This window comes from Chenopodium album, chromosome 3 (genome assembly GCF_948465745.1).
Source record: "Chenopodium album chromosome 3, dcCheAlbu1.1, whole genome shotgun sequence".
Lineage (NCBI taxonomy): Eukaryota > Viridiplantae > Streptophyta > Magnoliopsida > Caryophyllales > Amaranthaceae > Chenopodium > Chenopodium album.
The window spans coordinates 70601336-70702982 of record NC_137836.1 but is presented as its reverse complement, the minus strand read 5'-3'; the positions used below and the strand labels follow the sequence as shown (position 1 = coordinate 70702982).

Here is a 101647-nt window from a genome sequence, read left to right as displayed (position 1 = left end):
CTGACAAATACTTTTCACTCTATAAATCAGATTTGAGGTTACACAAAATTGATTTGCAAACTTTCAAAACCAAATCCAAAATTTAACTAGAAATACTACAAGGAACTTGTACACATAATGTCATGCATATAATCAAGACTTCAAAGACGAGACACTTACCTCAAAGATGTTCATCTTTGAATCACATCTGCTTCACCAGCAGACTTTGGTCTTCACGTGGTATTGGGAACGTTCTAGGGTTGAGTTCCATTCGCTGCATTCCTTGTAGATATCCATCCTAGCCTGGAACTTGCGGAAATTAAAAACAAAACGTAAAGGAACTTAAAGCACACAACAAGTTTTACGAGGAAACCATCCAGTGCCTAACTGGAAGTAAATCCTCGGCCCTATTGGGACTTATAAACAAATTCCACTATAATAGGCAACTCTCCTAGTACAACCTATTACACAGACCTTTGCTTTGCAAGTTCCACCACGGACACTTGACTATATGATAGGACACCTCCTACCAGACCTAAGACACCTCTCAGGACCCTTTTTCTCCCTTTACCCAGGACACTTCCTAGGTGACCCAAGACACCTCTCAGGTTCCTTTCACTCACTGTGCAACCCAAGACACACTCAGGGTGACTAACTACCACTCGAATTTTACGAGATTTCAAACTCATACACAAGCGTGAATTTAAGAGAATTTACAATCTCACCCCCAAAATACAAAACACTCAAAACCCTTTTTCCCATTACAAGATCTCATCGAATATCCCTAAATACATATCTATGAATAAAGAGATAAAACTAATATGTTGAACACTCAAGATCTGTCTGGAACTCACTAGACGTACTGTAACCAAAAACCTGATAGGAACTTTGACCAGGAGGACTGACTTAGCTTCGTGGTGAAGGACAAAACCATTAAGCACGACCACTACACTTCGTCAGCCTCATCTTTGAATGAATGCATATGAGCATATTTATAGTACACTCGAATTATTCATTTCATCTTGAAAAAGATAGATTTTCTGAAAAGATAAGTTTGAAAGATATTTTCTAAAAATCAGTTTTCCGAAAATATATCTTTTTGTTAAGAATAAAAATTGTCAATAATAATAAGATAAACTTAGCATAAAATCAAATTTTATTCAAAACTTATCTTTTTGTTTAAAATACTTTTTAAACAATCTTATCTTTTTCCAAAAGGGATTTATTAGAAGATAAATATCTTTATTCAGTAAAACCAAATCCCTAAAAGATATGCACGTATAAGGTAAATATATATATCATTAAAACCGACTTTTAACGACGTGCATACTTAAGTTCCTATTAGGTTCCTAAACTCTGACAGTCTCCGAGTTCCTGACAAGTCAGTTACTCTAATTTCATTGACTGTTTAGAGTTCACCTTGGTTTTATATAGACTTCTTGTTCCAGACCGAATTTTATGTCCAACATACTTACATGAATCCTAGAGCAATATACTTCTATTTCTCTGTCTTCATGTTGCTTCTCTGAAACTCTTGTTCTGGAATCCTGTAGTCTTGATATATTCTGGATCTTAGGGTTTGCCCCATCATTACACCGGAACCAAGTTGTTACAACCCGTTTCGAAGTTCCTGTTAAGAAACTTCTGGAAGTTCCATTTCCGGAACTCTTCTTCTAACTTTACTTGTATCCTCATGGATCCTCTAAAGTTCCTCTGTTTCAGTTCCTACTTCAGCCCTCAATGCTTACTGAACCTGCAAACATCACAACACTAGAAAATCCTTATTAAATGGAAGTTTTCTCAATCATAACTATCATCATCAAAACCTCATAAGGGTCAACAAGTTGCCCCTTTTTAATGATGACAAACTGAGCAAACTTCTGAGGATAACAAAGTAAAACAGAAGGTTAGTTTTTTTTCATTTATAAAAACAATAAAGAAAACTAAACTAAATTAAAAGACTCCTACACATACATAACCTATATATGTATAGGATACTTACCTTATGAAGCTAACATATGTAAACACATGTTTACATAGTTACCTTCATGGTTCCTTAGCCATCATCATGCTTATCAACCATAACACTTATCGTTGTTCTTGTTCCTCTATTGCTTATCCTATATTGCTCAAGTTCCTTACATATATACATGTCATTACTCAGGTTCCTTGTATCCTGTTCCAAGCATAACTTGCTCTTTCTATGCACAACTTAACATACACGTTAGATAGAAAATCATCATTAGTTTATAATCATCAAAACCTAATTGCTCAACAACCACCACCACCGCATGATCAAGAATTTTGTGTGTATTGTATCAACTTTTGCACAATTGTAATCAAGAATTCAAGTTGTGCAGCTTAATCTTAGGTAAACCAAGCTTAATTGATAGTTTAATATGTGAAATCAATTTTTTTTTTCATCTAAATAAATCAAGTTGGGCAAACTATACATAGTTTGAAATTTATTTCAAGGAATCTTTTTTGAATTTAAGAAACAAAACAACAATTAAATTGTTTTATATTACATTGGAAATCAAGAATAAACTGATTTCGAATCAATTTGTTGTAAAAATCAAATTTCTATTCGTGTTCTATAATCACAGCTTATGGTCTTAAAAATTTAAGTATGTTCTAAAAAATGTTACATATGTTCTAAAATATGCTGCATATGTTCTAAAAAATATTGCATATGTTCAAATTTGTTTTTTTGAGTTCAAGGTCTTAAAATTTGAGTATCATGCTCTAAATAAAAGTATATTTTGAAAATCTAAATTCATTTGTCTAAGAAATATTACATATGTTAAGAATAATCATTGAGTCTAGGTTCTAAAGTTGCATATTGTTTTAAAAGTTATGCTACGTTAAGTATGATGTTCTAAAAGCAGGCCCGACTGGAGGGTAGGCCGTGGGTGCGATCACCTACGACCCAAGCTAAAAGGGGGCCCAAAATTAAAAAAATAAAACAATTTGTTAATACTTTAGCTTATATGGGCTTTGTTAGAAAAGTCTATGCGTGTAATTTGCCCAGCAAAACCATACAAAACTAAGCTAAAGATAGTTATTAATTACTCTACTTATTTAGCAATTGACATTAATTACTTAGCTGTCAAATCAATCAATTAGGTGGAGTTTTCAATGTTTTCTCACCTTTTCATCTCCTTATTCTTCAATTTCCATGAATAATAGCTCCCAAAATACAATATTTTCCAATAATTACACCGCTTCACATATCCTTCAATTACCGAAATTCATCCCCTTTAATTTTGGCTAATTAATATTATGGCAACCGTTATGATATTGAACAAGATAATTAGCAGCAAAAATAGTTTATCTATCACCAAATATTCTACTCTGATCTTCTTATTATCGGTTGCTTCCAATGAATTTCATGGCATCAGTGACTTGTTAGGATTTATTAGGAGCAAAATTATTTTTGATATTTCGCAAAGTTTTTATTGTGGATTAAGACTTCTTTAAATAAAAACGTTATTTTTGTTTGTCTTTTATTTACATTTATTGCAAATAAAAAATTTTTTGGTCATGTAAGGGACCCTTTTCTTACATCATGCCTAGGCCCATGCATTATTAGGAACGGGGCTGTCTAAAAGATGTTGCATATGTTCTAAAAAGTTCTTCTAATGTTCTAAATTTTGAAGTATTCTCACATAAGTATAGTGTTCTCACATATATAGGTGTTCTCACCAGATCCCTCCCCTGTATATATATACATCTATAAAATATGAAAGCAATTATAATTCATATATTTTCTCTTTCTTCATATTTGTTTCTTCTCTTTTTATACCACCTTGTATGCTTTTCACAATCAACACTACCTCAATTCCTCTTTCATAGTTTTACCCATCATATTCCACTATTAATCCTAACTAGATTGTATCCGTGCTAATGTACGATGTATAAGATGGGGAAGTTATTAGAAAAAAAAATGAACTGGAAGTTATTTAATTGGAGGTTATAACAACAACACATTAATAAATAAATAAATAAATAAATAAAAACTCAAATGCATGAGATTTGAGAATTTGGCTTTTGAAAGGTTGTGGTTAAATCACTCTACAATTATATAAAAGATTTACTTAATTGTTGAGGAGCAATTTATGAATTATGTCTAAATTAAAGGAGAGATTAGTGACCAAAACCAAAAGAATAGTGATTTTCAATTGTTTATTTTATTTTATTTATTACTATTACTAAAAAAAAATTCTCAATGGTACTCCTAAGCTTTTTATTTTTCTCAATGATAAAATCAATAAATCAAATTCTCTTTGGAAATCACCTATTTGTGTTACTAATTAAATGGTGACATTAATGAGATTTGTTGGACTTAATGATTTTGATGATGACACAACCTTACTTGCTTACATACTAATAAGAGTTTGATTGTTTAAGTGTGTGGTCAGATGCAATGACTAGGAGAATTAAGTGTCATGCAAAGCTACCATGAGGAACTGGAAAGCCAGAAACAGAGCTATCCATAAAGAAGAGCTCCTTTATTGAAACTGGTGCTTTAGAAATGAAGACTTGAGAAGAGAAAGTTCCCCTCAGGGAACAGAAGCTTCAGAGAAGAAGCCTCACCAGAGAAGAGAAGTTCCTTCCAAGGAACAGAAGCCTCGGAGTAGAAACTTCATCAGAGAAACATGAAGACTAAATATATTTTTATATTTTAGGATTTATGTAAGTATAAGAAATTAGTTACACTCGAAAAAGCTGTGTGGAAATGGTCTAAAAAGATAAAATTGTGCATGCTAGTTTTTAGGAAAACTGTTAAGTTTTAAACGAATATCTTTTTCTTAACTAAAAAGATTTTATTTTATTTCTAATTTTCAAAAATATCTTTTGCAAATAAAATCTTCCATGATCTCTAAAAACTTGCGGCCTACCCCCCATGATTTTCTTCAAGTCATGGTCTTGCACATTGAGGAATTCATGTTTCCTTAATTTTAGGAACATGATCTTCTTAGCGGGTTGGAGTAGTGGCGTAATGGATTTGCTGCACAAAGAAGTTTTTCCTAAACGAATTTTGGTCTATAAATAGCTGTTGATTTCAGATGGAAAAACTCACCCTTGCTCACGTAAGTTTTCTAGTTTTTAATTTGAGTCAAGTGTCAATTCCACATAAGTAATATAAAGTGTTCTTGATGTTCTTATACTAGAGTTTATTTTTCTTTCGAGTTGTAATTTGGGGAATGGGGAAGTGTATGAGAAAGAGAAGTGAGAAAGAGAATAGAAAGAGAAGAGAAAGAGAAGAGAGAAGTGAGAAGAGAGAAAGAGAAGAGAAGAGTGACAAGTTGGGTGACTTGTTCCTCGAGGTTTCAAGTTCGTTGAGGAACTTGAAGTTTAAGTCTTTAGTTTGTAATAGGACCATTTGCCCTATTCTAGTGAAGATTTTTCCCAAAATCCCAAGTGGTCATGGTTTTTCTCCTTGTTAGGGCCAAGGAGTTTTCTACGTAAAAATCTCTCTTGCATCTTTTAGTTCCCCTTTAGTTAATCTTTCTGTTCCTTTAGCTTACTTAGTTTTAATTCCGCAAAAAGTTTGGCTAAACTCTCATACTACAATTCAACCCCCCCTTCTTGTAGTATTCTTTGAAACAACAAGATTAACCTACAATAACAAGTCTGATCATAGTTAACTAAAGGCGAAGTGACTATTATATCCTTGAAAATTAGATTTTTCTTTTATTTTTTAACAATTTAATTATAAAAAAAACCCACCAACCACTCTTTCCCCAGCACGGCCAGCCAACCGTAGGCCACCACACGCCTAGCCAGGCCCATACCACCCCGTTGCCGGTCGCGCCCATACCTCCGGCTCTGGCACCCACGAACCACCAGCCCCCTCCCTATCCCCACGAAACCCTAAACTCTCTAAAAACAACCCCTCCCTTCGAAAAATCATCTCAACCCACGAAAAACCACAACAAGAACCCCAGCGATGGCGGAGGAGGGCGGGTTAGGGTTTTTCAAAGGTAGGTTGATGGTTATTGGGGGTTTCGTGGGGGGAGAGAGAAGGGTTTATGGGAAGGGGTGGGTGGTTCAACACGCGGAAAGGAGATGCGACAGGGGTTCACTGCTGGGTTGTTCGGGGTTAGGTGGTTTAGGGGTCACGGCGACAATAGGAGCTTGGTGGGCGCAGCCAGCGCCTGCCGGGAGCAGGGGAATCAGCTGGCGGGCAGGGGTTACGGGGGAAGAAGTGGGTGGTGGGTTTTTATTAAAAAAGGGTATTATATACATTTTCTTTTTCCCTCCCATTTAAAACATTAACCATGGTTAATATTTTTTCAAATTCCTTAATGTTACCACTGAATTACTTTTACAAATAGGTGATTATCAAAGAAATTTTGATTTTTTGTTGTTTACTATTGAAAAGAATAAAAAGTTGAAGAGTACCATTGAGGATTTCCTTTTTTTTTTTTTTTGTTTGCAACAAGGGGTACTTTATGTGAAATGTAAAATATTCGTTTGTTACAAATAAAAAGAAACAGATGTATTATATAAATATCATAAAAGGCAAGGATATAAATGTCAAAGTTGATGCAAAGATTAAATTATCATTAACACGGTAAGATTGTACTTTTACGACTCTAATACAAGCAAACACTTCTTAAGAAATCTTAACTATGAATTATTAAAGGGGCACCAACATCAATTATTAACAAAAATAGTTGTTGGGTAGAAGAATTGAACCCAATTATGAGTTTTGTATTTTATTTAACAATATGATTATTTTGAAGACCTTAATACATTATCAAGGACAGGTGTCTAATGCACTTCAAAAAATGATTGGGTGTAAACTGCTTTAATCAACTTTCAAAATCTGGACAAATTTTATCCTACTTTTTCAAAAGCAAGGTTATCCCATTTGTCAGAGTTATCCTCTAAAAAAGAACGGTGCAAGTTAAATTGCGAATCACGATACTGCATCAAGCTTTATCTCAAAAAAAGAACGGGACTTATTCAAAGGGCGGTCCACGTTTCAATATCAAAAAGCCACACCTTTTTAATTCCTCAATCTAAATAAGCCTCCTTTTTTTTTGGTACTCGTACTATTCTCTTGTGCTAAGCTTTTTGAAGTATCTCTTTGTATAGAAGAATATTCAAAATCTTTGTAAGTTTTTCAAATTTTTATATAAATATATCGCCTAAACTAGCTTCACCTATGATCCTCAAATGATAAGTGTTTGTCATCCTCTACCTCCATTGCTAAAGAATTTCCAAACTCCACCGTTAATAAGAGAGAATAACGAGTTAACTTCCTCGAAACGCCCGTTTTATCGTCCCCCAACTCCAAAAGTATTTAAATGACAATTTTACCCCGACGACATTTGTGAAAAGATTTAAAAACCCTCTTGAGAACTTGTACTTCAATTTTCTCCTCCAATTTGTTTGCTAGTTTAGTCATTACGAGCAGTTCATTACTCCAAATAAAAAGCGGGAAAAGAGAAGGAAGGTGAGAGAGCAAGGAGAGAGAAAGAGTTGCGCAGAGGCAAGAAAATGGCGCCATTGTTACAGAGCTCTCAACCTTGGGTTGAAAAATAGTAAGCAAATTTTCTCCACTTTATTCTCTTTTACTTCCATTTTTTCCAATTTTATACAAAATCTGAATTTTTTTAATTTCTGTAAATTAATTTCAGTCGGCCGAAGCAAGTGAAGGATGTTGCACACCAAGATGAAGTGATTCGAGTTCTTACCAACACCCTCGAAACCACCAATGTAATTTAATTTCAATTTTTAATTTTTATTGTTGAATTTTGTTTTCACTATTTATATAAAAACCCTATAATTAATTTACCCATTTTTTTTTTATTATTTTTTGGATTTTTTTGGGTTATTGTAGTGTCCTCACATGCTATTCTATGGTCCACCTGGTACCGGAAAAACCACCACTGCTCTTGCCATTGCTCATCAGCTTTTTGGGTATGGAGTATTTTGCTAAATTTCACAAAAGATTGTTGGAATTCTTGGAAAATTGATTATTTTATTATATGATTGGATGAATGAAGTTATTTTAGGTTTAAGTATTTAAGATGTACATTAAATTTGATTTTTTTTGCTCCCATTTTAATGATTTTTTATCTTTTTGAGTGATTTATTTTAAGTATTATTAGTTGCATGTACTAAACGATTATTGGAAAAAAGAGTTTGTTTAGGCAGATTAGTGTTCAAGTGTTCAGCTACCAAAAAAGTGTTGGCTCACTTGGTAAGGAGCTTACCTTCGATCTTAGGAGTTTGGAGTTCGAATCCTACCACGTCAGGGTGCTTGGGGTAGGGATTTTCTTACCCTCCCCTATACTCCCAAGTGCTTGACCTGCATATACTGGACCTAAAAAACCGTGAGAGTTTAGGTCGGGTTAGGGACCTTATGGTCCCTACTATAAGAATAAAATAAATAATATTAACTTGATTGAGGTCGTGTTCTCTTTTTTTGGAATGTGGATTGGCTTGTCGCCAATAACATTTTAGGCATGGAAGTTAAATGGTTAAGACAACTTGATAGTTTAGTAGCATTATTTTGCAATGTTGTATTTTGTATAAAACTATAGGGTGATAATCCCCAATCTAAAAGAACAACTCTGGCCATGATACTTGAATAGAATACAGGAACTTGTTGTTCAATGCTTTCGTTCTATTGATCATCACAAGATAATATAGTGATTAGTTTGAAATGAGAGGCACATCCTTGTGATTATAATTCTAATATCCAATTGGAGTATTCAGTGTCGATTGCTTGAATAGTTGGACTAATGTTGCTTTGCATTTTACAGGCCCGAACTTTACAAGTCCAGGGTGCTTGAGTTGAATGCTAGTGATGATCGTGGCATCAATGTTGTTCGTACCAAAATAAAAAATTTTGCTGCGGTTGCTGTAGGTTCTGCACAACGAGCAGGGTAAAGAATTGGACCATGAGCTTAAATGGATTTCTTGATTTTGTTGCATTCTCTCTCTCTCTCTCTCTCTCTCTCTCTCTCTCTCTCATGCAGTCATGTATGTACTTTTATGTTTTAAGACATGCCTGATTTTCTAATTGAAACATTGTAGGGGTTATCCTTGCCCACCTTATAAAATTATCATTCTAGACGAGGCAGATTCCATGACAGAAGATGCTCAGGTGTGATTTCATATTCAGTTTATTTTATAAACCTATTGCATGATGTTTCTCACTATCATTGTTCTGTGCAGAATGCATTGCGTCGAACAATGGAAACTTACTCCAAAGTTACAAGATTCTTTTTCATCTGTAATTATATTAGCAGGTGGGTCAAGTGCTCAAGTCTATTCGTGTCATATTATAATTATATGTTCTGGTATTCTCTGTAAAATCTCGCTGCATTTTTTACTCGTTTACTTTTCATAGATTGCTCTCTTTGTACTATAAGTTATATTTGTTGTAGAGGTTCAAGTAGTGTGTAATGTCAGGCTCAGTTTGGGCAGATCCAAGGTGTGCTTTTCATAAATTAGTCTCTTTGTACTATTAGTTTTATCTGTTTACTGCACGAGACCTCTCTGGTATGTGGGTAGTCAATAATGGTTCACTTCAATTTCATATTGCTTCATGACTGACCCATAACTTTCATATTAGTTTACTTCATCTATGTTCTGTAATAGAGGCTTCTTCATGTTATAATCATATATATATATATATATATATATATATATATATATATATATATAAAATCTTTTGCCCCCCCCCTTTTTCCCAACCGAAGCAGGTAATTTGGGTAACACCGTAAGAAACAGCTGAATAGGTTATGTTTTTGTTTTTCCTATGTGTTAAGACCGCTAAATGCTAAATAATAATGAACCCTAACTATAGGTTATATTGTCTTTTGTTGCTCATTCATATAATCAACTTCAATATTTTTCTTATTTATTTATTTAGAGATTCTTGGTTGTCAATCTTATTATATCCTCTGCTCCATTTTTAGTTGACAATTTTAATTCTATCACATTTGGCAATGTAAAACTTCAACCATTAATATCTTTAATTGTCAACAAGTAAACATTATAACATGTTAATATTCTTAAAAGTATACAACAATACAAATCTAACAATATCCCTCATGAATAGTCTAAGTACTATATGTAAATAGTGTTAAAAGTGATGTCAAGATTGTCAACTACTAGTAAAAAATAACAGAGTAAGTATATGTTTATATAGTTTATTCATCATCTTCCTAATTTCGTGGACCAATCCTATTGGAGAATAAGTTAGAGCATATTCACGTGTCTGATGAAAAGAAATATTTCACTGTTCCTAATCTTCTTATCACCATACCTCGAATGAATTTAAGTCTATCTGGTCTTTTGTAGCTTCAATTTCCATAGAAGAAGTAGCTCTTCCATTGGATGGGACTGGAGGAAGAAGCCTATTATGGTTCTGACATTAGTTATAGAGCTACGCCTTTGTGAGGAAAAGTTATTCAGCTGTAGTCTAGAAACTAGAGCCTGTAGGGAAGGTCCTATATGCACTAGTGCATGATGCTTATGAAGATAGTTAGAAGGGAGCAACTGTTTTCCACTGGTCCACTCTTGGGATTATAAATGTTACTTATTGAGCTGATGTTGGGAGAGGATACATGTGAATGATTCTGCATTATTTGAACTTAATAACAAGATCCTACTATGGTGATTGCAGGATCATAGAGCCTCTGGCTTCAAGGTGTGCCAAGTTTAGATTTAAACCACTTCCGGAAGGCATAATGAAAAGTCGAATTTTGCATATATGTGGAGAAGAAGGCATCAATCTGGATTCTCAGGTATCTACCAGTATCCTGTAATTTGTACTTTTGTAGTTTGACTTCTTTATCTGTTAACTCAACATTGATTATAGGATCTGTTATTTATGTAGGCACTTACTACGTTGAGTTCCATTTCACAAGGTGATCTTCGTCGGGCCATTACATACTTGCAGGTAATTGAAAATGCTTACCTTTTTCCTACAATTACATAAATGAACTTTTCAATACACGTGCATGCTATAAATGCATCAATCTATATGAGGGCTTGTGATGTCTCATATCCTCCCTTTTAAGTGAGCATGTGTCTACACATGTGTGTGCGGGCATGTGTTATATTTGTGTTTTAAAATCTAAAGCTTACACTTAATTAGATACATGCTTATTACTTGTTAGCATGTCATTGTACAGTTGAATAAAGCTTAGTCCACATTAATGTATAAAAGAAACCAAAAACAGAAATACAAGAGATAAGACACTTCCTAGATTATTTAGATGATACTCCAATCTGTTCATTGAAATTTTCAACTGTAAAAATTTGATTTAAAAATAATATTTATTGTCAGTGTAAAACAGTGTGAAATTATTTTGTCTTGAAGAATACTTCCATAAAGGTATTGCTTATTTTGTTTTTGCCCATGATTAGCAATTAGAACCAAACCTAGCTTGGTCTAGTGAGAACACTGCACCTTCCAACTTTGAGGTTGGGGGTTCAATCTCCACTAGAGGCACCTTGAGGTTGGGGATCTCTTACTCATCCTCACTCTCAAAGTGTCTAACCTGCAAATATTGTACTAAAAAAGGTCCTTTTCCTTACCTTAAAAAAATGAATGGGACAATAACAGATGTTGCCTTTTTTTTCCATGACAGTGTTTTAAATTTTAATACAAGGAAAATTTATGAGGGAGAAACCTAATTATTACACAAGTAAAGGACAAAACAGTGTCTAAAGAATTTGGTGTGATCTTGAATCTATGGTTCATCAATATAGAAACATATTACATATACTATGAATCTCTGACAGTCTGACTTATTAAAGGGCAAGGCAAAACTACTTGTTCATCCCCTAAACAACATTATGTTGGTGGATATGGATTTATACTGTGCTGGTGCTGCAACTAAGAATTTTTTTCCATCTCCAGGATAAAATTATGGTCAGAAAAGAATCATTAGTACATATCCAAGACTTGCTCAAGATAAGATTGCAAATATCCAGCTTGATAGTATATCATTTGCAAATAAACCCAAAGTCACACATGGGGATAGTACTAGAGTAATGCTCATAATGTTTACCTTTTTGACATCTTATTGCTTTGATGCTTTATGCACCTTCTAGTTTCCTATTATTGCAGATGGGGATTTAGTTATAAAGAAGAGCTCCAATAATCTGAGATCTATCAAATTGACTTGTAGGTTTTATCTAGTGTTCTTGGAAGGGACTTGTTTAGCTAGTTTAGATGTCTTCCTTGGAACAATAATCTCAAATATTAAATTTTAAAATCCTCTATTATATTGTTACATACTTCCTCCATTCTTTTTTGGTTGACACTTTTTGTTACTTTTGACACTATTTTACCAACTCTATATTGACCAGGTGTTGTGATTTATAGTCATTGTATAACAGTCATAAGCGATCTTGTTAGAACCATCTCAATGTATACTTTCATTGTATCAATTTTGTTATAACTTTTTACTTATTGATAATTAGAGATATCAAAAAGAATTGTGTCAGCTAAAAAAGAATGGAGGGAGTATATCTTTTTCAACTTGTGGTGTGAATCATGTTCTTAATACTAGCATCAACAGTCTATGAAGTGGATAAACAATATTTTGATGTTGCATTGCTACCCTTGTGTCTAATGACGCTTGAGCAATGACGTTTCTAGCTGCCTAGCTGGAGTTATTAGGGTGTCATCTATAAGTTGGACCATAAATCTTTTGATAACGTTCCATTTTTAATTTATGGAAATGGGTCAGTGATGCTTGCTGTTAGCTTTCTTTCAGATCATCTGAATTGTTGGCCCAGGAGATGAATTAGGATTATAGAAGTAGTAGTATCTATTCTCTCCTTTATTTCCATTTAAGCTCTTAATCTATTGGATTTTCTAATAAGATAGCACTTTTTTTTTAAAAAAAAAAAAAAAACTTCTTATTTTGCATTTTAGATTTTTTTTAAAAAGAAAAATTTCCTTTCATCCCTCCTTAAACCACCACATGGTCCAAATGATACTGTATAATAACACCAATGTCTACCAACTTTCCTACCCAAAATTCTAAAAAGGATCCACTTGCTAGAGTTAGTGAGAAGATAAAAGAATAAAAGCACAGAGGTAGTACTATGGATGTGTTGAAAGTCTTATGATTCTCTAATATGATTGTGGGATTTGTCTGGATTTCTATTTGGGAGTCTCTAGTCACTTATGGAAGTCTCTCCATTTTACTCATTTTTGACATTTTCTTAATATTTAAGGTTCCTAATATAGTTGAAGCCTTCATGTGACCTTGTTTAAAGAGTCTGACTTTGAACACCACTACACTAGTACAGTTTGCCTGATGTTAATTTGTGCATTAAAAGTTGCAAGATGTGGAATTGTGTTTTCTTGCATTATGAGGTGGCTACACATACGTGGAATATGTTTTTTGGGTAATTTTTGGTGATTTGAAAGGATGGTGTTTAGGTGATCCCCTTCCACAAATTTTATTTAATGGGATCTTTAAGCAATTTGGTTAGTAAATAACTGTGTTTGGTTTACACAGAATTATAGAAGGCTGTTGCATCCATTATTTATGATCTAAACTAGTTATCAATTATATACTTTTTACCCATTCTTTGATATTTGAGAAATTTCATGGGATGCCCTAATGAAATGCCCTCTCAGTGCATGCTTTTTTGCTTTTAATTTCATTGTTTAAAGAGTCTTTAACAGCTATATAGTTGACATTCTTCGTTGTGTTCGGTAAGTTGCTGGCTCTTTGTTTATATGATGGTATACTAATTACCTTTTGTAGCTTCCAGCTGCTATATGTCCTGGTTCTCCACCTCCACACTACCCTTGAAAGGACACCTTTATGGCATTTGGTTTGTCTCTCTGGGAATAAATGAATTGGTCATTTGTAGCACTTGCAATCATATTTTTTTGCTCAAGTATTTGATGTAGAGAAACAGGCCTAGAAAGCAAAAAAATGGTTTGCTAAAAAGTGAAAACCCTCAAAATTGTGTAGTAGAATTTTTCTGCAGGTCTTGTTGAAAGAAATAAGCATTAGTGCAATAAATCTTAAATTCTGTTAGAATGATGTTGGAGTCAAGTGCAGATTTCAGTAACTTTATATTGGAATGACTAATCTTTCTTTTAATTGACTGAATTTCTATGTGACAGGGAGCTGCTCGCCTATATGGATCATCCATATCCTCCAAGGACTTAATTAGTGTGTCCGGGGTAAGCTGTATGGAATATATTTTTTCCCCTTTGATGAATTTATTATTGAAACTTAATCATTCCATGCTACTGCTTCTGTTAAATTAATGAATAGATTAGTTTTGTACAGCCAGCTGTAGTCTGCAAATGACTGTTTGAGTAGTTCAATTACTCATTATTCCCTCTATCTTGAAACAAATGCCAACATTTCAATGATATATTTTCTTGAATTAGTAGCATTATGGCAGCTCTTCATCAGTCAAACTGTATTCCAACTTTTCATCATGCCTAATACTAATTTTGCATAGAGTATGAAATCTACTCCCCTTGTTTCAATATAAATGTCCCATTTTGACTTTTTTGCACTATTCACATAATCCACTTTGACTAATGTTAGTGAATATCAACTTTTTATAATTTATACTTATTGATGATTAAAAAATAATAATACCTCCGTTTTTTTTTTTAGTTGACACGTTTTGACTTTAGCACTATTCACACTCCCATTTGACCGTGTTTTGTGCTTTATATGTAATGAAAAATACAATCATGTGAGATCTTGTTAGATTTGTCACAATATGTATTTTCAAAATATCAACTTTTTATATTTTTTGCTTATCAGTAATTAAAGATATTAATGATTGAATTTGTGCATATGCAAACGTAACTAAAGAAACGTGTCAACTAAAAAGAAACGGAGGAAGTATTGGTTAATGCTTTGCATGGCATATATGCCCAATCAAAGTGGGGCGTTTATTTTGAAACAGAGTGAGAAAATAATAGGTTGTCAATTGCCATTTATTTTAGTAAGAAGGATCATCTTCTCTCTTCTGCATCAAAATATAATTCTTTTAATTGGAATCATATTTTCTACTCAACACTCTACAGGACATTCAGCATGCTTACATTGTCCAAACAACATATTTTTAACTGTTCATGCCTAAATAGTTTTCTTTTGTGTTGAAAGGTCATACCAGAGGAAGTTGTGCAGGATTTGTTGGCTGCTTGCAAGAGTGGTAACTTTGATTTGGCTGACAAAGCAGTGAATAATGTCATTTCAGAAGGCTATCCAGTTTCCCAGATGATCTCTCAGGTTGCATATCGTTCAACTTCATTCGCAACTTCTTTGTCTGTTAAGTGTTTTCCATGACACGCGACTTCAAATTGTGTGATTTTTCCAGTTATTTGATATCATCGTGGAAGCTGATGATTTGTCAGATGAGCACAAGGCAAGGATTTTCAAAAAATTAGGTGAAACAGACAAGGTTAGTTTGCATATAGATTTCTGTTGCTGGAATGACTCCGTTTCATGTCATATATGTTCATGCCTTTGTGTGGGACTCTCATTTGGTGTGCCTTCCCAACTTCTGCTTCTGAATCTGAAATCTATATGCATTTCCCTGTATCTGAAGTCTGAATGTAGTAGGGATTCCTTTTTCTGCTCCTTTCTTGCCGCTGATTTTTAACCTTTCATACGCAGTAGGGACACGTCTTAGAAATTTTAACTTGGGGGTAAATAGAAATTGGAGGCAATATTGTCCAAAATAAATTTTTTTTTAAAAAAAAAAAAAAAAACTCATTTGCAGATTCTATTATACATGAAAATATATCTGTAATTAATAAATAATAATTAGATGAAAAGAATAATGTATGACAAGCAGTACTAGTAGTGACTGATAATTGTTTATTTGATGAAACATTCTGTCATTAGTTGTAAACTTTTAATGCTTATTAACTCAGTTAATTGTCCAGATCTAGCTATATTTCTGTCTGAACTAACATTAGAGAACTTAACTGAAAACTAAATTAACCAGAAAATCAACATTAGAGGAGGGGGGATGATATGTTGTAGTCCAGGCTTTTTGGTTGACTCGTAATGTATGAGCATTTATATCAATTTGTGGGTAAAGATTTCTGAATGTCAAATGATAATTTATTTTTAATTTCACCTTATCTTGAGCATTTACCTTGTGGTTTATGTTAATATGACATATAACGGTAAACCTTAATGTGGTATGTTTTGTAGTGTCTTGTTGATGGAGCAGACGAGTATTTGCAGTTGCTAGATGTTGCTGGTAACATCATGCGCGCCTTCTGTAACATGGCTCAAGATTTCTCCAATTAGACCTGTTGGCTTCATAGTATACAGTGAAGTTTCTGATGTATGAAATGAAAGTCAGATGGAATTTTTTGAGACATCATGATAGAAAGATTCTCGCCTCGTATCTTCCTGTTAAATTTTTTGGGCAACAATCTAAATTTGACTACAAAGGACTTGTGAAAAATTGATATCTAATCTAAATAATCATCCTTTATATAAGATAAGAGGTTGGTTCGAATATCCTTGTCCTTGTGTCTACCAAGAAAAGCTTAGTCTAGTGGGATAATTTGCATCTCACAATTTAGAGATTGTGGGATCAAACTCCACTAGAGGCATTTTAGGCCTTGGGGTGGGAATTCCCTTACCTTTCCTATTTCCTCCCCACTTTCAAAGTGCCTAGTCCATTAACCCGGGTCGGAAGGACCTATGAGAGGTTCTGCCTCACTTATCATTTCCAAATTCCAACCCCCCCCCCCCCCCCCCCCCCCCCCCCAAGGAAAAAAAAAATCTAAATTTGAAAAAAAGAAAAAACTATTTTTTAGTACATGGTGATAATAAGTGATTTTTAAGATGTTTGAAATAGAAAGCTTATATGTCAAACTCTCTTATATTTAATATTTCACGATGATTATGTGGAATTTATAGACTTATAGACTCTTATATATATGAACATTGTTTACTTGATAGATCACATCACGTAGTTATGTCTAATCGAGGATTATGTTTAGGGTGACAACATAATCGAGCACGAGGGGGTGGGTGGCACCTTTTGACAATTTTTGGTGGTAATATTAATTCATTCATGTTACTTTTTTTGATACGTACTAGCTTAGGCCTCGTACCATGCACGGTAAGTCAATTTTTTTTTTTTTTTAAAAAGTAATTAAATTTAACAAATAAAATTTGATAAAACATATAGTTATAATCTATATTAAAAGGCACAACAAAAGATTAATATATAATTTCATGAATATTATCAATGGTACACCTGAGGTATGGCCCTTTATCAATGGTACACCAACTTACCTTTTGTTTATCAGTGGTACACCTAAGTTTTACTAGACTTATCTACAGTAAGCCTGACGTTAATTAAACGTTAATTACAGGTTTAATCTAGATTTTTTAACTAAAAAAATTACTTTTCCTCCTTTTTTTCCCTCTTTACTTTCCCTCCTTTATTTAATCTACCCTACCCACCCCCTCTATTTATATAAGTGCTTTCCCTCCCTCCTTATTTTTCCTGTTCTATCTTTCTCTCGAATTTATCTCTGTTTTTTTTTTTTTTTTTTTTTTTTTTTTTTTTTTTTTGTTATCAATGTCTTCTTCTAGCAACAGAAATGGGAGGGGTTTGTGGTTCAAAACGGTTAATTGCAACTGTGACCCATCAAGATATGCGGAAATCAGATTCTCAAGCTCTTTATCAAACCTAGGAAGACCCTACTACAAGTGCAGATTATGTGAATTCTTTATGTGGGTGAAGGAGGATCAAATGGTTAGTGACACAGCAAGTAGAGTGGCTAGTACATCTGAATCTACAAGTGTGCAACTGTTAAGGAGAGAATTTACCGAGTTTATGCTAAGAACAGATGAATTTGCTGACTTTGTTCATTTGGTCGTCAAAATAGCAGTTGTTATGTACTTGGTGTTATTAGTATTATCTCTAAAATAATGTAATGCTAATGTACTTTGGTTAATGAATATTAATAAAAGCTAAGTCATTTATGACTTTTTATTTCAGTATTGTTGTACTTATTTTCAAACTACTAAGCATGTCAAAAGCTTATACTACCATATTCATAACTAAATAAATCTAAATGCATAACTTAACACACAAATGACAAAAGTAAACTGAAGGTGCCATTCATTGCATATGTCAAAAGCTTACAGCACCATTTGCATTGTCAAAAACATAGTTCAAAAGGCTAAAATTAAAAGTGATTGTTAAAAACCTATTACAGACAAAAAACAACCCAAAGTATTAAGCCATCAAGCAAAAAACATCAAAGTACTAAGTTTTGTACTTTTTTTAACCAGAACCATCACTGACTAAGCTTTGCATTTAAGGTTGGGGTTGTGACTGACTGAGAGGGGGTTGACTCTGCAATTGTGAAGCATCCAGCAGTGTTGCTATCTGTTATGCAACCTCTTTGTTGGTGGGACCTCCCTTACATGTCCTAGAATTATGACCAAAGGAGCCACAGTTGCCACACTTGACCGTCCTTGATCTTTTCCCAGGTTGCTCCTCCCCTTCTTCCCTTCTTCTATTCCTGCTGGGCCTACCAATCCCTCTTTTCATCTTTGGAGGGTTAATGTGAGGGAATGCATCCATGCTTGGCCACTGACTCATATCAGGCACTGGATTTATACAATGGTTGTACAGTTGCTTGTATGTTTTCACAGAATACCAAGAGCTGATGTAATTGTATGGATCAACCTTTGCATGGACCATTGCCCTGATGGCATGTCTGCAAGGTATCCCAGATAGCTGCCAAGCACCACAAGAGCATATCTTGCTGTTCAAGCTCAATGGGAACTGAGATTTACCCTCATGTATCTCATACTCTCCTGGACTAGATGGGTATGCCTTGCAAGATGTGGTTGCCTTGTTGATGTCCTTCACCTTCTTAGCTATCTTAGGACAGACATCATCATCATTCCAAGTCTTGGATTTCTCATGCCTAGTTGCCATCCTGACCATACACACCCTTCTAATTCCTATGACAAAAAACATGAATAAGTTAGCAAATGTGTGTAATTTCAAAGCTAAATCAGTCAATGGTATTGAGCTATACCTTCTAGCAGATTTAACACAGGTCTGCACCTGTCAACCCCAAGAGTGGAGTTAAAACTCTCCACAAAGTTTGATGTGTTTGAGTCATTACAAACATTTGGGTCAAACTTATGCTTAGACCATCTTGACTGATCCCCAATGTCTGCAAACCATTTCATAACATCATCACCTCCCTCCTTTTGCAGCTTCTCCATGGCTTTTCTGAAGCTGAATTTGCTTGTTGCATTACAGGCCCTCCAGAACAGGATATACATCATTGGACCTGGCACTACTACAAAAAAGGGATTAGAGAACTGTTAAAAGTGGCTTTATAGAATGTCTTACAACCGTTCTTCTGCTAAGCGATGTATAAAGTATATAGAACGGGTTAAATAGGCGATTTGTATGCCGAGCAATAGAGAACGGTTATTGGGATAACAACTCTCTTTTCCTTTCATAAATTCAATAAGTAAAGAAGGAAAAAACAACAGTTATCTAACTTAACTGTTCTGTTTTCCTTCCCCTAATAGAGCTGTTAGGTAAGATAAAAGTTCTCTATTCTTCATTTAAAATATATATATATATATATATATATATATATATATATATATATATATATATATATATATATATATATATATATATATATATATGTTGAAATTTGATACGTGTAATTATATAATTGACAATAATATTTTCTAAATTTGAAAAATTATATTCGGTGGGATAAAATTCTACGTACAAGTCAATACAATAAGATTGAATTTGTTATATATTGAAATAATCTTTTCCAAAGATGTACAATTATAATAAGCAAACTAATATTTGCAAGAGATTTAGCATTCTTAACATAAGAAGAACAAAGTAAAAGTCTGCCAATAAAGTTGTTACTCATTTCTTCCATACTCGTAAATTGTATTACTTGTGTCTTTCATACTCCTTCTTTCATGCTCGAAAACCTACGAAATAAAGAAAAGAAATTATACAAGTAAAATTCATACGAAATATATGATTAAAATTTATTCCAACTAAAACGATTTATCAATTGTGATTTTGCGATAGCTATACACTATATGAAAGACTACATAATGAATTCGCTAAAATCCAAGAAATTAGAATAAAGTAACAATTGTGAATTTGTGATATCTATACATACAAATGATACAATCATAAAAGTCGCAATAATCTATAAACTTTATAAAAATACAATTCGAAAAATACTGTGCTTATCTACAGTATTTAGTCTTAGGAACAGTGAAAAGTGGCGTTTTTACCTTGCTGCCCCTAATTCCAATGGTTTGCCATTTATACCCTTGCTTGCACGTGTCAATCTACCATCCCCTTTTTTGCCAGCTAGCTAGGCTACCTTTGTAGTTGACCATTACAGAAATTGCAGATGGTAAAATCTCACATTGAGTGGGTTTTCTTCAATCAAAATTAAAAAAAAAAAAAAATAAAATAAAAAAGAATAAAAAATAAATTACAAATCTCACATTGAGTGGTACGGTGAGTAGAGAGTATGGATACTATTGAATTTCACAAATTGAAATTGCAGGTGTTCAAGAGTTTTCCTTTGTTCAATTTGCGAATTGGTGGGATGTTCACGATGGAAGGTACGGCTTTTCGGTGCTGTTCATTTGGCGATGGTTGTCTTATGGGTGTCAATGGGTCGTTGCTGTTGCTTTTGGTGAGCTCTTTTTTTAGTACATTCTTTTTGGTTGATGTTAAAGTGGATTAGAATGGTTAAATTCTAGATGGTTACTTAAGTTAGCTATTGTTTTGCACAATTCCTGTTAATAGTGGTGTTAAATTACATTTTACCCTTAATTAATGTAGTGATGGTGAGTTTTTGCTTTATACATGTTTTAGTAGCTGTTATTGTGGATTAGAGTGGTTCATTTGTGCGTGCTTACTTCATTTAGCTATTTTTTTTTTCAGATTACTTGTTAACAGTGCCTTAGTTACATTTATGTGTTCTTTCAAAAAAAAAAAAAGTTACATTTATTTGTTGATTAAGTTTTGTGTTGAAGTTTCATGTCGGTGTTTTGGGGGTTATTTTTTAAAGTTCTGGCCCCTATTTTGTACATATAGGGTAGCTGCTTCTTCTTTGACTACATATTCTTAGCTTTTGACAATAGGCTTGGATTTTTTTTTGTGGTTGGGGTGTATGCTGAGCTGTTAAAGTAGTACTTCTGTTTCTAATGTCGGTGAGTAAAGGGTTGCTAATGGGATGAATGCTTGCCTATATATATATGTCAATGCATTTGCAAATTTTGTTCTGGGTGAGGGTTGTATTGTGAGGGTCTGTGAAATTTTGTGATTGAGGTGGTTTGGGGTGATGACAGGTTGGTTTTACATTGGGATTTGCTTTGCTTGTTTAATTGTACAACCTTTTGAACTACTTGAACAAATCCAAACTCTTGAACATTTGAACTGAATTATACCTTACCATAAATCTACATTGGTAAATCCTGCTTGTTCTTATTACAAATCTAATCTACATTGGACAATTGTTCTGGAATTATAGGTTCGTTGACATGAAAATGCACCTACTTTGCTAAGCAGTTTAACTAATTTGCATTTCCCTCTATACATGTAATTGTTTCCTTGTTATTTGTTATTGAATTTATATTTATATTTATATGGTACATATAGTGCTTAAGGCATATCTGTCCTAGCTTACTAATCAGTCTGTTTAACTCAGTTCTCCTCTGGATTTATAACTAGGGTGTGCTCTTGTTCTCATTATGATTTATTTTTTAGACGGATTTGCTGCATTGTCGTTTTTGGTGTGTTGGTGGCAATTGTCTTTGCTATAATTGTGTTGTTCGTTTTATTTTCAAGATCCCACTCTTAAAGTGCTCGACACGTTTGGTTTTCCTTTTGTCCTACAGGTTTCATTACAACATTCGTAGTTGTGTTTTTGTTGCAGCTGAAGCAGTGTCTGAGTTGTTTGCCCTGCTTTAAAGGTAGCCACCTATATTTTCGGCAAATTCAATTAGACACTTGTTTGTTTCATGTTAGATAATAGATTCCTGCCATTGTTTTATGTGATTGTAGACAATGCTGGAAGCATTGAGTGTTTATTCCTTGTTTTGTTACAATTTAGGTTTAAGGTGGAAGGTATTAGTAGGTGTTATTAGATTTTTTATGTGAGACGACATGTTTGTATCATTCGTTTTCGCTATGTGAGGAACTGATATTCTGAATTCGTGAGTGTTTTAAAGGTCCATTTCTAAGTTTTCCCTTTCTTAAGTATCCATAGTCCTAAACATGCCTACTCCAATTACAGGTTATGTCAACCCGACCAAACAAAGTTTTCATCCCTTTTGAGCCGCTTTTGGAAAAGATCACAGCATGGCTACGTTTTCCACCACCTATTTATGCAGTTGTAGATGTTGCTAGGAATAATGTTGCTGTTCGTATTAGCCGACCAAATAGCCAAGGGCATTTCTTATTTTATGGTGGTGATGCCTCTTCAGTTCATGACTCTCGTGAAAAAGCAGCCCATAAGGCCGTTAAGAGATTAGTTACTCGGTTTGGGGTGCAGGTATCTGATTTTACCTATGATCGTGTGAAGATGTACCAGCTTTGTGTGAGGCTTTTTAAGCACAAATGTGTAGAAATCCTACAAGAGAATAAGGGAGTTCAGGGGCCGGATGCTGGACGACACTCAGGAAGCAGTTTACTAGCAGATGATGTGCATGTTTCAATTGACTATGCACAGTTCTTGGAGGTTATCATGAAGAGAACTGGTGTTTCTGCAACTGCTATAGTAACTACTTGGGTAGAAGGGCAGGGCTACATTTCTTGGGTGATGGTCACTTGTCCTCGTAGTAATTTTGGCATGGAGTGCATTTTTAGTGAAACTTGTTCCGAGGTAAGCATTGCTCAGCAAAGAGTTGCAAAGAAGGCTGCTTTCCATATAGCCTGTAGATACAACATTGAAATTATTGATGTTAACTATGGAACTGCAGCCAAATGGAGTAGAGAATGTTGCATAATAGGAGAGAAATATTTAATTTTAAAAGAACATGTTGAAAAACTAAAGGCGTCTCCTAACCAGCCTGAACCTCTAAACTCTGTCCTTCTTGAGGGGTATGTGACTCCAAATGATGACGAAGCACATATTCCTGTCATGAGTGATCCGCCTAAGTGTCCAGTGAAGCGGAAAAAGATGTTGCAGTTGGCTCATGAGAAGGAAATGGGGGAAGGAACTTCAGGACAGCTTGTTGTTGATTTACCTGAATTAGAAACTGTCTTTAAGAGTGCTAAGTTTGATTAAATGATGTTCAGTATCTAAACAAGTTGTAGTTCAGTTTGTATTTTGTTTTATGCTGATGTAGGTCTAGCACACAGCTACTTAAAATTTATAGAGCTAGGTCATGTAGACAAGGCTGTTGTGCAATGCCAATTGTATGGCTACTTATTTTGTTGTAATGAAATCTTTATTAACAATAATATATCGAGCATTTAATTTTGTGTTATATGTTGTTTCTATTAGCAATTAAACTATAGTTGTTTTTAAATCTGCTTTTCAGTTGCAACTGTATAAATTTTGGATACGGAACCTGGTCTTTTAATGCTTGTTATTTGTTCTTTATTCTTGCAGAGTGTGCATGGATTTTTTATTGTGTCAACTATTACATCACTGTCATACTTACGCGTTTTAACCACTGCCTCCAATAATGGGTATTCATAGATGTTTATTTGAACACCAGTACATTGTTTATTACATATCGTTTCCTGGCCTTCCTGCTATAGCAGAGTTCTCCTTGTTATTGAGTGTTTCCTGCTTGTATGATAGACATTCAATATGGCCTTCCCCGATTATCTCAAAAGAGTTGTAAGAGACTAAACCAAGCTGCCCAACGATCATCACAATCGGCATTTATTAGGTATGTCAATCCCTAATTTAATTAGCTCCAAAATTTAGACTAGCATGATTTTGATTTACTTTCTGAAACTTAATTATGAAATGCTAAGGGTAATTGACTTTCTCTTATAGCTCATCAACAAAAGGCAATCAAAATCAAGTCGTGCAGACTTCTCACACTAGAGTATAAAAAAGGAGCCGATCTATTAATAACTTACCAAAGGAACAGGGAGCTAGGTATACTGTTTTACTTTTGCCCATTTATTCATTTTGATGGTAAACATTCTACTTATACATCCAACCATTTCTGCTAAGTTAATTGACTTACTCCTACAGCTCATCAACAAAGGGCAATGAAAATCAAACTGAACAGACTCCTCTCACTAGAGTATCAAAAAGGAGCCAATCTATTAATAGCTTACGAAAGGAACAAAGAGCTAGGTATAGTGTTTTACTTTTGGCCTATATTCATTTCATGGTAAACATTCTACTCATATGTCCAACCATTATTGCAGTGGTCAATTGCCATGTTTGTCTCAAAAACATTTTGATGCAGTGAATCGACTTACTCAAAGGTATTACCAATTGCATTTTAATTTCAGTTTCCACTACTCTTTGCTGCTGTGTGAGTGTTTATTAACATACATGCATTGTATGCAATAGTCAATGTCGAGTTGAAACCACAATCCAATCACGGGTTCCTAAAAGGAGTCGATGCATTGAAGGAGCCACTGAATTCTTTATGAATAGGTATACAAAGTTTACTATTAAAAAAACATTTCCAAAAACAAATGCCTTGCTCATACTTCTGTATACTTATATAGTGTTTCAGGCAACCATAGATCCAAGGCTCCCAAAATTAAGAAAAAACCCTCGGAGTGTGAAAGTAACGCTTCCTTTTTCAAGACTCTTTTTATTTTTAAATTACAGATTCCTTACAAATATACATAGTTATTTATTTCATAAATTTTCTACTTATTTTACAGCCCTGCTTGATGCTGTTATAGGAAAGCAGTTACCAATAGAGCCTTTCCGGCTACCTGTTCCTTCTTATTGTGAAAAGTGTGGTGCAAAGAAATTTGCATATGAGTCTTTGCATTTCTGTTGTGGTAATGGAGATATAGAGATTGCAGTAAATGAATATCCTCCTGAACTTGCACGTCTGTTCACATCGCAGGAAGAAGATGCTATGCATTTCCGAACATATGCCAGGTTATACAATAACTTATTTGCATTTAGTTCTATAGGTGGGAATTTTGATGCAAACACATACAAAGGCATCTATGTCTTCAAGTTACATGGTCAGATGTATCATTATGTTCCCGACCTTTTACCTAAGGATAGCAGACCAAAGTACTTACAGTTGTATTTCTACGACGGACAACAAGAATCTAAAAATAGGTTAGGTTGCTTTCCAGAGTTAAGACAAGATGTGATAGACATTCTGATGCGTATATCTGAGCAAAATCCATATGCTACTTTCTTCCGGTCATTGAAAGAAAGACAAATCAGTGTGGACACAAAGATCCTTCTTCATAAGAACACAGTCCTTGATCAGCGTGTTTACAATGCTCCGGTTGTAGATGATGTTGCTGTAATTTGGCCAGACAGTAGTTCATCTAGCGAAAGCTTGAGTCCTCACATTATGGTCTCTGGAAAATCAGCTACATCTCATCGCATATACCATAACTACGGTTGCTATGATCCACTTCAGTATCCTTTATTATTCCCTTGTGGTGATTATGGATGGACTCAAGGTTTTAAAAAAAAATCAAAATGTGATGCCAGACAAGCAATCCCACAACCAGATCCTATTCGATCATGCGTTGTACACACCGCTGAAGAATTGTTGGATGAAGAAGGGAAACGTATGAATGTCACTTCCCTTACATTATAATGTGTAGTACTACTTTCTTTATCTTGCAGTTCGGATATTCTTAACCTGATTATTGTTTGACTTTGTAGGTGAATGTAAGAGAAACACACGATCAGACGGATTCATTTCACCAAGGGAGTATTACGCTTATAAGTTACAAATGCGGCCGAACAATATGTTGTTGAGAGCTGGTCGATGTTTTCAACAATACATTGTTGATATGTATGTAAAGATTGAAAACACAAGGCTCGACTTTTTTCGCAATAACCAGCAAAGCATTAGAGCTGATCTGTATCAAGGTATTTTGGATTCATTGGATTGCGGAGAATCTATTGCTTACAACGTGGGCCGTAAAGTAATCTTACCTCCAACTTTCATTGGAGGCCCCCGAGATATGAAGAAACGTTACCTTAATGCTATGGCCTTAGTTCAGAGATTTGGCAAACCAGATTTATTTGTCACCATCACTTGCAATGCTAATTGGCCTGAAATAAAAGCAGAGCTTGGTGTTGGTGAATTGGCACAAGATCGACCGGATTTAGTAGCAAGAATCTTCAGAGCAAAGTTACTTGCACTGAAAAAAGAAATCATGGAGAAAAAGGTGTTTGGGGAGGTTGCTGCAATGGTCTACGTTGTCGAATTTCAAAAAAGAGGTTTACCTCATGCTTACTTCTTAGTAATTCTCAAACCAGAATTCAAAATGAAATGCCCAGCTGACTATGATAAGTTCGTGTGTGCTGAAATACCTCCTGCCAATAATATGAGCCTTCGAAAAATCATACTTTCACATATGATGCATGGTCCTTGTGGTGATTTAAACCCAGAATGCTCATGCATGCGGCCAGATGGCTTGAAATTCTCTTGCAAGAGTAAATTTCCACGACAATATGCACCAGAAACAACAACCAACAAAGATGGCTACCCTATATATAGAAGGCGGGAGACTGGGGAGACAGTGAAAATACGAGGTGCAGAGCTTGATAACAGATGGGTTATTCCTTATAACCCTTACCTTTCTTTGTTATTTGACTGTCATATAAATGTTGAAGTTTGTTCCACTATCAAAGCAGTTAAATATCTATATAAATACGTATACAAAGGTCATGATAAAATTGCATATAGTGTAGTAGCCAGTGACAAGAATACTATGGATGAGATTAAACAATATCAATCAGGAAGATGGGTGTCTCCTTGTGAAGCTGCATGGAGAATCTTTAGCTTTGACTTATTTGAAATGTATCCTCCTGTTCTTCCTCTACAAGTACATTTTCCTAACATGCAGACTGTGCATCTACATCCACATGAAAGGCTTCAGGTTGTTGTTTCTAATTCTAAGCGTTCGCGTACTCAATTGACCGAGTTCTTCGCAATGAATGCAGCAATTGAAGGAGGAATAGGTTACCTTTATGGTGAATTATGTGAACATTTTAGGTGGGATCAGAGAAGTAAAGAATGGAAAGAAAGAGTTTATGATCGGGTTTCTATAGGCCGGTTAGCATTTGTGTTCCCTGCTGAAGGTGAAAGGTTCTTCCTAAGGCTGTTGTTATTGAATATCAGAAGTCCTACATCATTTGAAGACCTTCAAACTGTCAATGGCCAAATATATTCAACGTTTCATGATGCTGCTTTGAAGCTAGGGCTGATAGAAGATGATGACATACCAAATTTAACATTGTCTGAAGCATCTGCTGTGCAAATGCCTGCTGCTTTGCGCCGCTTGTTTGCAACCGTATTACTGTTCTGTCAGACACCTGATCCTGAATCTCTATGGTATAAGTTCTATCCTTTTTTGTCTGAAGATTTCCAGCATAAGTTTCCAAACAACTCAGGAAAAGTCCACATGCTTACTGTCAGAGCAATAGAACAACATCTAGAAGCAATGGGGAAATCATTATCAACCTTTGGCTTAGACCATTTAAACAACCAATTTGATGATGAGTTCAGGCGGACCAAAGACATTATTGATGCTCTTGATGCACCTATTCCAGAAGAGTGTCTTTCTTGTAGATCCAAATTAAATGCTGCTCAAAACGTTGCATTCACAAGTATAATGCAACATGTTATTGAACGTAAATCAGGAGCATTCTTCATTGATGGCCCTGGAGGCACCGGCAAAACATTTCTGTACAATGCTTTATATGCAGAAATCCGTCTCATGAACAAGATTGTGCTTCCTACAGCAACATCAGGTATCGCTGCAGCAAATATCCCATCAGGTCGCACAACTCATTCAAGATTTAAAATCCCGATTGACAGTGAAGCTTCTTTAGCATGTGATGTCCCTAAGCAGGGTAGCTTGGCAGCACTTCTTAGGGAAGCCACATTAATAATATGGGATGAAGCTTCGATGGCAAAGAAACAAAACATTGAATCCTTAGATCTGTTGTTGCAAGACTTATGTGGCAATGAAAGCATGTTTGGAGGTAAAATTGTGGTCTTCGGAGGTGATTTCAGACAGGTTCTACCGGTTCTTCCTCACCGAACAATGACAGAAGCAGTACAAACAAGTATTGTTACATCATATCTGTGGCCGAAATTCATCAAATTTAAGTTGACAGAGAACATTAGAGCCAGAGAAGATACACCGTATTCTGCATATCTGCTTGCCTTAGGCAATGGTGAATTACAAGACACTGAATCTGCTTATGTGCAGTTGCCAAGTACAGTTGCACACTCATTTGAAACTGGAACAGATTTAATCTGTAATCTGACTGCATCAACGTTTCCTGAAATGATTCAAGGTAACCTTTCCCCTGACATCTTCACAAAGAGGGCAATTTTAACACCGATGAATGACGATGTGGATTCTATCAACTCATTCATGATTGAAAAATTTGATGGGGATCCTGTTACATACAAAAGCTTTGATATCATGCTAAATGATACATGCAATATATATCCTACAGAATTCATAAATAGCTTATGTCCAGGAGGCATGAGTCCTCATGAGCTCGTTCTTAAAAAAAAATTGTCCAGTAATATTATTAAGGAATTTACTTCCTTCTTCGGGTTTATGCAATGGAACCCGTCTTATTTGCAAAAAATTCTTCCCAAATGTCATTCAATGTGTCATAGCTACTGGACATTACAAAGGAGATGAGGTTTTCATACACAGGATTAATCTTAGGCCTTCAAGCTCAGTTAATTACCCATTCCAATTTGAAAGGAAGCAGTTCCCAATTAAATTGAGTTTTGCAATGACCATTAACAAATCTCAAGGGCAAACTCTAAATCAAGTATCTATTTATCTTCCTCGACCATGTTTTTCTCATGGACAATTATATGTCGCACTGTCTCGAGCCAAGAAAGCAAAATATGTTTACGTTCTCTCTGCAAAACCACCAGATCAGCATCCACCTACTGCTGTCAAGAATGTTGTCTCCTACGAAGTTTTACAGTTAGCAGGTATCATTTCAGAGTCTATACAAGATCAGGTCTAAGGAATCCCGCAGCTGACAGTAAGGTTTTAACTGAACACCCGTTTAAATTTTTTTTTAGAACTGTTACTTTGATTTTGTTTGACATTTCTGTATTGATCACAACAAATGTTCTGAATTCCTTATGTAGGCTGCCTTTTCGACAATATTAAGCAAGATCATGGATATTTTCTCCAGTAGTGCCATATATGAGATTAAGGCATTAATACCAGGAATGAGATTAAGGTATGAATCCTGTTAAATATATATAGTAATAAGTGAATTATAACAATGTAAATGTACTTAGAAGTGTGACTAAGGTCATACACCTATTAGTAACACACTGACATTTTGTTTAAATCAGTTGGTACTTTTTTTTTTTTTGACGAAACAGTTGGTACTTAGATAGTACCAGCACTTTACAAATAATATAATGAAAAAATCTCATACCCATCCTAAGTCAGTTTATTGGGTTTAATCTTGGGCCTTTACCAATTGGACTGCATAAATAAAGTGTCCATTTTGTAATGTATAAAATAAAAGAGAATTCACTTCTATGTAACCAACAAACTCATTCACTACAACAAATATAGTGTTTCCTTTTTGCTTAAGCAAAGTATTCAATGGTCAAAAAAACTTTTACTTGAACAGTTAAATTATGTACTATTGACTTGCTTGACAAGTGGTCTACCTTTTTTCATGGTTATATAATAATTTCTCTACCACAAAATATGGGTTTAAGTCCTCTATTCTTACTGACTAAGTAAAATTAAATTGAACACACAAACTAAATATGTATAATTTATTATAAAAATTGTACTGCAATTCTACCTGCCATACTTACCACTTTGACTGCACTGTTAAGTGTAGATTTTCTTACCATGTATGCATTTTTTTTAATATATTTTAAGAAACAACCAAAAATTGTGGCCTATATTACACTTGTTTCTGCTTATAAATACCCTGGCATTTCTTCATTCTGCACCAACGTTCAAGCTCAGCAATCTACTTCTTCTGAAAGGTATATCCCTTCTCTACAACTAGCATTTACTCCTTCAAATTGGAATTTTATTCTTTCTGCTGCACTGCACTTCTTGTATTTATTTCTCTTTAGCAATTATAGACTAGAGAATTTTTTTACTAGCCATTTATTATGTATGCATGCTACACTGAATTTTATTCAAGATTTTATGAATACTTTGTTTGTTAGCTTTTCAATCTACATACTTTTCTCTACTATGTCCCATCTCAAATAACAAAACTTCACTTTAAGTTAGAATCTGCTTTTTATTACATTCCCTTATATAAATGCATTTCTAGACATGACTACAAGTAGAACACCTTCACACATTATAGAATATTCCCATTTCAAAAAGATTTTATCTTACTACTTTAATTTACCATTTAAGAAAAGCATAAAAGGGAAAAAATACAATGGAAAAAACCACTGCATGTATACATGTAAATCTGAAAAGTATTAAAGCAGATAAAAAATTGTTCAACATCAGATTAGCCTTGACAAATTTATTCATGTACCACTGCTATGTGTTGTTAATCTCTTGCAAACCATCAAACTTTTCTACTGATTTATCTTAGCCTTGACTTCTTTATTTAATTTTCAACTCACATTGTTGCAGCAAACACATGCAGAAAATGAAACTCGAACCTGTTACTCTAGATGAACTTACGACTCAAAGTAAAGACTACAAAGTAAAAGTCAAAGTGGCTGAAAAAGGGCGTGCTCAGCCTTCGCCCAAGAAACCTGGTGTAACCTTTCAGTCTATCATCCTCGAAGATGAGAAGGTTTGTGTGTTTCATACCCATTCCATATTACTTTACATACATTTGTTTTTCTTTCTTTTTTTTTTTTGAATGGATACTTTACATACATCTACTTAAACACTTAACTCTCCATTACGGTCACGTAATCACCAACTGTATAAAAATAAAAAAATAAAAAAAAAAAATCCTATATACAGTGCATTTGCTGCTGTTTGTTTATACAATATGCTTTAAATTATATCATACTCCCACTAACATGATTACTAAAAAAATTACAATACACTAATGATTTGATAAAAAAAAAAGTGCACAGCTTTGTTTCACATGTAGTTTTTTTTTTATAAAACTTTAAAATATTGATTATAGAATTCGCTATGGAAATATCACAATTGATAATACAACTAAGTTAAATAAATAAGTCATGTAAATTAAAATAAGAGCTAATGAGCAACAACTAAGTTCCAACCAAAATTCTATACAACTCTAATTTCAAAGTAAAAAGATCACTTGCTAGGTAGATGATCATACGCTATATTAATTTATATAAAATTTGGAAATATTTTATCTATTTACAAACCTCTAAATGTTAATATCTAATGTATGGTATGCATACACTTACTTATGCTTAATCTTACCACTTTGATATATCAGAAAAACAAGATGCGTTGTGTCCTATTTGGAGACCAGATTCAAGCTTACGAGCATGTCTTTGCTAAAGATGCCAACTACGAAATTTCCAAAGCACCCATAACTATTGTTGAAGATCAATACAAGTTCAACTTAGAAGAACGTCCATATCAAATGACCATTGGGCAGCAAACTGTTGTACAACGATTAGACCCACAAATTGGTCCTGTTCTGCCTAAATATCAGTCCTTGGCTACTATTCCAAGAGCGATTGAACCAGACAACAGATATGGTATATATCTAAACTACGTACACCAGTAAATGCTTTGCGCTACAACAAATTTTACATGGTCTTTGCTTACTCATCAGTGTTTAATTTTAAATAAACCACCTTGTCTCTGTGTTAGATGTGGTTGCTGTTGTGCTCTTTGTGGAAGACCAACCTCGCCTGGTTCCTAACATTCGTGGACGAGAAAGCCCAGTCCGTGAAATCATGATCACCGATACTAGGTGCAGTATTACACATACCCTCTAAATATATCTTGTTCATGCACTAATGCCCTTTATATTAACTAAACGCCTTTTTTTTTTCTTCTGTGACTTAGCCAAGAACGACCCATTACAATTTCAGCATGGAATGATCTCGCGGGGAAACCATGTGAGACTCTAACTAATTGGGCTGAAAAATTCCACATCGTAGGGTTCACCGCGCTGAAAAGTCGGCTAACAAAAGGTAAACCTTTTACTTTCACAATTCATACAAAACGATAAATATTTATACATCGCCTAACTCACCAAATGTCTGCTTTTCCCCAGTATTCTCTCTGAATACTACCATGTCCACTCGATTTATTCGTGACCCACAAGGAGAAAAAGCTGATGCACTTCGTGAATGGTAAATAGCCTCGTTTATTACTACCTAATCAAACACTTTACAGAGTATTACACTGAACTTCATGATTCTGCTATTATAGGGCCAGGATGAATCCACAGCTGCTACTTGAGCGACAAGAGAGAGTTCTTAGCATTCATTATCCAAGCACTGAGAAAAAGATTGTTACGATTGTAGAGCTACGGTCTAGAAAGGTATACATTCATTTACTTTACCTAAACTAAAGCCTATAACAATCAACACATTAATTATCTATACACATTCCAACAAACTCAGGCTAAATCATTAATCTTATTGTATAATACAGCCAGCAACCACTATGCAAGAAGAATTTGCTTGGATACAAGTCACAATACCAGAACCTGATTTAGATAGGGTTCATGCATATATTGGATGCTCTGGTTGTGGAAAACGCACTGCGATTCCTGTGGGCACTCCATTCCCTTGCAACTTTTGCAAGAAACCAAATACGAGTTCTGCGCACAGGTATTCTTTGAGCTCACATTAAAACATAGAAAGCTTACCTTCTATCTACTAACACTCTTAATTTTTTGGCACTCCAGAGTAGCATTTAAGTTTGACTGTGTTGATACTACTGGTGTCATGTCATTCACTGCCTTTAATGATGACACGGAAAAGCTGTTTCGAATGCCAGCAATTGAAATCTGCAGCATCAAATACACTGTAAGCATCAAATACCCTTACTCAACTGTCTTTTGTTACTATATGTTCTTAGAATAAGTGACTTGCTTAAACTTTTATGGTTGGATGGTTGTGATTTTACTTTACAATTAGAGTTCCAAATCCTAATTTTATTTATGTCATTTACAAATTATTTTACATTAGAGTGTGTGAGTAGTGTGACCTGTGAGGAAGAAGTCAGAGAAAACCTGATTATATATTAGGGGGTTAGACAAACCCTTTGGGATTACAGTGAACGTATGTTCTTGTTATTTATATACTTAAAAACTTTAAAGGTTCAAGTGGCTTGTTTGGTATAGGATCTTATATTAGGGGAATGCACTTGTTAGTTTGAGTGTATTTCAAAATATTGTGGAATGAGCTATGTGATTATAGTTGAGTTATGCATTTGCACTAAAAAATGAGAGAGATTTTAAACTAATGTGGAATGAGCTAGATGTATCTAAGGTTCTGTTTAGTTTATCTATTTTTTTCACATTTTGAAATTGTGTTATATGAACTTATATTATTTTATTTCAACTTGTATTGTATTTTCTAGGCAGTAACCAATCACTAATTCCAGTTTGCAGACTATATGAACCTAACTTGGGCTAAACCTCTCCATGATCCGACCCGCACAGTTATTATTTCCAATAAACCTCATGATATCAATAAAAACAAAAATAATGCAACATATGCATTTAAAGTCCAATAGCTTGAAAAATGAATATCGACTTATATTCAATGTTTGGAAGTGATGAATTTATTGTTATAAACAATTTGCTTTTGTTATACTGCACATATTACAGGAAAATGCAGCAGCTTTTCAACCAATACAACAGCTTATTTCCACAAAGCCATTCCTAATCAAAGTTGTGCCAACAGAAGAACTGGAGAGAAATGATGTTCTACTCTGGACTCTGAAAGAAATCGAAATTCCAGAAGAGCAGTGACCATCTGAGCAGATAGCACCATCATCTGCAAGTCTCTCACACCAACAGATTCCCACACCAATTGAAACAGCAAGGCACACTGAACCTTTGAACTTGGAATCTGCAAATGCTACTGCAAAAGAAAAGCAAATAGAGCAAGAGTTATTGATGGAACTACAAGCTCGTGGGAAAGAACCTATGACCTGGGAAGACCCACCAGCATTGGATGATGAGTTCCTTGCCCAGATTGTTCAGTTTGAGGAGTATAAGGTTCCTGGTGCAACACATGAAAAAACAGGAGTTGATCCAAGGGAACGCAAACTTGGTGCTCTAGTAATTCCAGAAATTACTAGTTCAAAGAGAGCACTTCCTACATGGACTCAACTTTCTCGCACTCGAAGCAGTACTAAAAACAAAGAACCAATGATTCCTGATGCACCAACTACCACACCTGATGAAAATCCAGCCCATAAGAAAGTTCGCACTGCCTTGTTCCAGGACTCAGATGACCAGGAAGACTTTGACAAGCAAGCTTCCCCTACCAGCACTTTGGACCAAGTTTGAAAGGTTCAGTTCAGCTTCCCACAATCCAACTTAATAGATAGAATATGCTTCCACAAACCTAAATCTTTTGGGGGTTTCAAAGGAACACTAAATCTGTCTTTTGTTCCCTAGAAACACCAATTACGTACATAGTGCTCTAATTAAATAGCTATGGCTAAAGACTTCAACGACTTTTCATAGGTGGTTGTATTTTGGGTGCAAAGTCTTAGCATAGCCTTAGGAAAATAGAATGTACAAAGTAATGGTGGCAAATATTGCCTTAGAAATAAGTTAAGTTCTTAGCATAGCCTTAGAAGGCTGTTATGTACAAAGTATGATGCTTATCTATAAAATCAGTTATCTTAGTATGTATAACTTTTGTCTCTTTTCTTTTTATATTGGACTTGAACTACACCTTCAATTGACAATACCATTTAAATGAAGTACTTATCACAAAACAAAAAGAAAACTTATAATGCTATCAATGACTTGATAAACAATTTTTTTTTTTTTTAAATGAAGAAAATAAGGAACAAACCAACTAAACTTTAAAAGGCCAATTACAACTCTAATAGTACCATAACACTTGTACATATTATTATTTTTAAAATTTTTTTTGAATAAAAGCAAACTTAGAACTTATTCACTCCCAATACAAATCATGTTTGCTACTTGACAATATATCCAATTTAAATAGACCTAAATCAATTGACTTATTTACAACATTCGAAGTTACCACACAAAATTAACGGTAATATAATAACATATCGCAAACGTTGGGGGGGCGCGCTCCAACAACTAGTATAAAGAAACATCAAGTGATTGGATTGATACCACAATCCATAGTTGTTGAGCAAAACATCCAATGTATAAACAAAACATTAAATTTTTTTAAAAAAAAATGCAAAAAATGAACTTACAAAGTCACGCTTAATTTGTTGCAGCTCCATTAATTTATCAATCTCCAACTAATCCAACCTCGTTTTCGCTTGCGCCCTTCATTATACCATACAACTATTTCCAACAACATCAAACAATACTAATCAGTAATCACACTAAAAAATAAGTAGATCTAAATTTTCTATTAACAAAAAAACAGATCTAAAATTTCCACAAAGTAAAATCGAATTAATATAATTGGTATGTAAAAGTACCAACCTCTTAATATACGAAGAATTGTTCATTTCTCGAAGAGCTTTATCATCAGTTTGATTCATTAAAGCTCAAATCAAAGTAGAGAGAGTGTTAATGATTCTAATGAAAGAGGTTGGCGATTGATTTTGACGAATTGAATGAGAAAAATAATTTCCGCAAAGTATAAGAGGGTAAGTGATAAGGAGCTGAGGCGGTTAAAAGTGAGCATACAAGTAGCCGAAGTAGGCCAGTACGGATAGGTTTTTGGGTGGGTTTATTTTTAATTTTTTTTTTTCTGGGTTAGAAGGAGTAATTGTAGATTAATGGAGTAAGATGGCGGAATATGCTCAACAGTTGGGAAAGAACACGGTTTTCCAACTTCTTATTTTTTTAATTGAATATTAATTTTAATGGGTAAAAACAATATAGAACGGTTAGGTAAGCTAGTTGTTCTATAATCTTTTACTCATAAAACGGTTAAGAGAGAAATGCGTTCTATATAGTGATAGAGAACGGTTATCCAAATTAACCGTTTTATATCTTGCGTTTCTTATACTAGATTTTGGTGTAGTGTGGGAAGAGCTTCTTGAAATTTCTGCTTAGATGTCTGCAACAATATCTTCTCTTTTCTTCAGGCCACTGTTCTTTCAAAGCTATGTAAACACCCTACAAGAACAAGTTAAAATCTATAAGTCAACATATCTGGCTCTTTTCATTTCATATCAATAACTGATTTCAAAAATACAAGTGCATACCTTTTGTCTATCAGATATTATAGTCCAATCTTTCCTTGGTGAGTCTTTGACAAGGTTGTGCAGATGCCAAAAGAAGTATGTCCAGTTGTCCTTATCTTCAGTACTGACTACAGCATAAGCCACTGGGAAAATCTCATTGTTTGGGTCAATAGCAATAACAGACAACAGTATACCACCATAGTTGCCTTTCAAATGTGCCCCATCAACACCAATTAGTGGCCTTCAACTGCTTAATAGACCCTTCCATTGCCCAGCAAAAGAAATGAAGATGCTGCTAAATAGATTCACCCTTGGAATGCTGTCACTCAAATTCCAAGCCACAAATGCAGCTGACTCTGGATTAGTACTCTTGATCATTTCTGCATATGTTGGAAGATGAGTGTAAGACTCATCATGATCCCCAAACATGACATCTTTCACAAACCTCTTCACTCTGTAAAGAGAAGCTTGCTTCATATATATGCCATACCTCTGGAACAACAACTCATTCAAGGCTTTCCCAGGGATATCTGGATTAGCCCTGATATCCTCCATCACTTTGTTTGCAGCCCACTTGACAGTGCACATTGGGTTGTATGTCTCCAAACCCCTATATGTGTGCACATCAGGCCATATCTTCTTTATAGCCCATGTCCTGCCATCAACCAGCTTGCTTGCATGTAATCTCCACCCACAACACTCAGCATAGCATGTGACTGTATACCTCCTATTGTCTGCAAACACAACATTCATTGCAAACCCCTCTTGAACAGCATAGTCCTTCAGTGTATCTCTCAAATGACCCTTGTCAATGAACAACATCCAAGGTTTCAAATGAATCTTCCCAAAATCTTTTTCTTCATACATTTCTCCATTTTTGTACAACTTGTTTATGTAGCTGTCATCATCATCAGAATCAATAAACCCATGCCAATTTTCAGGCTCCCAATTGTCCTCAACATGTGGAACATCACTTATATCTTCCATTTCATCAGGTTGAATGTCACCAGAATTGATGAATTCATTGTCAGAATCATCATTTTCAGACCCTCCATTCTCAGAAACATCCTCACTTGCACCATTCCCATAACCTTCCTCACTTGCACCATCAGAACCATCACTGTCATCATCAAAGTTGACCTTTCTCCTAACAGCACTGACACTGCAACTCTCTAGTATCTTGCCCTTTTTTGTAGGTTTTTCCCAAATACCCTTTCTCAAAGCTGTGGTTTTTGGCATCTTCATATCAAACAAGGTTGTTTGGGGTAAAGAAATAGTTGGGTTAGATTGAGGGACTGTGAATCTAGGACTCCTTCTTAAAGGCAAGGACTTGAATATGGTGTGTGGGGATTCTGGAGAAGGTGGGATTTTTTTGACCAAGTGCATTAGTAATAGCTAACCCTGAATTCTCACCCTTGCCCTTACCCCTCCCTTTACCCTTCTTTCCCTTACTTCTTGCAGAAGTCTCACCCTTTCCCATACCCTTACCCTTTCCCTTAGAAGCTGCAATTTTTGCCTCTGCCTTCTCAAATGCCTTCCTTCCCTTAGTGTATTCCTTACTAGACATATCAGCACCAATATCCTCAAGTTCAATTTGCAAATCAGCAGCAGTTACACTTGGATCATAGTTAAACTCTGGAGGAAATATCTCATCTACCAAGGGGTTAGTAGGAATATCATCTACCAAGGGGTCAGTAGGAGCATCATTGGTATCCTGATATTTCTTAACCAATCTCCTCTTAGGTTTGAGTTTTGTCAATGGTTCTTTTGAAGGTTGCTCAAATTGTGGTACATTCAAAGGCTGGTCAAGGTTTGGTTCATTCAAAGGTTGGTTAATATTTGGATCAACCACAGAATCTTCAGTGCTAGGTGTAATTATGTGCTGAACCACTTGTGGAGGTAAGTTTTTTTCATTCACAGGTGGAGGTGGAGGTGGAGGTGGAGGTGAAGGTGATTCTGGTTCATCCAAATGAGGTGCTTGATTAGGTAGTTCAGGACCTACTTTTCTTCTCCTAAACTCAGACACTAGGTCATTCATGTAACTAGATTTCAATGGGTTTGTTCCAACTATAATCTCAAACACATTAGCCCTAGGAAATGTCCTAAACATCCTTTGTATACCCCCATCATCATCTATAGGCCAATGCTCCCCCCTATATGCATATGCAAAGATAGGGTTCACTATCACTACACCTTTCTTTTGTAGCCTATCTTCAAACTCAATCATTAAGTCCATCATATTGCATAAATTAGGATCCGCTTCAATATCAATAATATGAACCTTATACTTAAATCTAAACAAAATCTTGTCATCCATTCTGCAAAATTAGGTCAAAACACCACATTTCAATCCCAATTTCAATTTAACATGCCATGCAACAATACTTAACAAATGATCAGACCTAGGGTTACCTATCACACACAAACATACATATACAAACTCATACACACCCAATTTGAATTATTTGTTCAACATATACAACAATTAACCAACAAATGATAATCACAAGCATATTGTGCATAATTTAAACCAAAATTCGCATAGAATTATACATGGAAACCATAATTCAACCATTTACACCACAAACACATATACTCACAATTCGAATTATTTGTGCAACATATACAATAATTAAGCAACAAATGATAATCACAGGCATAATGTGCATAATTTAAACCAAAATTCGAACACAATTGTACATGGAAACCATATTTCAACCCTTTACACCACAAACTCATAAAACTCATCCAATTGTAAGCGAAATTCAAAAATTTTAAGGCTTAGATGTGCACTTACCTTACCGATCAACAATGCAGAGCAGGATTTCCAGGAATTTTGCTTCCAAATTCGCGTCAAGCAATCAACTCAGAGCAGCAGAACAAGGGAAAGAAGAGAGTCAGAACGAAGAAGATGAATGATCTTCTGAACGTTTTAGGGTACTATTAATTTGGTAGATGAAGTTTGGAGGGAGCAATTTAATGTTTTGTGGGGTAGGGGGCATATTAGTCATTTCAATTTCATCAGTTTAACCTAGATTAAACCTATAATTAATGTTTAATTAACGTCAGGCTTACTGTAGATGAGTCTAGTAAACCTTAGGTGTACCACTAATAAACAAAAGGTAAGTTGGTGTACCACTGATAAAGGGCCATACCTCAGGTGTACCATTGATAATTTCCCTTAAAAAAATTACAAGGTGGTCAGTGTTATAAAGGTTACGCCGCACGCAAAACATGCTTAAAGATTTAAGTCATGTTTATTTTAAAGTAATTTCATTAATATCAATTAAATGAATCATTTTGCTTCAAAAAAAAAATAAATTAAATGAATCATTTTTATTATGAAGTATATTACTGTACTTTTTTTTTTTTTTTTTAACAAAATCTAATAATAATCAAGTTAAAGTAATTTCATTAATATCAATAATATGAATCAATTAAAAGAGTTGGACTAAGATTTTAGTTAAATATGTATGGAGGAATTAAAAAATCAGATAAAAAGGAAAATAATTATTACAAAGATAATATAAAAGGTTTGAATAAATATTATTATAATTGTATTATACAAATATTTTTAAAATTTTTTTTGCTAAAAAGGAAGAGGAATTTTGGAGGGAAAAAACAACACCAGGATATGACACGAGTCACCTCCGGTGTTTGTTTTAGTATTAAGTTATTGGTTGATTATTAATGATTATAACATTAAGAATTTTTTTGTGAAATTATAGGAGGACATTGGACAAACATGCCTTCCTAGACGTGTTAAAAAATGACCCGATCAACTCAAAAAAATTCGATTAAGATTTTAACTTGTAAGGACATATTAGTAATCCCCTTTTTTTTTTTTTTTTTCTTTTTTTTCCTTTCTTTTTTTTTTTTTTTTTTTTTTTTTTACATCAATTCGATTGACATATTTGCTGAGATTTTACTTTGACCATTAATAATTTAATACTCATATAAAAAAAAGTAAAAGAGATACATTTAAAATAGTTTAAATAAACCAAAAAATTATGACTCAACCTCAAAATAGAATTGACCTAGGTTGCACAAGTACAAGTACTGACACGGATACGGGTATGAAACAAATACGGGAAAACGTCTATCTCAAAATAAGGGACACGAATATGAAATGTTACGGAGTAAAATTCATTTTATATATTTTTAAAAAGAATTTGACCATATATTTGTCATTCCAGAATCGGAAGGAAAACTCTAGCCACTTGAGCTATCCCTCAATATCATATTTAACATTTTTGAAATTTAAATATTGAAAGATTCTACATTATAATTAAAATCTATCAATATATTGTAAGAAATTGAAACAATTTTAAATAGCACACTAATAAAAGACCTCCTACATTGAAATATGAATTAGACAACGTTGAACAGATATTATATCATAATTTTGATTAAAATAAAAAATTTTAAAATTACAAAGTGTACGTAATTCTTATTTATATTCATGTATAATAGCGATTTATTTTTAAAATATACAAATTTAAAATAAACTTTATATAAATCGTGCATCGCAGATTCGCAAATGCACGGGTTCTAACCTAGTTATTTAATAATTACCTTATTTATCTTAGTTTACTTAAATTTTTATCGAGAAAGCGACACGTGGGCAATGATGATGTCAACAACTTTTGCTTTAGTAATAGTTAATAGGATACGATCCAAGACGTATTGTTGTGTGTCTCACAAGTGTCGGTGTCTAACACGATGTCCGACACAGACACGGCAGTTGGATGAAGTCCATGCATCCTAGAAATTGACCCGACCTCGCCGAATGCGTATCCACATCTCTAGACTATTGTAAGTTCTAACCCGAACATGTATAAGGTTCGTTAACAAAACCAGTCCCAAATTAAAAAAATAAAACCACTGATAAAGAAGGAAAGAGAGCGTACTCCCTCTTTTCCTAAATTGAGAAATGAAGGATCAAACTTTTTCAGAATTTGAAATCAGTTACTTGCTAGGTATATAATCGTTTTCTTATACCTTAATTCTTCCGAAGTTAATTTTAATTTTGTTTAAATTTCGTATTTTGTTAGCTTTTATTATTTGCATTGCTTTTAAATTTGATTAATTCTTCGTAGTATGTTGTTGCTTTCTTTTAAGCTTGGTGAATCTATAAATTATAATGATAATGAGGAATTTTGGGGGCAATAACAAAGAACTGTATAAAAAAAAATAAAATTAATTGTTTTTGGTTGATTAATATTATCATTTCTTTGCAAATTTATGTAAATGAGTGCGAAAATTGTTGTTTGTATTCCATTTTTAGCAATTGAATACAAACAACAATTTCATACATGTGTGTGACCTTTCCTGGTATTATTGTTAACACACTATTTCAGACGAACTAGTTTTCGGTTGAATTATCTTATACTGAATTACGAGCAATTAGAACACGACCCCTCGAACAAACAGCTCTTTACCTTCAATGTTCAATTGAAGATAGCTTCTCTCTGCACTAATCCATATATGATTGTGAAATAATTGTGAGTTTATAGCATGGGTTTCGTAGGAAATGCTAGATAGGAATGTTGGTGTTGTTCAAGCATAATGTTTTGTTTTTGTAGTTGCAAGAATGTGAGACTTGTTAGCCATGGGATCACTTCACAACTAATTGAGTAATGATTGCTTAATGAGATAATCGATCAAGTAAAGTCTAAGGTTGAAAATATTAACCAATTTTTCATATAAAATATTCAGGTTAAAGGGAAATTAAATTTGCGTATCTTTGTGAAGGATATATGTTGTAAGGAATTGAAGCATGATTTTGGAAAGAGGGAAACAAGAGGATTAAAAAATAGCTTCAGTGCTTCTTTAGGAGCTATTTCAAGTTTGTTAATGAACGATTTATTTGCATAGTTTTTCAGATGTTATAGCTTTTTTTTTTTGTTTCATCATCCCTGGTGTCAGTTGTTATTGCTTAAATAATTAAATTTGATCAAAGAAACCAAATTTCTTTGTGGAACTTAGTTTAAATTTTCAAAATGCTTCTTATCATTTTTTTTTTTGGGGGGGGGGGGGGGGGGGGGAGGAGGGAGGGAGGTCTCAACACCTATGCATCATGTGCATTGTTGAAATACAGTAGTTACTTCAATTATCTATCCCCTCCCAGATGATTGTTTGGAACTTTGGATGGCCCAACAATCACAACATTAACAGTACCAAGCCTGATCTTTTCTTAATTATCATGACTTATGTAAAATAACTTAAATTTGCACAAGTTATTGATTCCGAGTTTCCAATGCTTCATGCATAATGTGCTGGTAGTGATGGGGCAGCTCATTTAGGACAAAAAGTTAAAGTGCATTTGTTTTGGCAGGTGATCTTTTGTCTGAGTATGAAGCACCGTGTCATCGTCCTATGAAAAAAATAGGAAGGCTGTTTTCCTACAGAAAATGTTCATTTTGAAATTTTGATTTGGAGTATGATAATTTCTTCTTCTGCCATAATGTTTTATCTAATTGTGTGCAATTTTTCCAGATTGGAAGGTCCAATATCTGACAATAATAAACAACATGATCAGAATGGATTGGAGCGATGCGCCTTGACATTGAAGTGCCAGTGAAGATAAGCTGGCCTTTTCACCGAGAAATTAGAAGCTAGTGAAAAGCAAAAGTCCCAAACATATAAAGATTTATCATATGAACTCAGATACTAACTTATCTTAGGCCCTGTCCAATTCAGATTATTTTTGTTGAACTATAATTATTTTTTCTAATTGTAATTATTTTTTCTGAACTTAAATTAATTATACCGAACTAAAACTTATTTTTACTCATTCTCTATTATATTTGTTCTTTAAAGTTACTGAGTTTAGTAATTAAAAACTATTTTTATTAAATTGAAATTATTTTTATTGAATTGTAATTATTTTATTAAGGTGAAGAGAATTGGGTCTTAAAAGTAACTTTAGGTATGTGCTAGCTTATTCAAAACATTGGATGTAACCAACTAGAAATCCTTTGAATGGAAAAGGAAATATGAAGATGCCTTATCAAAGCAGAAAACTGAAGGATATGACGTTTCTGCAGGCAGCTGCTTTTGAGTCTAGGGGCAGCACTGCTGAAGCAAGTCTGGCTGTTCTTCAAGAACAAGCTCGGTCTACATAAGAAGCAGAGTTATGGTGATGGAAGTATGATATTGCTGCTAGGGAGGCAAAATCATCCCCTGGAAAGGCAGCTTCTATGCAAGAACATTTTATTGAGGGAAAGTATGCTAAGAGTTGATTATGCCTAAGACTTTAACTGAAAAGGTTTGAAATACTCTGTTTTTTAAGTTTATATTTTCTAATATTTCTTTTGTCTGAGTTCTGGTTTTTGAATGCACTAAGAGAGAGGTGCATATATGATGTCTTTACTCATGGATATGAATCTCTTGTGCATAAGGTTTCAAAGGGGAATCATTTTATCTATTTATCTGTTAGTTATAAAATCTATAGGATCATGGGTGTTAGGACAAGGTTCTAAAGATGGATTAGATTGAGCGATAGTTGACAGCTTTAAGCTAGAGTGGAAGGTAGAATGAAACAAAGGTAGAATGAGACAATGTTAGAGGTAAATTTGGGACAAACAAAAACAACTCAAATTGAACTTTTTCAGTCTAATAAATATTGTTGGGTACGAGGGGTATCACAGTAAAAAGGATTTGCCAAAAACGGAATAAAGTGAAAGTGTACATTATGCAACAGGCGAAAACAGAAATTGTTGATAACGTACTCCTTAAATTTTTATTCTTTCTCTATGGGAGCATTGTGAGTTTGTGACATATAGGGATTTAGTACAACACATACTAATACATTTCAAATAGTTGCTATTAAACTTTTCAAATTAAAAAATCATGTACTTTGGTTGTACTTTTGAACTGATAAATAAATTATACTTCCTCCGTTCTATTAATATTGCAACAGTGGACTTGTTACACTATTCATCACTCTTGTTTGACCATATGATATGATTTATACATTAAGCAAAATATAGTAATGTGGAATCTTGTTGGATTTGTCTCATAAAATACTTTCACAATATAACTTTTTATAATTTTTACTCTTACACAATTATTAGTATTTAGTATATAAAATGTGCTTTGGGATGCGTAATTTCATCCTTGTTGCATTATTAATAGAACGGAGGAAGTATTATAATTTTATCAATTCAATCTTGTCAGATTTTTATTTATGTGTAATTTTAGATTATTGATATTGTATAGTTGATATTAATGTTTAATTAAAAAAATTTAATAGTAAAAAACGTGCCTTAAGGATCATGAATATCCAAATGTATAAGCTATATTGGGATGGATGAAGTAGATTTCCATGCTAATTTACAAATTCTAATTTCCAATCATCCTTAATCTCTTGGGATAGAACCTAGAATTTTCTTAGTAGTGAGCCCCAGAACCTAATAACAAAGCCCTTTTCATGGAAAATGAAAAGAAAAGGGGAATGTTTTTAAGATGATCCTTTTCCATAAAATTGGCAAAAAGGTTGCTGATCATTCTATGTAAACGTTATTTCCATTTGGTACATTTGAAGTGCAATAAAATGTATGATTATATTATGCCCCCTTCCCCCATCAAATTTCTTCAAAATTATTTTGTGTGTATATTTGTACAAGGTCCATAGAAATTATTCTTATAAACTTTTGTGATTGGAATTTTAGTTGATTTTGTTCCAATATATAGTTATATGTTTCTATAATTATTGAAATTTTTTACCTAATAGGTATGAATCTATTATGGAAATATATATGTGGGTTCACACCAAAAGCCTTGGGGTATAATTATATTTAATTTAAAGGCGCTTTGAGCAGCTTCACCTAATATCCTATTAAATGAAAAAGTAAAAACGTAATTAATTGAAACCATAATCAATTATTGTACACTTGCATTTCCCTCTCTATTATTTATATTGTATAAGCTTAGGATATTGAAGTTATTTGGTAAGAAGTCTAGCCTTGCTTGTGCATCACCATCAAGTTTTCTTGTTTGTAAGTATGACTCCTTTTGCCTTTTGCTATTATTTTCTATTATCATTCTTGTATAACATATGAATGTTTCAATTTTTATAATCGTTGATAATAATCCATGATTAATGCTCTAAAGAATCGATAATTATCATCTACATGTTACTTTTCGTGCCCAAAAATATTTTGGAAATAGCTTCACCAGTTTAAACTAGATTGGATAAAGGTTGCATACATCTAGATCTCTCTAAATCATGCCATGGTTGGAGAGATTGATATTGATTTATTATTGTTATTATTAAAAGTATGTGCTTATAATCAATTACCGCCTTTACCGGCCTTTTATTGTGTGAGAGATTGATTTACACATCATGCAACATCTTTTCTAAGCCTTGTAGATTCTTGCTTGATTCAAAAAATGATCCTATAAAATTGGGTTTGAACACAAATTAAGGATATAAAATCTATATATGACCAAACTCTAAAAATCGAATATAAGCAAGACCAATTTTACTCGTTGGGTTCCGTGGTAGAATTTGTAGAATAAGAACTTCTCAGACTCCCACGAAACAATCTTGTCCCTTTGTCCCCAAATAAAAGTGTAATTTGCCTTTTCAGATGGTTTTAGGAAGGTGAATCTAAAATAAACATATATATAATGGTGAAATGAGACTTTTATGTATGGACAAATTTTGGGTAAATGGAGCTTATATTTGGGGAAAAAGGCGAGTTACAAAACTAAATAAGTGCAATAAAAATGATTGTACTACGTATTGTATTTTCATGTCCTCTTGTTTAATTAGGATGAGTTAGGATGTTAATTTTTGGGTTGTTGCTCCATTCTTTTATACTTGCATTTTGATAATTATTGTATTTGGTAATTGTAAACTCATTGTTCAAATATTTTGCTCTAATTATTAGTATCATTAATACATTCATTTTATATATACTTCCTTTGTTTTTAACAGTTCGACTTGCTTAGTCACTTTGAGCCGTTTTACAAACTTAGACTCACTTCTAGTTTATCCCTTTATTGGAAAACCCCTTCTACTATCTTAGCCCATCTGTCTTATCTGTCTCATACTATTTACACCCTTTTGCACTCTTTTGCTTTATCAATTTTTTTGCTTACACCCTAATCGTTTTACCCATCTCTCTTACTTTATTCACAGTTTTCTTATAGCTACTAATTTTTTCCATACATTCCTAGAGAACTTTTGGGAATGGAAAGAGTATCTTTGTTTTAAAAACTAATCTAAAAATGAACATTTAACTTTGCCATATATAAAGATGAAAACACCCTTAATTCTACTACTAGCTGACCCCTAACTAAAATTTTTTGGTTGTGGTGAAGGGTTGTTAACCCACAACATAAGAAGTCTCAACTTGGAAGTTGGAAATGACCCGAATCCGATATAACCATACCCCACCAAGCGTTTTGCTAGTTTTAACAGTATCCTATGCAAGATTAATGTATGTGGATATGGATGACAACCTTTTTCCCTGTTTTTTTAACTATAATTTTTTATTTGGATTAATCTTTATTACTTGTTAAAGGTTGAATTTATTGCTTCATGCTTAAATGATTTGATTTTCTTAAAGAGGAATATAAGTTGTTTAGATATATGTATAAAGTCAATACAATTCGATCACTGCACTAGTTGTTAGCATTTTGGAAATAGAATTTATGAAGAATGAGCTCTCTTTATATTTGCTAGGTTTTGTGAAGGGAAAATGGTGATAGGAAACTCTAATGTCGAGGGGAAAACATTATATGCATGTGTCATATATTGTTCAAGCTATGGAAACTATCATACTTCATTTTTTTTTTTGTTTTTTTTTTTTTTTATGTAACCAATTACTGAAACTCTTGTTAACCAGAAGCGAGTGAATGTAGAAAAAGATTAATAAAGCAAGAGAGATGGAGTAAAAGGTTGGTGGGCATAAAAAAAAAAGGTAAATTAACTAAAAGAGTGAAAAGGTGTAAATATTGTGGGATAAGGGGGATGAGATGTTAAGTTGTGTGCCAAAAATAGAATCAGGTAGAAGTGGTACATCAAATGAAAATATCTCAAAAAGGAATGTGGGTACATCAATAAAATAACAGAGTGTATTAGAATATGAAGAGCAAATTGCATACATGTGTTTTGGTCAAGAAGATTTTTCTGATTAGTTATAGTGCTGTCAACTGAACATATTGGTTTAGTTCTGGTTTTTTGATTTGATGTCCATACTGTGGCTCTAATTATTTTTAATCTGACGCAATCATTACAAGTTTATGTGTGTAAGGATGAACAATTCATTTTGTCTTTTTAGGTTGTACTGAACTTGTAATAACTTGTGAGGGTGTTTGAGTTGGATTGTGAGATCACACTTCATAATGGCAGATAGTTTTCAACTAGTTTTATTGAAGGCAAAGTAAATTGGAGCCGAAAAATATGTCTTCTATACCAGAAACCTGATTTATGGGATAGATTTGGAAATTAATACTAGTAATCTAAGGGCCTATTCTGTTTAGCTTAATTTCAGTTTAGCTTAGCTCCAATCAGTTTAGCTTAGCTCCAATCAGTTCAGTTCCTATTTTCCTTTTCCCATAAACAATTTATTTCAGTTCAGTTCAGCCCCAATCAGTTCAGTTGTTTTCAGTAAATCGGAACAAGCCCTAAGGGCCTGTTCTCATTGACTGGACTGAACTGAACTGATTAGAGCTGAACTGAACTGAACTTATTAGAGCTGAACTGAACTGAACTTATTAGAGCTGAACTGAAATGAATATTTTATAAGAGAAAGAAATTAGGAGCTGAACTTAACTGAACTGAAGTGAACTTATTAGAGCTGAACTGAAATGAACTGAACTTATTAGAGCTGAACTGAACTGAAAATAATCGTATATATAGATCAACATTTCGTGTATACATGAGGGTTCTTTTTTTTGGATCTATTTGCTATATGAACAAAGGAAGAGGTTTATTTATTTGAATGTTTTTTCTTTGGGAATTCTTATGCTATTGTTTATGGTAATATATTTTAACTGGCATTTTCAAGTTTTACTCATGCTCACACTTCTAGATAGATGTAGATGATACTTATGTGACCCAGACTTTTCATTCACGTCAAGAACTCGTGTCAAATCCTTGAGACTCAGATATGAGTTGGAGTAGGACACTTTGACACTTCATTTTGGGCTGTTGATGTTTGCATAGGGCGTTCTATGTAAATTACATACAAACTCATCACTATTTTTTTGATTTATAATCTTGTGTATCAAGCATATAACATTTTTTAAAGAAAGATTAAGGTGTTAGGAATCAAAATTGACATTAAGGTCCAACATTACTCGGGTATGGATTTTATAAAATGGCTAGTCACAGAAAGGCAGCTATCAAGCCAAGAGCTGTGGTCAATCTGGCCATACCCATTATCAATACAATTTATACGAATATATTTCAGCTTTGTTTACATACTTAGTCATCCATTGCAAAGAACAAGTGATTTGGTTTCACATATATCATTTATATATGTAATTCTATTCCTTAGTCCTTTCTTTCTGGTAATTTTTTTTTTCTTCTGGATGATGTGAGTCTTGTGACACTTACGAATCCCCACTCCCACAAATTTTCAGGTTCAGTGGCCCTTTTGTAGCAATGAAGTTCAGTAATTGCATTGATGAATGGTCAACTGACGACTTTATGGTGCAACTTCAGCATTTTTGTGATGCATCAACCGCATTTATGCACTTTGTTATTCCATTGGAACTTATCTATTTCATCCGAATGTATAAAGTTTTTCCTTGCAAATTGGCAATCTTTTATTTTGGAACTTTCTCCATTCTCTGTGGGGTAAGTTGTTTGACTGACTTGTGGAGATACTCTCGGTACTATAAGTACTCAGAAACTTTTGCTTTGGTGATAAAGATTGTGCAAGTTTGTGCTGCTGTGGCATCATGGTTGACAGTTGTGGTTATGTATTTTGTGACACCAAAATTTTTAAGAATAAGAGAAAATGTACATCTTCTCGAGAACAGGGTTGATGATCTCAGTAGAAAAAAAAGCCTTCTGCTTCGTAAAGTAGCAACAAGAAGATCCATTGTAAACCTAATAGATGTTATTCGAAGCACCGTGTATGGGTACGACATTGTTGAGTCAACTCTTGTTGGGCTGGGAAAGATTTTAGACTTGGAGGAATGTTCATTTTGGTTTCCATCGCACACTAATAAAAGCCTGCAGCTTTCTCACTCTTTGAACCACGTATATTCTGTTGGTTCTGTTGTGTCTATGAACCTTCCTTTTGTTTCCAAAATCATTAATGCTGTTGGGGCCGTGAGGATACCGTACACCTGTCCCTTGGTGAGGGCAAATAAATGCACCAAGAGAGCCATGAAGTTTGAGGCTGTGGCCATAAGAGTACCTCTTTCATTCTCTGAATCTGATGACTCACTTAATGCTTGTGTGATGAGCTATGCAGTGATGGTTCTGGTTCTCCCTCCAGATAATATCAGGAAGTTCCGTAAGTATGAACTGGAACTTCTGGGAGCTGTTGTAAAACAGGTTGGTGATTATCTATGCTTCTCTTTTGTTTTGTGCTCGTTATCTTTTACTGTGAGTAGTAAGTAAAATTTTGCAGTAGACAGCCTAGTTTCATAAGCAGTTTGTTGGTTCCAATTCTTTCAAATATCCATTCACTGATTCTTATTATAAACCTATGGTACTGCAAGTCTTCACATATGTGAGATTGTATTTGGTCATGCTTTCATAAGTTCTACTCTAAGTGGTTATCTATCTTATATTTGGGATCTACACAGAAGCGTGGTATTTTTGCAAGTTTTTCAGTGGTAATTGTTCTTTTACTTTGTAGAACTAGTTTTCCCTCTTCTGCAAACCCTTGTTAGGCTGAGGCATGATACACCTAATACTTAGTTCTATTAAAATGATTTTTTAAATAATGTGTTTATTATATGGTCAATATCGTTTCTTTCAACTCGTTATGTCTTTATTATTTCCGTGCTTTGTTTCATGCACTGTCAGCATTTCAATTGCCTACCCTGTGAGAAGACTGGTGAATGGGAAGTATATTGGTAATTAGACTTCTAAAAGACTCATTAGATACTATACGTGTGTCAGTTTATGTAATGACATTTTACCAGTAATAATTTTTAAGTCTAACCACTTGTTTGGTATGGTGATTCATTGTCAAACAAAATCATTGAACCGTATTCATTACCTACTGTTACCAGTCTTACCACCCATTTGTTACTCTTTTCAAACCCTATTGTAACAAAATGGTTACATTTCGTAATCCTCAATTTGATACAAAGGGACTTAGCTATATGAAACAACTAGTATGGTAACAGCTAACAATCTTAACATTACCCTTTCCCCTCTTGTATGTTTCATTCCTTACCATGTTTTCATTTCCCGAATTTATACCAAACATGTGCTTAAACACAGTCCAGAGTCTCTCTTGCTAGCTCACTAACACAATATACAGCCAACAATATTTGACTCTTTAAGTAGTAATAGCTACCCACCCTGTCAGGCTACCACGTTCTATGTTTTCTATCTCCATCAAACAGTTCACGTTCCAGGCATCATGGCTTGTATGCTTACTGAATTTTGATCATTCTTGTGGATCCAGAAAGCTGAAATTTGATCATAGGATTCCAATTTCTTGTGCTGTCTCAGGTATCAGTTGCACTTGGTCATGCTTCAACTATCGAAGATTCATTTATGGCAAGGCATCATCTTAAGGAGCAACTTTCTTGTAAGGAGGTGGGTTTATGGGGCATCATGAAAGCTCTCCACAATCCTGATGATTATAAGATTGAAAATTTCAATCCAATGGAAATACCTGTGTGTGATGTGTCATCTTTTCTTCAAGATAATACATCTGTCATCTTTTCTGTGGAAACACTGTTACAAAATGAGAAAGATGGTATGCTTGTTTTGAATATTAGGGCTTTCCACCTTTCGGATGTCATAAAGCAGGTGTTCTATTAAAGCTGTGCATTTTGGATTTCAAGTTTACTGAATATCTACACCAGTGAAATGTAATGCAATTTTTTTTGTCTCAGGTTTTTAACGTGATAAAGGTTGCAGCAGAAGTGAAAAAATTATCACTCTCTCTTGTTTTAGCCCCTGATTTGCCTGTCAAAGCTTTGGGGGACATAGAAAGGCTAATGCAAGTTATTCTGATTGTAATGGGTAATGCTGTGAAATTCACTAAGGAGGGTCATATATTAGTAAAAGCATCTGTGGTAAAACCCAACCCTCGTAGAGCCTGGCGGCCTTCTAAATTCCTTTTGGTATCAAGTGACACTCATTTTTACTTGAAAGTGCAGGTATTTATTTTTACTAGTCATGGATATGTGACATGGCATGTGTTGAGTTTACGTCTTGTTTGTCTAGTCTTTTTCTTTTTAGAAGCAGCTTTTATTTTAGGAAGGTACATTATTTGCAAATCTTGAACTCAGTCTAGAAACTTGAAAGGTCTTTTACATATCTAACTTATTAAGTGAAAGCTGCAGGACTTGAATATTCTATGCTAATATTGTATTTACACAAAGTTAGAAACATTCTTAGTCCTGTGCTAACATACCTAAGCTGCAGGTTGAAGATTCTGGTTGTGGGATCGACCCAAATGATATACCAAGCCTGTTCAATCATCCAAACACTTCTAGTCGACATTCTAGTGTCTTACATGGGCTTCCCATTTGCAAATGGTACCATCTTTAAACTTTAATTTCTCTGCCACGACTTTTTTGGGTTTAATTAAAGCACCTTGATGAGAGTTGCTGGGAGATTACATATTTACATGTCGTCATACTCATTGTTGTCATATGCTTCGTCTGATTTAAAATAATTGCAACATTTTGACTTTTGTATTCATATACAAACTTATACCAGTATACCGCTTATTTTAAAAGTTATCAATTAAAATCTTGAATTAGTATGAACTCATTATAACTTATTGCTAATAGATTATGAACAATATTAGTCATTAAAGTTGTGTGTTGGCAAACATGTTAGTCAAAGTGTTGCAATTTCTAAAATTGGAGGAACAACCTCTTAAACTCTTAAATCTTTTCTAAGATAAACTATTGTTATGGTTATGGATTCAGGTTAGTCGATGCCATGGGTGGTGAGATATGGGTTGAGAGTGATGGTTTAGGCAAAGGTTGCACGGCTACTATCATCATGGCGCTTGGAGTGTTTGATTCAGATTGATCATGCATGATCTTGGTCAAGAAGGCTGACAAAATGCTTAGAAACAGTCATATTGGTCACGAAGGTTTAAGAACGTGATTAAGTGCTTACAAATACTACAAATAAATGGCTGGATGACCATTTTACAGCTTTAATTCAGTGTTCAGATTTTTATCAAACCACATTATTTGTGGAATATTATTATAAATAAATGATTGAAACTCATCAATCCTTGGATTTTGTTTTTCTTGATTTATTTTTTTATTTTAATAACCACAATGTTTTTAAAGGTTTGAATGTGAGAAACTACTATCAAGGCATCAATAAATGATCAAAATTTGGAAAGATGGAACAAACAACAGATGATGATTTTTGAAGACGCCTTGCCTAATTAAAAATGAGTTTAATCCACCTAAATTTAGCATTGCAACTTTTTTCATATTTTTCTAAATTATTATAAAAAAAAAAAAAAATCATCTGCCACCTTGATTCTTTTGCCATTATATTTAAGTACATTCCATTTACCCTACATTTTTCCCACTTACCTCTACAACTCACCCTTGGAAATCATTCTAACCCCCAATCTCCTCTTTAACCAACTAACTACAGCCATCACTTTGATCGTATATGATTGTTTCATTTCACCACATGGCCATACCAACACCACCGTCCACCGCCTTTTTCAATCCACCATAGGCACGGCCTACATCCCATTTGACCCCTTGAAATCACCCTCCCAACACTTATCCCAACAATTTTTTCTATAAGCCCATCCACCCAAGGAAAGGAGTGTTATTGTCCTTGATGGTGTTTGGTGCAAGTGAAAAAACGCCCTTCTTCCTAAATTTTCCCTCAGTCTCCTTCCTCACTTACCACACGTCCTCTACTACAACTATCGTCTCTGTCTCTGCAAACCACCACTGTTACCATCTATCATACATCCAGCAAGATGCTACATCATCGACATCAAAATCCACCACCACCAACACTCGTCCTCACAACCAAAACCATTGCGATAAGGTTTACATGGTCAAATTCATCCATAACGGCTCCACAGTTACCACTTGGAGATCGGGTAATCACGGGTTTTTGATGCGACATCTTACCGCCTACAATGATGGTAATTGGGTTGAGATAATGAAGCTAATCATTACGAGATCTATTAAGGTTATGATGACTGGAGTGGTGACTAACAACTAGAAGTGTTGGCTTGTACAACTGGTAGCAGCCACGGTTGTCAAGGTTTACGGCAAGGATGAACACCATGGCGGTAGTCAATATTGGTTCAAAGGTTTAGAGACCAGAGTAGGGTAAACACCATGGCAGTAGTCTATGACTTTTTAGTTACATTTGTCTTTCTGAATTACCACCACCAAACATCCCCTATTACTTCACTTTTAATAATTTCAGAAATTATTGTAATATGCCTTCTAAGTAAAAAAACAGATGTAAATATTATAGAAGACCTACTCTCAAGTTAAAATTCTACAACTACACAGCAAGCCATAATCATAGATCTGCAGTTTACTTTCATCACAGGATTTAGCTTTGACAAAAGTATTGCTCGTATAGTCGCACTATATTTTGCATAGGGTATAGTTACAGCCATATGGATTTCCCAGAGATTTACCAGTTACTACGTATATAGCAATAGAAACGACGCTCCAAATCATATACCCTGAACAGCTGATAACATGAAACCAATTTAAGATGTGAAAAGAAAGTAATACATTTCAAACTGAGTATCAGGATTATCAAGCAACTCTATCTCAGTCATAACATAACAAGATCCACAAAACATATTAGCTGCAAAAAAAGATACTATGCTAACAAAATAACAAGGTCCACAGACCACCCTAAGTTTCCTCATCAGGTCTTGAAACTATCACTTCACTTCTTTGCTTTCTTGGCCCTGTAAAACATTAGGTCTCGAGTTAGATAATCTAACATAAATTGGAAACAAATTGTTAGTACAATTACAGAAACTCTTGAAACATATTGCAACAATCAACTTACTGTGTTGGCTTAGGAGCAGCTGCTGGAGCGGCAGCAGCTTCAGGTTGTTTGGGTGCTTCAGCATTTGGTCCCTGAAAAAACGAACACCATAAATTATAAACAAAGTAGCAAGAAAGCTCAAATAAGTTGCATAAAATTCTCTTCAGATATAACAGTGTATTTTGCATATGAATTTACCAGAGCCAAACGCTCCTCTCTTCGGGCCAACTTCCTCTCCCTGCTAGCCTTGTTCTTGGCACGCTTAGCCTCAAATTGGTCAGACAAGGTCTTGTCTCTTGCCTTCTCAGCCTTGGTCTTGTGGATGCTTTCCATCAATACACGCTTGTTTTTGAACACATTACCCTTCACCTTCATGTACATGTCATGGTACATATGCTTGTCAATTTTCTTTGACTCTCGGTACTTACGGAGCAACCTCCTGAGAACTCTCAACCTCCTCATCCACAAAATCTTGGTTGGAAGCCTTGCCTCCCTGGTACCCTTACGCTTACCTAAAATGAACCAAAATCACGCTTAACATCACATAGTTACATATTATCATCAGCCTTTATACTTAATTTAGCTCAGCTATCAACTAAATGGTCTCATTTTATCAAATGCCAACAGGGCTGACACACTTGACCGATAAGATCACAAGATATGCCGAATGCTTTCCAAGTGATCACTGTTTCACTTATTGTGAGGAAACTTCAAGACTAATTATATAAACCAACAAACTTTAACAGCAGAAAATTTGACAATAACACGATCCGGATTGATGATATGCATACCGTGTCCTGAGTGACGACCCTTCCTCTTTGCCTCCATCATACGACGAGCACGAGACCTTGAATGAATCTTGGTAGGCTTCCTGATAATGAAACCATCCTTAACCAACTTTCTGATGTTTTGACCTGAACAAATCAATCAAACATAAATACCTATTCAGCCACATCTAACAACAAACAAAACCATATTAAAAAATCAAACAGCAAAAAATCTTTAATTGCATAATAAAAGCCATATCAATGCCAATTAATTTCGCAAAATAATTACTAAATCACAATCAACAGGTAGCATAGAGCAGTATAAATTGCATCATAAGACCTATATAACTTCACTTGATAAAAATAGATACCTCCCTCAAACTAAAAACCAATTTACACAGAAAATTCGTCATTTGCAAAGCTCATATGTTCAAATTTCAAGTTCTAGATTAGAAACTGTAACAATTAAGCACTAACAAAATCGATCAATAAATTTAATAAAGTAATTATAATCTCATCATAAAACTTCCTACAATTCGATCGAAGATACATCAAAAGATCACCATTTTCCAGAAAAAATCACATAAAAAGCGCTAAATATAACCATTGCAACAATTTCTAGGGTTCTATTTCAGATAATTATCAGAAAAATCACAAAAACATCAAAATCTAACAACCGATTGAATAAAAAAACACAATTACAAAACAGATTGAAAAGAAAAAACGAAAAACAATCGAAATCAAAGGATAAAGAGAGAGAAGGAACGTACGAGAGTTAGCCATGGAAATTTCATTGCCTTCATTAGGATCAAGCCAAACCTTGCCACGACCACACTTGAGGATATCAGCGGCGAGCCGCTTTTGAAGCTTCAAAGACACCATTGTTGTTGCTGCGAGTTTCTCTCTCCTCTCACTCTCTCTGTGGTGGGAGCTGCTAGAAGATGGGAAATGGAGGAAGTGGAGGCTTAAATATCACCAGTTTTTAGAGCTAGGGTTTGGGGATTAGGGGTTTACCCATTTTCTCTATTTATTGGGTTTTTGGGTTGGGCTTTTTTTATGGCTTTGTTTAGATATTGATTGGATTGATTCGTTCAGTTTTTTTTTTTCATTAGAGGTCCTGTGGTTTCTAAAATATTGGGTCCAATTCTTGTAATATCTACCTCATGTAATTTGGGTCAACTTTTATCTCTATTTTACGAGTCAATTCTTTGGGTTCTTAACAAATGCTCTCTCTAGTCCTCTACCCTTTTTAAAAAGTATCAATTTAACCGGTATAAAGTTTTAGGTGGGTGAGTTAAATAGAAAAGTAGAAATAAGAACCGCGAGTCTATTCTGATTTATAGAAATGAGCTAAATAAATTGATTGGAGCTAAATTGAAATGAAGAGAACATGCCCCACGGAATGAGACGGATACAATTATAAAAAATAAATTAAAACAAGATGTTCAAAAAAGAAGTGATGAAGGACTTAGACACCATGACAACATTCCCCTATACTAGTTGCCTAGTGCAGCTTCCCCCCTCCTAACAGTTAAATATACCGGACAATTTTAAAAAAACACAACTAATGCAATTAGCTAGTCAAGAGATATACGGAGTATAATGAACCAGTTAGTAAAATCTACTCTATGGCAACCAGTTTATAAAAACCTGTTATTCGATAATTACCAAACAACTACTACAATTAGATAGTCAAAACATCTAATGCAACTAGTTTGTAAAATCGGCTAATGCAACCAACAACTCTTAGTAACAAGTTGTCTACTAATTACAAAATAGGGGCTTTGAGATATGATCATATGTGGCCAATGAGGGTAGGATAATGACGGGAGACTGGTAAGTGAAGTAAGTGTAAAATAAATACTTCCTCCGTTTCTATTTAGTTGACGCGTTTGATTTAGACACATATATTAAGGAGAGGAGGGAGAGAGTGAAAGAGAATGAAAAAACAAGTGGGGTAACTTGTAAATGCAAGGCAAAAAAATTACCCCAAAAGAAAACGTGTCAATTAAAAAAAAAAAAACTCTCTAAAAAGGAATATGTGTCAACTAAAAAGAAACGGAAGTAGTATATTTTTTAACCCGATATGAGTTCGGAATATGATTAGGATCATAGTAAATTAAATTAAATATACTCCAACCCTCTCCTACCTTACTTTTTCATTAATATGTAAGTCATCACAACCATGTCAAAGATCAAAATTTACAAGAATAATGAAAAGGAAGCAGGTCAACTTTGTCTAATAATCGAACTTGGGCTTGGTTAATTAATGCTAATTGTTAAGTATCAATACAAGTCAAATTGATTTTAGGCAAATTCAGTATCAAGTCTAGTTAATTTTTAAGTATTGCTTTGCATCATTTTAAAGTTTATAATGAGTCATAAATTTCAAGTCAAAGCTAATCAGATTTCAGGTCAATTAATTTTATCAAATTAACTTTCAAATAGTTCTCTGCATTTTCTCTCAAAACCAACAATTAGTGGATCAGAGTACTCGGTTAGTCCATCATAATTAAACTAATAATATCAATAATATATTCCATATGTAATACTTATACAAACTTAATACATAATTATTTTTTGAAAAACTACAAACATTATACTATATTCATACCATAATCAAAGGTATGGTTACACTACGTTTGCCATCAGTCCAAGTGACTGAACTAGAAGTTTGTTCATTTACCATGATTCCTTGATCTTTCACCGCCGAAATTGTAACAGAAAAACTTTGCTTATCCCAAATCTTCTTGAAACTTAATTCAGGAGGATTAACAGTCACATTATATCCTGCAGGACTCGAAACTTTCGCGGTATACGTTGATGCAGTAGCGTTCACACTTGTTAAAGTCCTGTTAAACACTTTACCTTCAACATCAGATGGCACAACCAAGGCAGGGTAGTTCAAGTCCCACTCCTTAACCATCGATTTTTCGTCGCAGATAATTGATTTTTTTACAATGATCTTCATTTCAGTCGCATTGTACCCTGAAGCACATAGATTTTGAATAAAATCATCCTCACTGATGTCATACACTAACCCGGGATCATTCGCCTTTTCGGGGTTCACATGTCCTGCACCAGTAGCCCAATAAGAAGACGCCTGATCTTGATTTTGAGTCATCTTGCTCATCTCATGGTAACCAATGTACGCTGTGGTCATCAAGGCGGACTTGATCATAGCCGGGTTCCAATCAGGGTGAGCACTCTTGAGCAAGGCGGCTAAACCCGAGACATGAGGGCAAGACATAGACGTGCCTGACGCGATATTATACTGAGTAACCCTTTGGTCCTCTTCCAACCTAGAAGGCGGTACGTCTTCAGGCCAGGCAGCCAGTATATCAACCCCTGGCGCGATCACGTCAGGCTTTAGTACATACTTAGACACATTATTTGGTCCTCGAGACGAAAACGAGGCAACCACCGGAGCCGGTTGTTCGCCTATTTGTGTCCCTCGACACACAATGGTCCCTTCTTTCACTTTCTTCTTACTAATATCATCCAAAAGTTTTGTAGTTGCTCCAATAGGTATGGTTAATCCGGGTATTGTATACGGGTCGCTTTTTTGTGTATCGTTTTCGCCTAATGTAGGATCATTTAGAGCTACAATAACACCCACTCCACCAGCTTTACCCACAACCACCCCTTTCTCAACTTTGTTGATTAGCCCTGGCGAGCATATTACGATTTTACCCTTTACGTCAACACTGTCTAATGACCCCGGCATACATTGTTCCATAGAATAATCAGATGTAAAATGTACCAAAGGGTATGTTTTATTCTTTGGTAGTGGATCCCCCGTGTAGAGAGAGCTACCTGAAAGAACATCACCATTGTCAAGGATGACATCAGCAGGGAATGTTCTATCAATGGTGCTAGCCCCGACGGAGATATACCACGGGGCGGAAGCCGAAATTTGTCCAGGTAAAGGTCCACTATTTCCAGCTGCAACTGAGACAAACACACCCTTTTGAAATGCACCAAATGCGCCTATTGCAATAGGGTCTGTGGTGTAATCACGTGACGCGACGGGGCCTAAGGAGAGGGAGATGACATCCACGCCGTCCAACACGGCTTTATCCATGGCAGCTAGTACGTCCGACCCAGTGCACCCGAACGTCCAACACGTCTTGTAGATAGATAGCCTTGCCATGGGAGCTATCCCCGTGGCTTCGCCTTTTGCGTACCCAAGGAAGGAGACATTTTTGGAACTCGTACGGCCTGCGATTGTGGAGGCCGTATGAGTCCCATGCCCGAAATCGTCTCGAGCTGATAAAGGATCGCCTTTACGTGCTGCACTATTGAAATATCGTACGCCTACAAGTTTTTTGTTACATAGGGAAGATGGGAAGTCCACCCCTCCATCACATACACCCTTGAAGCGATCTGGTACCTTGTCCATCCCTTTGTCGTCAAAGCTCGGGTGCTCGGGCTTGATACCCGTGTCAATGACTCCAACCACGACGTTAGACCCCAAGTTGGAGTCCTTTAGCAACCCTAGCGGGGTATGGTACGAGTCAAGGCCAAGGAAGTGAGGTGATCTTGTGATTTGAGGTTGGTAGACTATGTCTGGAATGATAGAAATGACTTCAACTTGAGCTCTTAATGAGTCGGCATGCTCGGCCCTAAGCCGGGCCGAGAAGCCATGGAAGACGGTGTTGTAAACATGAAGCAAGGAATCACTGGGATTAGAATTGATTCTACTAAGAATGGACTTGTACCAATCCTCAACATTGGAAAATGTATTGGGTTTTAGGTTGTTTTGGATACTAATAATGTAAATTTGTTTATCTTGGTTACTACTATGAAGATTATGGTTTTGTACTGCCGTGGTGTAACGTAAGGAAAGAAAGAGTGTAATAAGAAAGATGATCGAAAAAATGTGAGACATTGTAAAATTTTGGGTTTGAGAGTATAAGATCATATGTGATGCTTTTCTACATTTATATACTACTAAGAAGAGTTTAAGAAAATTAATCAACGTCAATAGAATTAATTTAAACATAATTAAAATTAGAGTGTGAAATGACTCCACCACATTTCCGCATGAGAATATGGGAGGGTTTTACTAGCGAGTTACATAAAAGGAAATCCTTGTTTGATTAAAAAAAGGCAATTATTGTTCCATTGATATAATGCCTTAACTGAAATTTCATAATGAGGATTGATTCATTAAGACATTTGAAGGTAGATGAATAATGCGATTATTTTATACACTATGATCATATTTGAATAGAATTAATGGGTTAATGCGCAAAATGTATTATCAATTGGTTTTACTGGTTATCGTGTCATGGGATAGTAGTTTGTGAGTGCAAATAATGGCTCAATTTACTTAAATTGTGGAATTGAGACAAATAATTGCACAATGATCAGATGGCATCATTACATAAATGTTGAATGGAGTTTGTTGTAGTTGTTAATTTTGTGGAATGACAAACAGCACTCTTACCATGTTTGTTGCACGAAGAACAAGTATCTTAAGATTCTTTACCACCTTCTTCTTCACGTTTCTCCACTAGTGACTAGTCCACTTCCCCTGCTATGCTTTCTCTATTGCAATTGGTTACTTGAGGTGGTAACTACAAAGTATTTTTTATTTTATTTTTTAAAACAATAAAATACGGGAGAGGGCCTCCCCACCTTATCATATGAATAGGGGTCTGTGAGGAGTACGTCGAACCCCCATCAAGAACCATCTCTCCATCTCCTCACTCCTCAACTACGAAGTATATAGAAGTAGCTGCAAAGCTACATCAACAATCAATGTGAAAAAAAAAAAAACTTTATACGAGTAATTACAATGGATTATTTAAAAGACTCGTAAAAAAAATTACTAGTTTTGTTGGTGTGGATGATGTATTAGTGAAGGAACCTACATTATCACACATGTTAAGTAGGTTTGTAAACAAGTTTTCATCATATTAGATCGACCGGGAAAAAAAAGTTTGATAGAATCAAAATAAATTAAAGGTGAATAATCTTTCACAATGAGAAGTTAGGGCAATCCGGCAATGTCATACTTTCGAACAAATTAATATAATATGTTAGACTTGTATATATAATTGATTCATATATGTAGGTTCACCTGCATTTGACTGATCCTAATAAATATTATTGTCAAAACTATAGTTGGATATGGGCCAAAGGCCCAAAGCAGCATAAGGGTCAGTCATACATGCCATGAAAATGGTCTAATTGGGGCACAAGCTAGCTAGCTTAGCAAGGCATGAGGAGCACTTCAGTGAGCCACATCATGAACCTTACATGTACATAATCTTTAGGGGCCGTTTGGTTCGCAAAGGGGAAAGAGAATGATTAAAAGAAAGGGAAAGAGTGGGAATGGAAAGCAATTCCCTCATTTATTATAGGTTGTTTGTTTACTTCAAAAGAATGGAATGAAATTTGAAAATAATTGCACAGACAACAAGGGCAACAACCAACTCCGATCCCACCTCCTACCCCCTGCGATGCAGAGCTCGCCCACGGCCCCACCCCCCTTCATCGGCCCCCAACCTCTCTTCCGGCGACGCTACTCCCCTTTCCCTGCAACACCGCCACCCTTCCCTCATCTACCGCCAGTCCGCCACACCAACTCCATGGGTAAAGGTGGATTTCATCCCTCTCTCTTTTTATAGGTAATATTTTGGTAGATCTAGAAGGTTGTATGTTTTTAGAGTGTTATGTGTTGTTTTTTGGGTAATTGGAGGTTGTTTATGGGGTGGTTATGGTTTCTTATTGAGATGGTTAGGGTTTTTTTGGTGGTTTTGTGGTGGGTGTGATGATTTTCGTGGGTAATTGGTAGTGAATGTGGTGGCTGAGGGTTTTTCGAGTAGAGTTGGGTAGTTTGGGGGAAGATTGTATTTTTTCCGGTGGATTTGGGTAGTTTCGGTGGTGGCTGGGTGGTGGCGTCAACACGCCGATAGTTTTTTGGCGTCTGAGCGATGATTTTGTAGGCATGGGGCGGTAGTTTCGGTGGTTGGGCGGTGGTGTTGGTGGTCGGTTGGTGTTTTCAAGGGTGGTCAAGGTAGTTAGAAAGTTGGTCAAGGTAGTTGGCTGAAGAGGATTTTGGGGGTTTGAGTGATACTCGGGGGGGGGGGGGGAGGGGGTGGGGAATGAGAGTAGAGGAAACTGGGGTAATGAGAGGGGTAAAGGGAATGATTGATTTTGTCTATCAAACATCAACAAAGGGATTCATGGTAGTTGATTCCCTTTCCCTTTGTTGAATACCCCCAACCAAACGGCTTAGTAATTTTGACACAAGCATAATAAGTTGACTCTGCTTGATTTAATATTGTGTCGAACCGTGTCATACATGTGAGCTCCCTTAAAAAATATATGTATATAAAGCGAGCCTACATGCATGCGTGCACGGTTTGACATGTGTGGACTGTACTACGTATAAACTCCCTTTATTATAAAATATCGACACGAACCTAACACATCACAACATTTTTTTGATTTGTTTTAGGTACAATTTGCTTGAACCTAACACAAAAATCTTATAACATGGTCCATAGGCTTGCACAAGCAAAACCCTACGGCCTCATCCAACTTTCAACCAAAACTTCTCCGAATACACAAATAACATATAGTCCATGCATGCTACTATGCTAGTGCTACACTTTGATTACTCGGAAATAATAATTTCATTAATCTATTCATCTTTGTTCTAGAACAAGGAGTCAAGGATTGAAGGTCAAAATGTAAACGATTGACTGTTTCTTAATTAAATTTGCCAATCAAAATGATTGACTTGTTAGTTGTTACTTTGTTAGTAATATTGAACAAATTAAAGTTGAAAACAAGACAGTTAGAGGCTTATAGCACAAGCTAGAACTGTGAGTCTGTGAGCGCCCACAAAGACGTAATTCCAAAACTATGAGCGCACCTGGGAAGGAGCACTTGCAACTTGCTTCGCCAATATGCAACCATGCATCGCATTCTACGTGTTCAACATAGGGATGTCAGTGGGGCGGGTCAAGTAGGAGACCCGCCCCATCCCCGCCCCAGTGGGGCGGGGATGGGTCTCGGTTTGGCGGGTGGTGGGGCGGGGATGGGGATAAAAACCATACCCGCCATGGGTGATGGGGCGGGGGTGGATTTTAAGTTGTACCCGCCCCATCCCCGCCCCGCCCCACCCGCCCCACTTCATACCCGCCCCATCCCCACCTCATACCCACAACTATATATCTTTTAAAGCAAAATTACATACTTTTATACTATTATAAATAATTACTTGAAATACTAGTACAATATTAATCTACTTTGTATGACACTTATATTATAACACAAAAATGTGTGTAGAATGTTTTATTTTATAATTCGTATTAATTATGTAAGATTTTTTATTTGAGATACGGAGATTAGGTGGATCTTGGGTGGGGATTAGGCGGGTCTTTGGTGGGGATAAGGTGGGGATGGATATCCAAGTGGGGGGTGGGGCGGGGATGGTTTTGGAGTTGTACCCGGTGGGGCGGGGATGGGGATGAAAATTGGACCCGCCGTGGGGATGGGGATGGGGATGGGGATGAAAATATTAGGTGGGGATGGGGATGGGAAGGCCAACATCCGCCCCGCCCCGCCCCATTGACATCCCTACTTCAACATTCAACGACCACGCACGTTCATTGAACTACTTTAACATTTTACTAGAAATATTGCATTTGAAAAAGGAAAATGATTAAGCTACAATTGAAGTCAAACACTTCGTATAATAACTTTATACTGAAACATAGCCCTTGATATATACTTTTTCGATCCCTTTTTATTTGCACCATATGATTTGACTTATAAAGCTCTTAACTTATTGCGTAAATTTCTTAAGAATGAAGATTTTTCCCCCCTCAAACATCATTCATTATTAATTTGACCGCAATTCAATCGATTCAATCAACATTAGAATGTTAGACCCATCCAAATATAGCTTAAAAAACGATTAGTCAAATTAAATCAATAGACAATAATAATTGATTAAAGGTATACGAAGTGTATTACACATTACAAAGTATATAATATTACACAAAATCTATCTATTCTTGTATTTATAAATAATACTCCCTCCGTTCCTAAATGTTTTTTTACGTTTTCATTTAGGGTGTTCCTTTTTGTTCTTTACATTTAGTATCTTTCCTATTTTAGTCATAAATTTTGGACAAAATTACCCTTGTTTTATAATTTTTTTACTCAAAAGTCCTAACTTTATCATGTGCTATTGTACTTTTTGTACTATTTTAATAGTTTTTCAACACTTATTATTACTTTCTCTCTCCCCTCTCCTCTAACTTCTTCACCCCACATGCTCAACATTGTATTTTTCAATAAAATTGTACTTTCAATCATCGAAATATTCCAATATACCTCAACTTTACACAATTTCTTAATAACCGCGCATAATTCCAAACGTAAAAAACATTAGGGAACGGAAGGAGTAGGGGTTAGTGTTACAAACTAAATAATTGAAGTAACTCAAAAATATTTAATCAAAAAATCAATGACAAATTTGTCAAGAAAAAAAAAAAATGACGAAAGGAAAAAATCATTATTGCATCAACCCTAGAATAAAACTACGTTGATGAAAAATACGTCACTACCTCATGACTGATCAGACAGATGAAGCATCTTCATGAATCATGAATTCAATATGAAATAAATCATGTTGTTGATTACCATTTCTAAATTAGGTTATTGCCGTATAATTTTTAATTCAACCAATCATATTATTAAATTCAACCTGTTGTGAAAGATAAATGTCAAGTGGTAAGATAAAAATATAGAAAACACTTCGATTACAGAAATTTTAAACCTTGAAAGTTGAAACAATACATCATAGTAGTCTAGTAGACTAAAACTACCAACAAAAAAGGAAAATTACAATTTTCTTTTCAATTAAATTTCACAATTAAAAGTTAAATCACTTATTAAAACCAGATAATTACAATTACAAGGCAATAATTATCATCCTTAACACAAAATTAAATAAATAATCAAATGTTCAAGTAGAAGCAGCAGAGATAACAGTAGCATCATCATCAAAATTCCAAAGCTCCAAAGTAGCATTTCCCTCTTGACAACCACCCAACGACGGCTGAACAGTCGCAGATTGACCATCCAAATATGGAATTTCATAAAATTTCATGTAATTTTCATAAGCCATCAACTCTTCAGACAACTTTTGCACTTCATTCTCCTCCTCCTCTCCCACAGCAATCTCCGCTTTCGGCACCGGCACAACTTCATCCGAACCAAGCGTTGTCGTATTTGATACCAAATTTGGAGCATTGTAAGCAGATTCTAAACCATACCCAGTTGATCTCTCTATACTTGATTCCAACCCATCTGACGAAAACTGCTGGTTTCCGTTCAAGTAATCGAACGACATGTAATCGATTGTTTGGCTTTCAGAAACACAGTTGTTAAACTGTTGTTGTTGCTGAGTTTGAAAAGAGCGAGGATTGTAGTTGTAATCATCGTAGTTGTTTAGTGGAATGTTGTTAGTAAGATGTTGTTCATCTTCATTAGGGAAATTAACCTTAGCTTTTTTACCACGGATTTTTCGAGCTTCTCTATCGTAAGCACGAGCAGCTTCTTCAGGAGTGTTGAAAGTACCAAGCCAAACACGAACGCCTTTCCTCGGGTCACGAATTTCCGCTGCCCATTTACCCCATGGTCGTTGTCGAATTCCCCTGTATTGGGTCTTCCTCTGTTTTTTCGGCCGCTTTTCTTGTTGCACATTGCCACCTGTTCAACAAAATTAATTACACCGATCAACACGTGATTTAAATACACTAATAACACCAATCAACACGTTATTTTTTTTTTATGATGTTAAAAAAGGAGAGAAGGATGAGTACCTGAAGAGGAGGAAAGTGGCCTTTTAGGAGGACGATAGGAAACTTGTTTGGTGAAGTTGTCTGATGAAGTTGATATGAAATCAGTAGGCCAGAAATCTGAACCAGAATTAAATCTGCCCTTATTTCGTGGGATTAAATCAGCTAATATTGCACCTCCACACATTTTCAACAAAAATAAAAGGGATTAATGTAAAAGATTAATGTTTTTTTGACTTTTGAGAGCTAAGAAATACGAGTAATTTGTTTTTGTATGAGGTAATAATTTTGTTTTTTTTTTTTTTGGATAAAAATGTTATGAAATGAAATGTAAATATGAGAGGAAGAAAGAGGATAAGAATGGTATTTATAATGGCGGTGAAAAGATAAAATAATAAGTGAGTTGGAGACAGCTGAAGAAAGGAGGTTTCGAAGTATGATACTTCACCCTTTTTCCATTTCTTTAGTACGACTGTACGAGTACTATGATGTATGACTAACAACTTTCAATTGGTCTTTTGCGGCGGCCAAGTTTATCTTTTGGTATCACCGTATTACTTCGAAACGTTTCATGGTACGGAGTTTATTAGATATGTGCTTTGGAATCAAAGCAATCTGACATCTATAAATGAATCTATATTAACAAATACCTAAAATTGAATCAAATTAGGATTTTCTTGAAAAGATGTTGCATTGTGGTATATCTCTCACATACTATCGTTAGAATATACAACCTTTACGGTCTAACGTTTTGTTGTAGCCGTAAGGATGATTCACATCTGATTCGCCTGAGCGCATTTGAAAATTTGACAATTGTTGCAATTCTAAACAAATCTTTACTAAAAAACTAATAATAGGGCAAAAGATGACTACTTTTTTTATGAACCCTAACACACAAACAAATCCTAAACATAAACAAACAACTAAGGGTTCATTTGGCATTGCTGTGGTTTTCTGTTTTTTGTTTTCTAAAAGTATATAATATGTGTCCCATAATGAATCAAAAATTATATAAAGTTATTAAAATTATGATAATTTTGAAAATTGACAACAGAAAAGTGAAAACACCTTTTTCTTGTTTCCTGTTTTTGGTTTTTTAAAAAAAAAGGAAACGGAAAACCAAAACTGATGTCAAACAAGCCCTAAACTAACAAAAACCAACGACTCCACCATAGGGAGACGGACGAATATTTACACTACTTGTGTAGATTTATTGAAACTAAATTGCAAAACTAAATAAAATTAAGGGGAAAGAAATTAGACTATTTCCGGCCTAAAGTCTTAAACGACCAAGATTTTGGAGAAACCATAGAAGAGATGGGGAGATAAGAGGACAGGAGAGGCGAGAGATAACTTTGGAATCAAATTAATTACATGATCTTTGTTGATCGATTTTGTAGTTCAAATTCACTCATTTTTTGATCTTATGTTTATTTAAAAGTTCATGTTTATTTGTTTTAACTTTTTATGAATTTTGAATTTGGACTTAAATTATATTCATTAGATGCATAATGTGCATTGTGCACCCGAATACACAAACCAATAATTAAATTGCATAGTAGATAGTTTTGTTATGACTATATAGTTTAATAATTGAAATAAAAGTGGACACTAAACAAATGGAAAATATGAATTCAAGCCCAATAATGGCATACTTGGTAATGATGGAAAAGTGGCCGACCTACTCAATGGCGGACCCAGCCTTGGTCCTGCTGGGTCATGTAACCTAGCAAAAAAAAAAAAAAAAAAAAAAAAAAAAAAATCTTTTTTTTTAAAAGAAAATGGCACGAAAATAAGGTATAAAGATTATTTTTGGTTATAACTTAACAATACAAACTTGTAGCATAGTGATCGGAGGGATTGTGGCAAAGCCTAATAAGCAGGGGCATAGCCACTAAGCCACACAGGTCTTGAGTTCGAGCATTTAATTCATTGTAGCAGCATTAGCTTTTTTTTTTTTTTTTTTTTTTGAAAGGATTATGAACTTATGACTATTTGATTATCATGTGATTAATTTGATTATCCTTCAATGCTGTTATGTTTTGTGTTGTTAAGACATTACATTAAGTGGTTTTTCTAAGCTAATTTGTGTTGTAAATATTATGTTTGTATAATTAAATTGGTTTTTTTTTTTTTTGTAAAAAAAATATTAACTTGGGTATTGAATAGGCAAGTTGCAAAAAGATTAAATTAATCTATTTTTGACAATATTGGATTTTGTAATTAAATTGAAATTGTGACTTAATTTTCATAAAAAAACATATGATATAATAAATTTCTTTAGTCCCAATATGCATCCTTCTCCTCCACAAAATCATCCTCTATCACAAAATTCATCCACTTCCGGTATGCGATCGATGGGTGATAATCGATAGGTGACAGTGACCCAACACCTTTAAAATCTTGAATCCGCCACTGAACCTACTAGCTTGCAGCCATGGGCGCATGGCTATATACGTAGGCGACTACGAGTAGAAGAATTTATTTGTAGAGAAAGCTCATGAATAACAGCACCTTGTAGAAAGGAGAATTCTAGAACGATGAAGGCCTATCTAGTAAAATATCCGGATTGGAACTTGGAACGAAGTAGTTGTAGTGTTAACTTATTAGCTTGTACACTTGTAAACCATAGAATAGGTAAAGTGGTTTGTTTGATTTCCATTATATAAAGTTTAGAAAGATTAGGGATAGTTCATTCAGCCTATAAATAAGCATATTTAGCATTGGTTCATTGGTAAATTAAGCACTTTTCCTACTTCCAAAACTCTTCATTTCATTCAGTATGATAGTTAATTGAAAATCATAGTAACAACTAACAAGTGATAGTAAGAAAGGATAGTATAATAATTTGATGTTGGAGGCATGTGCATTTGATGAATATCAAACATAAAACCAAAACAAAATAACATAAACTCCAACAATAATAATAATATAAAATAATAAAAAAAATCTCCAATAATGAACAAAATTTTATCAAAATTGTTGTAGAAAAATAGTGAAGTTTTTTTTTTTTAGGAACGAGCACAGAGTAATTAGAGTACATAGGGAGAAACCTCCATAGGACAATGATTGATCCAATCTTGTTCAACTCCAAACGGTACTACTTTTGCCAGATGTTGAGCGACATTATTCCCACCTCTCTTAACATGATACCACCACTTACAGCTACTAGAATTACAACTCATCGATAAAACAAGACACTATCAAAATCAGAGAAGAAAACCATTGTTTTTGAGAGGCGATTAATTAAGACTTGGCAATCCGACTCCAAGATAACATCGTCCTTATAGCCATAATGTATCGCCAACCTGATTGCCACAAGAGCTTTGCCTTCAGCAATTTCCAGAGGTCACGTAGCTCTGATTCTCCTTGTTGCAGCGAAAAAAACATTTCCTCTATGATTTCGAGCTACCGTCCCCAAACCCACCCAACCTTTAAACCCTATACTTGCATCAATATTAATTTTAATGCAGTCTTCTAGTGGAGTAGTCCACTTGGACGAGCTGTGTTTCTCCTTCTATGCAGGGGTTGCGTAGATACATTTGCTATATTTGCCAAACTCCTCCACTAATCTCTCCAGTCTGGTGAGAAGCATAGCGTTTGGTGTGTATTTGTTGTCAAAACACTACAAGAAAATAACCTTTTCGTAGCGATTATTTTAACCTTTAGTATCGATTGTAATTGCAACAAAAAGCTTTCCAAACGAATGGTCATTCGATACAATATCCCCCGTTGCCTTAGCCTTTAGTAGTGGTTTTCAATATCGCTGGGGTTGGCCTCAATAATCGATACGGAAAACTTACATATGATCTTTACAAGATTCAAACACGCAACCTCAAACTCTTATATTAAATGTTTCACCAAAAAACAATGACATATTTTATGTATTATTTGTCAAACAATATTTATATATCTAGTGTAGAAAAGGCTTTTTGTATTAATTTTTGGGATTTACTGGCGATTGTAAATGATACGATTTCTCATAATTTTATAAATGTGCAAAAATAGTGTGGATATGTATTATTATGTTTTCCGTACCGGTTTTAAATGGAACCATGGCGATTATAAAATGATACGATTTCCTTAATTATTTCACAAACATACTTGTATATTGTAGCGAATGTACAACCGCTAAGAAAAGACAATTTTCTTGCAGTGAAAACCCAGGAGTTTCGATCAGCCCAAATGATCCAAACTAAGTAATGAAGTTAAGGGAGTTTATATATAATTCATATAAAGTTTTGACAAAAGAATAAAAAAAATCTTAATATATATAAATGGTATTATTTGGATAAATGGTTACATAAGTTATTAGTAGTAAAAATTAATCAGTGACATTAAAAATTATGAGTAAATTTGATTAGTAGAAAGTGGTAGTTATAAAAAATCCTCTCTTTCACAAGATTAGAAATTCTCAAGAATCTTAGGGTAGGAGCTTGGATGCATATAAATATGTGCGTCATCCTATGTTATTGTGGATCTAGGATTTATACACACGTAACTGACATTATATTCAACATGGCCCTTAATTTTAATATAGTAACCTTATTTTTAACATATTAACCTTTTTTAAAACTTGTGTGACCTTTAATGTTATTATGAACTTAAACGACATTATATTAAATAGTGACCTAATTTTAACATAGTGGTCTTTATTATTCATATTGACCATTATATTAAAATTTTCATTAAAAAAATTAATCTCTTATAACTTTAATGTCATACTAACCTTTATTTTAATATAGAACCCTTTTATTTTATTAATAAAACAATTATATTGTATCTAATGTTGATGATCCACAACAAATTAGTGTGAACCAGGTCTATTTAAGAATTTGTAATTCTCACCTCAAGAAATCAATTACACATTGAAAATCTCTTTACTTAGCCGATTTCGTAGCACGCTTAGGACCTGTTCTTATTGACTGAAATGAGCTGAAGTGAACTGAATTGATTAGAGCTGAACTGAACTGAACTTATTAGAGCTGAACTGAACTGAACTTATTAGAGCTGAACTGAACTGAATTGAACTAAACTTATTAGAGCTGAACTGAACTGAGCTGAATTGAAATGAATATTTTATAAGAGAAGGAAATTAAGAGCTGAACTAAACTGATTTGAACTGAACTGAACTTATTAGAGCTGAACTGAACTGAACAGATTAGAGCTAAACTGAACTGAAAATAATCGTATCAGAACAGGCTCTTAGCCTATGATAGGCGGTCGCACACCTAACAAAAATAATAAAAGCCTAACTATCCTGCTAATATGTATTAGGGTAAGTCAGGGTCGATCCCACAGAGAAGGTAGTATCAATATTGGACTACTATGATTTAAAACTAGTCGAGTCAATCAAAATAGGGTTGAAAATATTATACTACTAAAGCAAGAAAATCAAATATAAAAACATCTAGAATTAAGTATCACCACTAGCATAATCAATAGAAGACAATTTCTTAGCCCAATCAATTAATTATACGTTCACAAGGAAAGGTACGCCCTATAAAATACCAAAGATCTCTCCCGAGTTGTCAATGGCTTCCCTAATTAACAATCAAACCTACTTCCGTGGAATCATGTAAATTAAAGACATTAAGTTCGGCACCCTAACTTCCTAATAATCCGTTCTACCTACTTCCGTGGAGAATTTCATACCCTTAATTGATCTATTCAAATCCGTCAAAACCCAACTCCCGTTGCGATCTAGACAATGGAATAATAACAATACCAATTATCCCTAATCTAGTATTGGCATAAGCACAATCAATTAAGCATGAACAATATAAATAATTAATTGAGAATTTAAAAGAATAAATCAAGTATTAATCATACTAGGGATCAACTTAAATCTAGAAAATAAGACTAGAAATACATAATAAAAGAAAAGTGAATTAAGCAAAGAAGAAAATTATTAAAGAACAACTAACTAGTTGCTGCTCCTAGTTTTGCATCATGCGGCCACACCTCTTATTATCCCTAATAACAAGCTATATATAAGCAATGAGCCAAAGATAATATTAGAGTAGTTGAATACAATTAAAACTCCCGAGAAATCAAGCCCATACGAGCCCAATTTCGTGTACAAAGTACCAATCACGAGCAGGCCACAACCTGGTTGTGGCGCACCTCTACTGGCCACAGGCGGGCTGTGGAATGGGCTGTCACACCACTCTTCTTCTTCTTTTTATAATGTGCTTCCGCGCGCGGGTAGGCTGTGGAGAAAGGCATATGTCACATCTCGGTTGTGGAGTAGGTTGTCCTTGTGTAATTTCCTTTTCTTTGTCATATTAAAACATCTCCAATACATAGCTCAACTCGCACAATAGCTTATTCCTACAAAACAAAGAAAAAGATCCCGAGGAGAGCAATAATCGAAAATATATATAAATTAATGCTTAAATAATTAAATGTAGAAAGAACTCACGACAAATATCATATAAATACAACATATAAAAGGTGTATTTTATTGTGTTATCAGCCTAGCAAATAGTTTTTTTAGATAAGGACAACAATTGTGTAAGGACTATCATTTTTAGAAAAAAAAAAATCACTTAGATGGTTATTTTGATAAAATTAAATTAGATTGATCTAAACTTAATTATTAATTATATCGTACTTTTCTATTTAATTTTGAAAGATAAAACCATTTTTAATTATTTTTAGTCAATGCGTCATTCTAGTTTTAATTCTACAAGCTAAGAGACGCACACAATGCGTGCGTGTGAAATATAAGTAATATACAAGCTCGATTTTTATTCCATAATATATTCTCCTTAATTCTAATTTAAAAATATTAGTGGGTTTTAAAATTGTTAATAAAATATAATAAAAAAAATATGATGATGATGTTATGTATGCTAAATATTTGACTTTCTTAAAAAAGAATTAAAAAGAAAACATAGTAGTTATTTATTTTTATTATTTTTTTTTACCAAGATGATGTTTTTTTAAGGATGGTAGTTCTTCTTTTTTTGCCGAAAGGAATATTTTGGGAAAGTGAAATTTATCATCCAAAACCCCCTTTCACTTTATATATAGAATAGAATTATTAATCTTTTTTAAAAAAATTTATCTTTAAATTGATGTATTGCCAATTTTATGTAATATTTTTCTTTATTTATATTTTGTGCGGACTGATCATATTTACACCTTATTAACTTCACTTTACAAAATTAATATTTAATTTGAGTTCGGTATAATTAATTTAAATTCAAAAATAAGTTTAGTTAAGTAAAAATAATTCCAGTTAAGTAATAATCAATAACTTAGCTTTTAGAAAGAAATTAACATAAAATCGACAAAAATAATTTTAGTTTAGCAAAAATAATTTCAATTCAGTAAAACTAATTTAAGTTCAAAAAATATAAATTCAGTTCAATAAAAATAATTTCAACACAGTAAAAATAATTTCAGTTTAGCAAAAATAAGGTAAAATGAATTGGACCTTAGTCATACAATAAAGAAATATATTTTATACTAATTTTGTTTCAAAATGATTTAATGCAAGAATTGATGTGATTTTGGTAAAAATAAATAAATAAATAAAAAAAAGAAGGAAAAATTAGAAATAATAATCCCAACTTCCGTCAATTTTGGTAGAATAATCTCAACTTTGGATTATACTGGAATAATCCGAACTTTGGGGGGTCTTGTTTTTTTCTTCAATCCCAAATACCAGTTACCGGTTGAATGGGTTAATTTTTTTTTGTTTGTTAAAATGACACGTGTTGCAAAGTAATTGGTTAAAAAATATTAAAAAAAAAAACAGGCAAAACCTCAACCACCCTTAGAACTCCGGCAACCCGCCACCTCCCTAACTCAACCACCTCGCTAGCTGGCCCGTCGTCCCTCCCCCACCACTAGACTCGCCGCTTTGGCGCTTCTCCTAAGCCACAGTCCCCCCCAAACCCACCCCCCCCACATAACCACCTATAAAACCCATCCATCCCCCATTTCGAAAACTTCCAACCACCACTCCACTTACCCCAAAACCCTAGCGGATAGGGTTTTTGACGGTGAGGAAGTGGTTGTCGGGGGTTTCGAGAGAGGAGGAGGGGTTTTGAGTGTGTTTCGAATGGTTGGAGGGGTTTAAAGGGAGTTCCAGTTATGGAGGGCGGAAATCCAAATTGGGAAAGGAGGGGATTAGGGGTGGAGGTGGGTCGCAACGACGACACATGAGGTTCGAGGGGAAAGCGGTACACTGTTGGGGCAAAGGAAGGGAGGGGTAGGCGCGGGCGGCGATGGCAGGTGGTGGTGGTTACAGTGGTCATCTAGAGGATAAGGGCTTTCTGGTTTTTTTTTTCAAAAAAAATTTTTTTTTTTAATTTTTTTTGGACCAATTTCAACTTGACACGTAGCACATAACCTGTAATAGTAGGTCATTGAATTTTGTTAACCGGTTTGAGATTGAAGAAAAAAAGACCCCCAAAGTTCGGATTATTCCAGTATAATTTAAAGTTGTGATTATTCTACCAAAATTGATGAAAGTTGGGATCATTATTTCTAATTTTTCCTAAAAATAAAAGAGGGTTATACATTCGGTGATTCAAAGGAGATAGTATAGACAAAAAAAGAAGCTGTCAAATTTGGCTCTTTAATGGAAATATTTAGCAAATTGTAATAATTTTATACCCATACTTCTCAAGTTTACCAAATAAAAAAAATTTAAAAAATAAAAACCAAAAAAAAATATACTTCTCAAAATTACGTTTTATATTGATTTTATTTAATTACATTTTATTATGATTTCAAATAGTAAACCTGTAAGATAACCCTTAGCCGAGGGTGAATCCTCTAACGTTTAAATTAGGGCCTGTTCATATTTACTGAACTGAGCTGAATTGAACTGAACTGAACTGAATTGATTGGAGCTGAACTGAACTGAACTGATTGGAGCTGAACTGAACTGAACTAAGCTGAAATGAATATTTTATGAGAGAGGGAAATTAAGAGTTGAACTGAACTGAACTGATTGGAGCTGAACTGAACTGAACCGAACTGAAAATAAGTAAATATGAACAGGCCCTTAGACGTCAAACAATGTATAATTTTAATATATTTAGAGAGATACTAGATTTGATCTTCTTAGACGATAAGAGTGACCTCCTTTTACCATATCCGAATATATTTATATGCGTTGTGTATATATATATTAATAATAAAATATGAATGGACAATAATGAGTCCTATTAGTGTATTTGGCTTATTTGGGCCTTGTGAGCCCTTTAGTATGTATATATATAGTAATAATAAAATATGAATGGACAATAATGAGTCCTTAGACTAGTACGAGTAGGATTACCTTAGGATATAACCATTTAATACTCAAACATTAAATATAGTGGTTAGTCAAAGGTTAATAACAATGCACAACTACGGAGTACATGAACATAATTAAATGCTATTAATTTAATTTGACTTTTTTTTTTTTTGAAACAAATCAATTCATTAATAAAAAGTCATCCGACATCTACAAATGAAATCTAAATTAACAAATACATAAAATTGAATCAAATTAGGTTTTCCTTCATCAGAGCTACGATCGTTGAAAAGATCTTGCACTGTGGTACATCTCTCGCACACATCGCTGGAATATACAGCCTTTTCGGAGAGACGGTCTAACGATTGTTGTAGCCATAAGGATGATTCTCATCTGATTCGCCTGAACACATTTGAAAATTTGACAACCGTTGCGATTCCGAACAAATCTTTACCAAAGAACTGACAATAGGGCAAAAGATGATTACTTTTTTTATGAACCCTAACACACAAACAAACCCTAAACAAAAACAAACAACTAAACTAACGAAAACTAACTACTCCACCATAGGGAGACGGACGAATATCTACACTACTTGTGTAGATTTATTGAAATTCAAATTGCAAAACTAAATAAAATTAAAGGAAAAGGGTCGGAAATAGTCTAATTTCCGAAGAAACTAGACTATTTCCGGCCTAAACGGCCAAGATTTTGGAGAAACCCTAGAAGAGATGAGGAGATGAGAGGAGATGAGAGGAGATAATTTAATTTGACTAAAGTAAGCAAAACAAATATAACAAATATTTAATTGATCATTTTGTCAAAATATACACCAATTCAATTTTATTAGTGCGGTGCAAATCTTAAAGTCTCATCGGCAGCAAACGTGCGATCGACTTAGCGCACGAAGCTAAAGAAACATTGAAATAGATAAGCTTAAATGATGTTATAAATATAAAGGAGGCATAATATAAGAAGTGGAACTTAAAAATAAAACAAAATTAAAAAAAAATAAAAAAAAAATGGCTTATTGTTCTCATTTCTTCTTATTAGCAACCATTGTTGTTTTTGCCTTACTAAGCATTGCTTCAGCAGAATACAGGTCCGGCCGTAGCCTGAAGCCGTACCGATCCGATGATCGTTCATCCTACAAGGCTGGGCGTAGCTTAGAGACTTACGAACCGGAAGAAAATGCTCCAAGTTACAAGTCTGGTCATAGCCTACATTCATACAAACCCCTTGAAAAAAGTGATGATGCTATAAATATTCAAGGAATGATCTATTGTAGAGAATCCAAGGATTTGATTCCCATGCAAGGTAATATATAGTCTCATGCATAGCAATTGATAGCATAATCTTTTGTATTGCCATTAATATCACAAATTTTTCTACGAATTCACAACTATAGCAAGAAATAACTATAGGGTGATGAGAAAGAAAAAAAATACTCCGTCTATTTCATAATAATCACAACACTTTGATCGGCACATATGTCAATACTTAACTTTGACCATTAATATATATGGAAATTCATTACAGGGGCAACAGCAAGGGTTACATGCATGTTAAAGGACAAATATGGAGATGAAAAGGCACCTTTCTCAGTAAAGACACCAGTCACAGATAAAAAGGGTTACTTCCTTATCAATTTAGCCAATTACACACCTCCAGGCTACAGCCTCGGCAGCTGCAGGGTGTTCCTTAATGAACCCGCCGATTACTGTGACTGCAATTTCCCAACTGATACTAACGATGGCCTTTTTGGTGCTCATCCTTCCAAACCTAGACGCCTTTCGGACAATGCTATCCTCTACTCTGTTGCACCTTTTGTCTTCAAATTATCCTCAAAGTAATAGTAATTGGGTTGAGAGGAATTGAAGCTCTTTCCTCTTTGGTCTTTTAATTTAACCTTATTTAATTTATGTTTTACCAAATAGGGTTGTTCAAAAGTAGCCCTTTTAATTTCTCTTTGGTCTTTGACCTTTAAATTTTCTTTTATGTTTAATTGATCATCAATCGCCATAATTGGGATGATTGTTAAATTAGTTAATATAAGTGTAGTTTGAATGTTATTGGGTGATATTTGGGAGAAAAAGAGATAAATCTTTCTTTTGAAGCATCAAAACTGTCAAATAATTCTGATTATTGAGAATTATTGAGTTATGTTGTATCAAAATCAGATATATTGTTACGTAGAGAGAAGTCGTTAATTAGTTTTCTTAAGTTTGAAGGTTATTTAATATCAACTTTGAGTATTTGATGAGTGAGAAGAACGGAAGAAATAAACTAGATTTGAATATAATTTTAGTTCTATAAAAAAAGTTTAGGACTACAAAAATAATAGGGAAATTCTTAGTGGTAATCTTTAATAAGGTTTATGAAATTGACTTTGGTACTCACTAGTTAATTACCATTTCTAATTCAACGGTGACATTAATGATAGTTACTCCCTCCATTTTTAAATACTTGCTCCATTTCTCTATGACACACATGCTGATTTTAATCTTTGATTACTAAAATCTTTAATTATCAACTAGATTAAACCCCGTGCAATGCACGACTGTTAAATAATTCTAATGACAATAAATTTTACCAAAAATAATGGATATAAATATTATAAATAGACTTAGTAGTAAAAAATATGAAATATTGTGAAAGAAATTAATTAAACATGTAATAGTTATGATGGGCAATTTGATATTTAAGGACATTAATTTTAGATTTTATTTATACAAACTAAAAGTCATAATTTAATTACAATTACAATAAGTTTTTTTTTTTTTAGTAAGTGGTTTTGGAGGGAAAACTTTTTATAATATTTTGCCAAGTGTTCTCTAAGTTTCGCCTTTAGTATAATGTAATTGATAAGTATAAATTCTAACAATTGAAAATTAATAATCTATTCATTGAGATGATTCCAACAAGTACCCACAAGATTATATTTAAACTTATGTATAAATCACAAACATTAGTCAAAGTAGTATAAATCACAAACATTAGTCAAAGTAATATAAATCACAAACTTATGTTAACCAGAATTCAACCTCTTTCTGTGCATAAGACTGACTACTCTTGGATGTCCTGGTTAGTTTTCAGCATGGTCGAGTTCTTTGAAGGTCCTTATCTTTGATACACATCATTGTTTTTGGGTGTCCTATACTCCTATCTAATAGCCAATTCATCTAAACCTTGTTTGTGCTTAAAACGAGCAACTACCATAGTATGACTCCCTAGTATTGAAAACGCGCGTGAAGTGCCTTTAAGGAATTGAAGACAAATGATTAATATCTCTATCTACTAACAAAATTTTTGTAAAGTTTGATATTGTAAAGATAAACATTGAAATGGTTATAACAAAACCCCACATAACTATGTTTTATCATAACTAATTAATCAAAAAGTTAGTTTAAGTAGAGTTTGTAAATAGTGTTAGAATTCAAAACGTGTTAACTATAAAAGAATGGAGGAAGTATTAAAGGGATGCTAACACAACATAGCTCGTGCCCACCTTTACACATTGCTCACAATTCTCTATAAATACTCAACAGTAGCATCATATTATTATTAGATCTATGTGCACGTGACGTATGCTTGTTCTAAATTATACTACGGGCCTATTTAGATTTATTGAGCTGAACTGAACTGAAGTGATTGGAGCTGAATTGAATTGAATATTTTAGGAGAGAAGGAAATTAGGAACTGAATTGATTGGAACCGAACTGAAATTAAGCTGAAGAGAACAGACCCTACATTCATTTTTCAAGAGTATGTAACAATTAACAATATTTTAGATGGACATTACAACCTTTTTGTATATATATAATAGAGAGGTTTTATGGTAAACACTTGGACTCTTCTTACATTTAATTTACTTAAGTCACATTGAGTTGAGTGTATGCCTGTATGAGTTGGTGAAAAGTTCTTAGGAACAAAGATTAGGTTGCTTGATCTGTATATGGCTTGAGGGCCTGTTCCGATTGACTGAACTCAGCTGAACTGAACTGAACTGAACTGAACTGAGCTGAACTAAGCTGAACTGAACTGAACTGAACTGAACAAAACTTATTAATTAGTGATTTTTAACTACGGATTAGTGATCTTTGATTATTTATTGATTATTTATTGATTATTTATTACTATACATATGTGTATATACAAATGTACATATTAAAATATTTACGAAAAATATACTATATAATTATAATTATAAAATGTATGGAAAATATATTAAAAACTTGAAACCTCTAAACATTTTAAACACATATACTATTTATTATTATTATTATTATTTATTGATGATTATTATTATTATTTATTGATTATTATTATTAGTATTATTATTTCAATTATTATTGTTATTATTATTATTATTATTATTATTATTATTGTTATTATTATTATTATTATTATTATTATTATTATTATTATTATTATTATTATTGTTGTTGTTGTTATTATTATTATTGTTGTTGTTGTTGTTGTTGGTTGTTGTTGTTGTTGTTGTTGTTGTTGTTGTTGTTGTTGTTGTTGTTGTTGTTGTTGTTGTTGTTGTTGTTGTTGTTGTTGTTGTTATCATTAGACATAAATTAAGAGCTGAGCTGAACTGAACTGAACTGAGCTGGACTGAACTGAACTTAACTGAATTTCAACGGAACATAACAGGCCCTGAATCAGTTTATCGCTTCAAGCAACGATCCATCATTGAGGGTCTCATTGCCTAATTTGTGCCCTATCGGTGTTCCAAGAAACGATGTGCCTCAATTTGGGAGTTCGAGACCTCAACTTATGATGTCTATAATGTTGGGCTACAATTATCAGTTTAGAGGCCCAATCCATTTGTTTGAGGGAGTAATAAATAACTACAAATTTTACCCTACACCCTAGTAGGGTGTTCCACCTACACCCCCCTCAAAACTATATCGTTTTGTAGCTAGTGTGGGTAGTACTCACGAATAACTTTGATTCTTTTTTTTTAAATCCATTTTTAATTCCTTCCTTTCTTATCATTCAAGCTAAGCTATGTATATACTTTCTCCGTTAACTATTATTTGCAACAAAGGGGGTGTTTGCGGAGGCAAAATTTGTTTGTGAGAGTAAAATGGAGAGAGAAAAAGTTGGGTGCATGTGATGAGGAGAGAGATAGAGAGAAATGATTACCTAAAAAGGAAAAAAAAACATTTGTTGCACATAATAGTTAGCATCCATTTATATATATGTTGCAAATAACCGTTAACGGAGGTAGTATATGATTTTAAACAATATATTTTCTCTCTCCTCAATTGATTGTAGTACCTTCATTCTCTCTGCTCAATTCATCTTCTTCATTTGATTTTTATACTAATTTTCCAGTTTATTTTTTACGATTTTGATAATTGATGTTGATCATCAATGTCTAATTCTTCCTCTGCCGATTTCGATCGTGATTGCGAAAGTGTATTTTCATCTGGAGTTCGATTGATTGATTCGTTTGTTCAACAATGTATGATCATAATTTTGTACTTTTTGATTATCAATACTGTGTTATGTGGATGCTCTGTTTATTTCTACATAATTTTGTACTCGATTTTGTTGCTTTAATTTATTTGTTATATGTTTTCATTGCTTCAATTTTGATATTTTGATTATGATGATGATGAACATTTTTGCATTGTTAATACTCTGTTGTGATGACGATGAACATTTTATGTTCATTTTCAATGTCATATTGATCATTTGTTTTTACAATTTTTTTCATGATAATATTATGTGTTAAAATTTTTCAAATTGAACATGTGCAGTTTCGTTATTGAACATTTTATGTATTAACTATTGATCATTTTTGAAACCATTTATGTTCACTTATAATTGTATATTAATAATGTGTGCAATAGAAAGAAAAAAAAAAGGGTGATATTGTTGATGAAGAAGCAGCTAAGTCTGAATTAACAATTTAAATCTGAAGAAGAAGCTTTTGAAATGTATAACGAATATGCTTTTAGGAATTGTTTTGGAATTCGAATTGGGAAGAGTAAGAGGAGAAAAGACGATTCATTTTTTATTAAAAGATTTGTTTGTTGTAGTGAGAGTTATAAAGATGATAGGTGTATGAATAATAGTGTTATGATAAGTGTAGGCTTATAGTGAAAGCACTCTTCAATCCAGCATATCTGATGATTTAGATATTTCATCTCATGCTAAGGTTTTTTTTTTCTAATATGTTTATATAAGTATTTGTAATTGAACATTTATTGATTTAATATTGATCATCAATTAACTTTTTTTTGTAGGCGAAGTATTTAAATGTTGTTGAAGGTGTTTCTGTTGTTCAAGCTCGTTCTAACGTTTCTACAAATAAAGGTGTTGTTGGTGTTAAAACTAATGCTCAAGTTAATCCAAAAGTATTAGTGCGTCTACAAAATCTCAAACTAGATATTTTGTTCCACCCGTAGTGTAATACCCGCGTATATTTTACGATTTGATAAAATATAAAATTAGAGCTTTTATATATACAAATATAATATTTTGATAGAATTTTAATAATATATTTTATTAAGTATTTTTTTTAATCTCTTTTATGAGAGGATATATATACCCCCTCACCCTAATAATATTCCCTAAGAGGTGTTCAACCGTAAGTTTGGATTTAACCATAAATCTTTTGACCAAACTTTGTTTAACTTTATTTTTTCTATGGTGATGTCATGCGTAATTATCCTACATGTATAATCATATTTATGGTTTGCTCCATCGTTAATCGCAACTATCGTTAGCATAGTTCGTTGTTTCATGGATCTTTGATCGTGTTCAATATTTAAGTATCGATCGATCATAAGGTAATCACACTAAATTTTAGAGATGTTTGTATTATATTTCGTATTAATATTATGTGTGATATGATTTATTAATGGTACCCCTTGTATATATGATTAATTATTATGATATTGTATGACTTGATTTGATTTAAATATCATATTACTTTTGTTGTATATAATTGATTGTACAATTATTTCTAAGGTTTTAATGTTGTTGTTATAGGGAGTATTGTGTTATCGAGGTTTTAGAGTTGTTAATGCAGAGTATTATTGTTGGGTTGTGAGTTGATTATATTTGGGTATTAGTTTTATTGCCCTATAAGAGTTGAGATATTAATTTTATGAATTGAGTTGATCTTGTTATGTAATTTGGGAACTGTGCCATTGTTGAGATATTATCTATTTGTTTATGAATAATTATTTGATCAAGAATGAGATCAAAAGGTTGAGAATTATTATTTTGTTCTTGGTTTGAGGCTCGGCGTTATATAACTTAGTCCTTGGCTTGTTGTTAAGAGGGTAATAATCATGAGTTAAGAATGAGGTACAATCTTTATTATTTATTTTTCTATGGTCTTCTACAGTGGGAATTGTCCCGTATATGGTCTGGTTCAAGATGTTTTTTAGTTATTGGGAGTATTCAAGTTTTTATACTTGTCGCTTTTATTCGAATTACCCATGTCCAAGGCTAGGTATAAAACAAAGAACATGACACACTTATGGGTTATATGAGTTAATTGAGTAAAAATTCGTATTATTATTCGAGGTTGAGTTGATAAAGGTTATTTTTCAGAGTGCAATGTGTAATGTAGTTTTGAACTACATTGTTTAATTGAGCTAGTATTGTCTATTATTCAATTATACTCTATATTCTGATTAGTGGTGATTACTCAGCTTTTTGCTGACGTGTGTATTGTTTTGTTGTGCTATTTGTGTTTGCGGCAATGTCTTTTTCTTATATATGGAGGCCCTGCGACGATCTATTTTGGAATTTGTCCTTAATGGTGAGCAGTCAATTTTGTTTAAACAGGTTGATCAAGTGGTTGTAGCTAAAGGAGCTCAAGTGTTTCGATTAGTTTGCTATAACAAGTTTGTAAAGTTGTACAAATAGCTCACTTAGATTTATTGGATTGTAATTATTGGGATTTTGTAAGCCTTAACACTTGACATATTGTTGAGTGTGGCGGTAATACCTCCAATTTAGGTGTATGCTTCCGCAATTTTATTCAAAGGTCGTTTATTTTCCTTTAATTCCTATTTATTATTAACTAGTAAATCGGGGGTGTTACACGTAGTTCTTGGCATTGTTCAAACTTTAATCCAGAAATGTTTAAACCCCATTCCAGAAATGTTCAGTCAACAAATGTTTAAGTTATTCCTCCTACGGTTCCAATAAATGATCAAGGTGCTCTTGTTCAAAGTTCTTCAAGTGTTAAAGACATAAGAATTTGTTTCTATATAGTACCTTTTTTAGTATATTGTTTTTGTAAAATTCAACATATGTAAATGATTATTTATCATTTTGAAAATGAACAAAAGTAAAGAACCAACAACCAATTTATAAAACCTAAAAAATATATTATTTTTTTCCATACAAATAAAGATTAAAATGAAATATCAATTACAAGGATTTTTTTTAACAAATAAAATCTAGAAGTCTATTTTCCTCCACAAAAAAAAAAACATCTATAAAACTATATATAAGATACGATCATATACACATTCATAAATGAACATATAACATGTACTATTCCTTTGCAAACTTCCTTGCTTATCTTCTATTTAACCTATATTTAGTGTTTTTCTTCAAATAGCATCAGTTCCGCATCCTTGCTTCATAATTTGGTCCACCTGTTGAACAAAATGAATTAACAAATGTTAATTATTATATACACTACTTTATAAATGAACAATATATCTTACATTATTGAACATTTATCACTTTTACACTATTTGATTTCAAATCACAAATCTAACTCTCATTAAGTTTAGTAGTGAAGGTTTCTATATGCTTCATAATGTATACTCCGCAGTTTGTATAATCAGCGTTGTTAAGCCATTTTATCTTCTCCAAAACAACTACACATTCTTCAATTCCATGTGCAAATTTATATCAAATGTGTAACTTTAGACATCACTACAATATAGCTAGATTGGTTGTAAGATATTAGTTTAAATGCATACAAATGAACATTATCAATATTATACATGAGCATAATGTATAAAAGAAATGAACATTCGTTATTTAGGCATATAAATAGATATGTGACAGGGTAAAGTCGTATCCCCTAATAAAAAATAATTACCTAATTCACTAACTAAAGTAGATAGGGAAGTAGGGTCGATCTCCACAGGGAAACAAGCCTTTTTACTCCTAATTAAATATTATAATCTAAATTATTTAAGTAACCAATATTAAAAGTTGAATATGAAACTAAACTAAAAAGAGTAAGAAAAGGGAGAAAATAATATATAAAAGGATCTAGGGCATAGGTTCAACAATAAATAATACTCCGGGGTAAAATAGGGTAATCAATCATTGACTTTGCATAAATAACATGATTAACTGGCTCTCGCAATTTATTAACCAACATAGATCTAACAGGCTCTTGCAATTTACTAGATCTAAGTTTTTATTGAAGATAGCCTTTAATATCAAATTAACATCTGCTCGATTCATCAATTTAATATTGCTATACTTTTACAAGCCGCAATTGTAAAACATTAAAACAATCCAATAAGAAATCATCATGCAATACCAACAATCAATAATAGTCAATCATCAATGCATCAATTAACCAGATTGTAAAGGGCTCTCGCTACTTATTACAATCACACAATTAAATTACCGGTATTAAATCTCATCTCTCGAATCTTGATTTAACCATTTATAAATTAACTTGCCTATTGAAACTAGACCTAAACATTAATTCTCATCTCTCGATTCTTGAATCAATATTGTCAAACTCATGCATAAAAGACAGGCCTAATCTAGTCACAGAGCATTAAATCAATCAATAGGAAATTAATCTAGCATTGATAATCAACAACAATAATTTACCCCTTCATATTATTTATTAGATCCCCATAAACCCTAGAAATTAAACTACTCACACATAATTAAATATAGACTAAGCAAAGCAATAAAATAAATCATGATCAAAGGAATAAAATAAATAACTAAGATTAAGGGAAGAGAAATCGTCACCAAAATAAATCTAGAATTAATCTAAGAAATAAGAACAAAGGTTTAGAGAGAGAAAACTAAGTAGAGAGAGAAAGTCTAGGAGAAAGGATTAAGAGAAGAAGAAGTGGTAGAAGAAGAGAGAAGAAGATCTTCCCCCAAAAGAAGAGACGACCTAAAAACGTATTACGGAGGAGTATTTATACTCCGTACAAAAATCCTAAACTAAAACAAATTAAAACGACGCTAATCGTCCCCTAAAAATACACGCGCCCGATCGGGCGAGGCACCGCCCGATCGGGCGCGCCTTTTTTATCTCTAATAGCAATCTCGCGCCCGGCCGGGCGCGTCACCGGGCGCTCCTCCCGCCCGGCCGGGCGCGCCTCCGGGCGCCAGCCTTTTTGGCCGGGCAGATCATTTGGGCCAATATTTGGACTTCGATTGGGCTCCAATTCTTCGGGCCAATCTGGGTTTCCTCTTTGGGTCTTGAATACTCGGTCCAAATACCCCGATATCACCTATACCGAGCCCTTAATCACCGGTTTGATGGCTCCAACCGACCCTGGGCTATAAAATCTGGTCGTGCTTCTCCAGTGCTTGTGATTGCTCCTAAATATCTCGGGAAAATACTCCAAAAGCATAAATCCCTGCAAAAGTCAACCAAATCTACGAAAACACTAGAAAACACCAATTAGTAATAAAAGTGGCTCTAAAGAGCCAAAAACACTACTAATTATGACCAAGGGACGGGGGTAAAATACTATATAAAACGGACACATCAATATGTAAACTGAAATGAACCAATATTAACATATATTTTAAAATGAACATTACTTTATATATAAATGAACATTATGAATTTCATAAATGATCAAAAGATTTGATAGAATGAATAAGTCAGTTTCTCAACTCAAATGAATGATTATTTATGCATTTCATAAATGTGCATAACGTATCATAAAAATGAACATTTTTTATTTAGGCATATAAAGTCAAATATAAACTCAAATAAATTCAAATATACAAATGAACATTTATAATTCTATATATGTTCATATATTAACTCGGAATCGTAGAAATGTTAACATCTATACCATAAGACTTTTAATATCTTTTAAAAGTTCTAGATCTACAACTTGAGACTTTTGTTCGCTATTTTTTATAAAATTTTTCTACTCTTGTTTAAATAGGTTTTTGAAATAATACTTACGTTTCTTCAGAATCTGCCTTGTTGTGTTCAACGAAAAAAGATTCTTCTCTGAATCATCATTCTCTTTATCTCTCTACTTCGAAACATATTTTTTCGGTTCTACAAAAACAACACAAAACATAGTAGATTTTAATGATTTTTGCATAAAATAGTTCTAATCAAGTTAGATTATGTTTCTGAACATGTAATTTCAAAATGAAATACGTAGTAGAAAAAATAGGGTTCGTACAAAAAATTGTAGTAAAATTACTTACTCTTTTTGTGAATGTTGTTGCGATTGTTGAATTTCTTCGCAAATGTAGACATTTGAAGCAATTTAGCAGTATTTTGAAGCAATTTCGTAGTATTTTGAAGCAATTTTGGTTCATATTTTCTGGTTTTGATGAGAGATAAAGTCTAGAGAAATGAAGAAGAAGGTTTTAGAGAGAATGGTGGGTAGTTACCACAGGTTAGTGGGTTATGGGATGTAGGTAACATGATAAACGCATCGTTTAGAGGGGGGGGGGTGTAGGTATCCCTCCTCATATGAACATTAATCCATTTCTTAATCTAACCTATATAATTTGTATTCCTGAACATTAATATAAATTATTTCACTTAGGGTCTGTTCTCTTCAACTTAATTTCAGTTCAGTTTAGTTCAGCTTCAATCAGTTCGGTTCAGTTCACTTCAGCTCAGTTCAATTTAGTTCAGATGCAATTAGTTTAGTTCAACTCAGTTCAGTAATTCAGAATAGATCCTACATATACACATAACTATCACATTTATTATCTTGTGAAATTTCTATAATAGTGTTCCAATATTCTACAAGTCAAATGAATTTGATTTATTCCGAATTGGTTGGCTGGTTAGTATCAAAATCACTACCTTTTTTAACTTTGCTTGCAATTTGGCATAAAAAACTAGTGCTGAGCTGTACTATAACATGCAATTAACCGAGTTATCCCCACTGCCACTTCCTAAAGCAACTACTTTAGTTAAATAATCAATACTATAAATCATACAATTAGCATATATTATATATTATATTATATTATTGGACCAAAGTTTTTCTTAAAGTTGTAACCTTGAAAATCAATAATTTGTTATGTTGTAAAATGTCTCAATCTCAGATCTTAACAACTATTGTTGTTCTTGCATTTCTGGGTTTTGCTTCTGCAAAAAACAGAGTAAATGTTAACCGACAAAACTATGTATCCAAAAATACCACCCAAGAAAATATTGTTCCTTCAACGGTACAAGGCACCATCTTTTGTGTTAGTTATGATGGAAATGATTGGACTCCCATGAAAGGTAAGATTTAGATTTCATTAATTTCTTTATATTTAGCAGTAGTATTAATTCTTAATTGGTAGTAATGATAATTTTTTAGATTTATTGGTATTTGATGCTATTTACCCAATAGATCGTCGATTAATTAATACTTTTTTACTCCTTTTTCGCTACTAAGATTTGTCATAATATTCAAAATCATGGAATTTTTAATTATTTTATAAAATTAAATGTTTTTGAGAAACAATTTCAAATACAATATCTCTGCAACTTAAATCATTTTAATATTCAATATATCATAATATCAGTGATGAAATTGAATTATTTTCCCAAAAAAACGAACAAAAGTCAAACTAGATGGTAAAAGAACAGAGAAGTAATCCATTTGTTTCAATTCACTATCCACGAAAATTCTTGTTTTAGATGATGATTATTATTTTTCTTCAAAAAAAATGATGATTATTATTTATATATGTGGATTTTTGTTTGATTTATTGTTTCATATAGATTAACCTTTTATAGTTCCTTTAAAAATACGGCATCTAATTATATTAATTGTCAATGATAAATCTTTTTTTTTTTTTTTTTTGGTTGTTCTATTAAGTAATTGAAGTACATATTTTCATGTACACAACTACATATTATGTTGCCCTTAATGCTTAATCTAAGTTAAGATTTGGATTAGTGTTTTTTTTTTTTTTTTTTTTTTTTTTTTTTTTGAGAAATGGATTAGTAAAATTAATGAAGCATAAAATTGTTGAAAATTGGCAGGGGCATATGCAAGGGTATCATGCCTAAGGTACTTAGTAGAGTCAACAATGACAAATGAAAATGGTTACTACACAATCAGTTTGCCTGCTAAACGTTACAGCGATTGTAAGGTGTTCCTTGATAGACCTGGCGACGGTAACAACTGCAGTGTACCGACAAACACCAATCAAGGCCTCGCCGGTGCCCCTCTTGTAAACCCGGTCCGCCAACCGGACAATGTTAACCTCTACTCCTACGGACCTTTTGTTTTCAATCCGGTTTTACCTATATTGGAATCGGATATATGAATATGAATTGTATTTATGCTTACAAAAGGGTTTGTGCAATTGTAGTTGGATTTGAGAAAAGGAATTGATCGTGATATTGAGTATGATCTTTTTGTTAGGATTTTGGTTTGATGATTTGTGAATGTAATTACTGTTAAATGCGTTAAGAATGAAGAAATGAACCACATTTCTCTTTAGATTTCAAGCATTTTTTTGGTTTAGTCTTGGGTTTAGATAAGTAACTTTGATATTCCATAAATTTTAAAAAATGAGACTTATAAATAGTGTTTGTCTGTTTGATAATTATATCCTCTAAAATATTTGTATATTTGCCTCTATTAACCTTACTTGTTTTTTTTAAGGAAATTTTGCATTAAACTACCATTTATAATAATTTTTTTTACAACAAACCACCTTATAAATTTTTACAAAAACTTTTGCATGCCCCCGGTTTACAATAATTTTATTATACATCGAACATTTTGCGAAAAGTGACCCTTTTTTTTTGTACAAAAGTGACCCTTTTTTTCACAAAAGTGCTTCATATTTTCACAAAAGTGACCCTTTTTTTACATAAAAATAACCCTTTTTTCACAAAAGTGATTTTGTTTTTCACAAAAGTGACCCTTTTTTTCACAAAAGTTACCCCTTTTTTTTTCATAAAAGTGACCTTTTTTCACAAAAGTAATTAAACTACATATGCAAAACAGAGTATCAATCAAAATTAACGAAACAAACACAAAAATTAACAATAGTCATGAAAAAAAATCTATACAATCACTCAAACAAATCAAAAGTCACCGCCGGAACCACCGTTAGCGACACCGATCGCGTTGAAACCATTGTTGATTCTACCATTTCCGACCATCTCACCAAGCAAAGCGACGAAAAATTTACAAAAAAAAAAGTACAAATACTAACCTAGAGCAGAAACATCAACATTATCGATTATCACTAGAAACTAGAGGAGGGAGAAAAACAAAAGAAGATGAGAAGATGAGAAGTAGAGGAGAGAGAAAAAACAAAAGAAGATGAGAACTAGAGGAGAGAGAAAAAACAGAGAAAAAGAAGATTGAAGAAGAAAGAGAATCTGTAGAATAAAGAGGAGAGAGAAAATAAGATTTCATTTTTTACTTGCCAAAATTGGGCCACCAAACTCACGCTTCTTTTCGATTTTCACTAAAATAGTGAACACCCGATTTAATAAAAAGTTTGTGAAATTTTTTTGTGCAATGACACACTTTAATCTTTTTTTTTTTGGCAAGGCAACACCTTTGGCCGAAAAAGAGGGTTTAATCCTGTAATCCAGTGTTGACCTGACCTCGTGCCTCGCACGTGACATCTTTAAACCACTCACCCTCTCTTTTCCCTCCAATTACTCTCTCTTTCTATATGTTTCTCTCTCCTCTTTACCCTCTCTACTCTCTTCCCTTTCCTCCTTGCTCGAAATCGAAGCCATTGTTGGCCATATTTAATTTCCCAGTGAATTCTCCAAGGAACTTCAATTGAGCTAGGTAATTGGCACATAATTGATGTTATTTGCTTAAAATTGCGAAACATAGGGTTTTGTTCGAAAAATTAAAATTTTGTATTAATGCAATAACAAATGAAAGGAGAGCGAAACTCAGAGCTTACTTTCACCTTTGGTCAGCAATTAACCGCGAATTGAAGCATCCAATTCGTTCCTGCCATGGCAAAGAAGGAGTTAATGAGGAGAGGATGTTTTTGTGTTTAATGTGGGAAGGGGGAAACAACAGTGACAAAGGAGAGAGAGAGAGAGTAATTGGAGGGAAATAAATATGAGGTTTGCGGGTATGGCCTAAATCCGTATTTAACATGAAAATTTAGGGTGATAGAGAGAATTGAATGGCTTTGTATTCCTTGATTATATCCAAAGTTTTTCAAGAATTTTTGGGAGGATTTAAAATACGAGGTTGGTGAATGTATTATTCAGTATTGTACGAATTACAAAATTCTTTTGACCATCAATAATTCTTTCATCCCCCCTCATACCTAATTAAGATGGATGTGCCTAGCAAAATTTTTGAATTCATGCTTATAGGGTTGTGTAATACCTTCTATAAATTTATCACCAAGCTCATCTCTAATAAATTCAAACCCTTCTTAAGCAAGCTCATTAATAACCCTCTTCAATTCAATCGAGTTTTATTAAGGGTAGAGGGATCGAGGATAATGTCATTATTGTCAATGTGTTTAGTGTACGGCTAGTTATACATGTGACCGTTTCTGAAGAACAAAGTAACTCTTATCATACTGATCGAATAATCCTTATATATAATACTGATTCAAATAATAACTCTTGTAACATTGACCGAGTAAACCCCTATAACACCGACGAAGTAACCAGTGTAACACTGCTGATCGGGTAACTCTTATAATACTAACGAAGTAACTTCGTAAATGGATGGCCACACAGTATAGTCGTCCACATATAAAAGTCGGTTTTTTGTTTTAATTATGGAATGGAGAGAATTATGAAAGTTTTAAACCTTCTAGTAGCATAAGACAAGGAGATAGATCCAATGTTTTCTTTATATATATATATATATATAATTGAGATCATGTGAGAACCAAGGTGAATAATAGGAACTAGGAACCAATCTCAGCCTTTAATCGTGCTCCATCTGACGGCTCACATCTCACCCGCTTTCATTAATGGCATTTTCGTAATTTTGCGGATTTTCAAACTTTTTTCCAGTTTTTTAACTTTAAAGGTAATTTCATTTACTTTATGACTGATTTCATTTACTTTTACTAACTTTTCACTTACTTTTTAGAAATAAAACTGGAAATAAGTTTGTAACATTCAAATATTACGAAAATGTCATTAATGACACGAGAAGCATGTGAGCCGTCAGATTAACATGATCTAACACTACTACAAAAAAGGCAAAAGAGACCCGTTGTAAATGGCATAAGAGACCTCTTTAGAGGAGGTCTCTAGCTCATAAAGAGACCTGTTAAGTAAGGTAACAGGTCTCTTTGCATGTAATTACACCATATATTTAAGAAGGGGAAGAGACCTGTTATTTAAGACAACAGGTCTCTTTGATATCAATAAAGAGACCTGTTATCTAAGATAACAGGTCTCTTAAATATATTTATTTTTTTAAAAAAAAAATCGCTGATATATATTTATTATTTTGTAATTACTCTTCTAAAATTAGAAAGAAATTGTAAATTACAAAAAGAAACAATTAATTAGATAAATTTACATAAACTTATATTATAATTGAATGTACTAATATATAGTAACTTACAATGAGTAAGATCTACAGGTATATATATAAGAACAATAATTTACATGTATATAAGACATTATGAATAATTTACAAGTATATAAGAACTTAAGGAAATACTTCTAAGCTACCAAAACTAACAACATTCCCATCCTTGGTAATTTCTTTAGCCCTCCATTATCAGATTAGCGAGTTTCTCGAATTGCTCATCCTCCTGTAAACCACTAAGGGAATCAATTAAAAAAAAAATGCACCAAAGCTTATAATTCAAATTAAAAACTAGATCTTAACAACATAAACACAACTTTAACAACTGTATTAGCAACAAATCATCCTCTTCCTGTATAGCTTAATGAATTTAGATTAATTAATTTTTTCATACAATCTAACATCAAATTTTTTCATTATGGAAGTCTCATCATCAGTAGCAAATCAAGGGGATAAATCACTTTAAACAACATTATATCTTCACAAAAATCAACTCTTAGGCATAAATCAATCATAATATCCAAAATAACCCAGAAAAATCATCAATTTTCAAGCATCTATAGACAATTTTCAAGCAATCAATTGACCCATCAACACCAACATTAAGCCTAAACCTCACTTAACACCACCGTAAAAATCTCCTAACCCCTGTACAAAAACCCAATATCATCCCAACCTCGTAGAAACCACCACCAACCCCGTGCTAAACCACCCCCACCCCGTGAAAACCATCCCGATCCCGTATAAACTACCCTTACCCAGGTAAAACCCTAACAACCCCAACTCGCAACAACCCTTGTATTAAAACAAAAACTACCCCTACCCAGGTAAAACCCTATAACCCACGAAAAAACCGGCCACGTACCCAATCTAACCAAAAACCACCTCCACTAAAACACCTTGTCACCAACTCAAAAACATTTCAAAATATTCAAATTAAAACTAATATGGAAACATACCTTTGCAAGTTGTGGCATTTTTTGGGCGAATTTGACCATAAGACTCTAGATCTAGAGTTTTCTTGATAAAAATTGACATTTAAATCCTCTAACTCGAGTTAAAAGGAGACAACGCCGATGTAGGACGAGGATGCAATAACGCTGTAGATGAGGCTCGAAGGATTTAATGGCGCAATCAATTGCTCAAGGATTAAAAAAAAATGGAGATGAAAGGAGAAGTGATGAGGGTGAAGGAGAGAGGCGCATAAAAGGGGGATTGAGAAAGAGATGGGCGTATGAATGATAATGAGAAGAAAAATTTTGATTAAAAAAATAAAAAGAAAAACAAGAAAGGATCGTAGTGGGCTGTGGGCCTTTACACACATAAGAGACCTGTTGAAATATACAACAGGTCTCTTAATTCTCTTACTCTATCTCAAGTAAAAAGTGGTGGGCCCTTTAGCATTTTAGAGACCTGTTATCACTATTATTAGGTCTCTTATATCAAAGAGACCTGTTCTAGTAACCAACAGGTCTTTTATTATAGGTTTCTTTGGCCTTTTTTGTAGTAATGTAAGGGCCTAGATTAGTTCCTAGTTCTTATTTTAGTCTTGATTCTCATTATAACTTGGTTCTATATATATATATATATATATATATATATATATATATATATATATATATATATATATATATATATATATATATATATATATATATATATATATATATATATATATATATATATATATATATATCCTCTGTCTTGAAAGACTAATGATTGAAGATAGAGTTAGCATTGGCGATTTAAAACCTATTAAAATTAGTACTTCTGTCAACCATACCATTTTTCTTAATTACACTCACTCAATTTTTTCACAATCTTTCTTACTTTATCCATTTATTCCTTAAAACCACTTAAGGTTTGTTCTCTTCAGCAATTCAGTTATGTTCCTAATTTCCTTCTCTCATAAACAATTCAGTTTAACTCAATTTAGTCTAATTTAGTCCAGTTCAATTTAATTTAGCAAATCAAAACAGACCCTTAATGATAAATAATCCTAGAAATTAAACTGATAATAAACAAGTCAAACCCTGAAACATAGAGATAGAGTATGTTAATCAGCAAATCACTGATTCAAATGAAATTTTTTAGTTGGAAAATTAGCAGGCATACACATACGAGTATTAAGTATTATATTTAGTGCTGTGCAAATCATATATTTGGGCCGGCTATAAAACGTGAGCTTAACTAAAACGCCCGCAGGCCGTCAAAATAAATCCAGCAAATACCAAGTATATTAAATAATTGTTATACTAATAACTAATCATGCAAATAAGAGAATACATGCATACTACTCCGTAGTATAAATAACAAGACAGATATAACATTTTTAGCACCCAAAAAAAAAAAAAAAAATAGAGAAGATTTTATAAAATATTAAGGTTGAAAAACAAAAATTTTAATTTTACAGCAATGGCTTATTCTAAAGTCTTATTAGCCACCATTGTTGTTATTGCATTTCTTGGTATTGCGTCTGCTGTTAACAACCCCGTTACCGTCGACATTAGCGTAACTGTACCATTTGTAACCCAAAAGAAAAGTGATATTGTTGTTCGAGGTCTCATCTCCTGCATAAGGGATAATGATAAGAGTAAATGGATTCCATTGGAAGGTAAACAACACAATTTCTTGTATTGCATATTTTATAATATATACTACTCCCTCCGTCCCCTTATTTTTGCCCTATAGCTCCGGTAAGTGTATGTTTACTATACTTTATTAATTTTGGCTGCATGAGGTGAATTGTAGATAATAATGATGGGTCTAAAATACTGTTTTTGAGAGAAAAATTGTGATTCTATAGCCAATGACGAATATTGGGCCAAAAAGTTAGGGACCAAAGTTTGATCTCCTAACTTTGTTCAATTTCCAAAGACAATGCTTAACCACTATGTCACAACTTTTTGAAAACAACTAGTGAGTAATCCGAACGTTGCCCAAAATACTACTTTATATAGTTGTGGAACTTTTAATTTTTAAAAGCATTTAATAGTATTTATGTAGTATATATTTTCAATTCTTTTACTTACAGTATAATATTATTTAGTGTGCAACATTAAAGCATAATTAGCTATTAGCCTAACTGGTTAAATAATAACGCTTTTTCCAAGAGCTCAAGTGTTCAAACCTTCTTATCCAAAGTACTTCCTCCGTTACGCATTATGTGCAACAATTTCCAAAAACGGATGTTACACATTATGTGCAACAAAGTAAAAATTTCCATTTATGGTAAATATTTTTGTGTAAAATGACCCATGTACCCTTACTTAAGTTCAATAACACACATTAAATTAATAAGATTATATGTTATTATTATATTAAACCAAATTAATTTATTTATGATTTAATCCCTAATCTTAATCTCTCTCCTCCCTCACAACCTATCCACTGCCATCATCACCAAGTGTTCTCTCACCTCCACCACAACCACCACCACAGCAACCATCACCACCACGTACAACCACAACTACTTTTCACTCTCTTCTCTCACTGCCACGACCCCAGCCCCTGGCCGAAATCTCCCACCCAGCCAGCCACCTATAACCTTGAACGGGTCCATCGCTGCTGCCTTGAAATTCCTAGAAAATTTCCGACCAGCCACACCGAACCCAAAAGCCGCTTCTCTTTCTTTATTCTTCTTCGAAAACCACCACCGATCGAGTCACTAGGCTTCTTTTCCCCCGTCAAAGTCGTCGCCGACTCTTTTCCCCCTTTTTATAGCCGCCGATCATCCTCAAAATTGAAACCTAAAAATCGATTGAGGTTGGTTTTCGGTGGTTATGGAGGTTGTGGCTGCGAATTTGTTGAGGTTGGTTATGGAGGGGTTTCAGATCTTAGTTGTGGCTGCGATTTGGGTGGGTTGGGGTTTCGGATCTTGGCGGTGGTGACTGGGTTACGAGTTGCGGTGTTGATACGAGTTGTCTGGAGTGGGTTTTGGGTGGTTATGGTGATGAGACGGGATAGGGTGGTGGTGGTGAGATGGTGATTACGAGATGAGGTGGTGGTGGTTTCGGGGTGTGGGTAGATGTGAGTGGTGGTGGATGTTGCTGCTGTTGGGTGTTGGGCGTGGTGGGTGGTGGGTGGTGGGCGTTGGGCGTGGTGGATGTTGCTTCTGGTGGGTGGTGGGCGTGGTGGATGTCGCTACTTGTGGGTGGTAGTGATGGTTGATTAATTTTTCCTCTTTCTCTCTCATACCCTTAATCACAAACCCTTTACTTTATTAATCACCTATTAACAAAATTTGTCTTGGGAAACGTGCAACAAGGTTTGTTGCACATAATGTGTAACGGAGGAAGTACTAATTGAGTAGATTACATGACATAAAAAGGAATTGAGTTAGTGACGTAGCGTAGTGAGGAGGTGTTAAGTTTTCAAAATAACAGACATTGACATATGTAATACTCCCTCTGTCCCATAATATTGTTCCTGTTTCTATTTTTAGATAGTATGTAAAGATCATTATACCCTCATTATTTTTTAAAAACTTTTTTCATTGTTTTTCCTAATTTATTATTGAATTATACTTCCTATTAATGTGATCATAAAAGAAAAAAAATAATGATGCATAAGATTGTGGACAATAAAAATGACAGGTGCAACAGCAAAGCTGTACTGCCCCTTGTTCCAGACAAAGTCAACATTTGCAGATAAAAATGGTTTCTTCCTCGTCAAATTGCCATCCGATCGTTTCAGCAATGACTGCAGAGTGTACCTTGACAGCCCCGGCCCTGACGCAAACGACTGCATTGTGCCAAGTGATGAAAACCATGGCATCTTTGGTGATCCTATAACTCCAACTAAAGAGCACCCTGAACTCTACCAAGTTGGACCTTTCTTCTACACTAATCCTCAACTTTGATGTGTTTCTATATGGGGAAGGGTGATTTTGAGCCTGTTCTTTCGAGTTTTGATCATCATTGATCTCTTTCAATATGCTGAGATTAATAATGATTAAAATTGAGTGTTGTGGGTAGTTGCAACTTTTTTTTTGGGTTTGAAGTTCTGTTTTTATTTTTTTTTTTTTTTTTTTTTTTATCGTTTTAGGATGATGCTTAGTTCGTCAAAGTGTCATTTGATCAATTAATTACCCTGTATTTTTGTCATTTGATGGAGATCATATATATAAAGTAATACTCCGTATAATTTGATTGATTTTTTATATTTGGTTACATTTCCGAAATTCTCGAACTTGTGTTTTATTGAAATAGACGATGACATCATGACAACTACAATGAATGTCATAATGAACACTGACATAAAAAGTACCAAATAGGAACAAAGACGGTCTATGATTCTAGGCTTCTAGCCAAGTGTTGTTTTTTTTTTTTTTTTTTTTTTTCCTCTATATATAATTAGAGATATAAAACGCTTAAAATTATAATTAGAGTACATTAGCAATTGTGAAAATCGAAAAAAAAAAACGTTGAAAAAAAGAGAATGAAGGGTGTATTCCTTAATAATGTCGATTATGTCCTTCCTTCAATTTCTTTTCATTCTTTATGTTATAACTTTTAGAGCCAACTTTTAAAACTTTGACCATAAATACTCACCATTATTATAAACATCAAACCATATCACGTGGGATCTTATTAGACTCGACTTGAAATATATTTTCAAAATAATATATAATTAATTAGGAAAATTTGTTAATATTAAGTCAACCTTTTAATTATTTCTAAACACGTCAATCTTGTATTACTCCATAACATTAATTTTCATTACGTTTTTTTTTTTTTTTTTTTTTTTTTTTTTTTTTTTTAATCGGGAATAGGATAACGTAAATCCTTTGTAATTTCTGATATTGAGATGAAAAAATTCATTTGGCATGTAACTCCAACTTCAAACTCACAATAATCTCCGGCCTTCTTGTCTCCATTCTTCCTTTCATCTTCATACTCCTAACTCCATTAAACATACTGATTTCTTCCTCTTACTCTAAAACTACGGCCCAGCCTCCACCACTGCTTACTCGTTAGTCGTTACAACACATGCTCACACTTCACACTAGCAAACCCAGGTAATAGTCCACATAAGTATTTAACCTGTTTTTACAAGTCATTTTTAATTTTAACATAATAAAAATTAATGCGTTTATAAGGTTGACGTGTTCAGAATTAAGTAGAAGGTTGTGACACAATATATAAAAACAGACGGTCAAAAGATTGAGTTAATATTTACAAATTTTCCTAATAATTATTTTAGTTATTTTACTCAAATCATATCAAATAAATTCATCATCAAAGATGTGTATTGGAAATCGAGGAAATTCAAGTTTATCCCTAGATAAACAAGATGCGTTTATCTCGGGTTAATTTCGTAATTTTACCACTTAAATGAGAGGGTATAATTGTATTTTTCAATTAATTATTACTTGACGTCAATTAATGGTTGGTAACCATGGGTTGGTTAACCTTAGGTAGATTTGTGAGTTCACACCTTCACAATGGAGAATTATGTCAATTCGTGAGTTAACTATTGTAGCTTCTGTTTATGCTAAATTTCGTCAAGTAGGATTTGATGTGGGATAAGGGCTACGGATCAACTAAATTAAAATAAGGAACATTAGATGCGAAAAGTAAATGACGGAAAAATAAAGAAAGAGAGGGGAGACATGATATGGTGACGCGGAAAACCCCAATGAAGGTGGGTAAAAACCGCGGGTGGCAATGAGGCCACCAATCCACTATAGTACAGGCATAAAGCCAATATTTACAAGTACAATATGTGTATATTAATTGATAACAATAAAGCATATATAGAAGTAAAAGTAATCAGCTAGTATGTGGTCTTTGTAGTATGATCAGGGGGATTGATTGGTTGTAGTCTTGTGTGTAGAATTATATCCTTGCAAGATTACATAAGAGATTAAAATATAGTAGCGAGGTGGGAGTATTTATAGTAGAATGTCTATGTAGCGATAGGTCAAAGGGTTTGCTCTACATATTGTAGTTCTTGGGATTATCAGGAAGGTTTGAGATGAATAGAGTATATTTTGTAATGGGATTAATCATGGATGAGTGGAGTGGAATCTAAAGGATTATATAGGGAAACGCTATACGTGGGTAATAGCTTCAAATTAAAGGATTAAATATGGTAGCTTGGTTATGCATTTTGGTAATGGAAGATCTAGATGGATGGAAATACGGGTGTGAAAGAGCAGTATATGATATGGCTAGAGGGAGATTACATACGCCGGATTGAACTCTTCATGGGAAGAGGGCTTTCCTATTTATAGAGCTTCAAAGTAGCAGCATCGTGGTTGTGAGATACTTCGGGTGGTTGTTGCATGATTTCCTCCACCACTTCCTCAAATAGTGGGAGTAGCGGTTATCCCTTTTACTTGGTCTCCAATGAACTTGGACTTGCTTAGAGCGTAGATACGTAATAACAACCTTGAAAAATTATTCTTGTTGACCCATTGTCCCTCCTTGATTCTAGGAAGCACTCGTAACTATCTTGACCCGGTCTTGTAGCGTCGATCGTTGACTATCATTATCGGTCAACCATTGTACAAAATTACCCCATAACAGCTTCAATGGTGGAAAATGGAAATCTCGTAGCTTCAATGGCAGAGGGAAATCAAAGCTCAATTTTAAGCTTTCAATGAACAAAATAATGGAAGAGGGGAAGCAAACTTAGCCTTTGGGGTTCACCGTGCCATGTATTACTCAATTTCTGTTAGGGTTGATGTCGGTGTTGGTACGGTGGTTGTATAGTTCGTAGAAGAAGAAGATAAGATGATGATTGAATTCCGGTTGTTAATTAAAGGAGTAAGGAGATGAAAGAGGAAGTTGGTGATGGTTTTTGGTTCCGTTAATGGTGATGCACTGATGCGCCTTCGTCTTTTAATCTTCCTCTTTCAGCTCCTATTAGGCTTATTACTAAGGAGGAAGATGAAAGATGGTAATAGTAAACGGCGTTACCTAACAGCACAAGGCCCACCATTAGCTTACTTTTTTAAGCTTACTAGATTTTTTTTATTAATATTTCACTCTTGTCTCTTGAGATAAACCCATTTTGTTTACCCGTGGGATAAATGGGGGTATCCTCTTGGAAATCGTTAAATTCAAAACTTAAAAAATAAGGAACAAAGAAAGTCTATGATTCTAGATATCTCCTAGTAGAGCAAATACTAGTCAATCAGCCTGATCAATTTATTATGTACATCAGGTGGCATTTTCGGTAAAAACTTGAAACAGGTTGGGGAATATGTGTAAATATACATGGATGGGTCTCACACGGTAGTTTCTACGGAAATTTGTTGACTAACGATGAACTTAGTCAAAGCTCTAGCGTAAAGTCCTGCCGTTTCTTTACTTCACTTTCCCAATCTGAATATCCCCCATTTACATTTTGACCTAGGATCATCATCTCCAACATAACCAAAATTTGGAATTTCAGATTTTGATTATACACGACAAATTAAGCTGCCGTTTCATGCAATTGGGTTCTTCTCGGACCCAATTTGCAATTGAATATTGTCTTCATTGCAGTTACGGAGTCGCACTTTGCTGAAGTCAATTAAATTTCGCATTTAAACTGCAATTGGGATCGCAACACTGCAATATCGATCTTCTCCGACCTATTGAGTCACGAAATAAACTCCCAACCATCTCTGCTGCGTATTTGCCGGGGTGGAATCACTGTAAGTTGTTGGCTCTTATCGATTATGTTTATTTTCATTTTCTGCGATCCCAATTGCAACGATAAAGAATGAAATTAGAAATGGGATGATAATGGCGTCCACTCTTTAGCTAAACGATAAAGAAAAAGTAGCCAATTTTCCGTTTCTTTATGATCCTAACGACGTTAATTGCTAGTTGTATGGCCCACAATAACGGCACAATTCCATCCGTTAGCAAAACACGTACACATGAATATCATAATAATATCAGGTACGAAGTATGGCCCGCTAAACCGAGTGATTGACAAAATTTAGTCGATCAGCCTGATTGCCTGGTCTGGCTCTCTCCTAGTATCATAATAGTTATGTCACATATTTCCTCCATTCTTTTTTACTTGACCTAATTTGACTTTTACACTATTCACTACTCTGTATCCCTTATTGGTCATCTTTTGTAAATTATATATAAGGAAAAACTTATTCATGTGAGATTTTGTTAGAATCGTCTCATTAAATATTATCATAATATATAACTTTTATAATTTTTACTTATAAATAATTAAAGTTATTGATGGTTAAAGTTCTGTGTTGACAACTGTGATAAATGAAACAAGTCAAATAAAAAAACAACAACAGAGGAATTATGATATTATTCCCTTAGAAGTTTGTTATGCTTCGGGTAAAGAATATTTAATAAAGAAAGACGTGTATGTTAAAGGCAGAGCAACCGCTCAAC

General features: G+C 33.9%; 11 protein-coding genes, 2 long non-coding RNA genes and 1 pseudogene across 15 annotated transcripts; 9 read left to right on the top strand and 5 right to left on the bottom strand.

Moving 5' to 3' along the window:
- The first annotated feature begins 7054 nt into the window (after positions 1 to 7054).
- On the top strand, positions 7055 to 16488 carry LOC145615643 (replication factor C subunit 2-like). The gene is made up of 12 exons (XM_081670712.1): positions 7055 to 7535; positions 7632 to 7710; positions 7835 to 7914; positions 8763 to 8885; positions 9037 to 9106; positions 9178 to 9251; positions 10634 to 10754; positions 10847 to 10909; positions 14111 to 14170; positions 15117 to 15242; positions 15331 to 15414; positions 16176 to 16488. Exons 1-12 carry the CDS (start codon positions 7492 to 7494, stop codon positions 16272 to 16274), a joined length of 1023 nt encoding a protein of 340 aa, XP_081526838.1. The 5' UTR covers positions 7055 to 7491; the 3' UTR covers positions 16275 to 16488.
- A 1896-nt stretch (positions 16489 to 18384) lies between these two features.
- LOC145625293 (uncharacterized) lies at positions 18385 to 19235 on the bottom strand. The gene is made up of 2 exons (XM_081678354.1): positions 19043 to 19235; positions 18385 to 18965 (listed from the first exon to the last, which is right to left on the bottom strand). Exons 1-2 carry the CDS (start codon positions 19233 to 19235, stop codon positions 18385 to 18387), a joined length of 774 nt encoding a protein of 257 aa, XP_081534480.1.
- Positions 19236 to 20420: 1185 nt separating this feature from the next.
- On the top strand, positions 20421 to 23485 carry LOC145615627 (uncharacterized). Of its 2 annotated transcripts, XM_081670705.1 has the most exons (3): positions 20578 to 20707; positions 21915 to 21989; positions 22313 to 23485. In XM_081670705.1, exon 3 carries the CDS (start codon positions 22316 to 22318, stop codon positions 23303 to 23305), a length of 990 nt encoding a protein of 329 aa, XP_081526831.1. In that variant the 5' UTR covers positions 20578 to 20707; positions 21915 to 21989; positions 22313 to 22315; the 3' UTR covers positions 23306 to 23485. The 2 variants fall into 2 exon arrangements, with proteins under 2 accessions (XP_081526824.1, XP_081526831.1); XM_081670698.1 differs by lacking the exon at positions 21915 to 21989 and having other exon boundaries at positions 20421 to 20707.
- Positions 23486 to 24234: 749 nt separating this feature from the next.
- LOC145615620 (uncharacterized) lies at positions 24235 to 24774 on the top strand. Its single transcript, XR_014107303.1, has 4 exons — positions 24235 to 24337; positions 24412 to 24471; positions 24560 to 24646; positions 24721 to 24774. It is a non-coding gene; the product is annotated as an uncharacterized LOC145615620 (long non-coding RNA).
- A 1158-nt stretch (positions 24775 to 25932) lies between these two features.
- Positions 25933 to 29450, top strand: LOC145625292 (uncharacterized). Its single transcript, XM_081678353.1, has 3 exons — positions 25933 to 28747; positions 28848 to 29206; positions 29340 to 29450. Exons 1-3 carry the CDS (start codon positions 25933 to 25935, stop codon positions 29448 to 29450), a joined length of 3285 nt encoding a protein of 1094 aa, XP_081534479.1.
- Positions 29451 to 30627: 1177 nt separating this feature from the next.
- On the top strand, positions 30628 to 34123 carry LOC145615610 (replication protein A 70 kDa DNA-binding subunit B-like). The gene is made up of 9 exons (XM_081670685.1): positions 30628 to 30991; positions 31622 to 31889; positions 32005 to 32107; positions 32203 to 32330; positions 32414 to 32492; positions 32572 to 32683; positions 32797 to 32975; positions 33053 to 33173; positions 33980 to 34123. The coding sequence occupies exons 1-9, from the start codon at positions 30833 to 30835 to the stop codon at positions 34121 to 34123; spliced, it is 1293 nt and encodes a 430-aa protein (XP_081526811.1). The 5' UTR covers positions 30628 to 30832.
- LOC145624114 (uncharacterized) lies at positions 33887 to 36113 on the bottom strand. The gene is made up of 3 exons (XR_014110381.1): positions 35804 to 36113; positions 35566 to 35659; positions 33887 to 34235 (listed from the first exon to the last, which is right to left on the bottom strand). It is a non-coding gene; the product is annotated as an uncharacterized LOC145624114 (long non-coding RNA).
- Positions 36114 to 41356: 5243 nt separating this feature from the next.
- LOC145615591 (putative ethylene response sensor 1) lies at positions 41357 to 52922 on the top strand. Of its 2 annotated transcripts, none has more exons than XM_081670675.1 (7): positions 41357 to 41492; positions 43012 to 43783; positions 49114 to 50038; positions 51173 to 51259; positions 51562 to 51828; positions 52097 to 52209; positions 52609 to 52922. In XM_081670675.1, exons 3-7 carry the CDS (start codon positions 49136 to 49138, stop codon positions 52712 to 52714), a joined length of 1476 nt encoding a protein of 491 aa, XP_081526801.1. In that variant the 5' UTR covers positions 41357 to 41492; positions 43012 to 43783; positions 49114 to 49135; the 3' UTR covers positions 52715 to 52922. The 2 variants fall into 2 exon arrangements, with proteins under 2 accessions (XP_081526801.1, XP_081526795.1); XM_081670669.1 differs by having other exon boundaries at positions 51173 to 51475.
- Positions 52923 to 54383: 1461 nt separating this feature from the next.
- LOC145624113 (large ribosomal subunit protein eL19y-like) lies at positions 54384 to 56427 on the bottom strand. Its single transcript, XM_081677071.1, has 5 exons — positions 56226 to 56427; positions 55480 to 55602; positions 54887 to 55200; positions 54710 to 54780; positions 54384 to 54605 (listed from the first exon to the last, which is right to left on the bottom strand). Exons 1-5 carry the CDS (start codon positions 56335 to 56337, stop codon positions 54584 to 54586), a joined length of 642 nt encoding a protein of 213 aa, XP_081533197.1. The 5' UTR covers positions 56338 to 56427; the 3' UTR covers positions 54384 to 54583.
- Positions 56428 to 58012: 1585 nt separating this feature from the next.
- LOC145615580 (subtilisin-like protease SBT1.5 pseudogene) lies at positions 58013 to 60346 on the bottom strand (annotated as a pseudogene).
- A 4897-nt stretch (positions 60347 to 65243) lies between these two features.
- LOC145624111 (ethylene-responsive transcription factor ERF071-like) lies at positions 65244 to 66606 on the bottom strand. The gene is made up of 2 exons (XM_081677070.1): positions 66309 to 66606; positions 65244 to 66195 (listed from the first exon to the last, which is right to left on the bottom strand). Exons 1-2 carry the CDS (start codon positions 66469 to 66471, stop codon positions 65450 to 65452), a joined length of 909 nt encoding a protein of 302 aa, XP_081533196.1. The 5' UTR covers positions 66472 to 66606; the 3' UTR covers positions 65244 to 65449.
- A 9959-nt stretch (positions 66607 to 76565) lies between these two features.
- Positions 76566 to 77644, top strand: LOC145625291 (protein SEED AND ROOT HAIR PROTECTIVE PROTEIN-like). Its single transcript, XM_081678352.1, has 2 exons — positions 76566 to 76860; positions 77083 to 77644. The coding sequence occupies exons 1-2, from the start codon at positions 76566 to 76568 to the stop codon at positions 77394 to 77396; spliced, it is 609 nt and encodes a 202-aa protein (XP_081534478.1). The 3' UTR covers positions 77397 to 77644.
- A 10115-nt stretch (positions 77645 to 87759) lies between these two features.
- On the top strand, positions 87760 to 89234 carry LOC145615570 (protein SEED AND ROOT HAIR PROTECTIVE PROTEIN-like). Its single transcript, XM_081670647.1, has 2 exons — positions 87760 to 88021; positions 88772 to 89234. Exons 1-2 carry the CDS (start codon positions 87826 to 87828, stop codon positions 89056 to 89058), a joined length of 483 nt encoding a protein of 160 aa, XP_081526773.1. The 5' UTR covers positions 87760 to 87825; the 3' UTR covers positions 89059 to 89234.
- Positions 89235 to 94307: 5073 nt separating this feature from the next.
- LOC145615560 (uncharacterized) lies at positions 94308 to 97543 on the top strand. The gene is made up of 2 exons (XM_081670636.1): positions 94308 to 94899; positions 96881 to 97543. The coding sequence occupies exons 1-2, from the start codon at positions 94701 to 94703 to the stop codon at positions 97144 to 97146; spliced, it is 465 nt and encodes a 154-aa protein (XP_081526762.1). The 5' UTR covers positions 94308 to 94700; the 3' UTR covers positions 97147 to 97543.
- The last annotated feature ends 4104 nt before the right edge of the window (positions 97544 to 101647 follow it).

Excerpts from the sequence above, each read along its gene's own strand:
- LOC145615643 (XM_081670712.1), top strand. The coding sequence starts at position 7,492 with ATGGCGCCATTGTTACAGAGCTCTCAACCTTGGGTTGAAAAATA. Across the intron at positions 9,252-10,633 it reads ATCTGTAATTATATTAGCAG|GATCATAGAGCCTCTGGCTT; the intron begins GTGGGTCAAGTG and ends TGGTGATTGCAG. Across the intron at positions 15,243-15,330 it reads TTTCCCAGATGATCTCTCAG|TTATTTGATATCATCGTGGA; the intron begins GTTGCATATCGT and ends TGATTTTTCCAG.
- LOC145625293 (XM_081678354.1), bottom strand. The coding sequence starts at position 19,235 with ATGGAGAAGCTGCAAAAGGAGGGAGGTGATGATGTTATGAAATGGTTT. Across the intron at positions 18,966-19,042 it reads TGTGTTAAATCTGCTAGAAG|GAATTAGAAGGGTGTGTATG; the intron begins GTATAGCTCAAT and ends TTTTTGTCATAG.
- LOC145615627 (XM_081670698.1), top strand. The coding sequence starts at position 20,540 with ATGGATACTATTGAATTTCACAAATTGAAATTGCAGGTGTTCAAGAGT. Across the intron at positions 20,708-22,312 it reads GGTCGTTGCTGTTGCTTTTG|GTTATGTCAACCCGACCAAA; the intron begins GTGAGCTCTTTT and ends CTCCAATTACAG.
- LOC145625292 (XM_081678353.1), top strand. The coding sequence starts at position 25,933 with ATGCGGCCGAACAATATGTTGTTGAGAGCTGGTCGATGTTTTCAACAA. Across the intron at positions 28,748-28,847 it reads TCTTAAAAAAAAATTGTCCA|CTACTGGACATTACAAAGGA; the intron begins GTAATATTATTA and ends AATGTGTCATAG. Across the intron at positions 29,207-29,339 it reads CAGAGTCTATACAAGATCAG|GCTGCCTTTTCGACAATATT; the intron begins GTCTAAGGAATC and ends TTCCTTATGTAG.
- LOC145615610 (XM_081670685.1), top strand. The coding sequence starts at position 30,833 with ATGCAGAAAATGAAACTCGAACCTGTTACTCTAGATGAACTTACGACT. Across the intron at positions 32,108-32,202 it reads ATCATGATCACCGATACTAG|CCAAGAACGACCCATTACAA; the intron begins GTGCAGTATTAC and ends TCTGTGACTTAG. Across the intron at positions 33,174-33,979 it reads TCTGCAGCATCAAATACACT|GAAAATGCAGCAGCTTTTCA; the intron begins GTAAGCATCAAA and ends CACATATTACAG.
- LOC145615591 (XM_081670669.1), top strand. The coding sequence starts at position 49,136 with ATGAAGTTCAGTAATTGCATTGATGAATGGTCAACTGACGACTTTATG. Across the intron at positions 51,829-52,096 it reads ATTTTTACTTGAAAGTGCAG|GTTGAAGATTCTGGTTGTGG; the intron begins GTATTTATTTTT and ends CCTAAGCTGCAG. Across the intron at positions 52,210-52,608 it reads GGGCTTCCCATTTGCAAATG|GTTAGTCGATGCCATGGGTG; the intron begins GTACCATCTTTA and ends TTATGGATTCAG.
- LOC145624113 (XM_081677071.1), bottom strand. The coding sequence starts at position 56,337 with ATGGTGTCTTTGAAGCTTCAAAAGCGGCTCGCCGCTGATATCCTCAAG. Across the intron at positions 54,781-54,886 it reads GAGAGGAGCGTTTGGCTCTG|GGACCAAATGCTGAAGCACC; the intron begins GTAAATTCATAT and ends TCGTTTTTTCAG. Across the intron at positions 54,606-54,709 it reads GCTGCTCCTAAGCCAACACA|GGCCAAGAAAGCAAAGAAGT; the intron begins GTAAGTTGATTG and ends AATGTTTTACAG.
- LOC145624111 (XM_081677070.1), bottom strand. The coding sequence starts at position 66,471 with ATGTGTGGAGGTGCAATATTAGCTGATTTAATCCCACGAAATAAGGGC. Across the intron at positions 66,196-66,308 it reads GCCACTTTCCTCCTCTTCAG|GTGGCAATGTGCAACAAGAA; the intron begins GTACTCATCCTT and ends TTTGTTGAACAG.
- LOC145625291 (XM_081678352.1), top strand. The coding sequence starts at position 76,566 with ATGGCTTATTGTTCTCATTTCTTCTTATTAGCAACCATTGTTGTTTTT. Across the intron at positions 76,861-77,082 it reads GGATTTGATTCCCATGCAAG|GGGCAACAGCAAGGGTTACA; the intron begins GTAATATATAGT and ends AATTCATTACAG.
- LOC145615570 (XM_081670647.1), top strand. The coding sequence starts at position 87,826 with ATGTCTCAATCTCAGATCTTAACAACTATTGTTGTTCTTGCATTTCTG. Across the intron at positions 88,022-88,771 it reads TGATTGGACTCCCATGAAAG|GGGCATATGCAAGGGTATCA; the intron begins GTAAGATTTAGA and ends GAAAATTGGCAG.
- LOC145615560 (XM_081670636.1), top strand. The coding sequence starts at position 94,701 with ATGGCTTATTCTAAAGTCTTATTAGCCACCATTGTTGTTATTGCATTT. Across the intron at positions 94,900-96,880 it reads TAAATGGATTCCATTGGAAG|GTGCAACAGCAAAGCTGTAC; the intron begins GTAAACAACACA and ends TAAAAATGACAG.